This window comes from Adiantum capillus-veneris, chromosome 24, assembly GCF_014529385.1.
Source record: "Adiantum capillus-veneris isolate H3 chromosome 24, ASM1452938v2, whole genome shotgun sequence".
In the NCBI taxonomy this organism is placed as follows: Eukaryota; Viridiplantae; Streptophyta; class Polypodiopsida; order Polypodiales; family Pteridaceae; genus Adiantum; species Adiantum capillus-veneris.
In genome coordinates this window covers 21,128,349-21,255,425 of record NC_140954.1, presented here as the reverse complement: position 1 = coordinate 21,255,425, position 127,077 = coordinate 21,128,349, and the positions used below count along the sequence as shown (strand labels likewise).

The 127,077-nt window shown below is 42.9% G+C and overlaps 1 protein-coding gene across 5 annotated transcripts; it reads left to right on the top strand.

The window, feature by feature from the left end:
- The first annotated feature begins 61,110 nt into the window (after positions 1–61,110).
- On the top strand, positions 61,111–116,948 carry LOC147426059 (uncharacterized). 5 transcript variants are annotated; one of them, XM_086498685.1, is made up of 11 exons: positions 61,111–61,183; positions 61,281–61,339; positions 61,908–62,140; positions 62,243–62,397; positions 72,886–73,251; positions 73,382–73,443; positions 93,778–93,865; positions 93,973–94,044; positions 114,469–114,576; positions 114,699–115,410; positions 116,415–116,939. In XM_086498685.1, the coding sequence occupies exons 3-11, from the start codon at positions 61,972–61,974 to the stop codon at positions 116,600–116,602; spliced, it is 1,920 nt and encodes a 639-aa protein (XP_086354811.1). In that variant the 5' UTR covers positions 61,111–61,183; positions 61,281–61,339; positions 61,908–61,971; the 3' UTR covers positions 116,603–116,939. The 5 variants fall into 5 exon arrangements, with proteins under 5 accessions (XP_086354811.1, XP_086354812.1, XP_086354810.1 ...); XM_086498686.1 differs by lacking the exon at positions 61,111–61,183 and having other exon boundaries at positions 61,190–61,339; positions 72,889–73,251; positions 116,415–116,942; XM_086498684.1 differs by lacking the exon at positions 61,111–61,183 and having other exon boundaries at positions 61,190–61,339.
- Positions 116,949–127,077: the final 10,129 nt, after the last annotated feature.

The following is a 127,077-nucleotide window of genomic DNA, read 5'->3' as shown; positions in this document are numbered from 1 at the left end:
ATTTGAATAATTACACTAAAACTTTGTAAATTTGTTGGTTTTCTTAGAGGCAAGTTCAAAATCTAATCAGGATTTTACAATTTCAGTCAATTAAAATACACTAGAGCTTGATTTTTTTGTAAAACTGAACCATGGTAAAGGGAAGAAAAACCGATGAAATGTGTGAGAACTTGGTTCAAAAATCTTACAAATTTCAAAATTTCTGCTAGTATATTCGGTTTGCTTCTTTACGAGAAGGAAACTTGACTTCTTAATAAAAGAGACATTCTCAAACAATGCTTCACCTTATATAATTATCGTTAAACTTAACCTAATCATTATGATTTTATCACTTTCTTATTGTTTTTAGAAAGCCATTGTGACCCTTTCACTTATTTTTACAAATATAATATTCTACTTGTGATAACAAATGTTTTAAAATATTAGTGTCACTTTCTTGTTTTTCCTCTCACAAAGAAGCCTCCCATTATTAAATTCCTCTGAACAGCTTTATGTAGGCTATAGTGAATTTTCATCGTGTTTTGCTTGATAAGCTTTCATTGTATCCAATTTCCTTGGCTTTTCGTTTATTCTTTAAAGAATAGATTGGCTAGTATTACTTATAAGAATCGCAGAAGTCTACTTCAAGGAGAGTGTTGAATCGCCTTCCTTCTTTCTACACATCTCTATCAAAATATTGTGCACTCTTAACTCTTGGTGGCTCATATAAAATGAATGTTGCTAATCAGCATTCGAGAAAAAACAATTTTACAAAAATACAAAATTCCCTTTAGGGTGAATTGAAAGAGGAAATTTTTCAAAATACTCCGTATTTTTTACAGTTTTTACTCTATTTTCTTAAATTTTTCAAGCAGATTTTCTCCTTCTCTTTGTTGGAGTGAAGGTGGTGTGCCTCTTACCCCGGTCGGACGTGTCAGAGGCGTCTGACCGTCCATCACTTATTTTTATCAGATAGAAGAATAAGAGGCTTTCTCACATAGTGTGGTGGGCTGCTCCACCCACATCCTGTGTTCTCTATCTTTTTCCTTCTCCCTCTTTGCACATGCACCCCATTTGTGCACTCACAATTGGTATCAGAGCTGGAGTGAAGGCCTTGCATCATTGCAACATCGTGGTGGTGAATGCGGTGAAGCTACAAAATTTTCAACACTATTTTGTAGCAAAAATTTGACTGAGTAAAAGGTCAATTTTTAGCTTGCTTTTCGCCATCCTTATCAAAAATTTTGTGATCTACAACTTTCCAGCTGAAAGTTTTTCCAAATTTTGCAACAACTTTGTTGTACGTTTGGCGAACTGCTTACAAATCGAGGATAGACAGCTCTAAATTTTTACAGATATGTTTTTGCGGTCTATAACTTTACAAAAGAAAGTTTCTGCAAATTTTGAATAGTTTGACATATATTGGTTGATCCGCTATAGGGTGTTCTGGAAATTGCAGATTGATATGCAGATCATGTATGCATATTGTGGTGATTTAGAGTGCTTTTGGAGTTGATTCCAAAGAGTTTAGATTGAGCTTCGTTGTTCTCTTGTTTTGTGCATTTATGGTTTTCTCTCAGTGAAGAGAGTGTGGACTACAAACTTCAGCAAATTTATGTGCATAAGTTGAAAACATTTGGTGAATCTATGCACTCTTCAGGATCTCACGATTTCAGAGTGGATACATCACAAGTTATGCATATTGACTCGTACGATTGAGCAGATTTCGAAGAGGGTGACGCATGGATTTGCAGAGAGTTTTGCAGGACATTTTGGTGTTGATTTAGTGTTTTAATTTATGGTCATTGATAGAAATTTGCATATGGTTTTGGTGTTTGTTTATACACGATCACTCCGTTTATGTACGTTAGTTCTGGTGTTTGTTTATACGTGATCACTCCGTTTATGTACGTTGAGTGTGGATTTCCATTGTATGCACATTGTCTAGCTCTTTTAGCATCTTGGATGCGGTTTATGGTTTGAGAGTTTGAACTGCGATTTCACTCATTTTGTAGGGAGACTCTGTCCGATTTTTTCTAGATTTCTCGCCATATTTTTTCCTTGGTTTCCATATACTCTTTTGATGTATTTGTGATCATTAAATTGAAACGGTGATTCTGGTCAATTTTGCTCCCACATTGATGGGCATATTGTTGTTTTTGGACAGATATTGGTGTTCTTGTATCCACTCTTGCAACAGTGAGATATGGTTGTTTTTGGAGACATATTGGTGTTCTTGTATGCACTCTCACAAGAGTGACATATGTGTATGCTCGCAATGGATATAAGTAGACTTATGGTATGCACTTTTTTCGATCAACAAATATTTTGATCGTGAGTCTACTGCATATAGTTTACAGGTAGTCACTAGTTACAAGTTTCATGTACTTTTGGTAGTTGATATTTACATAAATTGCTGAGCACAGTATGATTACACTACTGCAGAAGATTTTATGTGTTGATGTGCTTGAGCACTACAAGGGCTAGTGAGTTTTTTAGAGAGTGTTTTCACCCTACAGGGAGCTCCTTTTGTTCAAGGTTTGGTGCACTTCTCTTCGGTATTGGTTTATGCACATTGCCCTTGTACATGCTGAAAAGCCATAGCTTCATTTATGGCAGTTGATATGTGTAACAATTCTAGGTCCATGATGATGATTATGAGATAGTTGTCTTCTTTATGTTGACACTTGAGATGTTGTCATTGTGGTCACACATGGCATATTAGACATTGTTGCTTCAGACTCATGAGGCAATGGTGCACATGTATGCATGATGCAAAGATGGTGTTGACACATACTTCATATGCTAGTGACGATGATGTCACATTTACCTCTAGTGTTCCTCTTCCTTTAATGTCTTCATGAGATGCCTCTTGCTCTCGATGGATGCTAGATGAGTATGCAATGTTTCACGTTACATCATGTCATGAGTGGTTTATCACTTTCTCTAGTGGGATCCTTAGTCAAGTGCATCTAGCTGAGGGATCAACATATGGCGTAGAGGGTGCAGGAGATGTATGCCTATCATTACCCAGTCATGCATCTTATATGTTGTTAAGACATGTACCTTATGTTCTTGAGATTGCATCGAGTTTGATCTCAGTGAGACAGATGAGAGATAGTGGATGTCAGATATTGCTTAGAGAGAACTTCTTCCAAATGCATTGTCATTCACTAGACATTGCAAGAGGAGCCAAGATTGGCTTGGTCTACCCTATGCAAGTATCTGAGGTGTAAGATAACATTGCCTCAATTACATTATAGTCTACACATATTTTTTACACATGCTTTCTAGAGCGTTGTGCATGATATGTCTGTAGATGTAGAGTTAGAGTGGCCATGCTCTAGTGAGACACAGCAAATTTGATCCTCTTAGGATAGAGATACCTCCTACCATAGAGATGAGCGATATGGAGTACTTTGACATGCTCATGCTAGAGGCTGATATGGTGAATTGTGATGCGAAGACATGTGGATATAGTTTCTATAGACGATGAGGGAGTGATGACTACCCTAGAGTCAGGATTGGCATGTCCATACATGACTAGTTCTGGTGGTGATGTAGTGATCATTGAGATACCTATTGCGGATAGATTGGCAGGGGTCACTACACATGGCATTGATGTAATTGGCACGGATATGTTGGCACAAATTACGCATTTGTCATCAACCTTTGAGACTCTCATGTACAACCTCTTAGTGTTGAGACCCGATATAACAACTACAATGGAAGCATATGTAGTTGAGGTTATCAGTCACGATGATGACACTAGCATGATGTATCATAGAATAGTGCAGGTTATTATAGGATACCTACAAGATAAGCATGATGGTCCTAGCAGGGATATACACTTTTTCACACTGCTAGAGCCTATATAGAGGCATGCATCAACTTTGAAAGAGCCAGTGGGTATAGGTTGAGATGAAATTTCTCCCTATACCTCTTATATATACTAGTAGGTCCTATAGTAGTGCCACTTATCGGCATGTTCACCTTTAAGTGGGAGATTTTTGGGGGTAAAGACGGTTTGCCTCTTACCTTGATTGGACATGCCAGAGGCATCCAACCGCCTATCACTTGCACACATCTTATTCTTTACTAGATAGAAGAATAAGGGACACTCTCACATAGTGTAGTAAGCTGCTCCACCCACATCCTATGCTCTCTCTCTCTCTCTCTCTCTCTCTCTCTCTCTCTCTCTCTCTCTCTCTCTCTCTCTCTCTCTCTAGTGCGAACCCTAGTCCTGTTACATCTGTGTGAACCAACCCTGCTCTCTCCCCATCTCCCCCCAGGCGTAAGGGCAACCTTGCGGGGGGGGGGGGGGGGGGGGGGAGTGATAGTGTTGATGTGGAGTGTGCAAGAGAGGGAAGCATGCAAGAGATAGGAGAAGAGAATTGGAAAAGGGGATGAAGCAGAGATAGAGTTGGGTTAGTAGGTGAGAGAGTGAGTCGATTCTCTCACTTTCTCTCCCTATATTGATTAGGAAAAGAAAGAGTAAGGGTGGTTTCCCACGGCCACCTGGCCTACCTCCCAACAACCTCCCACTTGAAGGTCATGGTGGCCAATAGTGGCATCAGTATAGTTAGTTTATACAAAGTTGATAAAGCATCTCCTAGGCTTCATCCTACACCCATAAGTTCTATGCCATGCGTAAATCACTCCGAGGCTAGGCTCTTCGTGAGAGAATATGTGGGGTTGTCATCAGTGTGGACCTTGATGAGCTTGATGTGCTTTCCAACCAATGCAACTCATATGACATGGTATTTGATCACTATGTGTTTTGACTTTGAGTGAAACATTGAATTCTTTGCCAAATCAATGGCACTCTGACTATCACAATGCAGTACTAGAACCTCGTGAATGCCCAAATCTCCCATTAGACGAGCTAAACATATAGCTTCCTTGCTTGCATCAAACATAGCAACATATTCTGCGTCATTGGTAGACGAAGACGTGCAGTTTTGGAGACATGATCTCCAAGATATAGCTACTCCATCAAACATGAAGATGTAGCCAGATGTGGATCTTCTACGATCCACACAACCCACATAATCCGCATTCGTGTAACCTACAATAGATGCAATCACTATTTTTGAAGCATAAATGCTTGCTAGTTGTACCCTTCAAGTATCTGAGGATTTTCTTCACTGCTTCCCAATGCTTCTTTCCAGGGTTTGCCATGTACCTACTAACCACTCCCACTACATGTGCAATATCTAGTCTTGTGGCTACCATAGCGTACATCAAGCTAAACTGCTCAAGAATATGGCACTTTTGCCATTTCCTCTTTCTCAGCAATTGTCTTGGGAGAATCTTCCTTGCTAAGTTCGGAGTATGCTTGCATTGGGGTACTCATTGACTTCCTCCCTGCATACTAAAATGTTGCAAGACTTTGTGGATGTACTTTTCTTAAGATGATTCAAGAATTCTACATTGCATGTCTCTCTTGATGCGCATACCAAAAAAGTGATTGGCATTTCCCAAATCTTTCATGGAAAACTGAGTGCTTAGCATCTTTTTCAACTGATTGATCTCATCAATGGATTTACCTGTGATAAGCATATCATCTACATACAAGATCACGATGATTAAAGATCCATCTTTGAACCTCTTTGTGTATAAGCACTGATCCTCTTGACTTCTTATGTAACCCTGAGACTGTGGGAATTTGTTGAATTTTTCATACCACTGCCTTGAACCTTGCTTGAGGCCATAGAGTGCCTTTTTACAAACCAAAACCCTCTGGTTGTTTCATGTAGACATCTTCATCTAGATCCCCATGAAGAAATGTTGTATTCACATCCATTTGGACAAGTTCCATGTCCTGGATAACAACCAAGCCAAGCACAGTGCGAAGTGGAGTCATCTTGACTACTGGAGAGAGAATCTCATCAAAATCCACAACTTTTTGCCGCTTGAAACCCTTGGCAACTAGATGAGCCTTGTATCTAGGCTTGAGATCTTCTGCTATATACTTCTTGTATACCCATTTGCAAGGTAAAGCATTTTTGCCTTTTGGTAATTCAACCAAATCCCATGTCTCATTAGCCACAATCAAATTGTATTCTAATTGCATAGCCTGCTCCCACTTAATGCTATCGTCCATTTGTATAGCTTCTTTGTAGCAGGTTGGCTCTCCACCGTCAGTGACCAAAATGTGGTGTATACCCGACTCAAACCACTCGGGTGTACATGATACTCTTATAGAGCATCTTAGTGCCTGACTGCTGGACTTTTCTCTCTCAGGAGCAATAGTAGTATCTTGCACTTGAGGATTAGGTGCAAACACTACTGAACTAAGTTGGTTCAAAGGCTACATCCTCAAAACAAACGCATTTGTACTCAACTTCTTTAATGGGCTTCTTGTGCATTTTTTATTCATTGAAAATCATGTGTGAGCTATGAATGACATGGCAGGATTCTGGGTGCCAGAGATGATAACCGATAAAAATGAATTTGTATGACCTGGGATCTAACTTGCGACGAAGTTCTTTGGGCACGTGTGCATATGCCTCACATCCAAATACACGTAAATGCTCATAGCTTGGCGTTTTCCCAGTCCATAATTCCTCTGGAATTTTGAAATTCAGAAGAGAACTAGGTGACCTGTTCATGATCTGCACTACTGTCAAAACAACTTTCCCCCAAAACTCTGGAGTAAGCTTCACCATAGAAATGATAGAGATAGCTAGCTCTTGAATCATGTGATTCATTCTTTTAGCTGTCCCATTTTGTGCACGTGTGTATGGAGCAGTAAACTGCCGATGAATGCCTCTTCGATTGCAAAAATCCTTGAACTCCGTGGAGACGTATTCTCCACCATTGTCGGTTCAAAAAGCTTTGAGCTTTTTTCCTGATTGATTCTCAACCATGGCGAGGAATTTCTGCAACGTAGAAAATACCTCTTCCTTATGCTTAATGAGATACACCCACACCTTTCTAGTAGAATCATCTATTAACGTGAGAAAGTAGTTTTCCCCCCCTAGAGTTTTATGTGGCATTGGACCACACAAGTCACTGTGCAATAAGTCTAGGGGTTCGCCTAGTTTCTTGTTCAATGGCGAAGATGTCAACCTAGTATGTTTGTCGTATAGACAATGCTCACACAATGGAAAGTCCGTGTAATCTAACACAGGTAATTAGCCAAAACGTTGAAGTGTTTTCATTCTCTTTTGGCTAATATGCCCTAGCCGGCTATGCCACAAATGAGTAGACAGCAGTTCGACAACATAGATAGCGTGTTTGTCGAGACTTGAAACAAGCATAGAGTACAGGGATCTGTTTTTACGACCTTTCATAATGACAAGGTTGTTCTTGCACATCAGCCAAGAACGATTACCAAAAATTGTAGTGTAGCCAAGATCCTCCAATTGTCATATAGAAAGCAAGCTCTTTGTAAGTTTGGGCACATGTCTGACATTCTACAACACAAAAATAGTGCCATTATGCATCTGAAGTTTCACATCAGCAATGCCAATAATATCAAGCTCATAGGAATCACCAAGCTTGACTATGCCATGCATGGATGCATAAGAGGAAAACCACTCTCTACGCGGTGTGACTCGAAAACTTGCACCAGAATCAAGAATCCATTCCTATGCATAACCCTCATCCTGTGCAACCAAAGCATCTCGAGTGAGATCTGAAGTGAAAATGAGAACATCTGAGGGATCTTCTGTCACCTCTGTATGAATCTCTTTTGGCATAATGTTCATCATTGGAGGAGGAGCGCCCTCTACTGTAGTGGTAAGTATGGGACACTCAACCACATTGAGCTCCTCAATCTTTACCATTCTTTTGTCTTTGCAAAAATTATTTTTTTGCATGTTTTTTTGATCTCTTAGGAAACTGCGACAATCCTTTTTGTAATGGCCCTTCTTATGGCAATAGTAACACTCGCCATTTCTAGCACTGTGGTCTCTACTTGAGTTCCTGTGTCTGCTAGGACTATGAGGATTTCGCTCTCTACTTTTACTTTTGTATTTGTTCCTGTCACAACCTCTTGCCTTTGTTGAACTACCATCCATATATGCATCTCCATGACAAGCACCATTGAGAGATTTACGTCGAATTTCTTACTGAGCAACGCATTTGTGATGTCATTGAACACTAACTTGCCATTCAGAGATGAATTGCTAATGGGGTTGTGCAAAATATCTCCCATGAACTGGGTAGAGAGCATAACAAGAATATAGACTTGAGTTCTTCGTCAAACTCCTTAAAGCCTTGAGATTTCAACTGACTAAACAAGGAGTTGAACTCATTTAAGTGACCAGAAATTGTGCTACCTTCTTTCGTGTTGAGCTTCATAAGCTTTTTCATGAGAAAAACTTTGTTGGATGCATTTTTGCTCTCCCATGCTGAACATAAGCTATCCCAAAGTTCCTTGGTTGTTGTCTTCCCTATCATAGTGAAAAACATTGACTCAGCTAGATGTAGACGTAACCATAGCCATGGCTCTCGCATCCAAAAGCTCCCACTGAGATTGCGTATAGTCATCATCCTTTGCATGCTCTTTCAACGGTTTTGATAGGCCTTTGTTTGTCAAAACATCTTTCATGCGCTCTTTCTACATGGTGAAGTTGCTGCCATCAAACTTGCAAATGAAATACTCCTCCTTTTTTGAAGAAGAAGCCATCACTGACAAAAGGGTTTGAGAGGTGCCAAACTATGGCGAGAAGCTGCAGAAATTTGGGCACAATAACCTTTGTATCGACAGTAAAATCTCAACCGAAATAGGCTCAAAGGTGCCAACAATGAAAGTCACGACTCGCGGGAAAGAAATCCGGCAGAGTCTTCTTTGTATGAGGAGTCAAAAGTCAACTCAAAATACGCATAAATGTGTTAATTGCACTAACTGGGCATCAAAAGCTGATACTTTCACTACCAATGTGATTGACAACTCGGTGTCAAAATCATATGAAATCATCCAGATACATTTCCTATGGTGAAGGTATCAAAAGTGGTAAACTCCATCTACATGTATCACCGATGGTGTCTCAACATTCGAGCACACGCCATCTCAAAGAAAACCTCACGCTATCAACCCTCCAAAGGCTAATGCAGACACAAATGGACTATCCATAGTCTCAAAAAGGGATCTTCCGATCTGAGTCTCAGAAAATGGCCGAGAAAAACTGCCAAAATAGCCAAAAATGACTCCACACATAGTATAGTGGGCAGTGTCTGCAACTCAACGTACATGAGTGAATTGCGTTCAAACAAACACCAAGAACTGCTGCATGCAATAAAAGTGATCCCTGTAGGGATAAATAATCTCAAAAGAGCTCAGTAGCACTAGGTGTGTTCACACAAAAATTGCATGTGTCAATGCATCAGTCCGCAGAGAAACTGCTGTCAAAATGACTACCAAATCGCCTGTGAATGCACTGTGTCTAGAAACCTAAAGAATTTGTGCGAATCGGTTGAAAAGCCCCCTGTAACCTGTAACTTGCATGTCGGTTTCGCTATGTGCCGATTTCCACGGCCAAGCGGAAATGCGCTAGTCGAATAGCCGCCAAAGGTGTTGTAGCCAAAAACCATGCCGTAGAGCACAATTGGTGCGCTTGGTGCAGACTCCGAGTGTCACTCCTCTGTCGTAGAGGTACCTCATTAGTGCGTGTGGCAAGCACAGCTGTTGATCACGGGGAAAGTTGTCCCATGAAACCGATGTCAGGTTGGATGTAGAAAATCCACGTGTAATGGAAGTAATGTCAATCTGATGCCAAAACATGAGAGTCAATGTCAAAATGGCTCTAATCGTCGATTTCAACGTTGTCTCTTGCTTAACTTGCTATCCTTCAAGTGATCACGGCACTTCAATTCTTCCTTGCTTAAGCCTTACAAGCCTTGGTTCAATGGCCCGATTCTACCCTCTCCTTTTTTTTTGCAGAGCTTGCCAAGGCTATCCAAAATCCCGATAGGGGTCTCTGGGCACGTGGGGTTTATCCGAGGGTCAAGAGGCATGCTCCTAGGCTCTTATACCAATTGATAGTGTTGATGTGGAGTGTGCAAGAGAGGGAAGCATGCAAGAGAGGGGAGAAGAGAATTGGGGAAGGGGATGAAGCACAAACAGAGTTGGGTAAGTGAAGAGGAAAGTGAGAGAGTGAGTCAACTCTCTCACTTTCTCTCCCTATATTCATTAGGAAAAGAAAGATTAAGGGTGGTTTCCCACAGCCACCTCGCCTACATCCCAACAAGGTGTTAGCTCCCAAAGGCCTGTCCTACATCCAGCTGACCAGCAGCCTCGTGGCCCTACTTGACAACACCTATCTTGTGACATAGCACAGACTGCAACCTGCAACACAGCCTGCTCGATCTCGCCATTTGCTTTTGTCTTCCCTTTTTTTTAAACCCCTTGTTGGACCCTTAGTCCTTAACTGAGATGTATGTTACATCCCATTTAGAAGGAACCCATTGTAATTTTTTTTGTTCTCGGTCCCATAGGTCATATCTGACCTCCATAGACGATAATTCAATCAATCTCAATCTCTCTCTCTCTCTCTCTCTCTCTCTCTCTCTCACGTGCACACGTGCACTGACACCCTTTCCTTCAACCGGCTGTTTTGATTTTTGAACGTGGTCAAGGCTAAATTGAAGCACACTTTTTTGAAACATTGTTGCTTTTATTCTCAAAACTTAACACTATAAGAGTAAAAGTCGAGAACCGCTCTTATTATGTGTGTTAATATTGCGCATGTGGTAATAACAATGGTAAAGAATGCATTAGTGGTCCAACCAACATCAATATATGTGTTAATAGGTGTGGATATATATCTCTGGCAATTACCATGTATATTACCGCCTACATTACCACATTTATTATCACTTGCCACACGAATTTTCAAAAATAAAAAATCCCACCTCATTCACAACCCCAAGTTGATAAAAGTTCAGCTCTTCTTCATATCTTTAAAGCATTTACTCACTCTCTGAATTCTCGACACTCCTATGTACAAAAACATCAAAATTATGTACCCCACACAATTGGCCTACATGTGTAAAGACACCTAGCATATATCACCTTTGTATACTTTGTACAAGCATGCTTTATTTACATCCAAGAATTCTAAGAGCACTTAAAAACATCTCTCAAGGTCTTTGGGGTGTCGTGCACCATTCCTCAAGAACACGTTGTGAGAGGGATGAAAACACACACAGCGCCTCTATAACGACCCGACACACACTCTTGGGAAGATACACACACACACTAGGGGGCACCACTCGGCTTACACAACACACCTGGCCGAGACAGGGAACACACCTATGGAGTGAGAGGAGAGAGACTATCCACTTGCCCACTCCACACAGACACACACACACACACACACCCAAAAAACTCAGCTCAAAAGAGGAGAATTTCTGATGTTTAGATACAATTGAGCTTGGGCCAACACCAATGGGGCAAATAGCTCACACAATATGGGTAAAATAAGCCAGATACAATCACAAACTAGAGCAGAAACTTCGCTCATAGGAGAAACTTACACAGAAAAATAGCAGAAAAAGAGTGAGGAATTTGGCAAAATGGACAGCGCCATCGCGTCCGGAACGGCCCAAAACCCCAGTCTACAATGTCAAAGTGCTCAAATCCAATCTCGGATGAGCAGTTTAGGGCCAAAACAGGCTCCAAAATGGGCAAAAACACACCTGCGGCTGTTCCTCCTCTCTTCTCCACGTTTTTTCTAGTCTTCTCTCTGTTTTTTCAGTTCCCACACTTAGCTTTATTACTTGGGCACCCTTGGCCTTTTGGATGACCTCAAACGGACCCCGAACAGGCCAAAAACTGACCTCGCAGTGCATAGTTGTCACCTTTTTGCATCATCAGCACACCTGGCACTCAGCTTTTTTCCAATAATGCATCTCGCCACCACGTGAAGTGGCCCCAAAAAGTGGTCCTAATGATGACCTTTCTGCATAACTCTCACCAGAAAACACCCACATTGTGTCCGTCCTCATCCGCGTGCAAATATTGACCTCGTTCGCCCTCCTGACGCCACTAGATGCCATCTGACGCACCTGCTGACCTCACGTCGTCGGCCCGCGGATAGCTTCCTCGAGAAGTTTTACGCGCTACCAACTCCTCCTTATTGTAGAAAAAACACACTAGTATTGATAATAGTGAAAATCGTTGCACTATGTACACCCTGTCCTACCTGTACACATGTGGGCCCCACATAACCACCTGGCTAAGGAAAATGGGCAATCCTTTATTTGATGCACCATGCATGTATATGTACATATGCGCAATCCCTTGCTCCAAAAAACTCATGACATAATTTGCCCATCCCCTAGCCTGCTAGATCATTCATGATCAGCAGCAGCAAAGAGAGATATGAGACTCGCCGCATCACAGGTCTCCTCATCCCTCACCAACACTGCTTGATCCACAGACAGCTCATCTTGCTCCACCATCATCAATCTAGCATGATACAATTTAAGACGCAACCCATTTACCCTTGACTTATGTAGAACACCATCTAGGTTAGCCAGCTGATATGTGCCATTTGGAAAACACTCCACTACCTTGAAAGGGCCTTTCCACTTAATTTGAAACTTCTTTTGGAAGGTGTTGTCCAGCTTACTGTTGTAGCGCAAAACCAAGTCATGTTTCTTGATACCCTTACTTTTAACCTTTTCATTTATCTTTGCCAAAGCCTTATCCTGCATCTGCCCATAATGCTCCAATGCGCTCATCCTTTCCAACTGGACCTCTTGTAACTGCAAGAGCCTCTCTTTGAATGCATCACTAGGCGACCCAAGCAACTTCTCTAACATCTTGACCGCAGGCAACTCTACCTCCACAGGCAATAGTGCTTCTTTTCCATACACCAAATGAAATGGAGTAAACCATGTACCTGTCTTCACCGAAGTACGGTAAGCCCATAATGCACTAGGCAATTCCAAATCCCAATTCTTTCCTTGGTGCTCTGTCACTTTAGAAAGAATTTGTACCAACTCACCATTGAATCTTTCATTTAAGCCATTACACTGTGGGTAATAAGGAGTGGTATGTTGATGCTTAATCTTCATCTTTGTGCATAAGAAGTCTAGCAATTTAGCTCTAAATCCTGGCCCCTTATCTGAAAGTAGCTCTAATGGCACCCCAAACTTGCAACATATTTCATCATACAAAAATTTTGCCACATCCTTTGCAATGATCTGTTTTACTGCTATAGCCTCTGCCCATCTAGAAAGATAGTCCACTGCCGTCAAAATATAGCTTTTGCCCCTGCTTGTGATAGGTAACGGGCCTATTGCATCAATCCCCCACTTTTCAAACACATCAAACGCCATAATGGTTTTTCGTAGCTCTGGCTTCAACACTCTCTTCCCAAACGCTTGACATCTATTGCAAGACCTACACCAATGGTGAACATCCTTGTGCAAACTAGGCCAGACATACCCCTCTTGCAAAATCTTATGCAAGGTGATCTTTAGAGCAAAATGGCCACCACATGCGCCTTCATGATTCTCTTCCAACACTCTGTAAAGCTCCTCCCGCCAAGGTACACGACTCAACACGAGATCAGCCCCTTTCATGTATAAGACATCACCAATCAATTTGTACCTGTATGCTCTACGCACAAAGCCATACTTCTTAGACTTCTGAATCTCCTTTGGAATGATTCCTGTTAGCAAAAACTCCTCTTCTTGAGCCAAACTTTCCCGGCCATGATAAAGAGGTAAATTGGTCCTCAACACGAATAGCTCCCCAATCATGCCTTGAGCTGCTTCATGTGCCTCTCCATTTAGAGCACGTTCAATGTGTCTGATGCTCCATGCTTCAAACTTTTTTAACAGGCCTTTAATTCTGAAGCACATTTCCTTCAATGAGGTGTTCTTGCTCTTCCACACACCCAACACTTGCTTCACCACTAACAAGGCATCACCTTTTATGCTCAACCTTCGAACCCCATGCTTCAAACAAATGTGTAATCCGGCTTCCAATGTAGCATATTCAGCCTCATTGTTACTATGCGCATCCAATTTGAACCCTCTCTTGCATACTAGCTTCCCCTCTAGATCATAAAGTGCTATACCCCCTGAAGATGCATCGTGGCTCTTTCTGTATGAACCATCAAAGAACAACACATGTGCATTGCTGATCTGTGGCACTTCTTCAACTACCTTTCTCACCACCTCTTCCTTAACAATAGGGGGATTCTCCTTGTAGGTCAACAAATCAGCTAGGGTAGCCCTTGTACTATCTTCCACTAGAAAAGAGAACTCAAACTCTTGCAGCTCAATTACCCATTTCTTCACCACATTTGACATGTTAGTACCATTAATTAACTATGGCAAAAAGGCATAACTCGTCAAGAAAACAAAAGGCCGTGGTAGCAAGTAATGAAGAAATCGTTGACAAGCAAATATTACACTGGCCATCACTAGCTCTACTTCCGATAACTTTCTCTCCGCTACCAACTTCACTCGGCTTGCACAATACGCTGGCCTCATATAATGGCTGCCCTTCCCCTTTTGCAATAGCATAGCTCCAATGGCATCATCCCCTACTGATGGATTTACATAAAAAACTTTCTCCCAATCAGGAGCCTGCATGGCTGACAAACCCCCTAACACCTCTTTCACCTCTTGAAACACTTCTTCACACTTGTCATCCCATTGCAATGGATCATGCTTTGCCACTTGCTATAATGGATAAAGAAGCTGCGAAGACAATGGAATAAACCGTGCCATGTACTTCACTTTGTGTATAAAGGTTGCCAATTGCTTCGTACTCGTAGGTGATGGAAGAAGAATAATAGACTTAACCTTGTCTGGATCAGCCTCAATGCCATTTTCTGACACCATATGGCCCAATAACTTCACCCTTGGCTGTGCTAGATGACATTTCTTTGGATTTAGTTGTCCTCCACATTCATCATATCGAGCCAATACCATCTGTAGCTTCTCATGGTGATCAGCCCTACTGCTATAGACACAGAAGTCATCCATAAAAGCTTTAACACAACTACCAATGAATGGTTCCAACACCCAATTTGCTCTCTCTTGATAAAAGGAAGGTCCATTTGACAACCCAAATGGCAATACTGTGTAGCAATAGCAGCCCCATGGCGTAATAAAAGTTGTCTTTGTGCGGTCTTTAAGAGCAATCTTCAATTGAAAATAGCCTGGAAAACCATCACACACACTGTACCTCTCATAACCTGCCACTGAATCCAAGATCTGATCGATGAATGGAAGAGGATATGGGTTCTTCTTAGTGGCTGCATTTAAGGGTTTAAAATCCACACAAATTCTCCACTTCCCATCCTTCTTTGGACTGACTACAACTGGACTCACCCATTCTGTGGTCTCCACTGGAACTATGAACCCTGCCTTCAATAACTTGTCCACCTCTACCCGCAAGGCTTCCATTTGCTCTTGACCCATCCTTCTTAGCCTTTGCCGCACTGGCTTAGCACCTTCTTTCAGCTCTATATGCATCTCTTCACCCTTGAACCCTCTGATCTCTTCATATGAAGTAATGAACAAATCAGGAAAACTAGCCAGCATATGCAAAAATATATCCTTCTCCATAGCTGAGAGGTCTCCACTAATCATTTGCGTCATTAATTCTTGCTTCTTTGACAACTCAACCTTGGTTTGCATCAGCCCTTCAATCACTTCATAAGCCCCTTCACTTTCATCTTCAACCTCATTCGCAAATGCAACTAAACCAATCTCGTGGATTCCTTTGTCCATCAAAAGAAATGCAACATCAGCATCCTCATCACTGTTGGTAGTGCTATCACTGTCCTCATCTGTCACCGTGGAAGAGTCTTCATCACTAGACTCATCCTCATCTTCATAAAGCTCCTCTAATCGTTTCCTTGTGTCCATATTATAAAGCTTCTTGGTACCTGTCTTTCCATAGAGGCTAATCGTACCATGTCGCCAATCTTGAACAGCTCCCACTGCACGTAACCATGGTCTGCCCAGTATAATAGGATATGCTCCCAACCCTGCTGGCATCACATGAAAATCAACCACTGCCTTTGCATCATATGCCTCCACTTCTAAGCTCTTTACAACACCCAAGCATTTTACTTTTTGATGGTTTGCCAATCTGATCCGAAACCCTGACACCCCAGCCACTGTGAGACCCATCTTCTCAACGCATGAGTGTGTTATGACGCATATTTGGGCTCCGCCATCCACATAACCTTGTCGCAAATTTTTCCTTTTATGCCACACATCTACTATTGGACAAATGTCTGGTAGCTCATCCATTGCCAACACCTTCACTGAACCTCTCTCTGGCTCTTTCTCCATTGGGTTAACCATCCTCTTCCACTGTCGCTTTAGCTTAGGCACCATCTCTATAAGCTGCCCAAAAGTAACATCCGCCTTCCTGCTCGTCAAATCCTCCTTCAAGTCATAGCTTAATTGCCCATCCCCTAGTGGAAAATCTGAAACATGAAACTTTCGACGAGCTCTCCTTTTCCTCTTGGCCTTGACATCCTCGCCTTCATGGCTCTTTCCTTTCTTCTTACTAGGACCTGGGGCACTTCTTCCTTCCTTTTCCTCTGTGATCCTCTTCCCAATAGGCATCACTAATGTATCCTCTAGCTTTGATGCCTTCTCCAAGGTGACTACACTTAGCACTTTTGTCTTTCCCTTTTCCTCCTGGGTCAGTCCACTGGTTCCTTCGTCTCCCTTAATTTCGATGCCATAATCATTTGACCTAGTTAGCACCTCTCTTGGCAATGGATACATGTCTCCCCCCATCCTTGGTGGCTTATCACATTGCGGGCTGATGTGACCCAACTCTCCACAATTATAACATGTGGGCATCTGCCTCCAAAACCTACCATTGCTTTGTCCAACACCATTCCTAGGCCTTTCTTCACCTCCTTGCTGATTTGCAAACCTCCCTCGACCTCGATTATTTCCCACTTGACCTAGCATGTTTAGGCTGAGATTCTTCATCAAATCTACCATTTGCCTCATGTCTTGCCTTAGCCATCATCTTGCATTGCTGTAGTGACCACTGCTGGCATAACCTGAGTAGTAACAGGAACCACTGGTTCATGATGAACCCCTGACATGCGCCCTTGTAAAGACTCTATAGGCTGAAATTCAGACCTCATTGGCAAAGACTCCACCCCTAACTGACTCATTTTCCTCAGCTTCCACTCTTTGTTCCTTGCTACCTCTAGTGCATCCTCATATGTCCTAGGCTTCTTTAGCTCCACTCTCCAACGTATATTCTCCCAAAGACTAGCCAAGAACCTGTCCTTCTTCATCATGTCAGGCGGGGGTACCTGTGGTGCTAAAGCCTTGCACATTCGCTCCCATGCCAATGAAAACTTACGTATGTACGCATCTACTGGCTCACCTTCCTTTTGCACCAAAGCCTGTACTTCTTGCCACACTTTGTCAGGATCTTCTATCTTCACAAACTCCACTTCCAACCCATGTCGTAGATTGTTCCAACTCAACCTTACAGGTGGATCAGCCACACGCAACTCCTCTTCAAATGCTTTAGACCAAACTCGTGCATCACTCTTCAAACAAATTTGGAGAAGGCATAACATTTGCGTAGGGTCATGAATCTGGTTGCTAATGCAGGCAACCTCCATCTTTTTCAAAAATTCTTCCACATCTTCATCACTTCTTCCATGAAACTCCGGATAAGAGAAAGCCATGGCTACCCAAATTATGATGCTTTGAGAACCCCTTCGAACACACGTGCAAGAACCCAAAACTTTTCACTACCCAATCCCCAGAAACTTCAATGGAGCTCAACTTTAGATAAGGACAAACACATGCACATCAAATGAGTTTTCATAGTTAATCATCGGAATGACAACAGGCAAAGGACATTCCAGGATCTCTCTCAATCTTCTTGGCCCAAACATAAAGACTATGCGCTGCTGGAAAAAGATCTTCCTGGACACATGAACATTAATCTGAATTCTTTGAGTTAAATGAAAAGGAGTGAATTGAGGGCCATTTTGATCATCCATTAAAGCCAACCATGAAGCTCCCCTGACTCAACCTCTGATTTTGCCAAAATTTCAGCAGCATAACAGCATAAATGGCTCAAAATACCAAAAAACCAGCCATCATAACTTGGGAAAATTTCGACAGAGTTTCCCCAGAAGTAGAGCAGTGTGAACCCAAAATATAGACTGTCTATGTATGCATAAACTGCCAACAATAGAACCCGAGCATCAATTAGGAATCACTAGTACATAGCCTATGGCGAGGTCACAAAAAGGGTGCTCCAGCTACCTATATCACCGAAAGGATCTCTACATTTGAGAATCCCCCAGCTCAATAAAAACCTCACGCTATCGACCCTCACACGAAGGCTAATGCAAATCGCATATAGTCAAGTCTCAGAAATGACTATCTTCCAGACCAAGTCTCAGAAATGACTGGGACTGCCAAATACAACCAAGTATGGCTCCACAAATGCGTACAATGGCAGTTTCCACATGTAACGTACAATCCAGCAGACAATGCGCTCAAATAGGCGCCAAGTGATGCATACCCACAACAACTGCAAGTGACATCACTGCTAGTATATCACTGTACTCCAGCTACCTGTACCTGTGTGAATCACCTGTACCTGTACCTGTCCCTGTAACCTGTAACCCTGAATCTCTAAGCTTGAAGCTCGAAGCAGAAGGTACTCGAAGAAGATCCTCCGTGGGGGCGCCAAAAGAATGTGAGAGGGATGAAAACACACACAGCGCCTCTATAACGACCCGACACACACTCTTGGGAAGATACACACACACACACTAGGGGGCACCACTCGGCTTACACAACACACCTGGCCGAGACAGGGAACACACCTATGGAGTGAGAGGAGAGACACCATCCACTTGCCCACTCCACACAGACACACACACACACACACACCCAAAAAACTCAGCTCAAAAGAGGAGAATTTCTGATGTTTAGATACAATTGAGCTTGGGCCAACACCAATGGGGCAAATAGCTCACACAATATGGGTAAAATAAGCCAGATACAATCACAAACTAGAGCAGAAACTTCGCTCATAGGAGAAACTTACACAGAAAAACAATAGAAAAAGAGTGAGGAATTTGGCAAAATGGACAGCGCCATCACGTCCGGAACGGCCCAAAACCCCAGTCTACAATGTCAAAGTGCTCAAATCCGACCTCGGATGAGCAGTTTAGGGCCAAAACAGGCTCCAAAATGGGCAAAAACACACCTGCGGCTGTTCCTCCTCTCTTCTCCACGTTTTTTCTGGTCTTCTCTCTGTTTTTTCAGTTCCCACACTTAGCTTTATTACTTGGGCACCCTTGGCCTTTTAGATGACCTCAAACGGATCCCGAACAGGCCAAAAACTGACCTCGCAGTGCATAGTTGTCACCTTTTTGCATCATCAGCACACCTGGCACTCAGCTTTTTTCCAATAATGCATCTCGCCACCACGTGAAGTGGCCCCAAAAATTGGTCCTAATGATGACCTTTCTGCATAACTCTCACCAGAAAACACCCACGTTGTGTCCGTCCTCATCCGCGTGCAAATATTGACCTCGTTCGCCCTCCTGACGCCACTAGATGCCATCTGACGCACCTGCTGACCTCACGTCTTCGGCCCGCGGATAGCTTCCTCGAGAAGTTTTACGCGCTACCAACTCCTCCTTATTGTAGAAAAAACACATTAGTATTGATAATAGTGAAAATCGCTGCACTATGTACACCCTGTCCTACCTGTACACATGTGGGCCCCACATAACCACCTGGCTAAGGAAAATGGGCAATCCTTTATTTGATGCACCATGCATGTATATGTACATATGCGCAATCCCTTGCTCCAAAAAACTCCTGACAACGTCACGACATCAGATATGGGGCCCCCACTAGGGTGGACGTCACCTCTAGTGGATTCAGCTCTTGAGTTGACAAGCTAAAGAAATAAATTAAGGTTTATCTACAATTAGTTAAAGATGAGATTGACCGTAGATGTCTTTTTATTTTTTGCAAGCATGGCCCTTTTACAATTTTGGTAAAGCTCATGCTCAGATTCCTCAGCCAATCATGGATCCAGAGCTGCAGCGAGTACTTTCTTTGCAAGAGGACTATCTGTTATGGAATATGACGTAGCTAAGTAGATAATTGAGTAGTTTACTTAATGGAGAGAGATAATTTTCACACACAAAAGACTACAAAGGAGAGAGAGAGAGAGAGAGAGAGAGAGAGCACACGATATACGTGGTTCACCCAATGTGGGCTACGTCCACGGGAAAGCATCCACTCAATGGCTTTAGTACTTCAAACAAGAAGTAAGTCACAAAGGGATTATATCCTTTTGGAGCTCTCACCACCTCACGTCCACTTTGTTGCATCAACTTTACAATGCTTCACTTCTTCAATCTGTTTTTGTGTGTAGAAAAGGCCTCCTTTTATAGGCCAAAAGGATTGCCCTCTCTCATGAGAGACATCCATTTTTAGCCGCCCTTGTGTAGACAGGTCCAAGTTGGACTCTTCAATGCACCCATGTGTGGCCACCCTTGAGAAGACAAGACTGATTTAAAATCGGCCACCGGCTAGTAGTGCTCCTTCGAGTGTCTTTGTCACCTAACATATCTGTATGAGCATACCCTTGCAAGAAAATGCCAGTGCCTCCAAAATACAAAGCAGTTGTTCTTGTCCCTTTTAGATACCTAAGTATCCACTTCACAGATTGTTAGTGCTCTTTACCTGGATTGTCCATGAATCTACTTACAACTTCCACTACATGTGAAATGTCTGATCTTGTCCAAACCATAGCATACACATTAGAGAACCTATCGTTGCAGCATATGGAACTTTAGACGGATAGGCTATCTCATATTGTGTCTTTGGACACATATCCTTGGTTAGTTTACAGTGACTAGCCAAAGGTGTAGAAACCAATTTTGCATCTTGCATTGCAAACCTTTCTAATACCTTCTTGATGTAATCTTCTTGAGATAACTTTAGTGTCTTCTTTGTCCTGTCCCTTGATATCTTCATACCAAGTATCCCTTTGCAACACCTAAATCTTTCATTGAAAAATATTTGGACAACTCCTCTTTTAGGTCTTTTATGTTGGGGTAAAGGCACTCCACCTTTTGCCCGCTCGGACGTCCAGTGTCCGGCTGCCCACCCACGTGTGTCCATACCCTTATTCTTCATTACATATGAGAATAAAGAGCTCCTCATCATGAGTTTCGGAGGTTGCTCCACCCACATCCTGTGTTCTCTCTCTCTCTCTCTCTCTCTCTCTCTCTCTCTCTCTCTCTCTCTCTCTCTCTCTCTCTCTCTCTCTCTCTCTCTCTCTCTCTCCCTCTCCGTCCGTCTCTCCGCCTCTCCGCACACGCACCGCATTCGTGCACTCCCAATTGGTATCAGAGTGCATGGTGATCGTGGAGAGCACGACGGCTTCGAGAGCTTTGAGGTGATAGCTCGCTTGCTCTCGGCGGTGGAGAGATTAAGAAATGTTGAAAGCTTTGTGAGAATGCAATGGGAGATTGTGAGCTCAGTTTTGCGAACCCCTCAAAATATTTATGCAGAGCATATTGTTTTCCATGCATTTCTGTGTATGCATAAATAGGATGTCCCAACATTGGACATATGCATTAGACACTCTTTTTTGCTTCCACCTATGTACCTCGAGTGGACTACAACAGGCAAACCAATGTTCCATCATGCTACCCTTTCATATTTGCTGCCTTTCTAATTCCATATCTATCAGCAAATAATCTCTTGTGTACTTTATTAATATTTTCCATGCTAATAAGTACCCCAATAATGCGCGTATCCCAAAGGCACTTTTTTCCCACTGGATTTTTTCCCTTTGGTCATCTAGGTATTAGACCCTAATTTAGAACCTCATCATTCTACTTCCCTTGTACATATTTTTCATAAATAAACAACAGCCTCATCATTATTACAACGGACAAATGCAACATCATCTCTGACATCAGACATATTTGGAACAATGAAGATGTTGCAACAAATCAAACCTCATCAAAAAATTCAACAACAAATGAAGACTATTAGCCCATCAACTACCAATCAAAAACCTTCCACAGCCTCCACAAACACTTTTCAACAGTGCCCGAGGAAGGGCACTCAAATCGGAAGGGGGGAATGTTAACTGAGTCAACATCAATTAACAGAAGCTGCTAAAGACTGAAGACGTATGAATGCACATCGAAGATCAAAGCAAAGAAGCAGTAAAGATTGGAGTTATACATTTTCCATGTTTTCCCAAAATGGTCACGTAATGTAAATTCCCGATTTATTTCAATCCATTATAATATTTTAATGTGTTATGGGCTCAATGGGAGTTCCAAGCTATAAAGAATAAGTTAGCTAGTGTGCCTAGGTAGCATATTTAATAAGTGGTGGAGCCCTAAAGGCCTTGGGCGCCCGGACATTGCATATTTTTACCCTAGGTATATAAGGCAGTGTGTAAAAGAAATTAGGGTTCTCAAGCTCATTTGTTGAGAGCACTCTTTGGTGAGAGCTCTTGAGGTGTGTGGCTATGGAGTCCTTGAGCTTCTCCTTGCTCATGAGAATTGATTAACACTAATCAATGATTCATTCTCTTTCACTATGCCTCTCTCATGCTTCTCTTGATTGCCTATGATGCTTAGATTAACTAGATCTTAACTAATTAGTGGTTAATCCCTCTTTAATCTCGTGTGATTGCCCTCTTTTGCTTGTGTGTGCGTGTAGGTTTGATTGGAGTGTGGTGCTTAGTAGATCTATGTGTGTGTGCTTGCTATTATTGTGTTGCATAATAAGATTAGTGTTGTGTGCGTCTTGCAATTATAGTGTGTGTGATTGGGTTGATTGGAGGTGAAGAGAAGTGGATGTCGAGATTGCCCTTCGTTGCGGCTTAGCTCCTCCATAGGCCGAGAAGCTCACCTTGTAGAGTTAACCATTTTTGTTACCACGATTAGCTCGCTATACGTGTGAGTGTTTCCATGCCCTAGCCGGGTAGCTCATCCCTCCAGATTAATAATTTTGTTGGTCATTGGAGCTATTTCAACGATGGAACCCCCAACATTCAATTGCACATATGATAGATGGTATGAACAAAGTCCTACATGACTTCATATTGCAAACTACAATGCCCTTTCTTGGTGATGTTCTAATTAAAGGATGTGAATAAGTGATATAGATGTGGGTCTTGCCTCGAGGGGGTGCCACAAGTATGTGGCAAACCATATCAATGATTGTGATAAGATCTTGTCAAGGTTGGAAGAAGTGAACCTTATTTTGTCTGGGCAAAAGTCAGTGTTTGGTGTGAACAAAGTTCTTATTGTGGGACATATGTGTGGGCCATACGGTAGAAGGCCTTTTCCAGCAAAGATTGACGTGATTCAAAGAATGAAAGGGGCATGTATTAATGTAACTGGGGTTCAAAGGTTCTTGGGTGCATGTATGTTCTATGTTATCTGGATTCCAAATTATGCGCATGTGGCAAAACCTTTGTATCAAATTTTGAGAAAGAACCAAAAGTTTCAATGGGAAGAAATACATACCCATGCCATGATAAAACTAAAGAAGTTGTTGCTTATGTCTCCAACTTTGAAGAAAGTAAACTATGAATGTGGAAGACATGTAAATGTGACAATGGATACTATCCCCACAAGAATCGGATGGGCGATTTGGCAAGATGATGATGATGACAAGAAATATGTGGTGAGATTTGGAGCAAAGGTCCTAAGTTCTCATCAATGCAACTATCCATAGGTAAAAAGAGAGTTATGGGGAGTAGTCACAACATTGAAATGTGACAAAGAGTATTTGATAGGAGAAAATGTAATAGTGGACACTGATTGTCTACCCCTTCTTGGAAATTTGATCACAAGTTGTTCAACTCCCAACATTGCTATGTTGAGATGGATTGCCTACGTAAAGTCCTTAAATCTAGAATTTAAGGATACTCAAAGGTAAATCACCTAAGCTTTGTGATGGTCCCCTGGTACATCATAGGTGGTTCAATTTTGTTCATCACTTTATGGTTCACAAACGTGGCCATTTGATCATTCCTAGGTTCAAAATACTAGAGTACATCAGAATATTCAAAAATGTAATTGCATGATCCTGAAGTCACAGAAGTAGAAGGTGCATCATGTTCTTCTTCACGGTCATCTTGAGAAGCAGTCATATGAACTCTTCCTTTTCCACCGTCGTCATAATTTCTTGGTCTTGAATCTCCTCCTTGATCCTTCCTGAAGCATCTAAATGAAGGGGGTCATGTCTTGTGGCATATGCCGCATGGATTGTTCATGTAGCAGTCCTTTGTAGCATGATTAGACCTACCACATTTCTTGCACTTTGATTTGCCTTATAAGGTTACATAAGCACCTCCTAATTCTTCCTTGATGTACTTCTTCTTCACATGGTCTTGGAGTGAGTTGATGGTGTCTTCTAAACTTGGTGTCAGATCCTTCTCCATGAGGACAGTGATGATTTGGTCAAAGGTGTCTTTTGGCATAGCTTTGAGCAAAATAGAAACCTTGTCTTTGTTTTCGATAGGGCACTTGATGTAAGTGAGTTGAGTGCAAATGGATTTGACCAAGGATGCTTCATCTTCACCTACTTCATGTCAAGGCCATACAATTGCATTTTTAAGGCTATTGTAGATATTTTGGCCTTGGCACCAAAGGGCCTCTCTAGGGTAATCCACGCATCATATGAGGTCTTACACTCATCTAAACAATGTATATAATTATCATCCAACGAGGTAAGAAGGGTTCATGAGGCTTGTTCATCTTTCTTTTGAGTTTTTGCATGACTAGCTCTAGTCTTTATCCTCTCGTTCTCTCCCAAGGGGCAAACAATTGACAGCAAGTTTTTACGCATTAGGTAGCCCTTATCTCTAGCTTTCCACGTGTGAAACCCATTGCCATAAAAAATGGCCAGAGTGTCTTTGCCCATGATACTCGAAAGTTCTTACCGAAGAGATATTCTCTTGGTAGTGTCTAATCCATCACAAAGTTGGGCTGCAAAGAGCAAATGACCGGAGAGAGAAGAAACGGATGGTGCTCCCCCTTTAGATGTGCTCGAGGAAAGATTACAATAGCGAAGCTTGTACAACCTCTCAATGTCAATTATCAGAAAGTGTACATGCGGTGTCCCTTTTCATTTGCATAATTAACAAAGGTTGCAAAGATTTTGCCTTACCTATCTTGAAACTCTTTTTATCACTTTGGGGTGCCTTGGACCTTTGGGGATACTTGACCGTGGGAAAGGGGGTTGTGTTGAAGAGAAAATGAAGAAAAAAGATATTGTTTGCTCTATCAAAGAGAAAAATGGTGCATTACAGAAGACATATTCTAGGGAAAGATAATCCAATTTGTAGATATGCTTTCAAGAGCAAGATATGAAAATGAAGAAGACATGGTTGTCGAGGGCGATGATGTAGTCACAAGGCTCTATAGTATCTCTCATGCCAAGGGTGATCATGTTTGCCTACCAAATGCAGTCATTTACATAGGACCTATATCAAGGTGATTGGTTGCTCATTGGTGAGCACATTGACAAGGCTACAGGGGTGGATTGATCAAGAGTTCAAAAGAATACAGAGAAAGGCCTATGGATACTTTTTGAAAGATGGATACTTATGAAAGCATCCAAAACAAAGAAATGGAATGTTGTTGAGAGTTGTAAATGATAAGAACGCTCAAAATGAGCTTATGAAAAAGTTTGATGAGAGTTTTTTTGCCAGACATAGAGGTGTATGGGCCACGTTTACTAAAATGAAAGAGAGGTATTGGTGGAAAGATATGTATAAAGATGCATCTCACTTTGTGGAGTGTTGTGAAACCTATCAAATATATTCAAATGTAGGTCATCGCGATGGGTTGCACTTTACTTACCCATTGGCCATGCATTATAAGTGGGTAGTAGATTTGGTAACAATGCCATTGGGCTTATGGAAAATGAGATATGTAGTGCTTGTATGAGAAGATTTAACCAACCAAGTCTTCGTGCTCTAAGGACAAAAAGCACAGAAGGGTTATGTAAGTTCCTCTCGGATGATGTAATTAGCCATTATGGCTATGCTGGGAAAATAACAACGGACAGGGGTTAGTTGGATGCTGACAAAGCAAGGGAGTTTTTCTCTAGATTGGGCATTAAACTTGCTCTCACTATTGCATACAATCCTGAGGGAAATGGTAAATTAGAGCCTGGGCATCCTCTATCATTAAAGCTTTGGCTAAGGCCTGCAAAGGTAAACAAGGAGAGTGGCCTAGGTTACTACCTGAGGGAAATGGTAAATGAGAGTGTGGGCATCCTCCTATCATTAAAGCTTTGGCTAAGTCCTGCAAAGGTAAACAAGGAGAGTCACCTAAGTTACTACCTCATGCTTTATGGGCTAATTGTACAACTCATAGCTCAGTTATTGGTTACATGCCTTTTGAGTTGATGTATGGTCAAAAACCTATAATGCTAATTGAGGATGCAATTCCCACATGGAATATATTGCCTTGGGAGGGAGGATCAAATGAGCAAGGAAGGCCTTCTTGATTTGCGCATACATCAGCGAGAAAGAAGGCCTCAAGATATTGAGATTGTAGTAGCACGATTGAAAGATGCAAGGTTAAAGAATAAGGACAGATTTGATAAGAGGCATATGCTTAGACCTAAAGCTAGTGAGGAAGGTGATTGGGTGTTGGTGTATGACACTAGTTTTGACACCTAGCATTCAACAATAAGAAAGCTTTCAAAGAGATGGTTTGGTCCTTATGTGGTTCAAAATGTTCATGGGAATGCGACTTACACCTTGCATGAATTAGATGGGACAGAAATGAAGATTCCCATCGCAGGGAAAAGAATCAAGCTATTCAAAAGAAGAGGTTTATAGATCTCTTTGATTCACAGGAAAGTCAAAATGAAGGCTCTGATGAAAATTTTATGGATGTGAATGAAGAAATAGAGGATGATGCACTAGGTTTCGTTGAAACGATGATGAAATCGACATGTATGTGGGCTTAAATGAAGACTGCAAAAAGATATGTGTGGCACATGCCAGAGGATGTGCAGGTTTAGAGGGGGTGGATGCCGTGCCATGGCATGTTCATAATGTAAAAATAAAAATACCTACCTCACTCTTAATGCTTTTGATGTGTGGGACCAAATGCTACAATGTACATAGTGTGTTATATGTGAAAACGGATGCCATGGTTGCAGGCGTGTACATACCTTGTCGGGCAGGCGAGGCTAGGAAGGTGGCACCGTTACATGTTTTACCACATTAAAGAATGACTAATTTTCTTTAAGAATGTAAAAATGTCAAGTGTTTCGGAGTGGCACGCTCGTTTTGCCTAGAAAGTTCAATGCGGACGAGCTTGGCAAAAAATAGCAGGTTTTTTATTATATGCGGGCATAAAAGACGTGTCCAAAGTGCTTACCAAGTGGGAAAATGAGGTTCAGCATTCAATTTGAGTTAAAAGGGAATTTTTCACAAAAATATCGATTTTTCCCAACTCGTTTGGGCATTTTATGGACAAAAAGGGACTTTTTTGGTAAAAGAAGACTAAAAATGGCCATAAAATGGTCAAAAATAGCCTAAAAATAGAACAAAATGGCTCAAAATGCCACATCAATAATGGTATTGTTGTTTCCCAAGTTGAGAGGGAAGTTTAAGAGCCAAGAACAAGCTCATTTGGGCATATAAGCAAGGAGATACAACCATTCCAATTCAAGGAGTCTCGTGCTACTTCCACTAGGTGTTCGAGGCTGTGAGGCCTCCAATTAGGGTTTCCCCTCCTCAAATAACTACTTGGGCTTCTCCAATGAAGTCATGAAGATTCCATGAAATGGTAACAACAAAGAATAAAAGCGTCACTTTAGGGTTTTTAACGTGTCGCATTTATCATCAACCTTCGAGACTCTCATGTGCAACCTCTTAGTGTTGAGACCCGATATAACAATTGTTGTGGGAGCGTATGTAGTTGGGGTTATCAACTGTGATGACTGACACTAGAGCGATGCATCATAGAATAGTGCAGGTTATTACATGATACCTGCAAGATATGCATGATCATTGATGATTCTGGGAGGGATATATGCTTTCACACTTTGCTAGAGCCTATATAGCGGCATGCATCGACTTTGAGAGAGCTAGTGATAATAGAATGAGATGAGATTCCACCCTATACCTCTTGTATATACTACTAGGTCCTATAGTAGTACCACTTATTAGCACGTTCACCTCTAAGTGGGAGATTTTTGGGTAAAGATGATGTGCAATCCTAGTATGAGTGCGCCATTGATCTTTGAGACCAAAACACAAGGATACAGACATAGACTCCCAAAAACGACGCCAGAGCATATATCAGAGAGGATCCCACCATGATTTTCTCCAAGATGAGAAGAGAGAGAGAGAGAGAGAGAGAGAGGGAGAGGGAAAGAGACCACATATTGGCCAGATTAGTGGCTGAACCACCACAACAAATGAGACCATCTCAAGTGGCCAAATGTGTCAAGACAAAAGTACAATGGGTCAGTGAATCTGTATGCACATTGTCACTATTTAAACAAGTGTCAAGGGCAAAATAATTATCTAAATTCCATACACAATATGAGGGATCCGGCTTAACCTTGGACGGGATAGCATTGGATTGGTTCCAACCATTAGACATCAAGGATTTCAAAGACAAATCAACTCTTGCAAGAATTTGCAGAGGAGTTCTCTAAAAGGGGAATCAAGCACAATATTGTGTCCCAAATCTACGCTTTCAAACAAAAATAGAACAAGAAAGTGAAGGAAGCTTTGCTTCACTTCAAACAATACCTTGAGAGATGTCCGAAATGAGATTTATTGCACGATGAAAGATTGCTAGTTCTCTTTATAGAGGGCTTGAGGAATAAGACTCTCAAGAAGGACCTACATTTGAAAGGATCCGTGGTGTTTGAGCAAGTCGCTAGAGAAGCGTTATATTTAGTTGACAACTACAAGGCCTATGGAGAGGTGACAGAAGATGCAGACAATGCAACTAGTAGTGCCTCTTCTACAACAAGTGAATCCACAATGAAGCAAAAAAAACATCCAAGCTACAACCATGCCTAACAATGATTAGTTGATTGAAGAAGTGGTGAGGAGGATGAGCCAAGGCTATAGACAGAACACAAATGTGTATGAGGAATCATGAGGAGATGTGATGTGTGCAAGGTATCATCCCACCCCATGGTGTAACACTCAACCGAGATCGTAATGTATGCTAGAAGAGTGGTAGTCAACTACACTCAATCAGTTGAGTATGTGCCACAACCCATAAAAGATCATATACGATGGACGAGAACACCTTAATGCTCATAGCCGATCAAGAGTATGGATCAAAGACCATTCTTGCTAGTTAAGAACAACCATTGGCTACACCACCAGCTATGCAATAAGTAAGACCATGCTACGAGTGTGGAGGTATCATTGGGCAAGGAGTTGTTCAGACAAGATGGAACGCAAAGTGATTTTTGGATTCTGTGATGAATGTGCAATCACTCATTTTCTTCCAGGATTTCCCAAAAATCATGATAACAAGGGGAAAACAACAATAAACATTATAAGAGTGCTACCTTCTTTAATCATATCTGAGGTAGAACACATAATTCCTATGAATGTGGTGACTAGAGCATCTTGAGATCAAAAAACAAAAAATTGAAATATGCAAACGGCTCATAGAGACATCTCAAGCTCATAAAGCCAAAGAAACTAAACATTAATCCACAAAAGGGACGGAAAAATTGAGCACAAAGGAAACAAAACGAATGATCACTTGATACCAAAGACAAAAACACCTTTGGACAATAGGGTAGTGGCTAATACCACGGATGACTTGAAGTCCCAAGTGAGGATGACAATTCTAGAAGTGGAAGAGACATGGCCAGAAGACTTACGGGAAGTGATTTTAGGAGTGCAAAAGATGGTATTTCAACTTTCAATTCTGCACCTATCACATAAATCAACATGGATCACTAGTTCTACCAAGGAGTCTCTATATGGTGATGTTGGGTCTATAGAATCTAAAGAGCGCAAACCACACTCTTTATGGACTCTACCATCATATACAGGAGACCATGAAGCCAAAATGGCGGTCAAGGTAGTACTTTCTCTGTGGAAAGCCACACCAAAAATGATGGATACTAAAAGTTTTCACAATATTGATATCTACTCCTATATATTGCACCAGTAACCTCTCAGAGTCATTGAAAATTAGACCACATCTATGGGGAGAAATGGTCAAAAATCTAGAGAAGATGGGATTGAAACATGAACAGATAGGTGAAACAACACAAGATAAACATAAGGCAAAGCCAGTACGTGTAAACAAGGTGGGAAACTACTCTGAAGGGGAAGAGAGAAATACCACCTTGCCATTGGAACACAAAGGGAGAAAAACGATTTCCATACTTGATAGCGGGGCTGGAGTAGCCATAGCCACCAAAGAAATTTGGAAAAATTGGAAAAACCCAGCTTTTCAAAAAACTAGAATGAAGTTGTAACTCACAGATGGTTATGTTGAGAGACTGATGGTATGTTGGAGCTTATTATAGTAACCTCTTGTGGGATAGAATATGAGCATACTTTGCAATAGTGGATTTTGGCAAGAGCAACAACTTTGATGTCATTTCAAGGAGACCCTTTATGTGTCAACTTAAAATGGTACAAGATTGGGGCTACTACCACATCTACTTGAGGCACAAAGCTCTTTGACAGCAAGCACCAGTGTAAAGGACCATAGTTGTAGGAGATGTTAGTCAAACTCTTGTAGAGGAATTTGACTCAACAACAATCAATGATACCTACATGGTTGCAAAGAAAAGCATATATTTGGATGTGTAGAGCATCCGACTATGAGAGTTTGATCAAAGAGGATTGCATTCTAGAGGGATCAATGGAGGATAAAGATTACTTTTGAGAACCATTTTCAGAAGATTCATTTGAACCTTTTGGGTGGGACCAAATCTTGGCTACTCTAGATGTGTACATAAATTAAACAACGCCTACAAAATTTTGTGATTAGGAAGTCTTTGATATAGCTCCCTATTCTATGATAAAGGTGATGAAAGAAGATAATGAAAGCATGAGAGCAGAGAGGTGAGACACACAAATCTACCTTGAATCATGATGCAAAATCACAAATGAAGTAAGAAATGCAACCACAAGAACATGTCATCATTGACATACCCAAAGAATCCAAAGTAGTTGTTTTGAAGAAGCCAACTCTTGAAAAGGCAGAAAGGAAAGCAAATGCACTCTTTCCGAGTTCCACATCAGATGTTCAACAAACTCAAAATCAAGAGAAGAACAAAGACAAGATAGAGAATTGATTGTCTCCTACAGAGACCAAAATCAGCTTATGTGGTGCAACAGGCCTCAAAATTACATGCTCTATTGTGATAGATTCTTATGCTACAAAGAAGCTAATGTATTATGTAATGGTGGGAAAGCCACCAATCAAAGAGCTAGAAGAAATAGTGTACACAAGTTCTAGAATGTCAATTTCCTAGCTTTGGCATGGCAGAAGCCGTACTCAAGTTGAGTACTAGGGAATTCATGGGCACCTTCTACATAATCGATTCCCATCACATCAAAGAGAGTCTGGTTTTGACAAAAACAAAGAACTTTACCAACAAAAATGGTAATACTCCCGTAAGAATATCAAGACCATGCAAAGAAGAAACAACCAACCGTAGTGGAGAAAGATAAAGCTAAAGCAAACACTGAAGTAGATCAACCTTGCAAGTCAACTTTACCTTCAATGAGTCTCCATCAAACTTCTTGCACGGACTCTACATCAAAAGCCAAACCATCAACAATGCAATGGAAACCCAAGCAAAAATTTTATCAACCAAAGTTTTCATCACCACAAAGCCTCCAAAAGAAACCAAAAGAATCAACCAAGTGTTAGTATCCAAAGAGTACATCAAAGTCAAAGACCCAATCTGGATACACCAGCTGCAAAGTCAACCTCAACAACCAAAGGTAATAGGGTGGGTAGCATCAAATGACTCAATCACTACTCAAGGCTACTTTCAAGTAAACACTAATGTTTGGTGCAAAAAAACGTAAAGTGATCGCTTGGACCTATTGACCTCAAGACAATAGTTCTACAATGAGAAATCCGAGCTATCAACAAAATACAAACACCTCAATCAGGAGAAAGAACGACTACAAAAGGCATAAGAAAAGACCTTCAAAGAAACGAGCAATGTGACAAGTATGGGTACCAAAATTAGACTTCAACCAAGTTACCCAACAAATACATGCAAAGCAATGGATGATTCCAATCAAGCTACTCGAAGCACAAGGATTTTATGAAAGTAACACTCAAATCTGATTACCAAAAGTAGTAGCTCAACCTGGAACAACTAAGATCAGTCATGTAGCACAATGCTCCACCCAAAGGCAAGAAATCACAACCAAGAGCCAACAGAAGACAATCACAACCAAGTGTGATACAACCTCTAGATGGATACCTCGTCTTCTACTACAGAAGCAAGGCTATTACAATGATAATAGAAAGATATGGGTACCAAAGCCTAATGTCCATTGAGATATAGCAAAAGGGAAAATGTAAAAGCCGATCACACGGGTACCAAAAACAAGGTGGGTTCCAAAATTGCTACTGGAAGCTCAATCACAGGGAACTGACAAACATCTACAACCACTTCTCATGGGACATAAAGCAAAGGATCCATCATTCCAAACTACAACCGTAGAACTTGTTTCACAAAGCAGTATCGACATATGGCAAAAGAATCAAGAGGAGCAGAAGTATGCCAACCTATTGGACAAAATGGTGGCATCATCCAAATACCAAAACAATGAAAGAGGCCTAAACCTGAAGAACCTATGGAATTGGGTTTCTGGCCTTGAGCAAGTATGTCCAAGGTGCCATTAAAAATACATGGCATAAGAGTCATATTCAGGTAGGTAAGCCACTAAATGAGCAAGATGTTAGTCCCAAAGCTTCAAGTAATATTCTCTATGGTCTAAGAGTCTTAGCTATTCTAGGTAAATATGCTCAAGCTGAAAGAGTTTATCATATTTACGTTGTGTCGCTTACGCTGGTATAGGTGAGCATAAGAGTCAAAGTCTATGTATTTTAAGTTTGGTGAAGTGAAGGAGGAAGTCTGAAAGACTTTTGATTGAGATATTGTCAATATATTGCCAAAACTCTAGTTTTCCTTTGTGAGCTTGCGGTTGATTCATGCTCAGAAATGGTAGTGTCTATGTCAGAGGGGGAATTTATAAGATAATTTATTTTTAACGGTAACTTGTCATTGTGAGATGAGAAAATACAAGAAACTCTTATCCCAAAGAAGTAGTTGAGACCTTCAAAAGTGTTTAGCCCGCTAAGTCTAGTACTATTCTGACAAGGATTGGCTAGAGTTGGATGAATTGGATAATCTATGGTAAGATTTCTCTTAGCTCAGTCAATGTGCTTTACAGTCATCAACGAGAAAGAGCACAGAGTATTGCCCATTTGAAGAGCCTTGGTCTCTTGTAACCTACACACACACACACACGTGCACACACACACACACACACACACACATGTATATATATAAAGAGGGAGGGAATAGAGGAAGAGAGAGGGAGATATAGATGTAGAGAGAGAGAGACATAGAGGGAGAGGGAAAGGGAGTGAGAGAGAGGAGATAGAGAGAGGGGAGAGGGAGACAGAGAGAAAAAAAAGCTCACTCCAAAAGGGTTTGGAGTGAGCTTTTTTTGTTAAATATGAAACTTAAGCAAAAGGTGAGAAAATTTTGCTCCAAGAGGAAAAAATCTTCCTCCAAAAACTCGCTCCAAACCCCTACTTCTCTCATGGACATTAGCTTCCACCAACCCGATTGTGCCTTGTTTAGACTTGTGTACACATCTGACCTGAACATGTGTGATAGGGGCCTATTATGTGGATACATATGCACTTACAACATGCAACTTTAAAAGGTCAATCTATAAAGAGAAAAGTGCTTTTGTTGAAATTCTCTTAAGAGCGTTGGAATTTAAGGGATATGTATTCTCCACCATTATTAGTCCTCAAGTGATTAAGCATACATTGAAAATTTTGGGCATGTATTGAACATCAACACCACCTTTATAGGGGGCTTGTGGTGATATTCTTCTTTCAGAGGTGACATGGTCCGTGGATGTGGCCATTAGTGGATAGGGCCATCAAACTCTCAGCCACAAGCCCAACCACAACCATTTTAAATGTATGGCCTACCATTGAGCCCACCCACATTGTTATATGTTGTAGACATAATTGAGTAGCCAAAAACCCCTTTGTAGCATAGTCAATTAAACCAACGAACCAAAATAGAGTGCTATCTTGTTAAGAATATGTGCATGTCTTCACCTTTCCAAAGTTAGAATTGTGTGAACATCGTGCAATGGAAAGCATGTTAGATTATCTCATACCATTTTGTTAGGCAGGAGGAAGCTTGAGATAGCCATAGTGCATTTGGATGTATGTGGGTCTATTCCTACCAATACATTAAATGGTGTTGCTTAGTTAATAGATGATGTAGCTAGTAAGGTTTGGGCAGATCCGTGAAGCATTAGGATGGTACAATTTGTATCCCTTAGAAATGCATTTTTTAAGATCAAAATCAATTTTGTCACATGAACAATTTGTCAGATCTTTAGATATTGTCAATATATTGCCAAAACTCTAGTTTTCCTTTGTGAGCTTGCGGTTGATTCATGCTCAGAAATGGTAGTGTCTATGTCAGAGGGGGAATTTATAAGATAATTTATTTTTAACGGTAACTTGTCATTGTGAGATGAGAAAATACAAGAAACTCTTATCCCAAAGAAGTAGTTGAGACCTTCAAAAGTGTTTAGCCCGCTAAGTCTAGTACTATTCTGACAAGGATTGGCTAGAGTTGGATGAATTGGATAATCTATGGTAAGATTTCTCTTAGCTCAGTCAATGTGCTTTACAGTCATCAACGAGAAAGAGCACAGAGTATTGCCCATTTGAAGAGCCTTGGTCTCTTGTAACCTACACACACACACACACGTGCACACACACACACACACACACATGTATATATATAAAGAGGGAGGGAATAGAGGAAGAGAGAGGGAGATATAGATGTAGAGAGAGAGAGACATAGAGGGAGAGGGAAAGGGAGTGAGAGAGAGGAGATAGAGAGAGGGGAGAGGGAGACAGAGAGAAAAAAAAGCTCACTCCAAAAGGGTTTGGAGTGAGCTTTTTTTGTTAAATATGAAACTTAAGCAAAAGGTGAGAAAATTTTGCTCCAAGAGGAAAAAATCTTCCTCCAAAAACTCGCTCCAAACCCCTACTTCTCTCATGGACATTAGCTTCCACCAACCCGATTGTGCCTTGTTTAGACTTGTGTACACATCTGACCTGAACATGTGTGATAGGGGCCTATTATGTGGATACATATGCACTTACAACATGCAACTTTAAAAGGTCAATCTATAAAGAGAAAAGTGCTTTTGTTGAAATTCTCTTAAGAGCGTTGGAATTTAAGGGATATGTATTCTCCACCATTATTAGTCCTCAAGTGATTAAGCATACATTGAAAATTTTGGGCATGTATTGAACATCAACACCACCTTTATAGGGGGCTTGTGGTGATATTCTTCTTTCAGAGGTGACATGGTCCGTGGATGTGGCCATTAGTGGATAGGGCCATCAAACTCTCAGCCACAAGCCCAACCACAACCATTTTAAATGTATGGCCTACCATTGAGCCCACCCACATTGTTATATGTTGTAGACATAATTGAGTAGCCAAAAACCCCTTTGTAGCATAGTCAATTAAACCAACGAACCAAAATAGAGTGCTATCTTGTTAAGAATATGTGCATGTCTTCACCTTTCCAAAGTTAGAATTGTGTGAACATCGTGCAATGGAAAGCATGTTAGATTATCTCATACCATTTTGTTAGGCAGGAGGAAGCTTGAGATAGCCATAGTGCATTTGGATGTATGTGGGTCTATTCCTACCAATACATTAATTGGTGTTGCTTAGTTAATAGATGATGTAGCTAGTAAGGTTTGGGCAGATCCGTGAAGCATTAGGATGGTACAATTTGTATCCCTTAGAAATGCATTTTTTAAGATCAAAATCAATTTTGTCACATGAACAATTTGTCAGATCTTTAGACCACCCACACATTGGTGCCCTTTCATTTGGAAGATATTGTACTAGATTACACACCAACTCTCCATCCCACATAAGGCATCAACAAAGATAATTCAACATTTGTAGGTTTTGTAAATGAAGAGGATATACCACCTACATTGCCCAATGGATAAGTAGATCCACAAATCTTTTCTAGATAAGACCAAAGATTTCATTTGAATTTTCTTTGGGCCATTTCCAAAGCATGTGTGAAAGAAACTATCATCAAGCTACCAGTAGATTTGGCAAGACTAGACAAACGTCTCACATTGCTGAGAAAAAATGGGGAACCATTGGCATGCCTTAAATGAATCTCTCCTACACCAACTACGCCAGAACCAAAACCAAATTCCAAGAGTATGCATCCATGTATGCTACTATAATAAATTGAGAACCGCTCTCTTTGAGGAGTAACATGAAAGGATGCACCAAAATCCAAGATCCAATGTTGGGTAACTGCACCATCTTTTCTTGCCAAGAAAGATGCAAGAAACAAAGAAGCCTACAAAGATATCCCAATCATCACGTGACATCATTAACCTCTTCCATTTTGACTTTATACTTTTTCTCTTTCCATCATAACACTTTTCCTTCTTATTGTCTTCTTTCCGCTTCTGGTTGCTCTTCTTAATGCATCCCTTCTTCTTGTCATGAAAACACTCAAGATCCCTCTTATATCTGGATTACTATGATTTATATAGGATTGGAATTTATTCTCTCACAAGACTTCCTCTTGAATTGCTTTTTACCGCTTTCAATAGTGTGGCCTACATTTTAATTGCCTTGATAGATAGATTTTTGTGTACTCTCCTCTAACAACAGGTTGCTAGCCACATCATGAAATTTCATGGTACTGCCATTACATATAGAATTGTCAAGAATAAACATGTCCATGATGTATGTAGAGAGCATAGAATGCATATAGCATTGAGTTCCACATGTAAATTCAACTTTTGAGTCTACAATTGGCTAAAAAGATTGTTGAAACCATTTACATGTGAAGAAAAAATGCTATCTGTTATCATTTACAAATCAAATAGTCAATTTAGGGGCTAAATCTTCTAAGATAATGTCTCTTTCTCATATCTTTTTCCAAGGAATCCATAGAGAAATCACTTTGCAAAATCATTTAGGGTAAGGGTTTCCTCTATACTTGTCACAGTCACAGCCAACAAAAGAAAATTACGTTAGTCAGTGGAAGACAGGTGTCATAAAATAAGCCCACATGTTATAGATGTCAACCAAAAATACTATGCAAAGAAAATTCCTTATAGTAGGAAGCTGGCACCAAAGTAGTGTTCTCCACAGCTATTGGGTTATGTTGAATGTAGGAAAAAGGACCCAATAACTGCTATGTGAAGCCAAGAGTATTGTTGTCATACACGAGCACCTTTCGGTAGTATGTCTCTGCTTGCACCAAGTCCGAAAAGAACACATCTTTTAAAGCCATGGATATGCATGCAAAAGGTGGTGGTGGAGTGAAGCCACACCTCAACCAAGTCTAAATTAAAATAAAAACGTATGTGGGGGCTACGGCCTGCAAGTGAAACCATATATGCGCAGGGCATATCTACCAAGTGGTGAGGAATTTTTAGACATGCAGGAGATGATAAAACCTCAAGCCTTTTAGTCCTTTTCAATTTTTGTTAATGGGAATTTTTTAAGAGGAGCATCATATGGACAAAGAGGGTTTCTCAAAATATCGGTGCATCAACCCATGTGGTAAAAAAAAACAAGTATTTGTGGGCGTTATATGTGTATCCCTCCATCCAATTCCACACTAGGGACAGAGAGGGGGCACTAGGCCCCCTCTATTGGGGGTCCTAGTGCCCATCATTGAGAGACGGAAGGTGTAAGAGTACCTTGGGATCACAAGTAAAATTGGAGAAACAATATCCCTATAGGGTCTGCCTGATCAATCTCCATAATTTTTCTTTTTCAAACCCATTTCTACAAAAAGCAGCTACTAGCTGGTAGATGTCTATACAGGCTTTTAAGGTATCCAAGTTGCAGAACAAAATAGGTTTTAGTTGTGATAGGATGATTTTGTGTGTCCAGTTGCCAAGTCTATTGCTAGATCTGTGGATGTATTTTATAGAAGTAACTTGAAGGAGTGTATGATTTTTAGCTAAAGTTTTGTGGATTTTTCCATCAAGTATGGAGAGGGAAAGATCTAGGAACACGGTCTCTAAAGCTTTTTTTCCTTCAATGGTGAGCTCTAGTTGGTAGATACCTTCCTTACCTAGAAACAATTTTGGATTTTGACAATCTATCCATAGAATATCATCAAAATGCAAGCCCCATAGGAATTCCATTAGTCTGCTCCTAGAATTTTTGGTAGCATTGAATGTACATATGGTTAATCAACCAAGTATTGATATTAATTACATCATCAATAGAGAAGGAGAGTCCATTCTTATATTTGGTTTTTGACCAAGCCCCCTCTTGATACAAAGTTGGGAAGTTCTGGAAAGAAATGAGGGAGAATTAGCAATTTGGAAAGCACAAGTAACAAGATTATTGATAAGAGGGATTAGTCCCATATCTCCGTTATGAGGGATGTTCTCATAACATTTCTTAATGTCTACTGAGTAGAAGGAGCAAGCATCTTTTGGTAGGTTAAGTACACAATCATAGATGGATCCAATAATCCACCATGACTAGATTTTTAGATTATGGCAGAGACGAGCTTTTTGGTTAAGAAACTTCACCCTTTGTTTAAGCTTTGGGAGGCAAGATTTCAACAAACACGCCATAAGTAAAGAGGCTTCTGACTAAATACTAGAAGTACCACAAGTTGGCCATGTTAACCCTCATGGCACACGGACACCCTATGATCTATAAACGTTGTATTATTTAGAGTCAGGCACCGGGCTTGTCGGACCAATAGGAAAAGGGTAAGAGTGATCGCCGATGAGAGGCGCACTCTAACTGGGACATTCAAGAGATTAGTTGGCTAAGCATGGGCGCCCAAGTGTGAATGGGGTGAGCTCCTATAAAAACCAACTAAACCTAATTTTTACTCATTCTCTCATTTGTGCAATAGAAGAGTGCTCTTGCTCCATCTCCATCTCCATCTTCTTCTTCTTCACCTCCTTGTGTGTGTGTGTGTGTGTGAGAGAGAGAGAGAGGGAGAGTGTGTGTGCGATCGAGCATTACGAAGGCACGACGGCGGCGAAGCGGTTGAGCGCGGCACGACTGCAGCTTCTTCTTCATCGCGGCGAGGAATCCACCACGAAGGCGAGCGTAGAGCGGTGAGTGACACACCCTTTGTTCTCTTGAGCTTGCTAGTTTAGGCTTGTTGTGTGCTTGGAGCCGTTTGTGGCTCGCACACGGTGTATCGGCAAGTCCCTTGCTTCGACAGTGCGGCAAGGAGCGCACATTTTTGGCGCCGCTGCCGGGGATATGCCCTACACTAAGCTCGGTTAGCACTTTACGCTTCCTTGTGATGCAATTTCTATCATAGGAAAGGCAGGGAAGGAGTGTGTGGAGATTTCTGTTTTTTGCGTTTTCTGCATTTTCTGTCAAGTTTCAATTTCTGCTATTGTCTGTGCTTTTTCAATTTTCTGCATTTCTTGCGTTTTTTCAATTTCTGCAATTTCTGCATTTTCAATTTCGGCGTTTTCAATTTCTGCAATTTTCTGTATTTCTGCGTTTTTTCAATTTTCTGCATTTCTGTATTTTCAATTTCTGCGTTTTCAATTTCTGCAATTTTCTGCATTTCTTGCGTTTTCTCAATTTTTGCAATTTTCTGCATTTCTGCGTTTTTTCAATTTTCTGCATTTCTGCATTTTCAATTTCTGCGTTTTCAATTTCTGCAATTTTCTGCATTTCTGCGTTTTTTCAATTTTCTGCAGTTCTGCATTTTCAATTTCTGCGTTTTCAATTTCTGTATTTTCTGCATTAAAAAAAATATCTGGAAAAAAAAAGTGATTAAAAATATATATATATATATATATATATTTATATTTATATTTATATTTATATTTTTCGGGAAAAAAAATTTAAAAAAAAAAACGGAAAATAAAAACGCGAACGAGCGGTTAAATTTTTCGAAAATAAAAAACGTGACTCTTAAAACGGACGGGTTGGTTTGTATAAAAGATAGATCGGGATCGGGATCATTTCCCCAAGCCCAAGCCCAAGCCCAAGCCCAGGCCCAGGCCTCAATCCTATGATATATACTAGACTCACTCTTATATATATACCCTACTCCCTCAAGAGAGAATGAGAGCATGTGGGACAAGTCCTCCACTCTCCTCCTTTCTCTTCCCACTTGCACCCTTAGACTTTCTACTTTGGGCCTAGTTCCCTACTGGAAATTGACAGTTTTAGGGATTCCGAGAGCATAGAGTGACCAAACGGAGGGCTGTAAAGCACGGCACGACCCTCTGACCGATACGCTCGTTTCGAGCTATCACACGGTCCATTCCATGACATGCTCTAAAAAATCTAGCAAAAAAACAAACAAAAAACACGCTAAAAACTAGTCACAAGGCCTCCTAGAGCAGCTTTTTGACACCTTAGGGTATCAGAAGCACATGCACTTACGCTCTGGGCGGGTGCTAGAACACGAGCATATTGAGGGTGCCTCTGTTCATACGGACACCCATTACCCATCCACGATAAGCTCTAGACCCTCAGCGGGGACACAAGGTAGCACCACCCAAGACCCTAAAATAGCCGCTAGTGATTCCTCCTCCGACTCAGAAATCATGGAAGCATACCCTACCCAAAACACTGAGAGAGAAGGCCATGCACCTCCCGAAGTTCCACAGCCTAGTACTAGTATGTTTAGCCGTTTCATGGAAACATTAGGTAGAGCTACTCGCTCGGAACCTGATGCAAATGAAGCACACGAAGGGGGTGGGGAAGTGGACTCTCCTTTCACATCGCACGTGGACCCCACACCCCCAAAGAGTGTCCATGTGGATATCCTACCAACTTCTTACCAAGAAGGCCCTGTTGAGCTGCCTCCTTCAGAAGTTTCCTCTAGAGTACCGTTGGTGACAAGTAAAACCACGGGGAGCAATATTGCTTCTACCTCACAAGAAACCGTTAACACGTCGACTCTAGAAGGATGGTTCATTAATGATCATTGGACCTACGACCTCCACACTGAGGTGTTGACGGATCTACACTCTGGCCACGTCTACCATGTACGATGGATGGAGATTGTACAATCCACCTCTAGTGCCACGAGCATCGAAGATCAACAGAAAATGATCGGTAATGTTATCCATGGCATTATTCAATCAGAAAGGCAAAACCGAGGGGTAAATATACTCTCAACTGGCCCCATGAGATTTCTGGATACGAGCAAGGCTCAATAGCCTACTCTATCACAAATGGAGACTCCTCTAATGAGCCCCATGGACCCATCTTACGTCATTTCACCTGGGGTCTCCATGCAATCTGAGCCTCCGAGCGAAAACTTTAGCTTCCCTAACTTGGCTCAACCCTCTATTAAGGAAAACACAGTGCTCACTCCAGGGATAAGCCTGACAGAGAATGTATCGATGACATCTACGGTTAGCGCAGTGCCACTACCTAGTGTCGTAGTACCTAATATGGGGCCTCGACCGTATGTGCCTCTAGCCCCTTATGCACACATGGCCCCCACACCTCCAATTGTACCACTTGCTTATGCTCCTCGAGTGCCGCTCCCTAGCTCTTATCCGAGTGGACCTATGCCCGGTTATGTTCCATATCCTGCATCATCCACACATATGCCAAGACCGGTACCCATTCCTCTCCCACATATGATTCCAAGAGTACCTCCACCGGCCCTGCCTCCTCACATAGGTGACTTGGCAGCGTTTGCTCAAACCATAGGTCGATCTATCGCGGAAAATATGCGTCATGCATCTGATAGAGAGCCTAGAAGTAAGGCAGTACAAATTGCCAAACTCACGCAAAAATTCAATGGGGACGAAGATGCTAGGAAACACATTGAAGTGTTTGAACAAGTATGTGATTCCTTAGGGGAACGCAACGAACTACATAAGTGCAATGCCTTAAGCTTGACATTAAGTGGGAAGGCTGGAGATTGGTATAGAACCCTAAGGGTGGACGAGAAAACAATCTACCCTACCCTTCGAAGGTTGTTTCTAAAGGAGTACATACGAGAAGGTGTGCTTTGGGGTGTAGCATCTCAGCTACAGAAGGCCGAACGTAAGGAAGGAGAGTCAGTAAGGGACTTCATTAGTCGTCTAAAGCACTTAAACTCTCGCTGCCCTGTAAATGAGCGCTTCAACAATAACCAACTTCTTGATCGATTCATTCGAGGGTTGAGGAATGAAGGAATCTATAATGGACTAGTGATTAGAGGTATCACAACCTGGGAAGATGTCACTGCCAATGCAATCCAATTAGAGGACAACTTGATGATAGCAGGCATGAGGGTGTCTACTGACACGAGATCCACTAGCTCACAAGCCATTGAGTATGAACCCATGACTGCAAAGCCCATTGCCAATGAGCCAAAGGTATTTGAGACATTCTTGACAGACCTCACCAAGGCAATCCAAGAGTCTCTTAAGGATAATCGACCCCCTCAAAATAGTCACATGTATCCAAGAAGGGAGCAACAATGGTGTTCCATTTGCTTAGGTCCACATAGCACTAGTGAGTGCCCTACGTTTAGAGTAAAATTTAATGGAACTTGCAACGCATGTGGTAGGTATGGTCACCAAGCTAAGGATTGTTTAATGATCAAACGTATGATGGCAAATAGACCACCTGTAGCCTGGACGGATGCGCCTCGAGCTCCTGTATTGATGCCTGCTCCACCTGTTGAGCAACTACCGCAACACATGGTCCCTAGATCTCAAAATGTTGTACAAGCTACACCGTTACCACCTCCTGTGCTAGGACCGCAGCCCCCGCATCCAAGAGTCGCCCCTATGAACCAAGTGGGTTGCGAGCCATCAAATGCTTATCCAGATGGCTGTGAGGAGGAAATAGACACTAGTATTGCCTACGGACTTGATACATTGGAAGAGTGTCCTATATACTACATGGAAGATTGTTGGGGGCAAGTCAAGCCGGTTTATCAAGCTGCTGCTCTCGCATCCAGAGGTCAAAATATCAACACCCAGGCTAGGAGGCCACCTCTTCAATGCTACGAGTGTGGTGGACCACATCGAGTAGCGGAGTGCCCTATTAGGCTGCAAAAGAATGCTGCACAGATGCAAATGAATCAAGGGAGCACGTCTGCAATGCCAATACTCACATGTAATCGTTGTGGCATAGATCACTTGATTGCCCAATGCCCCTATATTCCAAATGCGCCTAAAATCACACCCCTGAATTTGGTCGAAATTGCTAGTGTGACATCGCCAATACCACCCGTTGCACCCGCTTATGCGATTACACAGTCCATGCTTCAAGGGCCAGGCCATATCCTCGAAGAGAGAGATACCACGTCAGTTATCCAAGCAAAGAAAAAGAAGACACGAAGGAAGAAGTCGCAGAATACGAAAAATTCAAAGCCAAGTTCCAAAACAAACATAGGAACAGGAGATGACCCCATGTATATGAATGACCTCGAGGATGATTCAGATTCAGTCGAGACAATGGAGACTAGAACCAATACCACAAAGGGAAAGACCGACAAAGAAAACCGTAACATGGAACCAAATGAAAACCGAATAAGAGAAAACCATAAAGAGCCTCTGAAAACACCACAAGTGTTTCCAAATCCAATCCAAGACCCCCAAGATAAACCGCAGGGGCAAAAAGGGAAGAATCGTAAAAAGAAGATTGGGACGTACCCAAACCCAGTAGACGAGATTGAGCAGGTGAAACATCTAAGAGGTTTAGTGGAGGAGACTCAAAGGAAACTAGAACCAGAACCCATGCAGGTCAAAATTCATGACACAGTGTTTCCCACGCAAGTTCATCCACCCCACATGAACCATAGACCGTTAGCCATATCTAGTATCATCCAAGAAGGGAGTGAGGACGGGACATCAGAAAGTGAGCATACACCCTTCTTGTTGGAAAGGATGTTTAACGAAGGAATACCTGATCCCATTGAGGAATATGAGATTCCATCCTCACCAGTTCCTAGTCAAGGACCTACACCCTGCAAAACGCCAATGAATGTTGCCAAACTAATGGACTTCATGTCTTCTGAGGTTCGAACCACGATCATAGCAAAGCTGTATGGAGATCCTGAGTTATTCCTTGCACTTCGAGCATTCCTTAACGGAGAGCTACGAACGGGATTACCACAGTTTGCGCAACCAAATAGGCCTGAATCGATTATGATTGATGAGGAAAATCATGTGCAATCACTTGACTTAGATGGACACGAGTCTGTGATCGAGGTACCCATTAACGAATTAGGGCAGTATTTTGAAGGCGACAAGTCTAATGCGACCCTACCCATCACTACCAAGGGATTAACTATAAAGGGAATTCTTGATGGTGGTGCGGGAGTTAGCATCGTTACAAAAGATTGTTGGGAATCCATGGGAAAACCCCGCCTCAGTGTTACTAACATTGTGGTAAAGATGGCAAATGGTACCATAGCCAAACCTATGGGGATGCTCAAGGATCTTAAGATCAAAGTTCTAGGACACAAGGTACGACATACGTTCATTGTAATGGATTTCTCTAAACACCTTATGTCATATGAAATGATTTTAGGACGACCATTCATGAGGGAAGCACAAATGGTTCACGATTGGTCTAAAAATCATGTCTATTTGCAATTCCAAGACTCTGTCCTTAGAGTGGATTTGGTGACTGGTAAGGTACACCCCTTAGGGAGTAAAACCATTATTGATCATCGCTTTGACACCACAGTTCACTCGGCCCCACTACAATATTGTTACACTTGTAAGAAGGATACAGACATTGGCCAAGATTCTCCTTATATGGATATCCTACCTGGGATGACGGAATCAGACAATGTGGATTGGGTCCACCTAGCATCAACCATAGACACTTGGGGAAATAGGGGGACGACCTGGGTAACACCTGAGGGGGATGAAATGCATGTACCCTTAAATATGCTACAAGCAATGCATATCGCTTCCGACAAGACTCATCCTAATGTAACGAAGAAAACATACAAGTGGGTCCCTAAAGCTTCTTTAGCGACCGTATCTAGTGCTAAAAAACAGAAGCCTTGTAAGAAACGTACCACTCGCTCCAAGAAAAGTAAGAAAATGCTGCGATGGATCCCTAAACGACTATTGGAAGCCCAAGGCTACTATCAAGGAAATGATCAAATCTGGGTGCCAAAACATAGATTGTGCTCTTACCTAACACCTGACCCAAGTGAGCCCAATCCCGTAGCTCCAAAACGAATCAATGATCGTGGAAAGAAAAAAATCACAGAATGCTATACACCCGCTCCCGAGCTAGTTTGGGTACCAAAGAAAGAACGATTTGTTCCACCTAGCTCAGGAATGGAGGAGTCCCATGAAGCTTCTAGCTCCTCATGTAATACATCCATAGAAGTAAAAGCTTCTACACAGCCTCCATCTATAGTAGTGGACCTCCATGAAGCTACAAAAGAATCCACACCTCCCAGTGTTCAAGAATCACCTAATGAACCACTTCAAGTTCGATCCTGGGAGAGTACCTTACCACCGTTGCAACTTGACGAGGCACCTAGGGTAATAGAAAACTACGGGCAAAAATCCTCACCTATTACCAACTGGAACAATTGGTTTCAAAGGGTGACAAGCTCATTTCAAACGGTATGATCTACCCAAGGAAGGGGGGAGTGTTTGCTGACAGTCATCATTCACTTGCTTCCCTCTCAACCTTTTTCCCTGACCTCTATATCTCCTAATCTTAGGGAATGTACATATAAAGCTTTATACTCACAAAAAAATAAAATAAAGAGCAAGAGCAATTAGAAAACGAGTATGCACATTAAAAGTCAAAACATTGGCTCAAACCTACACATGTCACATCTAGTACAGTGAAACAGAACCTATGCCATAAAACACCTTTGATCCTCATCACTTGAGTGATGGAGGGTAGGTAAGATTAGTACGATAGAGTGTTTCTGTTTTAGAGTTGAGAGATTAGCGAAGTTATCTTTTCCCACTAATGTGCCTCCTAGAGGTATTCCTTTTGTTTTCTAGTGTGTACAGGAGAGTGTTGCTATTGATAGGATTTGGACGTTCATGGAACCTTTCTCTCGTTCACACTTCAAATCAAGCGCGACCATCAACACAAACAGGTGTTTCTTGTCCATCAGCATTGCCCTTATCTTTTTTGCATCCATGTTTGTCTGCTTTGATTGTGATTGGTAGCATAATATTCAGCGCATTGGATTAGTATCAAACATTTAATTCAATGTAATGTTTTGTCATAATCACTTGTTTAGGTGTAAAAATCAAGCAGTCCGACTAAGCTAGTTTGACCAAGCTAGGTGTTAGAGATCTTCTCTTAATACCATGGGGAATGCCTTCCTAATAAGCAATGGTTACTTAGGTTCTTAATCCGATTTAGGCAGCATTGTGTGAAATGTACTAGGGCTTTCTAGTGGGCTTAACCCTATTGACCTTTAGCTTAAGTATTATAAAGGGAGTTTACTAATGTGATGAGCCTGGGGAGGGTAACAGTGTTATATGACCCCCCAAAGTTACAAAATTTAAATGTTGAAAATGAACAAACAAAAAATCAAAGTGCCACAATGTAAAATCTTACGCTGGAAGAGAAATCCTGGCTTGAATTGGTACTTCACTCACATGTATTGCCTATGGTACTAGAGCCCTAGAGGTTCCCAGCGTGGGCGCTTTTCCTTGAAAAGCAAAAAACCCAAGGCATACAAAATAAGCACACACATCATAATTGAATCAATGTGAAAAGACCTTGGGGGGTCAAAGAAAAAGTAATCAGTCAGGCGATGATTTCATGAGAAATTCCTTTTATGATAGCTTAACTACAAGGTTTTCTAGATATAGCCTCTAGTCAGCCCTCGAACATGAATACTTGGCTCTCGCGATTAAACAACTTAATTGACCACAGATAATTAAGAAGCTTACCCATGGTATTAATATTCGATCTCTAGTGCCTTTCGACCGTCAAATTAGCGACCCCATACTTGTTTAATTTTCTACCTTTACATCTGTTTATGCATTTGATTACATTGCAATTTAATGTTCATTGCTAACAAATTGTTTGAAATTCTTTGACCAATCAATTTGTCTACCTAAAACTGCATATGCTTTTTAAGAGAATGCAATTACTGTGCCAATGTTGTTTGATTTTGCAGTGACTGAAGAAGGCTAAGGACATTCATCTCAAACGCTCTTCCACCTCGACGAACCAGCTTCAACTCAATAGCTTCCGAGGACGGAATCTACATCAGGAAGGGGGGCATGTTAACCCTCACGGCACACGGACACCCTATGATCTATAAACGTTGTATTATTTAGAGTCAGGCACCGGGCTTGTCGGACCAATAGGAAAAGGGTAAGAGTGATCGCCGATGAGAGGCGCACTCTAACTGGACATTCAAGGGATTAGTTGGCTAAGCATGGGCGCCCAAGTGTGAATGGGGTGAGCTCCTATAAAAGCCAACTAAACCTAATTTTTACTCATTCTCTCATTTGTGCAATAGAAGAGTGCTCTTGCTCCATCTCCATCTCCATCTTCTTCTTCTTCACCTCCTTGTGTGAGTGTGTGTGTGAGAGAGAGAGAGAGAGGGAGAATGTGTGTGCGATCGAGCATTACGAAGGCACGACGGCGGCGAAGCGGTTGAGCGTGGCACGACTGCAGCTTCTTCTTCATCGCGGCGAGGAATCCACCACGAAGGCGAGCGTAGAGCGGTGAGTGACACACCCTTTGTTCTCTTGAGCTTGCTAGTTTAGGCTTGTTGTGTGCTTGGAGCCGTTTGTGGCTCGCACACGGTGTATCGGCAAGTCCCTTGCTTCGACAGTGCGGCAAGGAGCGCACAGGCCACCTGAAACTATTTTTGTGTAATTTGAAAGACGCCATTAGGGAGGGCAGAGGTGTTAAGGAAGGTATATTCATCCTCTTAATCATATCCTTTATAATCTCAGAAGGGTCTTCTGAGCAAAGAGAGAAGTCACTGCTAGTGAGCCTTTGTTGAATTTCCTTTTGTACAAGTGTTTTACAAATAAGTGGGTTGTTAGGGGCTTTATCAATGGATGTAATAAGATATCGATTTTTTAGAGCATTAAAGATGACATTCATATCCACATCAGGATCATAACTAAATTTTTGAGGTAGCCAGCCAAGACAATAATCATAAAAAGCTAGCCCAACAGTAATGATGTCAAGCCAAGGGGGCAAGACGAGAATTTTCTCAGACAAAAATCTTAACATGACCGAAAAAATCTCTTCATATGCCTCATGCAGATTAGGGGTGCAAGAGGGTATGTGATTTAACCCGAACATGAGTACTTTCTTAACCTTGGGGGAACTAGTAGGTGTTCTACTCCTGTCAATACATGACCAAGATTAGCTACAAACCCAAGGTCGGTCAGGGTACAAGAACAAGGAGAAAGCTCAGAGGTAGTAGTGAAAACATGCTTCTGATTATAAAGTAAAAGCTTTAGGGAAGGTTTAAAGCTCCACGTGAACATACACTTCTCCCAAGATGGGGACAAAACAAAGTTGAAGCCAAAAAAGAAAACCTCAAAAAAAGTTCTCAGAGTGGGTAAGTCCATCAGAGAGATGCAGTAAAAGACATTAATAAAAAGGCAATCCTTTTTTCTTTGCATGGAACTAAAGCTAAACGTCTAGTAGCTTCTTTGAAACCTACAACAGTAAGCAATTATTAGTTATAAAGCAGTGACTTAGCACTAAGAAGGAAGCTTCGGTTAAAAGCCTATCGTTAGAATTGGCAGATGGCTGTCCAAGGTTTACAGGGAAGCTAGGGGTATGAGAGGTTGTCGGGGTCATGCAACTACCCGCAAAATGAACTGGGGATGTGGCATTCCAATTTGGATTAGGGGGAGGAGCAGAATAAGCCATCCTGTTAGTGCCCGCATGCCTTCCCCTACGGCGATTAGGTTTTTGGAACTCACCTCGGGCCCACTTAGGAGTCCTACCATCATGCAACATATCCTTGCTCGGGGAGATAGCCTTTCTAATGAAGGCATCTACCTCAGAGAGGCTACTATTGGAAGCATGCAACTTCTCGAACAACGCCACCTATTTAACTGCATCCTTGAGTTTATCACGGTAGAAGACAGGTTATGTAAAATCATCCACGAGGCATGGTCAAACCATAAGATGTTACCATCCTTGCAAAAATCCCCCTCTCCCACATGGTCACATCCACACTTAATGAATGGCGATGCACATTCCAAAGCTGGGTTGTATAGTTAGAATCCCAGCCAGTAGTGCTGATCAATCCCTTGAGTCCAAGAAGACATCCCATAGAGGCATTACAACTTTGGGTTTCAAAGCTGCTCATAGAAAATAGGCATGCCATTAAATAAGATTCAATAGTGGTGGAGCAGTTATTATGTAAAATTTGTTGGAGCCCAATTTTCATCGCCTCCTTATCCCTATCATTAATGAGTGTGAGCAACAGGCCTTCAATTAAAGGGGCAAGTAAGGCAAAATTGCCAAGGGTCCATGGCTTGTGATTAACATCACTCAAATAGACCTCCAACAATCGAGCACGAATATATGGGTTTGTGTAGGTTTCAAAGGGCTTTTCAGCAATACCAAGTGAGGGGTATTTTTGGAGAAGTTTTTTGTAGTATTAGCTACCTCTCCTTCATCAAGACCATCAGGGATCCGCCAATTTGAAGATGTGGTGGAAGGTGAGATAGACAAGGATGGGGCTCCTTGGAGTAGATGTTTCTTCCTCGTTTGATAAGGGGGTCATTACGAAGCTTTTTGCCATGCATATCCATAAACTTCCCCATAATATGAGGGGAGTTCTCGAGCCATTCACGGAGTTCCCTGCCATCATCCTCTTGGATATTCCAAAAGATTAGTAGCAATATTCATGAGCCTTGAAACAACAGCTGCATAACTATCTTTAGCCAACACATTTATATTGAGCCAAGCCGGGATATCCAATTGAGCAAGCACCAGTAAATCTGTAGTGTCATCCAAAGCCAAAGCGGCCTTATCTGCATCCATCAAAGTTTTATTAAAAGATGGATCCTTGATGCAAAGAAGTAGGCCTTGCACAATAGAGGGAGGAGCCGGTAAGCTACCATCATAACCTAGGGCTGCAAGTTGCAACATCCCATCCACCTAAGCTTGCCTGTAGAAAAAAAAATTGAGTGAGCCAAGAGAGAAGGGATCAAAAGTTTAAAGATGATAGGTAACCAAAAACTATTACTATCACCACAAGTGTGTGTTTGTAGATTACAAGAGACCAAGGCTCTTCAAATGGGCAACATATGGAGAAAAGCATACCATTCTGTTTAATGAGAAGAAAAATCTAGAAATTAATCATGATACATAAGCATGCCATCAACAAACAATAGAGAAATCAATTTGCGGAATCATTTAGGGTAAGGGTTTCCTCTATACCTGTCACCATCACAGCCAACAAATGAAAATTATGTTAGTCAGTGGAAGACAAGTGTCACAAAAGAAGCCCACATGTTATAGATGTCAACCAAAAATACTATGCAAAGAAAATTCCTTATAGTAGGAAGCTGGCACATGAGTAGTGTTCTCCATAGCTATTGGGTTATGTTGAATGTAGGAAAAAGGACCCAATAACTGCTATGTGAAGCCAAGAGTATTGTTGCTCTAGGTAGTATGTCTCTGCTTGCACCAAGTCCAAAGAGAACACCTCTTTTAAATCCATGGCTATGCATGCAAAAGGTGGTGGTGGAGTCGTTTTTCTGTGGGGGCTACCGCCTGCAAGTGAAACCATATATGCGCAAGGTGTATCTGCCAAGTGGTGGGGAATTTTGCTCATCACACCAATAAATGATGGCTCCCCACACGTTTTTAGACATGCAGGAGATGATAAAACCTCAAGCCTTTTAGGCCTTTTCAATTTTTGTAAATGGGATTTTTTAAAGAAGAGCATCATATGGACAAAGAGGGTTTCTCAAAATATAGGTGCATCAGCCCGTGGTAAAAAAATCAAGTTTATGTGGGCATTATATTTGTGTGTGTGTGTGTGTGTGGGTGGGTGGGGAGATATAGGAAGAGGGAGAGGGAATAAGAAAGAGAGAGAGATACAAAAACAAAGCAAGTCTCACTCTCTCCCTCTCCCTCTCTCTCTCTCTCTATATATATATATATATATCTATATTCCCTCTATCTCTCTCCCCCCTTCTCTATCTCTCTCTCCCTCTCTTTATCCGTGTGTGTGTATATCCCCTTCCCCCCCCCCCCCCCCCCCCCCCCCCCCCCCCCCCCTCTCTCTCTCTCTCTCTCAAAACCCACTTGGGCTGAGAGCGAGGGGGGGGGGGGGGGAGAGGGAGAGATATATCTATATCTATCTATCTATCTATCTATATATATATATATATATATATATATATATATATATATAGAGAGAGAGAGAGAGAGAGAGAGAGAGAGAGAGCGAGAGCGAGAAAGAGAGAGAGAGAGAGAGAGAGAGAGAGAGAGAGAGAGAGAGAGAGAGGGAGAGATTGAAGCAGAGCAAGAGAGAGATTGAAGGAGAGGGAGAAAAGGAAAAAAAAAACTTGCTTTAAAACCTTTTGGATTGAGCTACAATACGTAAGCAAAAAGAGGGAAAAAGTTCACTCCAAAGCTCTCTCCATTCCAAACCTAGTTTACGCCCAAGGTGACCCTTTGCCCACATTAAGAAGCTTGTTATGAAGTCAATGTCCATTATCAACTTGTAGCACACAAAAAGATTGCATTGGTTTTGAATCCGCATTGTGTGCACTCTCCGTATTATCAACTTGTAGCACACAAAAAGATTGCATTGGTTTTGAATCCGCATTGTGTGCACTCTCCGCATTGATTTTTCCAGCTACATTACATTTGATAATTATAGTGCTGATGTGATCCCAATGTCCATATGTAATGTGACACACATGAAGGAAATAATGTTGGCCCTATTGAGGTGCTTGCTTGCGACAAGAGAGTTACATACGGTACATTGTATGCAGTATGTATGTGTGTGTGGGCCAAACAGAAGTAGCCATTAACTCTTTTCTCCAACAAAACAATTCCATCAAAAAACCTTCTGGAAAGCTCCTCATAGCATAACAAATATCATCTGGGATACAAATTTCATTTTGAAGTTGGTGGCCTCTCATATAATTCCAGCATGGGGTTGCATGTTATGATTCTTGTTGCCCCATACTCCCCTTATGTTTCTCTATGCATATATCGTTATATGGCAATAGACACGCGTGATCATGGTGAAGTATCATTATATGGCAATAGACACGCATGATCATGGTGAAGTATCGTTATATGGCAATAGACACGCGTGATCATGGTGAGGTCATAGTGGCCTCTCATATAATTCCAGCATGGGGTTGCCTGTTATGATTCTTGTTGCCCCATACTCCCCTCATGTTTCTCTACGCATATATCACTATATGGCAATAGACACACGTGATCATGGTGAGTTCATAGTAGCATTAGACCAAATTATGGGTTATGCATTTGTGTAGGTGTTCAAAATTGTGCAAGTAGTTGATGTTTATGTGTGTTAAGAGAGCTTCTTAGGAGAGTCATTATAGTTAATGCACAATACTCCCCTTGGTTGCAACCTTCGAGTCATGGCCAATGGACCCATCACAACTAACACTTTCACTCAAGCAACTAATTTGTTCGCATACTCACATAAGTTTGACCGCAAATTCCATGTGTAGCTACACATAAAGAGAGAGAGAGAGAGAGAGAGAGAGAGAGAGAGAGAGAGAGAGAGAGAGAGAGAGAGAGAGAGAGAGAGAGAGAGAGAAGGGTGGTTTATTTGATCCATCTAGAAGGGAGGTCAGAATTGTAATTGAAATGGAAAAATATATATTTAGTGTAGTTGACAGGTGGCAAAAGCATAAACAGTCAATGGAAAATTCAAAAGGATATCAAGTTTACTGATATTATATTATTTAAGAGCTTGTTACGAGGTATGGTCACTCTATGTTTGAGCGGACAGTTTGAATTAATTTTAAGCATTCAAAAAATCTATAAAGAAATACATGCAAAAGGAAAATGCTCACTCTTGCACTTGGGGAGATTGCACCTAGTGTCTGTTTTTTTTCTTCTTCCCTCCAACCTCTTCTCTCTTCATGCCTATGTAGTACTCCACTCTGGGAGGTGCAATGGCATGTGTTCTCTCTCTCTCTCTCTCTCTCTCTCTCTCTCTCTCTCTCTCTCTCTCTCTCTCTCTCTCTCTCTCTCTCTCTCTCTCTCTATGTGTGTGTGTGTGTGTGTGTGTGTGTGTGTGTGACTCTCAGATCGTGTATAGCTTTGGTTACGTGCTCGTGCGATTCACCAGGTATGAAAATATGTTGATTTTATCACTTGCAGCATGCTATTTGTGTATTTTGGAGGCCCTCTACACTCCCGTTTATAGCAATGTATCAAAGCGAGGTGATGCTCTTGGGAGATGTGGCAGCCGTGAGATGGAGATTTAACATAGAAGTTGAGATAGAGTATCGGTGTCATCAATGAGGAAGCACTACTGCGTATCAAAATTCAACGCTATGCTCCAATTCACTTTTTGACAAGTTTTGGCATCATCACAATTGAAGCTAAGTCTTACAATTTGTTTACTTTGTGATAATATGGAAATAGAAGAGAAAGCAAGAGTAACCCAAGTATGTAGGCAAAGTAGCAAGAGATAAAATTGATATAAATTGTATATGTGCTAGTATCTCATGTATGTGTGGGTGACTGTTTGCATGATAGTATGATTGATATCATGAGTGCTAGATTTTAAGAAAATAGGCTAGGATCAGGAGAAGATTTAACATCTAGCTTATTGATAAGAAGAAGAAGAAGTACTAGAGAATTTTTAACAAGGTGCATACAACACCAAATCAACCATGAAAGTCTAAGACGTAGAGAGAATTAGAAAACAAAGAAGAGGAGGAGGATTTGCTTCGCTACATGGGAGCAATACATCAAATAATTGTGGAAAGTGAACTAATGCGTTCAATGGATTATGGGGGTTCAAATTAACAAAGTTTGAAAGCGACAATAAGTCAAGGAAGAATGGCACTACTTTGTAGGTGGTGTCAGTGTCGAAATGAAGTGGCAGGATCAGGAAAACTGTCCAATAGTAGGATATTGCCACATGATATTTCTGTCCATGGATTGGTGGAGCTACACACATGTACATTGGCATTGGTGGTGAGGATGAGAAGAGGGGAGCTACAACAGAGATAAAAGAGCTGATAGTGGGACCTAGGGTGGACAAAGCCATGCCCAACACGAGGGACTTACAAGAATCTTGCTCTGGTGGCACTATTGCATAGGCGTGGGGAAGTTGGATGACATGGGCTCGTGGTCCATGAAGACAAAAGAAAAATATGTTGTGTTAAAGTTGAGGATAACAACAACTAGCATGACGGGTAGCAGATCAGACAACGGGGTTGTACAACAACACCTTGACCCCCAACCGTGGTAGGTCTATCATCACTATGGGATGTGTCACTCTGGTCACTTACCACTCCCTTGCTGGCTTGCTTGAGCCACTCTACATGCACCCCATCCACTATTCGTCGGCTACACACGTTGCCTGAACTGCATGCACCACCACCACCACCAATACAATGGCCGCACCCATTCTCCACTCATTTTTGCGTGGTCATGCCCTCGTGGTCTATCGTAACCAACCCTCCTTGCCCACACATGTCCTACGTGCCACCCACCCACCATGACCTACCTGCCTCCTCCTTGCATGAAAAATGGGGGCGCACATCATCTGCAACATCAGGTTTTTAATTATTCATTTTTTCTCAGAACAATATGCATTTTTTCCTTTTTTTCGCTTGAAAAAAAATTACCCACCCACACTTCCATCTTCCACGTATCAATTTTAGCCCCCCCCCCCTCTCTCTCTCTCTCTCTCTCTCTAGTTCCCTCCATACACTATCCCCTCATCCCCTAGTTGTTCGATGGTCTTTGGTGGGTGGTGTCTACCTTCCCATCACCACCACTCGATAACCAACCAAGCTTCCTCTTTAGCCAACTTGTTTTTATGAATCCAACACGCAACCCACCTCCATCCATGCCCAGTGCTTCCTTGACTACATTCACCAAGTTTTCCTCCTTCCACTATTTGTTTAGAACTCCCAATGGGACCGCAAAGCGAAGCGTGCATCTTATAGCCAACCGCACGTGACCACCAACTCCCTCATATGCTGATACATACAAAATAGTCATGGTAGACATGAGAACAGAAGTGTGACAATCATCATATTGGCAGACTTCACACAAGAGATGATAATGAACCTCTAGGTTGATCAACCTGAGATAAGTTGTAAAAGACATGGAAACCATGACAATAACGATGAATATAGAAGGGTTCATAGCCACAATCATGCTAACGAAAGGACTCTCCACCAAAATGATGGCTCCATGCATAGATCTCCGATGGACACCCATCTTAATGGCAATGATGGGGACAAAAAAAATTGAGCTCTCTCCCTTTTTATCAAAGCCACATAGGTCACTTTAGAAAACTAGCATAACACAATCTAGATTGTCTTTGTGTAACGATATCCTATTGTGACCCTCGTGGTGTAGGATTCACGAGGATTCACTATGCAAGGCCTGCAAGAGTGGAAGAAGGATGTATTTGATACGGTACCCACATTCAACCAATGGTCAAAGCTATCAATACAAGCATAAGCACAAATTATTCACAATCTGACCTATTAGCAGATGGTTAGAGAAACGCAAAATAACCAATTTCTAGTTGTGCTTAGCGACATTGGTTCAGGGAAAACCACAGAGGGAGTGAGGGCATATATCACCTTCATCTATATATAATTAGGTTATCCAAAGATTCAATCCTATCCAAAGCACCTCAGAACATTGTTGTGTATCTCCAATAGCTTTAGTGTTTTTTTGCACATCATCAAGTTTTCCTTTTTTTTAAATGCTAAGGTCTAGCCCCAATCCAACATACAAGCTAAGATCAAATAAACTTGTGGCCACTAGTCGGAATCCTCTTATACTCTCTATACTATGTGTTGATCACTACCTCAATGATTAGAATATGCATACATATATGACAATAGTTATCTACTGAAATAAGAAAATTGATGTGTCCTTACACTTTCGACCAGCCATTGGCCCCATGGTTCAGGATTGCACCTATTACAATGTACTAGTGATCTAATATTAGTCTTTGATACCTTTGTGATTATTTTTAGCGCTCTACCATGCAGTATTGAAATCGATATTGTATATTGCTTAATATTTCTTCATTTTCTTACTTTTGTATGACATATCTTATGTCGATTTTATTACTTCTTTGTAGATAGAAATTTTTTAATGAATTACTTCTCCTATGCTAAAATTTGATATCAAAAACCTTTGTATCATGAGCCCTACTTTAGCATATGTAATTAGGTGATCATTAGTCATCATATGTTTGTGTATTTCCTTAGCTTGGTTAGCCTTTATAGATTAGCTCTTGATTATTAATATTATGACTCGTTACCAAGTATAAGGTCATGTAACTGAAGGTCATATTTAGGGATATATTTTCTAATAGTTGTCTAAATCAAGCACCATGACTAATTTTTCATTTGAGTTATTATTTGATCTTACTACCGCTTCAATTCAAGCTCAATATCTAATGTCTGCCCACTTTTACAAACCAATTCTCAATTTTATGTAACGATTCCATTATCTTTTATCGGCACAAACATAAAAGATCATAAAAGATTTTGTAATTAAGGGCTTTTAAAGTGTTAATCTATTTAGTGTATATTTAAATCCGTGGTTAAATTTAACAAGAAATCACCTTTAGTACTTTGTCTTTGAGACACACTTTTGCATATAACTCTAAGTACAATGCTATCATATTAGAGAACCTCCAGCTATAAAATCTCTCGATGCATTTTGATATAATATACTGTTAAAGTTTAGGCATCTCAAGTGAACTCTCAAGGGAAATTTATTGGGATTGCTATATAAGCAACCCCTTGCCTCCATTGTATACACATTCAATTATTCATTGCCAAGGTTGATTGGTTCAGGAGACTCTCTCTCTCTCTCTCTCTCTCTCTCTCTCTCTCTCTCTCTCTCTCTCTCTCTCTCGTGCTCACTCCCCTTTGGTCTCTACGCTTCTGCATTGTCAAGTTTGACATGGTATCAGAGTGGTGTGCTCCTTGAAGGCCTTGGAGTGGAGAACCATAGAAGAGAAGAACACCGAAGACTCCCCTCTTCCATCCTTGCATTCTAAAACACTGTTGTGTGCAACGGTGCCAAGAGCCTTCCTCCTAGCATTTTAAAACGCTGTTGTGGCAGCAGCGCTGTATTTTCCCTCTATCCCATGCATTTTAAAATGCTGTCAGGCAACGACTGCTAGGCACTTCCCCTCCTTGCACACGGCTTTTGAGACGCCACAACCATCATCTCCCATCGCTAGCAGTGCCGAAATTTTCTTGTTGCCCTACGTTGTGAAACGCAAGGGCTTGTGCTCTACAACGCCTCCCCCCAAGTACTTCTCTGCTTCGCGTTCCAAAACACTGTGGCCGGTAGTGAACCCCCCCCCCCCCCCCCCCCCCCCCCCCCCCCCCCCCCCCCCGAGCGTTTCAAAACGCTGATTGTTGGCACAAATTCCCCCACCACTGGGAGCTTGCTTCACATGGTGAGTGCCTACTAATCATTTTTAAAACACAGATAGTGGGCCAACACCTATAGAGGCTTGGAGATCCAGCAAGGGCAGTGTCGAGTGCCGTGAGGAGCAACTTGTAGGCGAGTAAATCAGACCTTAAGAGAGGGACATCAAAGCTTCAAAGCTCAAGCTTTTGAGACGAAGAGGACACCATCAGCTTGGGATTGGCCTGGAGATTTTTCACCTTGGAAGCAAAGTCGTGCGAAGCGGGAAAACTGGAGTTGAAGAGAGGGATTGCAAAGGGTGCGGAGCACCTTGGGATTAGTGCAGAGGAGTGGATCGGCCTTGCGGCTTGGAATTTGGAGCAACAAGGAGATTTTTTGCAGCCTATTGGAGTGTGAGAAGGTACGAAATACCAAGTTTTGCAGCTTCAATGAGGCCTCCCCTTGCTCGAGCGCCCGCGACGACAACGGCCAAACGCAACAAGTGGCTATGGATAACGGATCGTCCACCATCTATTTAGCGGCCTATACACCGGCACAGTTCTCAAGGAACCTGGCAAATTGTTTGGCTCAAGTTTGTGAAGTCAAAAGCAAATGGCAGAGTTTGCTAGAGAACAACAACAAAGGTCATTTGGACAAGGATGGCAATACCAATACTCAATTAGCTGCCTCGGTACCCGGGATGTACAACCACAGTCATGATTGTGATTCAAACCTTTGTTTGGCTCGAGATTTTGAAGCCAAATGAATTCTACAAAGGCAACTAATGCTCAAGATGGCATTACTTTCAGGTACAAAGTTGATTGATTGGTGTAGATTCGCCGATTTAGGCAACACTAGTGCAGATTCGCCAATTTAAACAGCACATCCTAGTGTAGATTCGCCGATTTAGGCAACACTAGTGCAAATTCACCAATTTAAATAGTACACGATGGAAAACAGATTCATTAGTTTAAACAATATGGTTTAGGTAACACAAGTGCATATTCACCGATTTAAGCAGCATGATTGATTGGTGTCAATTCATTGATTTAAGCAACACCGATTACAAAATAATGTTGCAATGGCTAGCCACCATTGCCCCTAGCATGATTTTGTTATACCGGGTGGTGTATAATGAAAGTAATTTGGATTTGGAATTGCTTTATGATGATTGGTTGTTGTCGATAGTGCTTATCAAATTGGAATTTAAATTTATGATTTTGTCAAACCGGGTGTATGATGATGGTAATTTGGATTTGGATTTGGATTTGCTTTATGATGATCGTTTACTGACAATTTTTATCAAATTGAACTTGAAAATTATGAGAATTGATTATTGAAGGATGACCATGATCAATGATATCCTGATACTCATATATGGCATATATACTGCCTTTTCTCGTGGTTACTGACAATTTTTATCAAATTGAACTTGAAAATTATGAGAATTGATTATTGAAGGATGACCATGATCAATGATATCCCGATTTTATGAGTTTTTATTTCTATATATGATATTTTTGAAAAATAACTTTGTTTTCGATAAGTATGATTTGCAGATTCTTAACTTAGTAGTTGAGGATAGTTGCTTTTTCTAACGAAGAGCTATGTAATGGAAAAGACAAAGTATTTATTTAGTGTAGCTGACAGTGGCAAACGCATAAGCGATCGATGGAAAATGCAAAAGGATATCAAGTTTAGATATTGTATTATTAAAGAGCTCGTTATGAGGTATGGTCCTTTTATGTCCGGACGGACAATTTGTATTCATTTTGAGCATTCAAGAAATCTATAAAGAAATACATGCAAGAGAAAAATGCTTACTCTTGCATGGGGGGAGATTGCACCCAGTGTCTGTGTCTTTTTTCTCCTATCTGACCTCTTCTCTCTCCGTGCTTGTGTAGCACTTTGCTCTAGGAGGTGCACTGGCATGTCTCTCTCTCTCTCTCTCTCTCTCTCTCTCTCTCTCTCTCTCTCTCTCTCTCTCTCTCTCTCTCGCTGTGTGTGTGTGTGTGTGTGTGTGTGTGTGTCACTCTTAGATCGTGAATAGCTTTCATTATGTGCCCGTGCGATTCACTAGGTATGCAAATCTGTTGATTTTATCACTTGCAGCATGGTATTTGTGTATTTTGCAGGCCTTCGCGCTCTTGACCGTAGCAAGAACTAAGAGTTATTTTGCCTCATGCTCTACGCCCTTCAATTTGGCTCTTTTCAACTGCTCAAAGACTGAATGATGAGCTCTTATTCTTCCAGGACGACACTTTGGCTCTCAATTTGGACTTGCAATTTGTGAGTTGGGCTTCTCCTTCAAGTAGGACTTTTGCCTCTAGTAACTCAATCTGGTACTATGTCGTGTATACGGGATGGTCGTTTTGTCCTTGATCATAACTTAGCCCTTGAGGAGCTCCTGCATGCTGCTATTATTTGTGGTCATAATACTCCTAGGCGCTCATCATCATTTACCTCAAGTCCTTCGCGAACACTTGTTAGCATGTCTAGTCTGTTATGTAGTTTGATATATCAGGGAGCTTGGCAAACCCACACACACACACACACACACACACACACACACACACACACACACACACACACACACACACACACACACACACACACAGAGAGAGAGAGAGAGAGAGAGAGAGAGAGAGAGAGAGAGAGAGAGAGAGAGAGAGAGAGAGAGAGAGAGAGAGAGAGAGAGAGAGAGAGAGATGACAATAGAGCTCTTTAAGTGTCGAAGATTGACAATAGTCTGTGGTTGTCTGTTGCGCGACTTGTGTTTGTAATGGAAAGCTGTTTATAAAAGACCCGTCTCTTGTCTCTTGGGATTATTCTTGGATGCTACGACCTTAAGGATTCTCTTCTTCTCTGGACGTTGAAAGGTGAGATGGAGTCGAATTGCGCATATGATTAATGAACATAGGTTGCTAGCTTGCATCGACTGCCAGAGGCAAGAGACACTGCCACCTGTCATGTAGGGTTCTTAGAATTTCAATCTCCTCATATGTTGTACTAGTGCGGCCGACGGCCTTCGACTGTCTCTCTCTCTCTCTCTCTGTGTGCATCACTATGCTCCTGAAGCTGCAGGCCACATCGCCGCTTGAAGGAGCTTTTGACGGGTGGTAGGGAGGTGGGGCCGGAATCCCCCCCCAACCCCCCATTATACTTAGTATAGATAGATGTGTGTGTGTGGGGCCTAGGCCAACCCACGGTGAGCGACCATAAAACTTTCGGGCAACCTTGTCTAGGCCCAAGGGTGTGAACTGTAGGTTACTTTTTTGCACAGTAGGTAGGTAGGTAACTTGTAAGTATTTGAACCGAGGGCTCTTCTTCCCCCCATAAAAGAGTGTTTTATTTCAAACTTGCTTCCACTGTACGTGCTCAGTAATGGCGCCTCAGTGAATTGATCTCTCTCTCTCTCTCTCTCTCTCTCTCTCTGTGATTTCTATATCTAAGGTTTGGTTTTGTAGGAGCAGCGAGCTGCTGAGAAGATCGTCTTCCGTGGAGGAACCTTTAGCTGACGAGACAGGTAAATCTCTCTCTCTCTCTCTCTCTCTCTCTCTCTCTCTCTCTCTCTCTCTCACACACACACACACACACACACACACACACACACACACACACAATATCACCCACACACGTGTGGGCCTACAACTATTTCGAAATTTCTGATATATGCGCACAATGTTGACGGGGTCATCTAATTAGCTGTGTATTCAGCTCAACCCAGTGAAAATGGTGAGCCGTTATAACCCATAAAAGGCATCGATGCTGCATTAAAGTACGTCTGCATTGTGTCTGTCTTGCTGGGCGGCCTTGCTTAGTTTAAACTCTACATAGATATTTGACAACAGATTCCAAGACAGATTCCTGGTTCGACACCTCTATTTGGGTTGTTTTCGATAGTGTCTTTTTGGAAGTGGGCACCATTCTACTGTTTTGCACATAATTCAATCATTCCAACTAAATTTCTTAATTGTGCATTCAACGATTCTTTAATGGCCGATTCAAAGGTTATCAAATTGGCTGCTCTTTTTTGTGCTTTGTAAGAGATGAATCAAGTTTCATTTGTTGGTAGTTCCCTTATACATGTGCAGGATCATAGAACGTTCATTGTGGAGATCCTCAGGCTAGGAGCCAGGGCCCAGTGCTAATTTTAGAATGATGGTCACCTTGGAGCTAGAAGATTTGAGCTTGGTGCCTGTAGAGATGCACGGAAGTGAGGATATCAAGGAACTAGTGCACATGAATATCAACAATAATAACAAGTTCGATGGAATTGATGTTGATGACCGATTATCTATATCTGGGAGGTTTCACAATGATTTAGGTGAGCAACTGATGGCTGCATGTATTTGATCAACTTTCTGTACATAGGTATCCCAAGAATTACTGCAAGGTCATATTTGCGCTTCTTTGCTGATGCACACAGAACATGTTGAAGAACTTGCACAAAATTTGAGAACAATTGATATTAAGAGGACTATTGAGGAAACTGACCAAAGCTCAAGTGATGATAAGGATCATGTCCGAGACACCTTAATTGACCAAGGAGTGCTGCGCCCGAACAATTGCTCCATGGTAGAGGTATCTGTCTTCATCCTTTACTTTGTGTATCTCTCAAAAACTCTAAATGTGAGACTCTCGATAACTCCATCACATTGGTCCTGGATTTTATGTTTTTGTTAGATTACTGAATATGTTTATTTTGTTCTAAAAAAAGTGTCTAAAATAGAGTGCATAACAATTACTACAAAGAAAAAGGACATTGCATGCCATTATTCCGGGTAGAAGCTGTCTCCATATAGTACAGATGTCCACATTGTCTCAGGTTTTTTTGGGGGGGATATTTTGCCCGAATCAACGTAGAAAGAAGTTGAAATAGACTTATGTGAGTGAAAACCTTGATTGAAAGTTATCTGTCTAAGTAGGCTTGCTGATTCCTCAATGTGTGCCTAAGTGCATAGCGGCATGAGATGGTGGAGGAGAGGAGATATAGAGTTAGAGAAGGACCATGGTACTCAAAAAATTCAAATCTATACTAAAATGCTGGACACAATAATGAAAGTGTGATGAGATAAAAGGCCTTGTATTTGCTTCTAGCAAGCTTGGTGGGTGACTGGACAAATGCCAATGGGCGTTGTCGCCACTCCAGAGCCTTCATTCGGCAAGTGTCGACTGCTCTTCGACTGCGCTTTCCTTCCGGTTCTTTTCACAGACGCTTTTGGCTTTTTGGGGTGCTCCAGTCACAGCAATCTTAGTTTGCGATGTTCTTCACCTGGGTCAGATTTTGGACTCTGTGGGCCATCTGGCACCATAGGAACTCCTTAATGTTCCAAGGCACTTATGTTGACCCCTTTCCTTATTTCAAATTATCTCTTGGTCAAGCGCTGCATTTTGCTTATGACACTGGAGACATCACTCTTGATACCTACAAGATTTAGTTTGACTGATTCTAGCCTTCGGAGCCTCACAGTGCTCCACTTTTTGTATCCCTTTCTTTTCGTGGGTTTTCCTCGCTTTGAGGTTTCCCACTTGTAAATTAATCAAAGCAGATTTACAAAAAAAACAAAGCCAACGTGTGGGTTCTTTATGTGCCAGGCCATATATTATATTGGCAAATGATGGTAGGTAGGGCAGGCAAAAATTTCATTCCATGATAAATAAAGGTTTTTAAACTTGTGCTAGGGTAAATACCCCAAAGCCTCCTTTAACTTGAAGTTGTATGGTGACTACTACTATGGTCGGCCAACGCATAACCAAGGGCATGCGCAATTGATGGGTAAACTTAGGAATTGTTAGAGTGTTGAGGGTCATCTCCTGAGTTTATGTATGGATCTAGGGAGTGATGGCTTTTGTGTGGTAGTGCTTGGCTTTGTGAGGTTATACTCTCTTGATAGCGTCTTAGTGATGTTTCTAGATTGTGTCGATCGAACTTGATTTGGTTCACTATAGTTGAGCGCCAAAATTAGTCAGTAATTGTTCATATTCCCCTTTTATGGGTCGCAAGTGATGATTGGGGGAGTCGGGCAGCCTATATAAAGAGGTGGGACACCCTCATTTCCACTGCCCTTTGGGTCATTTTACTCATGTGTAGAGGTGCCTTGGCAAAGCTTGCTCTCCCTCCTCTTTCTGCCATCGTCCCATCTTCCATGCACGCTTTTGATACGGCATCATGGTATAGGCTTTGATGCTTTAGGTGTGCTTTGGAGCTTGAGGAGGGGCTGATTGGAGGGTTGGTTTCCAGCCAGCAGTAGGGTGACTTGCACCTGAGTTTCCCTTGCCGGGGAGCCTCTTTTTTTTTTTTTTCATCTGTGGTGGTAGGAGGCCTCGTGGTTGCAACTTGCATTGCCAATACAACATGGAAGCATTGTACCAGCCAAGGACGGACTTCTATTTCCCACCTTGGACACCGGCCCTCTTGTATTCACATTTTTGGGATCTGGATGGGTGGTGGTCCCCGGCTGCCTTTTGACCCGCGGCACCCTTTTGTATGTCTGTTTTCATCCATTTATTGTGGGAGGATACTTGTTTGGCTTTGTCTTTCAGCCTTAGGTAGTCTTTTTTGCATCCATTATTTTCCACTCAAAGGGGATTGTATGTTGCTCTCTTTCCAATTGGTACCTTTTTCGATGCATGGCGGCAACTTTTGGTCATGGATATCTCTTCTCAGGGGTGTATGTGTTGTGTTTTGAGCAATGATCTTAGGTATATACGCTTGTTTATGGTGGATATTCTCTTGTGACTTCAATTGAATTGATATGTCAGAGAAGGCCAATATAGTGCTATGCCATGGTACACTGATGGGGATTGTCAGAATATGTAGCGTGGATAATGTGTCGTGCTCTCTACAGTGTGGGTGCCCCTCAATGCAATGTGTGTGACAATCTCACTCAAACAAATGGAAACCCTCTCAAACAGAATGAAACACAGGAACAATGGATAACAACAGAGACACAACAACAGTGGACCAAAACAGGTGGACTCGACTAGCTCAAAGAACCATGTACAGACTTTGGCGTGGCAGCACACTCAGCTCCAGCCCCGGACTCACAGGTACAAATGGGGTGTCGAGGCTCAGATGTGCATGGATGGTGAAGCAGTGCTCTGTGTAAGACTCGCTACCTAGATGATGACCCGACCATCTATAAAAGATAATGATAATGACCCAACAGCTACTACTCATAGATACAATCATAAAGAGCCACCAACGGCTCATAAATGTCAGCCAGCTAAGTGTGACCTGGCCACATGTCCACTAGGCCACCATCCGTATCCCTGCCACGTGTCACTGCCCAGAGTGTCCGTCCAGTGTGAACAGACCAGACCAACTAGAGTGTCCGTCCAGTGGGAACAGACCAGACCAACTGTACTAACTGTACTGTGTCTTGTGAAAGTGACACTGTAGCCTGCTACAGGTTGCCCGCCACAAGACTGGTCACCGTCTCGGTGAGCCAAAACTGTATGAAACTGCAAAAGTAACTATATGTACAATGAAAGGTGGGCAAGAGCACAATCCTGTCACCCAAGGGAAAGTGTCGTCACCACTGTTGCTCCAGAAGTATCCGGATCGGGAGGAGCAATCAGATCGATTGTGTAACGATGCGATTGCTGGACTGTGCTCTACATAACCTGGCTTCCTGTGGTTGTAGCAGCCATCTGCTGCACAGCGGATGGAAGCAACTGCCCTGAAGTGAACTCTAGACGCCTAGTAACACAACCATGGTGGTGTGCACCAGCCATAGTTACCGGGGAACGCCCCCTAGCCCCCGTTCCGGCGTTCCGGGGGGCAGTTCCCTTCCCGAACGTTCTGGAACGTCCCGGAATGTCTGACGTTCCGGGTGGCCAATGCAAACCGGAACGGCCGTTCCAGAACGTTCCGAAACGCCCCCGGACCGTTCTAGAATGCCCCTGGAACGGCCAACGGCTACAAACAAATTTGGCAAAAATTGAAAAAATTGAAGTAAATGTTTGGGCTTCTTTTGAAAGTGTGCAAGGCCTCAAGGACTCATAAAATGCACCCCCCTCCCCCTTTCTCTTCACAAGCTAATCCTCAAGGCTCAAGCTCTCTCCCTCTCACTCTCAAGATCTCTCCCTCTCAAGACTCACTCTCTCAAGGCTCAAGGCTTCCAGCCTTCAAGCTCTCTTCCTCTCCCTCCCACTCTCTCAAATCTCTCCCTCTCTCTCTCTCTTTCTCTCTCTCTCTCTCTCTCTCTCTCTCATCATCTAGTCATAGCAAGGTTGAATGGTCTTCAAAACGAGTTTTTTGTGAGTATTAGAGTCAAAGCACTCTAATACTCCTTGTATTTAAACACAAGGAGCTAAAAATTGCACTATTTGGGTGTTTTTTATACCTCCCGTTCCGCGACGTTCCCGTTCCGGACCCCTAGCCGTTCCCCCGTTCCGCAGGGATCCCGTTGCCGTTCCCGTTCCGCGTTCCGGGTAACTATGGCACCAGCAACACCGTCACAGCAAGGAACACTCTGGCTCTGCATGTGTGGCATCTGGACCTATGACCCCTGCTGAGTAAAGTATTGGAACTGGGGCTGTGGGTAGTGTCCCATGAACTGCTGAGAGGGTTGAGAGGGACCTGTTGGGTAGTGTCCCATGAACTGCTGAGAGGGCTGAGAGGGACCTGCTGGTGTTGCAAAGCCTGTTGGATTCTGGACCTGTATCCCTGGCCCAGTCCATCCATATCCCACAGGAGGTTGGGTAGGCCTGTTACCATACATAAGCATTTCTTGAAATCCCTGCACCTGTGCTTTTAGGTCATCAATAATCCTTGACTTTATCTTCAATGCTTGCTGTAGTGCAAAAATCGTTGCATCTCGATCTGCGATGGCACTCTCGGCAACTCGTAGAGATCCCTCCATAGCTGCGTATGTGGCAGAGTGATGCTGGTGCGTTGCAGCTAGCTGCTCTGCGCCTAGCTCGATGGTGGCAATAGCAGCTCTGGAGTCCTGAAGTAACTTCTCTGAAAGCTGAAACAGAGAAGTGGAGTCGGTCCTACCTGAAGATCCCTCAGATGCATGTGATGCTAGAGGGCGCACATGTGGCACAGCCGGCGAGCTAGAAGTAGGTACAGTTGGTGTAGTAGGTGCCTCGTAGATTGTTGTTGTAGGTGGAGCAAGAGATATGTTGACCGGTGTATGAGTGAAGATGGGAGAAGAAGGAAGAGGATCCTATATGGGTGAAGTGACCATCCTGTCCTGAGGAGCGGCAGTAGACACTGGTGCCGGCACAGCAAAACCAGGGGTAGAAGTAGACGTGTGATGCTGAAGATGTACCCTAGTCTGATGGCTCTCAGAAACTGGCAAGGAGAGTAGAGACTTCATTGTATCCTTCACCACTTTTGCCTTGATCTTCTTTTTCTTGGTGATTGTGGGGTCAACCTGCATGCTCACGGTTTTCCTTTTCCCTTTCGAGGTTCCCTGCTCCTCATCCACTTCATTTGGGTTAAGAGGTATGTTTATGACCCATGCCAAGAGAGGTGCCGCAAAACATTTAAAACTTAACTGCACAGATTGCACTTGGGCCCGAAATCTTTTAGCCCTAGTCTGCAAAGAGCTGAAGAGAATTTGGTGGAATCCACACGGGATAGTGTGGATTAAACAGTACAGCCCGTGGCAGTGGGAGAAGGTAGTGAGAAGATCAGTTTTTTCCTTGTCTTCTTTGGCATCTCGAGCCAGAAAGTAATACCTGAAGATTGCGAGAAGCTGTCTCTTTCGCTCATAATCTGGGTGATCCAAACTCAATAGCTCTTGACATGCTTGAATTGTCGCATCCTTGGACAACAAAGAGAAAGTGCGAGTAGTAGGCTTCAAGCTGGAAAGTTGGTCATACCCATGGCATGGCCAAGCCTTGTAGCTGTTAGCTTGTGGCCCCGGACCTTTGGAAAGTCTTTCAACAGTTGATGTATCATCTCTACTGGAACCGTATTAGGTAAATCTGCATCAGCCAATGCTGTGAGTCCCAGAGTCCGTAGCTGAGCAGTCGAAAGCACCTCACTGAGAGATGGTCGAGGTTGCTGCATATAAAAATTTAATGAGAATGCTGTGCGATTTTTCGAAGAAGCAGGCCTCTTGATTTCATGAGTGATGATTGGCTGCTTTCCTTTCTTCTGAGCCACTTTTGAACGTTCCTCTTGATCACTGGAAGCACCTGACTCGGAATTTACATCTGAATCATCAGATGCTGCTGAGTCTGCTTTGTAGCTCTCATCACTTGGGTCACTGGAGGTAAAGTCATCTCTGCCATGGCTGCTGTTTGCAGATACCATAGTTACCCGGAACGCGGAACGGGAATGGCAACGGGATCCCCGCGGAACGGGGGAATGGCTAGGGGTCCGGAACGGGAACGTCGCGGAACGGGAGGTATAAAAAACACCCAAATAGTGCAATTTTTAGCTCCTTGTGTTTAAATACAAGGAGTATTAGAGTGCTTTGACTCTAATACTCACAAAAAACTCGTTTTGAAGACCATTCAACCTTGCTATGACTAGATGATGAGAGAGAGAGAGAGAGAGAGAGAGAGAGAGAGAGAGAGATGGAGAGGGAGATATTTGAGAGAGTGGGAGGGAGAGGAAGAGAGCTTGAAGGCTTGAAGCCTTGAGCCTTGAGAGAGTGAGTCTTGAGAGGGAGAGATCTTGAGAGTGAGAGGGAGAGAGCTTGAGCCTTGAGGATTAGCTTGTGAAGAGAAAGGGGGAGGGGGGGTGCATTTTATGAGTCCTTGAGGCCTTGCACACTTTCAAAAGAAGCCCAAACATTTACTTCAATTTTTTCAATTTTTGCCAAATTTGTTTGTAGCCGTTGGCCGTTCCAGGGGCATTCCGGAACGGTCCGGGGGCGTTTCGGAACGTTCCGGAACGGCCGTTCCGGTTTGCATTGGCCACCCGGAACGTCAGACATTCCGGGACGTTCCGGAACGTTCGGGAAGGGAACTGCCTCCCGGAACGCCGGAACGGGGGCTAGTGGGCGTTCCCCGGTAACTATGGCAGATACTTCCTCTGCTTCGCTCTCTGATTCTGCAACCAGAGCTTTCCTCTTCTTCAACTCTACCTTCCTCTTGCTACTTCCTTCTGGTTGTTTCGCCTGTTGCTTGCTACCTCTTGCCATGGTGAGGTTGGGTGGATGACAAAACAGTGAGCAGTTGAGTAGACCAAGGATGGAAAAAACACCACGATTAGACCAAGGCGGAGTATAGAAATGATTTGGGATTGGGCTAGGCAGAGGCTGGACAGAAGGGGAGCTTGGGCGATTTAGGGTGGGGCTGGGCGAGAGGATTCGACTGAGGAATGGGTATAGGGGCGATTGGGTAGGGGAGAATCAAGAGGTAATAGGCAAATGAATTTAGGGCTGGGGCGAGTAAGTTAGGGTAGGGGCGAAATTAATAAGGCTTGGGCGAATCCAAAATAAGGCCGGGGCGAATTTTCAAGGCTGGGGCGAATCCAAGGCTGGGGCGAATTTTCCAGGCTCGGGTGAATCCACTAGGAATTGGGTAGGGGCGAATTGAATAGGGCTAGGGCGGATCCAAAATAGGGTAGGGGCGAATCCAATAGAGGGCAGGGGCGAATTTAATAGAGGTCTGAGGCGAATTTAATTTTGCAGGTCTGGGGCGACTCCAATAGAGGGCAGGGGCGAATTTAATAGGCAGAGGAGGGCGAATTTTTGCAGACCGAATTCCTGCAGCCGGCAGCAAGGAAAAGGGACGAATTGAGAGGGAAGGGGGAATTGGAAGGCAGAGGGCTAATTAGGAGGGCGGATGTGACCAGATGGCGATTTTGGGAGATAGGTTACGAATATGAGGCACAGGGCGAATTTGGGAAGGGAGGGGGTCGAATTGGGAGGCATAGGGGGTGAAATGGGCAGGGTCGAATTGGGATGGGAGAGAGGGACGAATTGGGAACTAGGAGAGGTGTTCTAATTTGTAGGAGAATGCAGGAGAGGGGCGAATTTCTGGAAGGGCTAATTTCAGCCTTGGTGAATTTGGGAGGGAAGGGAGCCGAATTCGGAGAGAGTAGAGGAGGGCGAATTTAAGAGATAGGGGAGGGAGACTAATTGGACAAAGGGGATGATTGGCAGCCAATGCTGAAGACGAAAATTTGAGGCTGTGCCCCTCCGGTGAGGATACCATATATCACTTGCACACTTTGCAGAGAGGCATACAGCAAAGAGTTTACCGCTGCTTGATACCAAGCATGTCCTTGAATTTTGCCCATTGTGACCACAGTGGGAACAATGCTCAGTCATTTTCGAAGAAGCCAAGCAAGGCCAAGGCTAAGAATTTACTTACCAAATCTTTACTGACAAGCTACTTATATGTGGCAGACCTTGAGAGGAGGTAGTAACCTTAAAGAAAAGATCACCAAAGAGACTAGGAGCTTAACTGGAAATACCTTAGTGCTAATGTCAAATAACACTGATGATAGAACAATTAGAGAAAGAGTGATTGAATTGTAAGAAGTTGAAGACAATACCCAATTATTGAGACTGAGTGGAAAATGATACTTCAGACTGAAAGATGGAACTTCTATAAACCTAGCAGAGATTGCGACATAATAGAACTCTCGTTCTGGTGGTGGAAAGGTAGTTGGGATGAGAGAGATGGGATATTTGAACCAACATATGGTGAAATGCTGCAGATTGCTTACTCAGAGTAATAGCACTTGATTCTGGAGCCATTTACCAGAGGCAGTTGGACACCTTCTAGAGTGACTAATTGGACTGCCCCCTGTGGTAAAATCTCTTCCACCACGAAGGGCCCTTGCCAAGCTGGAACCAGCTTCTTTGCTTTTTTCAAATATTTTGCCTGATAGAGTAGCACCAATGACTTTGTCGAGCTGAGTAGCCAACAAAGGAAGAAAGTGACACCAAGTGCGAGGAAAGTCGACCACCTCAACCCAGACGAGACACTTGTGACGAATGAGACTTTGATAGTCCTTGGTGAGAGCCCAAGGTAGCACATGAGTCATTTGGTATTGAAAAACAGAGGAGACATTTGAAGCAAAGCATCCCGAGCATCCATGTTAGCCAGCAAGACTTCATAGAACCCTCGCGCGCCAAAGTAAACCCATCGGACTACTTGCCGTTTGAGTAGGAAATCAACCCATTGGCCTACATCCTGAGCCGTAGCCATTCTACCCGGGAAAAAAAGAATTACTGCGTTAAGAGCGCGCGCGCGCACACACACACACACAAACACACAGAGTCAAGCGAGCACCCTCTAGATGAAGAAGCAACAGGGACGTGCTGAAACTTGCACAAGAGGATACTTGGCCACATGAACCCACAGACACCCGCAAAAAATCGAAGCAGCACACTGCCCTCTGCTACACACGAGGGCAATGATGGAGAGCTGAGAGCCGAAGAGGTTGGTGCAAAAGGACAGAGCGTGCATGGCTGAACTTGTGCAGGCAGAGAACACGTTTGCCACACACACACGACGCCCGCGATTGAGGAGAGGAGCTACACAACATCGACGGAAACTACAGCAGAGGATTCGAGCCATACTCTCTTGACGTCATGAGTGCAGATGAGGATGGATGTCCACCATATCTTCCCCCCTTCTTTCATTGTACTACACATTGTATTTTGTTTCAGTTCTTTTTGATTCCGGACATGGTATCAGATTCACTATGTTGTAACGACTTGGTCTCATAGGTCATTTTGGGTTTTTGAAGACGTTAATATATCATTTCATTTCATTTCTCTCTCTCTCTCTCTCTCTCTCTCTCTCTCTCTCTCTCTCTCTCTCTCTCTATGGTCCCTCTCTCCTCTTGATCGCTCTCTTCTCTCGTGCTCGTTTGTATAGTTGCTGAAGCAAGCAATGTTTTCAAAAAACCAGGGTTACTGTATTGTAATTGCGAAATCCTGGCTAGGTTCTGATCTTGCCTTGAAGAAAACCAACAAAATTTTACAAGTTTTAGTATAAATATTGGCAAATGCTTCAAATTCTGTTCTAAAAACCAGATGAGTTTTACGTGTGCCCTTATTTTCTTCGGTTAAGAAAAATGTTTTTGGCAAGCCTTGGGAGTGACAGTAAGAGGCAGGGCTCCCCCTGACCCCTGTTCCTAGGTTTTCCTTGGGCTGGCTAACCAGCTGTAGCTGCAAGCTGCCCATTGTTCCAGGCTTGTCCGGAGGGAGTTTGGCATTGAGATGTTCCAGTCTTGGTCGTTGTCCACACTAGCAGAGAGTTGTCATTGCAACAGTTGCTGCCCTGTTCTTCACCTTTTCTGCTGCCACTTTGACATCCTCACAATCAACTGACATGAATAATTTTCGCCTGCAACTGGAAGAGTATTTCCCAATGACTCATTGGTCTCTTCCTTGAGGAAACCCTTGATTGAGATACTACGTTGATCAGAGGCTACTCCTACGACTTGTCAGTTGCAGCTTATAGCTTTAGCGTCTTTCAAGAGAGATTGTTTTCTTTAAATTTGTAGCTAGGGATTTAGTTAGGATTAAGTTTCTTTTTATGTGACTCTTTATGATGAGAGTCTAGGGATACCATCATTGTACCTTGTTCTGGTCTCATGGGCCATTATGATCTTTAAGAGACATTAATGTCTCTTTCTTTGTTTCATTCTTTCGCAAGTACCATGGGTCTGCTCTAGTGCATTATTCAATGATGTTTTACTCTAGTGAGAACAAGACAATTTAAAAGTGCAAGACTACAGCAGAATATGGAAGATAGACATTGGAAACAATAGTGCTGTGAGTGTCATATCTCAACAGACACGATCATGCCATGAGTGGATCTACTGATGATGCATAATATGCAAGGGTGCTAACCATGTGCTCATGTAAAAGGTAGAAGGTGAACATAATTAACACATAACAAATGATCAAGTAGATGGAAAAGGAGTAAGTAGGTCTACTGACGCTGCACACAATATGCAAGGGGCTTAACCACTCTTTTTCGGAAGCTGAGGAAGTATTGTCTGATTATGCATGCAGCATTCAGTCAATTTTAAGGTCTTGATACCTAAAGAATTTTCATGGAACCAATGCATAGATAGAGGCTACGCCATTTTTTTAATCATTGAGTTTGATTTGGGTGTCCTCTTTTGTCATCCAGAAGATTGGTGTGTTTGAGCTGAAAGCTGAAGGGCCCGTTTGTTCAGAAGAATGTAAAGGCACAGACTTGGATGCATTCAAAGGAGAAAACCTTGCATCTTCATCCTCTTCTCATTTGACACCGGAAATATGCATGGCCACCACCAATGCTGGGGATAAGGTTGTGCATGAAGACATGGAAAACAGTATTCCATTAACAAGGGTATTTCACTGCAAGAATAACATCAGCCAAATGTCATCAGAGAGGTCAAGTGTCAGTAAAATTTCTAATTCAAAGATTACAAAAGCTAAACCTTTTACACTTGCTACTGATAGAAGGGCCGAAGAAAGGCCAGGAAATACAGGTGGGCCTTCTGATTCCCGTCAGGTGAGCTCAATTGTCACCAAGGCATGGCCTTCCGTTTTCAATATATTATATGTCTTTCCTGAATTGGGTTTTGTGTGTACTTTAACGAGCTCTTTTCTGATCCTGATCAATTGGATAGCTTTCTTTGCAGGATCTGAAAACATTCCAGAAAAAGTTTTTTGTGGCCAAGTCAGATCGTTCTGACATAACAACGTGAGTGCAGTTTTCCATATTTTTCAGTCAATTATTCTCTAGGACTTGAAAGCTTGCACTTGCTTGAATTTCATAGTGGTATTCAGTTCGATACAATGCATTGAATAGTTTGTTGTAATTGGCGCATTTGTAAGCTTCCTTGGTTTACTTGTTCATAATTGCAGGAAAAACTTGTAAATACTCTTCTAGAGCTTTATCTCCTTATCGTGGCAAATCCCAACAGAGATGTGGATGGAGGGGGGGGTGAGGTGCTATCCGCGTTTTAAATGATAACTCTGTATTACAATCGAGTAATGCCACATACTGGTAGATGAGGCTATGCATAGGCATCCATGTATACTAGGATGCATTAGAAAAGAAGTTTTGCAAGAGTCAAAGCCAACACATAACTGCATCCCATTCCCCTCGTCTATGCCATCTAATTTTCCCTTTGAGCTCTACAATCAGCTGTCTTAAGCACTTTCTAAGCCCATTCTAATGTCTTGCTCCCCACCTCAAGCGACAATAATCACTCTCTGAGGTTACATCGTTTTATGAAGCTTGTACTATAGATGTTCCTTGATACCAAACTGCCATTTTTGAACGCGGTTAAATTGTGTATATATATATATATATATATATATAGAGAGAGAGAGAGAGAGAGAGAGAGAGAGAGAGAGAGAGAGAGAGAGAGAGAGAGAGAGAGAGAGAGAGAGAGAGAGAGAGAGAGAGAGAGAGAGAGAGAGAGAGAGAGAGAGAGAGAGAGAGAGAGAGAGAGAGAGAGAGAGAAATGAAATGAAATGAAATGTTATATATATATATATATATATATATATATATATATATAGAGAGAGAGAGAGAGAGAGAGAGAGAGAGAGAGAGAGAGAGAGAGAGAGAGAGAGAGAGAGAGAGAGAGATATGAAATGATATATTAACGTCTACAAAAGGCCAAAATGACCTATGAGGCCAATTGATTACAATGATGAGTCTAGTACCAAGTCTGGGTACAAACAAAGAAAACTACAAACAAAGAACTGAGATAGGAGTGCTACTGACTCCTATGGGTGACTGGTAGTATGAGCAATGGTATCATGCCACAAAGGTACAAAGTGGGGATAAGTGTCACCATGATATAATATAGCAGTAGCATGAAGCCTATCTTGATCGACACTCTCTTGATCGACACTCCGGTCGTCGTGCTAGAATCCTATGGATCCTTTGCCGCAATCTCCGCCGGTGTTGCATGGCTCCCCTCCTCAGTCGCGGTCGTCTCGATCTCCCCAATTCTATAGCTCGGTCAATGAGAGTACCGTTGGTGTGTGTATGGGTGGGAACCGAGCTCTGTGATGGTGGTGTCCCCTCTGCCTCTGTGGTACTCAGACTGAAGAAATCTGAGATGCGTCTCTGGGGCTGTCTCTGTCTTTGCCCTCTCAATAGAGCGTCTCTATGTCTCTGTATTTCAAGTAGAAATAATCCGAGACATCTTTGATCCTGATATCTCATGACTCTATCTAACGAGTCAAAACCATCTCTGAATAAACAATGAAAGCGTCCCCGTATCTCATAGTAGACTGTGCAGTGACATATGTAGTGAAACTCTGTCTTTGGCTCTGCATGGCATAAATGACATGTCCTACTGTCTGTTGGTATGCCTCTGAATCTACTTGTCTCATTCCCAAGCTAGTGTGAAGATGTGCGAATTTGGCCTATGGCACATCGTAACCCATGAGATAGATGTGTCCATATAGCTGGGCCGTGTGACAAATCCGTCTCTCGTGAGTTGGAGAAGATGCTCTCTATAGAAAGCCCTCTTCGTACCCAACTCCCGTGATGGCTCTATCCATGTCCTCTTGCTATCAAGCTGGATAAGATCCTGCCGAATGAGTCTAGTAGTCTCCGTCCGTGTAAGAGCCAAAGATGGTGCATCAAGAGAATATTGTAAAGGGGGCAGCCTGTCCATGCTGAAACCATGCCTTTGAAACCATGAGCTCATCTGTGCATACCAACATGATGTATCTCCTTGTAATGCCAACTATCTGGATGACTCAAGAGCAAGCCTAGCATACCTGTCCCTGGTGGTGTCCCATAAGCTGTGTACAAATGATACTGATCTGGTGAGTGCCTCAACCTCCATAGGTGGGGCAGCCAGCTCCGCTCGTATGATGTCATGTGGAACTGAGGCCTTGGCTCTATTCAGCCTAGAAATCATAGATATCAAGTGTCTCTCCATATTACTCCATCCAGCAATGTCAACAGACGGTCCCCAAACTTGAACCCCGTAGTGCATAACTGAAGCGACCAAAGTGTCGAAAAGCCAGAGCTTTGTTCAAGGCTCCTGGAATTGAACCTGCGGACAAATCCTCTCTAAACCGCCTAGGGCTGCATAGGCACGAGTCAATCTAGTGTCTGCTGCCACTTTCAATGTGAACCTCGGTCCACTAAAGACCACCCCAAGATATGTGTATGCATCAGTGTACTCCATACTGTCCTGCCCATATGTGAATGTAGGTGCTGATCTCCTAACCCACTGTGGCGTGGTATTAAATACCATGACTTTGGTTTTACCAAGGTTGACAAACAATCCACTATCCCCTGCAAAAGTATGCAATGCGTCCAAATGTCTCTGCATACCCTCTGGTGAGTCTGATATCAACACGATATCGTTAGCATACAATAAAACAGGGATCCATGTCCCCGCAAGCTGAGCACCTCTATCTCCTCCTCTGTCAATATAATCAGAGACCTCATCAACATACATACCAAATAAAGTAGATGACAATGGGCATCCCTGTTTCACTCCGATAGTGGAGTGAACTATGTCAGATATCCCCTCTGATGTGTGTACATGACCCATCACTGAACTGTACAATGCCATAATCCCCCATATCAGCTATGTGGGTACCCCCAATTCCATAAGTCGACGCATCAATCTGGCCCTCGGTACTGTGTCAAAAGCTTTGCGGAAGTCCACAAAGCTGCAATATATCCGTCTACCATGTGCTCGACCCTCCTCAATGATAGCTTTGAGTGTAAAGACATGATCTAGTGTGGAGAAACCCCTCCTGAAACCAGCCTGCCCAGGTGCCCGTATGCCCATATTCTTTGCCCAACTGCTCAGCCTATGCTCAAGGATGGATGCATACAAACGTGCCAATGTGTGTCCTACCATGATAGTACGGTAATTTCTGGGCACTGTGGGGTCTCCTGTCTTGAAGATAGGTACAATAGTAGATAATCTCCAAGACTCAAGAAAGCCCTCACACATAACACGGTTGAATAACCGTGCAAGCATCTCTGCCAACAAATCCCCAGCATGTATAATGTGCTCTGCTACCAAACCCTCATGATCTTTCCCGTCTGGTCTTCATCCTCTCAATGGCCTCCTTTACCATCTCAGTGGTAAAGAAGGTGCTCGTAGCCGGACATGGCTGTGGTGGATCTGGTAGTGGTGGCTGTCCAAGTACAGTGTATAAAGATGCTGCATACTGCCCCCATATCTCTGTAGAAGTAATCACTGGTGGGGGAGACTGCTCATGGAATAGACACCAAGCCTCTCCTGAATCTCTACTAAGGAAGAGCTGATATAAATCTTACTCCATTCCGTGTAGGAATACGAGACTGTCTATATGTGATCACTCCCAATGCAAGCTCCCGTTGTATCTGAGCTCTCCTCTGTCGACACTCCTCATCATATCAGCTGTTCTGAGGCATGTGCCCAGAACGACGTCTCTGACCAGGCTAAGTGTGTGGGTATGCCTCTGTCGTTGCTGCCCCATGTAATGTCACTGTCAGCATAGATGTGATCTCCTCCACTGTGTATACTAGCTCTGATGTGCATAAAAGCCTACGTATCCCTGCATAGACTGAGTCAGTCTCTGGTGGGATGTCTTACCACCCCGTGAGGCCTGAGATGTATTGTACTCAAAGGAGACTGATAATGTCAAAAGTGCATGATCTACTGCTATCCCAACATGCATGGGCCCCAGTGTGAAATCTTGAATGTGAGAGATAAAGCTCGGATGTGTCAGAACATAGTCTACAGTATTGGACCCATGTCTGTGTGGAAAACAAGTAAAACTTGTAGACGATGGGAAAGTCGGTAAGCCATTCAATATGGCTAAACTGTGAGTAGTCGTCATCTCCCTCAAGTATCTCCCATACTCTGTATGCTCTCTGTCATGTGAGCATCTCTCAAGCCCCATCTCCTCTGGCTCTAGCTCTCTGAGCATCTCCTCTGAGGTGTCATAGAAGACCGTCTGTGAGCTGCCTGTACGGGCATTGAATCCCCCAAAAGTATGATGTCTCCATCCTTGGAGAACTCCTAGATATCATCATCAAGTACAGAGTAAGGACACTGTCCTCTAGGTGAAGCATATACTGAAGTGCTGGGAGGAAAATAGCATATGGCGATGTACAAGAAACGTCTAGTCTTTGCCCTCAGCCTCACCCACAAGTATCTGGCCTGATCATCTCTCCGAACTATGTGCAGTAGTGGTTGGAGCTCCTCTCTGAAAAGAATTGCTACACCTCCTGATCCTCTAGTCCCATGCGCAGATCTGGTGCATGTCCGGCAAGCTGTCTCCCATCTGGATCCTGATATATGCGGCATCAACCGTCCTGGATCCTGATGAGTCTCTGAGTAGAAAACAATGTCTCTGTCTCTGAAGCTGTCCTCAAAGGCCCCCACATCAAGTCTATACGAACCATTACATTTCCAAACCGCCATCCTGAGAGTGGTCCCATAGGTCTCGAACCGTCATGTAGAGCGGTGCTCTGTAATCACTACTCGTCCATTTCTGTAGAAGGCTAACTTTCCCTTCTCCCTTGCTGCTATAATCTCCGGCATGACCTCTCTCATATGTGCAAGCTGTGAGAGCGTAAGATCATCTCCTAAAAAGATACCTGTTTTCTTGAGGGTTGGCCTCTTCTTTAAAAAGTCTTTCTTTTCTTCCATGGAGGGAAAGCGCAAAATGAGAGCCCGTTCTTTTGAACTCTCCCCATTACCTTCACTCTTCTTTCCCACTCTCCAAGCTTGTGTGTGTGAGGGCTTCTCCACCCCATCATTGACATGAGGCTCTTCACCTCTTGGTCCACCTTATCTGAATATTTTAGGCCTGTCACTCTCACGTGTAGAGCGCGTACCCTTCTTCGTTGTTCCTCTTCTAGTGTCTTGTTGATGATGTCGGGTGTAGTCGGAATGTCCTTGCCCTTTCCCTTCTTGACAACTTTAATCCACTTTTCAGCCTCTTCCATCTTCTTTTGCGTTTTGGAGAGAACCTCCACCCATGAGGTCTTCTTTTCTCTTTCCTCCTTTATTTCTTTGACTTGTGCTCGTATACTATTCAGCTCATCTATCATTGATGGCTGAATTTCTCCATCTTCAAGGCGTCCTCCCTCTTTGGTTTCGTCGAGTTCCTTCCGAAGGGCTGAGATGCTACCTTTTAGAGCTTAAATTTCATCCCGGAACTCCTTGCGCTCTAGTTCCCTCGCCTGTTCCTCCCTCTTTTTTCATTCAAGAATTAAGTTCTTCTCTTTCTTCCACTCATCCATGTGAGCTTTGCATTCTTTCAACTCCCTTTCAATGGATGTCATCCTCTTCCTTGTGACCATGTTGTGCGCCGCCATCTTTCTTGCCTTATTTGTTTCACTTTCTAAGAGAGAGGAGAGACCACCCTACACGCACCGCATTATGCATACATGTGTTTCCACACTAAGCCTACATGGCATACATTTGCTTTCTGCACGTGTCAATTTTGCAATTTCTGTGAGTTCTGCAGTTTCTAAACTCCTTGTAAATTCCCTATAAAATTCTGAGCTTTTGTAATTTTGCACTCTCTGTTTTCAATTTCCTGAAGAGATGAGTAGAGAGTTGTAAATTCCCTGCACCTGTCGGGGGGGATGGGCTATGGGTTGCGCACGAAAAACTGCCTGCGATGGGGTGAGCAGGGACAGCACGTAGGTGATTCAGGTGAGGCAGCGCGCGAAAAGCTGCCTGCGATGGGGTGAGCAGGGGCGGCGTGAGCAAGGACAACACGCAGGTGACTCAGGTGAGGCAATGCACAGGCAGGCGTGAGCAGGGACAGTGCGCAGGTGGCTCAGTTGAGGCAGCGCGCAGGCAGTGCTCAGAGAGAGAGAGAGAGAGAGAGAGAGAGAGAGAGAGAGAGAGAGAGAGAGAGAGAGAGATATGAAATGAAATGAAATGTTATATTAACGTCTTCAAAAGGCCAAAATGACCTATGAGACCAAACTAATACAAAAGTGGTGAATCTGTTACAATGTCAAGGTACCTTAGTACTAAAGTACTAAGTGTGAAAAGTGTGAAAGTGTGAAAATAAATGTGAATGTGAAAAACTAAATACAAAGTATTAAATAAACTTCTTAGGAGCATTCTGGGTGTCTGGCTAGAATGCTTCTATTCCTTTGTTGTAGTCTCCTCCGGTGAAGTGTGCTTCTGCATCTCGGTCGTGGTCGTCTCGATTTCCTAAGCTCAATCGCCCTGTCAATGAGGGTGCCTTTGGTATGAATGTGGGTACTCCTTTGTGCTGGCTGTTGGCCTCTTGCTTCTCCTTCCACTCCTGCTTCTCTCGATCCGAAGAAATCTGTGATCTGCCTCTAAGGTTGTAGTGCTCTTTGTCTTCTCATTAGATTATCCCTGTGCCGATGTAGTTCCAGTAGGTACAAGCCTAAGCATCTTTGATCTTGGTATTGCATGACTCTATCTAGAGGTCCAAAGCCTTCTTTAAATAGGCAATGGAAACGCCCACATATCTCATAGTATACGGTGCAATGGCATATGTAGTGTAATTTTGTCTCCGGCTCCATTCCGCATAACTTGCAAATTTTGCTCTCAGGTGGGATTCCCCTAAATCTAATTCAATTTCCAGCTGGTGTGAGGATGTACGAATCTGACCAATAGCACATACCATGAGATAGGTGGGTATCCATGTAGCTCGGGCGAATCACAAATCCATCTTCAGATAGCTGTAGGAAGTTTTCTTTGTAGTCGGCCATCTTCGTACCCAATTCTTGTGTGGGGTCTACCCATGTCCTCTTAGTATCCAACTGTATAAGATCCCGACGGATGATTTTATTAATCTCCGTTCGTGTAATTGCCAGTGATGGAGCCTCAAGAGAGTATTGGAAGGGGGGTAATCTTTCCATACTGAACCCGTGTCTTTGAAACCACGAGGACAGTTGCGCATACCATCATGATGTATCCCCTTTCATTGCTAATTGTCGAGAGGATTCGAGGGCCACTCTAGTATATCGGCAATTATTTGTATCCCACAAACCATGTATAAAGGACACTGATCTGGTAAAAGCTTCAATTTCTGTCGGAGGGGCAGCTAGTTCCGCTTGGGTAATCGCGCGTGGTACGGAGGCCTTGGCTCTAATCATTCGGGAAATCATAGATACCAAAGGTCTCTCCATTGACTTCCAATTATCCTGATCCACAGATGGTCCCCAAATCTGGACCCCATAAAGCATAGCCGAAGCCACCACAGTATCAAAGAGCCAAAGTTTTGTTCGTGGTTCCTGAAACTGCACTTGTGAACACATCCTCTCCAACCCTCCCAAGGCCGTAGAGGCTCTGGACAATCTAGCATCCGCTGCTTTCTTAAGAGTAAACTTCGGCCCTGCAAATACCACACCAAGGTATATGTATGCATCTGTGTACTCTACTGTATCCTGGCCATATGCAAATGTAGGTGCCGATCTGCTAACCCACTGCGGTGTGGTGTTAAACACCATAACTTTGGTTTTACCCAAGTTTACCGACAGTTCATTGTCCTCCGCTAATTTATGTAATGCATCTAGCTGCCTCTGCATTCCATCTGGTGATTCTGCTATCAATACAATATCATCTGCATACAACAATAAAGGGATCAATGACCTTGCAAGTTGAGCACCTCTGTCACCCTCTCTATCAATGTAATCTGATACCTCATCTATGTACATACCAAATAAAGTAGGGGACAGTGGGCATCCCTGCTTTACTCCAACGGTGGAATGAACAATGTCGGAATCTCCTTCTGGAGTACGTACATAACCAGTTACTGACCCGTATAAGGCCATGATCCCCCAAATAATCTCTCTGGGGACCCCTAACTCTTGCATCCTGCGCATCAATCTGGCCCTTGGTATTGTATCAAAAGCTTTCCGAAAATCCACAAAGCAACAATACATCCTTCTCCCGCTTGCTCTTCCTTCCTCAATAATGGCTCTGAGCGTAAGAATATGACCTAAAGTGGAATAACCCCTCCTGAATCCAGCTTGTCCTGTTGCCCTTATGCCCTCATTCTCTGCCCATCTACTCAATTTTTGTTCAAGAATGGATGCGTACAGTCGGGTCAATGTGTGACCTACCATAATGGTACAGTAGTTCCCGGGTAACATAGGATCCCCTGACTTGAAAATAGGTACGATAGTAGATAATTTTTAAGATTCAGGTAATCCTTCACACATGACCCGATTAAACAAACGAGCAAGGACTTCTGAAAGCAGATCCCTGGCATGGATCAGATGTTCTGCTACTAAACCATCATGATCATATGCTCTTCTTGTCTTCATCTTATCAATGGCTTTTTTCATCATTTCCGTAATAAAGAAAGTACTAGTAGCAGGGCATGGCTCTAGCGGATCTGGTAATGGAGGCTGTCCAAATACCATATATAATGATGTTACATATTGACCCCAAATCTCAGGAGAAGTAATTGTCGAAGGCGGTGAGTGCTCGTGAAATAAACGCAAGGCATGATGTGAGTCTTGACTCAAGAAGAGCTGATATAAATCCTTCTCCAGTTTGGCTAAAAATGCCCTTTTCTTGCGACGTACTATACGCCGAAGAGCAATCCGAGACTGCTTATATGTGATGATCCCAAGTGTAAGCTCTTTCTGGACCTGGGTTCTCGTCTCTGTGCATTCCTCGTCATACCAACTGTTTTGAGGCATGTTCCCAGATCCTCTCTTCTGATCAGGTTGAGTATGTGGGTATGCCTCTTGTGCTGCTCCACGTAGTATCTCTGTTAACTGAGAAGTAATCTCCTCTACAGTATATATTGGCTCGGCTGCCCACATCCTATTATAGATCTTTTCCACATAGACTGAATCAGTCTCTGGCGTGAAAGTATATCTTGTGTGTGTCTTCTTCCTTTGTACTTGAGAGGCATTGTATTGGAAGGAGATTGATAAGGTCAAGAGAGCATGATGCACTGCAATCCCAACCGGTCTGGGTCCCACCTTAAAGTCCTCGATACTAGAAATAAAGCTTGGTGAAGTCATGACATAATCCACTGTACTGGCCCCATGCGTGTGCGGGAAGCATGTGAATCCCCCAGATAAAGGGAAATTCTCTAGACCATTAAGTATGGCCAAACCATGTATAGTTGCCATCTCCATGAGATGTCTCCCATATTCAGTGTGTTCTTTATCGTGTGAGTTTCTAGTAAGCCCCCTCTGTGATAAATCCACTTCTCTGAGCATTTCCTCAGAAGTATCATAGAATACTGCTTGAGAGGTGGCCGTTCTGGCATTAAAGTCTCATAAGAGAACGATGTCTCCATCTCTAGAGAACTCCCATATGTCATTATTCAATATGGAGAAAGGGGATTGTCCTTTAGGTGAGGAGTAGACTGATGTACTTGGAGGGAAGTAGCATATAACGATATATAGAAATCTACCTGTCTTGGCTCTCATTCTCACCCACATATACCTTGCTTGCTCATCTTTCCTGATAATCTGTAGTAGTGGTTTCAGCTCCTCTTTAAATAAGACTGCTACTCCTCCTGAACCCCGGCTACCCCGTAGAGATCTCTTGTCTGGTCGACCAGCTGTTTCCCATAAATAACCCTTCACATGTGGCATAAGCTGTCCCGGTATCTGGTGTGTCTCTGAGTAGAAAACTATGTCTCTGGCCCTAAAGCTGTCTTCAAAGGCACCTACATCTAGCCTATATGGTCCATTACAATTCCACGCTGCTATCCGGAGCGTCGCCCCATAGGTCTCGCACCGTCATGATGAGCGCTTTTCCAGAACCACTATTTTCCCTCCTCTATAAAAGGCGATTTTCCCCTTTTCTCTTGCTGCCATGATCTCTGGCATCAACTCTTGCATGTGTGCCACTTGTGCCAATGTAAGGTCATCTCCCAGGAAAATACCGATTTTCTTAAGAGTTGGCCTCTTCTTTAGAAATTCTTTCCTTATTTCTATATTCGGGAAGTGGAGAATAAGTGTCCTATCCTTTACGTTTCCCTTCTCATCGATTCCTTTCTTGCCCACTCTCCATGCACTTGTGTGAGTAGGCTCTGTGATGCCCATGCATTGTAGCAGTTCCTTCACTTCTTCATCTACATTCTCTTTGTCTTTGACTCCTGTGACCCGCACATGCAGAGCCCGATTCTTCCTTTCCTTCTCTTCCTCAATGGTCATATTAATAATGGTGGAGGTAGGTGTGGTCTCGGGCATCTGGGCCTTCCCTTTCTTCGCATCCTCAATCCATTTCTCTGCTTCATCAACCTTTTCTTGTGTCTTAAAAAGACGTTGCGCCCATCAAGATGCCGTTTTCGATTTCTGTTCATCTCCTTCCCATAGAGCTTTCATATGATCCTTCATGTCCTTGAGCTCCTTCAGCACCGAAGGTTGGTCGTCTCCCTTCTCCTTAGTTGCAGATTTGCAAGCCGCAAGTTCTTCTTTTAGCTCCTCGATTATTGCATCTTTTTCCCCCATGTGCTTTTCCATATTTGTTCTTCATGCTTCAAAACTTGCTACTGCCTCATCGAGTTTATTTTGCATAACGCATTCTGTTACATTTACTTCGGCCTTGATTAGGTTACGTAATTCCGTTTTCAAGATCTGAATTTCCTCATTCTGTATCCCTCGGATCTCTCTCCTTAGTTCTCTCATCATGTCTCCGTATATGGAGTTCCTGTAGCTCTCAACGCTCGCATGCATTTCCTTTCTGATGTCATCCCTCATATAGTTTAGCTCTGACTTGAGCATCACCTGGACCTTCTCCATCATTAGCTCATCATGTATCCTGGAGGTTTTCCCAACTCGTAAGGATCCTGGTCATAGTACAGTATCTCTGTTTCTCCGTTTAAATGTAGCTGTTGTTTTTTTTTGGGGTGGTGTAGCTATCTACACTCGGCCCTTCCCCTTCGGTAGGTGGATCCATCAAACCCGAGCCACAAATGTGGGGTAGGGTACTAGGGTACTAGGGTACTAGGGTGAGGGGCTGACAATAGGGCAAAACTTAAAAGTTTAACTTAAAACTTAAAAGTTTTTAAACTTTAACGTAGGAGACAAAAGGACTTTCTACGCGTAGAAAGTCTTTCCACGCATAGAGGAGCTTGCAGAGTGGTCGTCAGCAGAGGGGGAAGCAAGCGATGCAGCCAGCAGGAAGGCCACAATAGGCGAGCGTCTCTATGCAGCAGCAGGTAGGGCTAGGCAAGAGAGGTCGCGAAACAGGCCCACAGTCACCAGTGGGCAGGAATCGTCTCCAGCCTTTTGAGTCTTAACACGTAGCAGGTAGGTGCACAGGCTGGTTAAGACGTGCAAAGATGAAGATAGGCCAGTAAGGGGAGATTGCACAGCGGCATTGCAGGCAGGGCCACAGGGCTCGCGACGAGCAGGGCAGCACAGAGAGAGAGAGAGAGAGAGAGAGAGAGAGAGAGAGAGAGAGAGAGAGAGAGAGAGAGAGAGAGAGAGAGAGAGAGAGAGAGAGAGAGAGAGAGATGAAATGTTATATTAACGTCTTCAGAAGGTCAGAATGACCTATGAGACCAGAAAGTTACAATGTGGTGGATCTGATACAAAGTTAGAGTAACAAAATTGACAAAATAAAATGACAATAAAATGCTATGGAATCCGAAACAGCTAGGTGTGATCTAAGCAGCTAGGTGGGATAGCTAAATCACAGATCACAAAAGATCCAGTATCGGTCGCTGGCGGACCTCATCAATCTCCTCCATGTTTAATAGCTTGATCGGGCGTCGTGCATGTCGGGCCAAAGTGATCCGAATCCTCTGATGCAGCCTCCGTCGACGCTGTGTAGTCCTCCGCAGTCGTGGGCGTCTGGATCTCCCTAGCTCGGTCGATCAGTGTGCCTCTGGTGTGAGGCGGCGAGCTCTCTTGTGGTAGTAGCTCCTTCGGGTGTCCAGTGTCTGCTCTAAAGAAGTCTGTGATCCGTCTGTGAGACTGGTTGGCCTCTCCCCTCATCAGGCTCTCTCTGTGTCTGCGCAGCTCGAGCAAAAATAGACCCAAGCATTTCTGATCCTCGTACCGCATGACTCTGGAGAGTGGTCCGAAGCCCTCTCTGAACAAGCAGTGGAAGCGGCCGCGTATCTCGTAGTATACGGGACAGTAGCATGTGTAGTGCAACTCTGTCTCAAGCTCCAGGTCACATAGGAGGCATGTCCTAGCCTCTGTTGGTACTTTGCTGTATCTCCCAGTCTCGATCCGCAGCTGGTGTGAAGATGTGCGTATCTGGCCAATAGAACATCGTATCCCATGGGACAAGTGGGAGTCCATGTTTTCGGGTCTCGTCACAAAACCGTCCTCCGTAAACTAGAGAAGATGCTCTCTGTAGAAAGCCATCTTCGTGCGCAGCTCCTGTGTTGACTGTATCCATGTCCTCCTGGTGTCTAGCTGAGTCAGGTCCTTGCGGATGAGCCTGGTGATCTCGGACTGTGTGAGAGTTAGAGAGGGTGCATCCTGTTGGTACTGGAAGGGGGGCAGTCTGTCTATGCTGAACCCATGTGCCTGAAACCATGATGTTGATAGCCGTTTTTCGGCTCTCTATAATTGCCATAGTAAGTTACTCCACCCTACCAAATTCACCCAAACGCTATGGCTATCCCTACCATTTCACTGTACATAGGCGTGTGTGAGTTAGGGGGCTTTTCCCGTATCTTCTTAAAAACCCTCAGCTAGCTAGTCACTGGGCTAGTTGAGCCAAAAAAATAAAAAAAATAAAAAAATAAAAGTATATTATGGCCTCTTTGTGTGTAAATATTTCATTGTATATATGGCCTAAATATAGGGATTTTTTATAATTATTTTGGTATTTTATTTAAATATTTCTACTTAGGTGTGTGTTTTATTAAACCTATGTACACCTTCTTTCACCCTCTTACATCATAATTATATTTTTTGCCAATATTGTACATACTCTAATTTTATATTTTTCCTTTATACAAATCACTCCCACATTTTCACCCTCACCCTCACCCTCGTGAAAACAAAAAATTGATTTCTACTCATTGGTTACGTTTATTATATTATTTACTTGCATCCTTTTCCTCTTTCACCCAAAATAATTCAAGGAGGGACCATATCATATGATTCCAATATCTTTCCATATCCATAACTCCTCCATATTTTTATTATTATTTTTACTCATTATTCTAACACCATGTGCTCATTGAGCTAAAGTTCATGAATAGTCCATACACTAGTCGCACCATGTATATATTTCTTTATTCACCAATAATCCTCCTCCATGCATGGGTCAAGGGCAACTTGGATGCTTTGTATTATAATATGACATAGGAGGGGCTCACTCTTGGATGCATTGTACAAATTCAACAAAGGAGGGGGCCACTAAAAGACTTTTGCAGGCATAAAAAACAGGTTTTTTGGTGAGAATTTTGGCACCTATCTCCACTCCGAATTTGGAGCGGTGGTCAAAAGAGAAAATGTAGCCTACGCTCTGAATAATCACCTCAAATTTTTTCATGATTTTTGGAGCTACTAGCGGTGAGCTATGATTTTTTGAGTGGACCCCAATCTGCCCACTTTTCTCACAAGTAGCTTTTAGTCTTCTCTCACCCTTCCACACACCTACTCACTCTTATACATCCCTCCCTCTCCTTCCCTCACTCAAACCTGCAATTTCCATGGCTTCTCCCACCTTCTTCACCATTACCTTTCTCTCTCATCCCTATAGTTCTTTTATGAACCTCTACATACATACCCCCTCTCCATGTCTCTCTCTATTGTTTCTATGTTACAATTTCATTTACCTCTCCTAAAAATATCTAAAATTCAGCATCTTAACCATGATAACTTCTGCAAATTGAGGGATTTTCATCAATAAATCCTCTTTTCATCGTGGTGGTCAACCGTGGCGGCGGCGTAAAGAAGCGAAGAAGAAGAAGAAGACCAGCGGTCATTTTTTCCACAATCTACACAAGGTGAGTTCAAGCTTCTTGAAAGCTTCACCATCTCAATGATTCTCTTTTAATTCACCCCTCTTCCTTCATCAAATCAACTCATCCTACCCATTGTAAATGTATCACTAACAATTCTAGTGATTATTACCACTAACAACTAACTTCTCTTGTAAAAATGCACCCACACTATCAACATATGGAGTAGGCAACCGCACAAGTAAACCAAATTCACTCACTCCCATGGAAGTTTATCTGCTTTCACCACATCAATAATTCTCTTACTTGAGCCCACATCCATGTGACTCAAGAGAAAAGAGAGACCCCATTATCATTTGAAATTCATAAAAATTCATAATCCTTGATCTTTCCTAATAAAATTGATTAGGCTTAATCCTAATCAAGGCTTCTAAAGCATATAAATAGAACCCATTCCTCCTTATAAAAGACATCACTATACCATTGCACACTAGATTGAGCGTACCGCACGCCAGTTCTATCATGGTTGTAAAGAGAGAGTAAGCTTTTTATACACCATCACCTTGGTGCATAGAAAAGCTTGAGCTAGTTTGAGTGAGTGCGAGTAGAAGATATTCTTCCTACCATTGTTGTATCTACCCCAACATCAATGAATTGGTAGTTTTGGGTGCAATTCATGTCCAAAGGCTCACGCTTCTCCTCCAATTTGGCTTGGCAAACTCATTCAGCTTCATAAGGTGACTTGTCTCATTGAAGATTGTTGTTTTGTTGCTTGTGATTCATTGGCTATTGTTTGGCTACCATTGTAAGAGGGTGAATGGTGAGAGGGCTCCTATAACCCTAAGACAATGTGGTAGTGATGCTATAACCAAATATTGTCACTTGATTCCGCAAGCTCTAAGTTTCTTTTTTGTGCAAAATATAAAGTTGAAGCTAAGTTGTACACCATCTCTCTCTCTCTCTCTCTCTCTCTCTCTCTCTCTCTCTCTCTCTCGTGTTTTAGTGTGTGAGAGTGTTCCATTGGTGTTAGGGTTAGTGTAAATTCCTTGCTTGTTTGTGGGTTGCTCTAACGATTCTCCTCTTTTGCGTCCTAGTTCGCTCTTAAACTAGGTGGTGCCCCTTGTGTAGTTGGGATTTGGCCGTGGGTTTGTTGTTTTGGTTTGTGTTGTGTTTTGCCCCAGCCCCATTGAGTAGCACGGGAGCCTTGAAGGGTGTCTAGAGGTTGCTCTTCTTGTTGCCCGCCCCGGACCGCCTCAATGTCATTTCCCCATACCAGCATGCTGTATCTCCCTGCATGGCTAACTGTCGAGAGGACTCAAGTGCAAGGCGGGCATATCTGTTTCTGGGAAGTTCCCACATGCTGTAGATAGGCCCTCTGAGGTGCGTACATGCCCCACTACTGACCTGTACAGTGTTATGACCCCCCAAATGAGCTTTGTGGGTACTCCTATCTCCTGTAATCTGCGCATCAATCTAGCTTTGGGTACTGTGTCACATGCTTTGCGGAAGTCCACAAAGGTGCAATAGATCCGTCTGCTCCCAGAACCGCGTCTCTGCTCAGGCTGTGTGTTTTCGGGTATGCCTCTGCTGTTGCATCATGTAACGTCTGTGTCAGTATAGTAGTAAGCTCCTCCAAAGGTCGCTCTGGCTCTTCTGTACCCAAGCGTTTTTAGATCCCATCTATGTATACAAAGTCCGTCTCCCGCATGAAGGTGTAGTGAGTAGGAGTTGCTGCTTGTGGTGTGTGTGCTACACTAAACTCGAAAGAGATGGTCAACGACACAAGAGCATGGTCCACTGCCACACCAACAGGTCCGGGTCCAACCGTGAGGTCTTGGATACTAGAGATGGGACTCGGCTATGCCATGACATAATCCAATGTGCTAGCTCCATGTCTATGTGAAAAGCATGTAAAACCCCCTGCAACGGGAAATCTCTGTAGGCCATTCAAGATGACCAATCCATGTGCAGTCCCCATGTCTATCAAGTATCGTCCATACTTAGTATGCTCTCCATCTTGTGATAGTTCGGATAGGCCCATCTCTGCAACATCCAACTCTCTCAGCATCTCCTCTGAAGTATCATCAAAAACTGTCTAATGATGAGTAGTCCGAGCATTGAAATCATAGTTACCCGGAACGCGGAACGGGAACGGCAACGGGATCCCTGCGGAACGGGGGAACGGCTAGGGGTCCGGAACGGGAACGTCGCGGAACGGGAGGTATAAAAAACACCCAAATAGTGCAATTTTTAGCTCCTTGTGTTTAAATACAAGGAGTATTAGAGTGCTTTGACTCTAATACTCACAAAAAACTCGTTTTGAAGACCATTCAACCTTGCTATGACTAGATGATGAGAGAGAGAGAGAGAGAGAGAGAGAGAGAGAGAGGGAGAGATTTGAGAGAGTGGGAGGGAGAGGAAGAGAGCTTGAAGGCTGGAAGCCTTGAGCCTTGAGAGAGTGAGTCTTGAGAGGGAGAGATCTTGAGAGTGAGAGGGAGAGAGCTTGAGCCTTGAGGATTAGCTTGTGAAGAGAAAGGGGGAGGGGGGTGCATTTTATGAGTCCTTGAGGCCTTGCACACTTTCAAAAGAAGCCCAAACATTTACTTCAATTTTTTCAATTTTTGCCAAATTTGTTTGTAGCCGTTGGCCGTTCCAGGGGCATTCTAGAACGGTCCGGGGGCGTTTCGGAACGTTCTAGAACGGCTGTTCCGGTTTGCATTGGCCACCCGGAACGTCAGACATTCCGGGACGTTCCGGAACGTTCGGGAAGGGAACTGCCCCCCGGAACGCCGGAACGGGGGCTAGGGGGTGTTCCCCGGTAACTATGATTGAAATCCCCTAGAATGATGATGTCACCATCTCTAGAGAACTCCCAGATGTCATCATCCAAAATAGAAAAGGGGGAATGTCCTCTGGGTGGTGCATACACTGGCGTACTCGGGGGTAAGTAGCAAATAGCAATGTAAAGATATCTGCCTGTCTTTGCTCTCAATCTCACCCACATGTACCTAGGTTGCTCATCCATGCGAGCTATATGTATCAATGGTTGCAACCCTCCCTGAATAACACTGCCACTCCACCTGAGCCCCGCCCTCTGTGCTCTGATCGTGTCTCCTGTCTACATGCGGTCTCCCATCTGTATCCACTAATGTGAGGCATAGACTGCCTAGGGGCGTGATGTGTCTCAGAGTAGAAGATGATATCTCTCCCACTAAAACTTTCCTCAAAAACACCCACATCTAGACACATAGATCCATTACAATTCCACGTAGCAACTATGAGTGTGGTCCCATAGGTCTCACACTGTCATGTGGAGCGTGGCTCCAATATCACCACTCTTCCATCTCGGTAAAACGCAATCTTGCCTTTTTCTCTTTCCGCTCTAATCTCTGGCATTACCTCCTGCGTATGAGCTATCTGTGAGAGGGTAAGGTCATCCCTGAGGAAGACGTCCCTTTTCTTAAGAGTTGGTCTCTTCTTCAAAAAGTCCTTCTTCGCTTCCATGGAGGGAAAACGAAGGATGAGTGCCCTTTCTTTCGAGGTTTCCCCCTTGCTCCCATTTTTCTTGTTGCCGACTCTCCAAGCTCTTGAGTGCATTGGCTCATGAACCCCCATCAAAGCCATGAGTTCTTTTACCTCTTCGTCCACATTATCTTTGTCTTTAAGACCGCAAATCCTCACATGTAGAGAGCGCACACGCCTTCTTTGCTCCTCTTCAAGTGTCAGGTTAATGATGGTGGGTGTGGACGTAGTTTTTCCTTGCTTTTCCCTTTCTTGGCAACCTCAATCCACTTCTCAGCCTCATTTGCCTTCTGTTGAGTCTTTGTAATAACATCCACCCAAGAGGTCGTCATTTCTTTGTGCTGCTCTTCCCCCTCTTTGATGATTCGCTCTTGCTCTTTGATCGTGTTTAGCTCTGCTATTACCGAAGGTTGCAATTCTCCCTCTTCAAGTGTAGTTCGTGATCGTGCCTCTGCGAGCTCCCTCTTGAGTGACGCAATGGGCTGTCACACGATCTCCCAGTGTAGCTATCTTGCTTTCTTGGGCCAACACGCATTCGTCGAGCATTTTATCGTGCCCAATAAGTTGCGGTTGATCTTGTTAATTGTTTCGGTCATTTCTTCTTTGCACTTTTGAACTGCATCCTCTAAAGGGTCAAGCTTATCATTCTGTTTTCGCATGCTTGGTCGCCGCAAAAAACGAGTGAAATTTGCGATGGTAGTAGGAGACCGCCCTACATGCACGACACTATGCAGACATGTTCTCCCCACTTTAAGCATACATGGCATTCATTTTGCCCTTTCTGCATTTTTTGCAAATCAAAACAAATTCCCGCTTTCTACATCTGCAAATTCTGTAAATTTCTGAATTTTGCTTGCAATTACTGTTTTCTTGCAAGGCTGAGACAGCCGTTTGAAACTCGTGTGCGAACTTGCACCTGCGGGGGGGGGGGGGGGGGGGGGGGGGGGGGGGGGGGGGGGGGGGGGGGGGGGCGGGTTATGCGGGGGGTGGGCTGCAGGTTACGTGCGAAAGGACGCGCAAGGGGTGGGTTGCAGGGGGCTGCAGGTTATGCGTTGCAGGGGGAGAGAGCAGAGCTTCTCGCGTGCATTGCCCAGGAGTCTCCTACAACTGCTCGTGCCTTCAACCTCTCTGGCTAGAACCAGAGAGAGAGAGAGAGAGAGAGAGAGATGAAATGAAATGAAACGTTATATAAACGTCTTCAAGAGGCCAAAGTGACCTATTAGACCAAAAGTTACAATTGGTGAATCTGATACAGTGTCTGAATACAAAAAAGTACAAAGAACTGAAAGACTGAAACTGAGACGGAATAGGTGGGGAGGGGTGATGGGGTGAGGGCTGGTATAATGGGTTAGCTGAGAGAGAGAGAGAGAGAGAGAGAGAGAGAGAGAGAGAGAGAGAGAGAGAGAGAGAGAGAGAGAGGAAAGCAATTGTAGGGCTATTGAAGTCGGCCACGAGCACTTGAACAAGAAAGAGAAGTGATGTTAGCTTGTGTAACATAGAAACCTCACGGAAAAAAGAAAAGTCTTTTTTGCAAGGGAAACCAAAGCGTTAGCGTAAGCGTTTTCTGACAAAGGTAACCTTTCCTTTGGCTAGATACCCCAAAAAATATTTTCAGTTAAATCCTTTTTTTTTGTGGGCCTGAAATGAAAAAAAAAAACCTTGTTTCTAAAATGTTGCAATTTTTTCGAGTTTGAGGTTTTTAAGCCCAGAAACATGGTTGGTTGGTTACTATGTTCCCAAGTTCCCAACCACCTTGGCATTGCCTTGCATTAGTGTGACATGATTGTGTATGAAACCTTAACTTAGTAGCAACATGTCAACGGACTGTTGTTGTTGCTACTAAGATATAGGTATATTTTTTAGTCGTATAGCGGACATGCAGACTTCACATTTTGAATTTTTCATCCGAGTTACGACCAGCTGATATTGTGCAAATTATTTCGATCTTTTGTGATGTGTATGCCCTATCAACTATCTCATTTTTGTGCTAATTTTTTCGATTTAATGCTTCTTTTAGTGCTAGACTTCATTATGGCTGAGTCTGCCCTTGATCTCCGGAGTCATGACAAAAACTCAGTACGCTGAACTTTGTGTTGATGTATGCTCATGTGTGCGTGCGTGTGGTGTGTGGTGTGTTTGGGAGCATATGTTAGTACCTAGTTCTACACCCACTATTGGGCACTGACGACGTTAGTGCGGATGTCGTGGTATTTACTCAATACTATGCATGATGGAGCTGATGGTTATATTGTCTTGTGGGTGATTACCATGGGTCTATACCTTGCACTTTCCTTTAAGGGTGAATCTGGGCTTATCCTGGATTCATCTAGGTATATGTTGTTGTTGCATATTCCTCCTAATAATCAATAAACACACAACTCTCTTCTTCCTTCCTACCTTCTGGTGATGCCACAATCTTATCTCCATTCCAGCTTATGAAACAGCTATGAAATTTCAGAGTAGCTGGCAGCAAAAGATGCTTAAAGCTTCTTGTCTGGTGAAACTCTTTTTTCCAGAAAAAAAAGTTAATGCTCCCAGTTCATAAAATGAAGCAAGCCTGCAGTTCTGTTTTGCAGATTCAACATCTTTGATTTATTTTACACTCTGTAAAACATATATTTTGATTTCCAGTCATCTATCTGTGCATATTTGTTTATTCAAGGTGCATCATATTGGAATTTTACAGGCCTTCTATGTCAATGGCACCGAAGGTTCTGACTGGCCCAACGGGTTTCACTTTCCGATCAGACGAGCGTGCAAAAAAACGAAAGGAGGTCTCTTTTCTAATCAACTGTTGCTCCATGTTTTACCTCATGGTTCAAGGTGGCCATCAATATTTTAAACCACACATAAAATTGATGGATGTATTTTTTGAGCACAGTTTTATTCGAAGCTGCAAGAAAAGGTTAATGCCAAGGAAGAGGAGAAGACGAAGATGCAAGCAAAGACAGAGGTATCTCTTGTTATTCTCTGCATGACATGGCTTTATGATGTTTGCACCTTTTTTTACATTGTTCTGATTGATGAGAGGGACATTTTTTCAAGCAAAGACAGAGGTATGTCTTCTTTATCTCTGCATGACATGCTATTTGCACGTTTTTCCCATTGTTTTGATTAATGAAGGGTAACATTATTTCTTTGGTGTTGTCACCATTTTTGATAGTTGCAGTACTAAGTAGTACCCTTTCCTCAGCGTTTTGTTTATACTATGCCACACCATAGGACAGGAGTCGTCTCGACTCACACTCCTCTCTGCCACAGTGTTTATTTTAGTTATCCTGCTAGCCACCTTGGTGTTTATACTTGGCTGCCCTTGCTTTCCCCGCAGTTTTGTATTTTCTCATAGTGTTTGGCATTTTTGCGACTATGAGCTTGTCTGTAGCTTACACTATTAGCCCTGTTTACAAAGAAAGAAAGAAAGAAACATAAATAGAACTCAAATTTCAAAATGGACCATGAGACCATACCAAGGTAAGGCTGATGATGATATTACTCATCATAAAGGTATGCCTTTGTGGTCTTATGAGCATCTGCAAAATTGATCAAGATAAGCGCACCTATCTTTGTTTGTCTCTCTTGCACGGTGTGTCTCCATGAATGGACACACGCTCTCGCATTCCTTGTAAGGAAGCAATGGCCCGTAAAAGCCACTTCTCCTCCTCGTAGGCCGCAACCAAACGGGCTGCCGACTCCTGGAGAAAGAAGCGACTGAGCTCCACAAGGCCAGTGGCTGTTCTAGCAGCAAGGTCGTGTGGTGTGTCCAGACTCCTTGTTCAAAGCGCCATAACCTGCTCTCTAAGCTTTGTATCCAACAAAATCCTCTATTGAATGCGTAGCATGAGACTGCCACTCATTGGTCGGTGAAGAACTTTGTCTATGTCCGCCTCTGTAAATAGTCGTATTGGGCATCTCCCATGTCGTGCTAGAATAGTCCTGATCCTCTGATGGAGCCTTCGTCGACGTTGTGGTCGCCCTCATTAGACGTGGGCGTCTAGCTCTCCTGAGCTCAATGGCTTTGTCAACTAATATACCTCTGGTATAAGTGGGCTCTGAAGTCTGTTGTGAAGCATGCTCACCTTGCTGTTGAGTCCTTGCTCTAAAGAAGTCAGTAATCTCCCTCTGTGAATGGCTCCCACTGCCTGATCTCCTCTAGAGACTCTCCCTGTGTCTGAGCAACTCTGGCAAAAAAACCCGAGGCATCTTTGATCCTAAGATCTCATGACTCTAGCCAATGGTCCAAAGCCCTCTCTAAATAGACAATGAAAGCGGCCTCGTAACTCATAGTATACTTGCCAATGACAAATGTGATGTAACTCTGTCTTTGGCTCTATATGACACAACTCGGATATCCTGGCCTCTGCTGGTATCTCCTAAATCTGCCAGTCTCAATCTCTAGCTGATGTGATGATGTGCACACCTGACCAATCACATTGTATTGCATAGGATAAATGAGTGTCCATATAGGCCGGTCTGATCACATATCCATCTTCTCTTAGTTGGAGAAGATGCTCTCTACAGAAAGCCATCTTCGTGCCCAACTCCTTTGTCGGCTATATCCATGTGCTCCTAGTATCTAGCCGAATCAAATCCTAACGTAAGCTCTCGTCAATCTAGTCTCTGCTGCTCTCCTGAATGAAAACACCGGTCCACTGAAGACTAGCCCAAGATAGGTGTATGCATCTGTATACTCCACCGTCTCCCGGCCATATGTATATGTGGGTGCTGACCTCTTGACCCACTGTGGTGTGGTGTTAAACATCATAACCTTGGTTTTCCTTAGGTTAACAGACAATCCACTATCGTGGGCAAATGTGCACAAAGCATCTAAATGACGCTGCATTCCCTTAGTTAGAAATCAACACAATATCATCAGCATATAACAATAGTGGGATCCATGTCCCTGCCAACTGTGCTCCTCTATCACCATCCCTCTCAATGTAGTCAGCAACCTCATCCACATACATGTAAAATAGTGTAGGAGATAGTGGATAGTGGAGTGAACCAAATTAGAAATCCCCTTTGGAGTGCGTACATGCCCCACTAATGACTTGCATAAAGCCATGATCCCCTAAATCAACTTTGTGGGTAACCCCATCTCTTGGAGTCCGTGCATCAATTTATCTCTAGGCACTGTATCAAAGGTTTGTAGAAATCCACAAAGCAACAATAGAGCCTTCTCCCACGTAATCTATCCTCCCCAATAATGGCTGTAAGTGTCGGAATATGATCAAGAGTAGAGAAACCTCTCCTCAAACCTGTCTGTCCTCTTGCCGGTACACCCTCTCTCTCTTTGCCCATCTACTCAACTTCTGCTCAAGGATGGATGTGTACATCCGTGCCAATGTGTGATAGTGCGGTAGTTCACAAGCACCATAGGGTCCCTTGACTTGAAGATAGGTACTATAATAGACAAACTCCAAGTATCAGGTAGGCTCTCGCTGTCACGAGGACGTGGCAACTGCTAACCTTAGTTGTTGGTTTCTTTTTGATGATTTTCGTTTAATTTTTGAGACCCTCTTTTTGAAGCTGCAAATATCCGGACATTGTATGGCTAGTGTGAAACAGTAGTTTCACCCGCAGACGTCAAGGCTCAGTTCAAAGTCACTTAGGTCTCCTTGCTACACTTGATAAGTTGGTAAACTAACTCAATGGAGGCACATTACCAAGGTGGGGTCACCAAGAGAAAATCTCGGCTATATTGCATTTTTGGATGTGGTCCCAGTGGTGATAGATGGTCAGATGACCAGTGAGAGTCCAATGGAAGCATCTCCTAAAATTTAAGGAATTGCTATTTTGGGCCATGAAATCTGTTCGTGTCATTAGCTCCGGAATGCCAAGAGAAACATTTTATTACTCTTCCGCTAAGTCAACTGAGCAACCGGTTGAGATATTTTTAGACCAGAAGATCCAAAGCGGGGAATTAATGCATGAGTGCTATTTGACACATTTTTGGGCATTTTCCAACTTAAGAGAGAGAGAAGCGTTAAAATAAAATGTGGGCTGCATTTTTCAGCCTTACGGTGGATTGTTACAGGTACCAAAGCTATTGTGTGCTTGCCTACCCTCTGTGTACAATGAAGTGCAAGAATTGAAGCCTTGCACAACATTCACTGCTCTCTTTATCTCTCCTCCGTGCAGTTATGTGATGCCCCACAAGAGGGCTCTTCATTTTACTTATGTACAATTGTGTGGGTTCATGCGTGATTGCTGAGGCAAGAGCCTCTTGCACATGTACTGAATTAGCTAGTTTCTAATCCCCCGCAGGTACAGGTGAATTCGGAGAAATTTCACGAGAAATTTCGTCCGATTCAAAGGGCAAGTAGCCCTACAGGTGCGAGAGCTCGAGGACTTGCTAGAATGCGACCGGCTCGTGAAAGGGAGCCCAAAACAGGGAAATACAGCCTGCTGTGTATTTTTTCAGGTTTAGGGATTCCGCCCTAAACGGCCCCTAATACCCCCAAGAGGTCTGGAGACGCGAGGAGATTGCTGTGCGAGTGATCTGGTGCATTTTCAAGGCAAAAAACAGAGAAGTCAGCCTGCTGCAGATTCTTGCCAGGTTTTGCAAAGTGTCCGTTTGCGTCGGGAAAGTCGCTTTTTGTGTGGGGATACTGTCTGTGAAGCGTCCTAGTACATTTATGTTGCCGAAATCAGGCCAGAACAGGTCATTCTCAGCCCGGATTATGCGGGGCAGCTTGTGTGAAATCACAGGTCAACAGGTGTTTGCGTCTGCTGGTAGCTTCCAAGCCGTGTGTGTTTGAAGTATCAATTCCTATTACAGGATTTTATTTGCAAAGTTTCTCTGTGTCCTAAAGTCTAGAGTAAAGTATCGGGTGAAAGCCTATGTCTACGGCCCTACGGACCGGTTTCACTCGTACACGGCACGGTTGAACATCACTGCTAGAAGATCTGTCTTTGGCATGTATAAAATGTTCTGCTACTAGGCCATTGTGATCATATAACATTGTCTTGGTGCTCATCCTGTCAATGGATTTCTTTAACATCTTGGTGGTAAAGAAAGAACATGTGTGTGGGCATGGCTTTGGCACATTTTATAAGGGGGAGCTGAAAATCCCCAATTTTACCCATTTATGACGGTTGCGTAGCTGTTCTGGACCCGATTCGAGCCGTTTTGGGCTATTTCGGTAGCCTTGTTCCGGTTTGACCAGGTTGTCCGAAACGATCAATCGTTCTAGATGGACCCCCCCCCCCCCCCCCCCCCCCCCCCAACAAATCCCTGGAACGTTGTTCTAATGTTCCACCCCCGTATCCGCCAGTCCATGTGCAATCCCCATATCTGTCAGATATCTCCCATATCGAGTGTGCTCATCCTACGAACACCTGGCCAAATCCCATATCGTTGACATCCAATTCTCTCAACATTTCCTCTGAGGTATCATTGAAAGCTGTCTGAGATTGCCTTCTTGGCATTAAAGTTTCCCCGAAGAATGACATCTCCATCTCTAGAGAATTTCCATATTTCCTCATCCAATATCATGTAGGGTGATTGTTGGATCCGTACGGTACGGTACGGTACGTCCGTACGGATTCGTATTGTACATTTTTTTTTTGGGGTGTTGGGGGGTTAGTCATGTGGGTTATGTGTGGGGAAAAACCCCATTGCATCGACAATTTGTGGTTTGGCCTTCTTTAGCCTTATCCCAGCGCCTAATTTTGCAGACATTTTGACACAACTTTCATCTGTAGAGCACACATGAATGTCATTGCGATGGTGCATATAGGAGGGCAAGCCAGATGAGGAATTCGTATGGAAGCTTTGACTTGGTTTGTAGAATAGTGAACTAACATCCTTGGAGTGATACTTATGATTTTTTTTAATCAAGTACAACCATATTGTAGGTTTTTTGGCTTTTAAAAAAAGAACCTATGAATATTACGTACCTAACAACACTATCCGTTTGGTACTACGTACAGGTCGTACCGAATACGTACTGTACCTTACGTACCTTACCACCTTGCTCTAGGTAATGTGCCACTAGTAGTCTGATGCGTCTCCGAATAAAAATAATGTCTCTTCCCTTAAAGCTATCCTCAAATGTGCCTACATCTAGCTTCATTGATCCATTACAATTCCATGCTGCCATTTCAAGGTTGGTCCCATATGTTGCTAATTGGACTATTTTCTTATTTTTAATGATTAATCTTTTTTATGATATTTTATTATGTGCACTAAGAACTGTTAAAAGATTGTAGCTACAGGAACTGCCATCAGGAACGGACAACTCTGATGTGTCATTTGATGGGTGACGGTAAACATCGTGAAGGAGTTTCCGTAAGTTCGGTGGAAAGGGCCGGGTCACGAGTGCCCCTGATGCGTCACATGATGGGTGACGGGTGCATCAGTAAGGGGGCATCTCGTAGGCTAAGGAGGAAATCCAAACTGAGTCAGAAAATACGCGTAAGAACGCAAGCACAAGAATAAAGATGGGTTCAATGAAGCTTTTTACGAAAAGCAAGAACAGTCGCAGGAAGGCAAATGCTTTCCCGCGAGGAGTCTGTGTCTGCATTGCATCTGTGTCGTGTCCTGCACCCGGGGACGCCTGGAATGTGTCCGTGTAGCATTGTTTCACTAACTGAGTGAGTTTTTAAAGTTTGAACAGGTTCACACTTTATTTTATAAAGTGACCAGTCACTTTTAAGTGACCGGCCCCTTTATTAATAAAATAAAGCAAGCAAGGCTCTTATAGAAAAAGCCAGCGCTAAAACCAACGAGGGGGGGTTGAATTGCGATCTCTCTCTCTCTCTCTCTCTCTCTCTCTCTCTCTCTTCTCTCTCTAGAAAATGCGATTTTCTCTCTCCTCTCTCTAGGAGCGCCAAGCTTTGCTTTTGGACCCCTATTCCTGCCGGGTGTCAGACCCTATAAAAGGGTAGCCAGCGTTTCAGTTTGGAGGAGCCGGAAGCAGCAGAAAAGCACCAGCGCTAGGGTTTTGGAGCAAAGTCTGGCGACGGAAACTGCAAGTATTCGCGTGATGACCGAGTACGGAGGTCGATTCTCCGAGCAAGGAGCGACAGGTATAAGGTGTTGATACATATTGAGAATTGTTGCTCTGTGTGGTTTGTTTTGCAGGAATCTCCCGTCTTACGGGAAGGCCCTTCACGGGAAGTACGGCTTAACGCCTAAGTCCCTTACGGGAAAGTACGGCTTCACGTCTAAGTCCCTTACGGGAAAGCACGGCTTCGCGCCTAAGTCCCTTATGGGAAGGAATGACCTTGTGCCCAAGCCCTTTATGGGAAAGCACGACCTTCGGGTCTAAGATTACAGAATGGAGGGTTTCCTCAGGTTCTCGTGCTTGTATAAGAATTCTCCCTGAATAAAAGAATACTCTTAACGGGGGGGGGGGGGGACCAACCCATCTTCTGGTCCCCAATATTGTGTCAATCTTCTCCCTTCCCTCATGTTTTCAAAGAATTATAATTTTTCAGATTTTCTAAGTGCTCGCGTACGCTCCCGTTTTGTGACAGTGGTATCAAAGCTCGGACTCCTCTCTTTCTTTGCAAAGAAGGACGATTCTGGGAAGAACGGGAAGAACCATGTCGAGCCAAGGGAGAAGCGTTGAGGAGGAGCTTCAACAAGTGCAAGCTCAGCTTGCGGAGTTGCAACAAATCTTACTGTTGCCAGACGTCCAAAAGCATTTGGGCGGAATGAAGAAAACGAATGGAACTGATGCAGCCAAGCATCCAGACAACACTGTTGGCGTGAGACCACAGGAGGTAAGAGAAGAAGAACGTGCTGAGGTGCACAAAGGATCTTCGGATCGGAATGAACGGCCTACTTCACGGAAAGGCCAGGAGAAAGCGCTCTCTCTGCTAGACGAGAGCAAGGACATCTCTATCTCATCTCCATCTTACTCTCCTGATTATACTTCTACTTCTCGATCATCTCGTCAGAAGAAGGAAGCAGCTACTACTGCCACTACCCTACATCAACCTAAAGATAAAGCCTCGATTCAAGAAGCAAGGTCGCAAGTCTTAACATCGCATGAGAGTCTTCAAATCCGGCGACAAGGACATCAAGTTCGAAACCTACAACGGACGGAGATACATCTCCAAAGCATTGTCCTTCATCAAACAATTTGAAGTTGCCTTTACCAATGGGCCCTTCACAGAAAAATCCAAATTACGCCATGTGGGGATGCACCTCAAGGAAACGGCAAGTAATTGGTGGTTAGCCAAGATTCTGGAAGGTTCTCAGGCCAGAACTTGGGAGAGCTTCAAATCTGAATTTTATGAACAATTTCTTCCACCTGACTTCGATCAGGACATACGGAAGGAATAGGACTGGCTTGCCCAGAAGGAACATGAAAGAGTAACGACTTATGTGGACAAGTATTGGTCGGTTCTTCTGAAGGTCACCCCCTTCATGAAGATTGCCGATGAGGAAAAGAAAAGAAAGTTCGAAGCGGGTCTCCAACCGCAGCTTCGAAAGAGTATGAAGGTGTATCCGCATGATACTCTTCAAAGGATGCTGGAGTCAACAATCATTGCTGAGGATTTGCACTCAACTGGGACGCCCAGAAAGATGGAGCATAGCACTTACCGTGCAAGACAAAGAGGGGTCTACGATGACCAAGGGGGCCAAGGAAGAAAACGTCCTCCATCTAGAGACGATGATCATTCTAAGAAGCCAGAGGGCACTGGCAAGCGAACTAAGTATCTTTCTCCTACTCAACTTTAAACTTTCAGAGAGGAAGGAAGATGCTTCTACTGTGGCGAGAAAGGACATATGAAACCGGATTGCCCGCTAAAGCAGCAACGACAAGAGCAAGCCTCTATGAGGCAAGAGAAAGCAAGGAAGGAACCCGCACCACCAAGCTTGAACTCAATTCCAGATGTTCAAGGAAACACAGAAACGGAGAAAGGGAAGCGTCAACTTCTGAAGGGCTGGGGGTCTTTGAACAACCAGCGAGTATTGATTCTTTATGATCCAGGATCCACGGATAACTTCATCTCCCTGGATATTGCAGAACGTTTGTGCCTTACACCGGCTCAGCTTGGCACACCGGTTACATCCGGATCGGCATTTGAGGGGTTGACAACCAATGCAACTCCCGTGTAAGGACAGCTCAATCTTCGGATTGGCGAGTCCAAGGACCGCGAATCATTTTTGATGGCACCCATCGAGGGATGTGATATCATCTTGGGTATGCCATGGCACTTTCACATGACACCTATTCTCGATTATGTGGGAAAGACCCTCACTTTTTCTTACGAGGGTAAGAAAATAAAGATTCAAGTTGATGCAGGAGATTGGCAGTTCCCAATTGTAAGCCATATCTTCATTAAGAAAGAAATGAAGAAGTGTGTTTCTGCTTACTTGATTTTTGCACAGGATAAAACTAGTAGGGACTCTCTCTCTAGTCTGGAAATTAAGCGTCTTCAATTTATTGAAAAGTACAAGGATTGTTTCACGGAAACACTTTCTGATGAACTCCCTTCGGTACGCCCGGAAGACCACCGCATAGATCTCATACCGGGTAGCTCGCCTCCCAATCAACCCCCTCATCGGGTGAGTCTTGCTCAGCAAGAGGAAATTTTGAAGCAAGTCAACGAGCTTCTAGAGAAAGGGTTAGTATGGCCCAGTGCTTCACCGTACTGCTCCCCAGTTCTACTGGTGCAGAAGAAAGATGGCATGTTTCGAATGTGCATAGACTATAGGTCTTTAAACAAGATCATGATCAAGAATCGCTTTCCGATCCCTCGGATTGATGATATACTTGATAAGTTGCAGGGTACAAGTGTCTTTAGTCGCATAGACTTAAAGAGGGGGTATCATCAGATACGGATCGCCCCTGAGGATGTCCATAAGACTGCTTTCCGCACGACACCTTTGGACTATATGAATTTTTGGTAATGCCTTTCGGCTTGACCAATGCTCCTGCGACGTTCAATCGCATGATGGACCGCATTTTCAGCCCATATCGAGCTTTTACGAGAGTATTCTTTGACGACATACTCATCTTCTCTAAGTCAGAAGAGGAACATCGGAAGCACTCGGACTTAGTGTTTCAAGAATTGCGAAAGCATGAGTTGCATGTGAATGCAAAGAAGAGCGAGTTCTTTCTCTCTGAGATACACTATCTCGGCCATATAGTCTCTCACAATCAAGTGATTATGGATCCTGCCAAGATCCGAGTGGTAGAAGATTGGCCTATTCCCACTACGGTACATGATGTACGTAGCTTTTTGGGATTATGTTCATATTATCGAAGGTTCGTCCGAGGATTTGCTCATGTAGCAGGACCACTTCATGATTTGACAAAGAAGAAGATTCCTTTCAGATGGGGATCGAGACAACAATAGGCTTTTGATCGGCTCAAGTACTTGCTAAGCCATGGACCTATTTTGATAGTTCCTGACTTAAGGAAACCATTTGAGGTTCACTGCGATGCTTCAGGCGATTGCATCGGAGCAGTGTTAAACCAAGAAGGCCATGCAGTGGCATATGAAAGCAGACGGCTTAAGGATGCAGAGTTGCATGCATCAATCTACGAAAAGGAACTCTCGGCTGTGATTCACGCCTTATCCAACTGGAAGCACTATCTTCTAGGAGCGGATTTTGTGATCAAGACTGATCACCAGAGTTTGCGGTATTTTCTTACGCAAAGGAAACTATCTAAGAAGCAGATGAGGTGGGCAAACTTTTTGTCTATGTTTCACTTCCAGATCCTTCACACGGCTGGGAGTAAGAATGTAGTCGCGGACGCATTGTCTAGGCGGCCAAGGGTGAACGCTATCACTTCAGTGTATCACCAAGAATTAGAAGCACTACCGGATTTGTATCCAAATGATCCAGACTTCTCCACCATTTGGGGAAAGCTACATCGTGGAGAGAATGAGTTTCCCTATTCCATTCGGGACGGTTATCTCTACCACCATCATGCCATATGTGTGGCGGAACCATTAAGAAAGAAGATCATGGATGAAGCACACGCTTCACCTTATGCGGGTCATCGGGGTATTCTCCCTACAACCTTAGCAATGGAAAGATATTTCTTTTGGCCTAACCTTAAAGCAGACATTGATAAGTATGTCAGGGAATGCTTGGTTTGCCAAAAAGTGAAGTATGATCGGCATAAGACGCCTGGGTTGCTACAACCTTTGCGTATGCCTAATGAACCTTGGGAAAGTATTGCCATGGACTTTATCATGGACCTCCCTAGAACTCAGACTGGAAATGACGCGATCTGGACCATTATGGACAGGTTTAGCAAGCAAGTACACTTTATACCAATCAAGAAAACGATCAAAGCAGATTATATGGCTAGGGTTTTTCTAACACAGATCTTTAAGCATCATGGAATGCCTAATTCTATTGTGAGCGATCGAGATCCTCGCATGACAGAAAATTTTTGGCGTGCCTTGATGGATAATCTTGGTACAAAGCTGAATTTTTCATCTGCCTACCATCCTCAAGCGGACGGGCAAAGTGAGATAGCCAATTCCACAGTATTGGATATGTTAAAAGCTTATGTGTCAGACCGGCAATCTGACTGGGAGAAATATTTGCCTCTTGTCAAGTATGCGTATAACAATACCATACACTCATCGACGGGGAAAGCACCTTTTGAGATTCTTTATGGTAAGCCTTTGCTTCCACCCATCCTTTTAACTAAGGATAAGATCTTTGCAGCAGGTGAATTTGTTCGGGTTTTGGACACCGCCTACGGGCAAGTTAGGAGAGCTATCCTACGCTCTCAGGAAAAGCATAAGAAAGCTGCAGACAAGCACAGAAGAAATCTAGACTTAACAGTTGGACAGTTAGTCTTACTCAAGTTTGAGAAGGCAAGACTTAAGAAACAAGCGTCTCATAAGGGGAAAGTGGTAAAACTTTCTACCCGTTGTTATGGGCCGTTTAAGATTACTGAGCGAGTGAATGATGTCGCTTTCCGATTAGAGCTACCACCTAATTGGAAGATCCATAATGCTTTCCATGTCAGTTTACTCCGGCCGTATGTGGGACCGCCTCCAAGCCAGCCTAGCGCTGAGGAACCTCTTGAGGTTGAGGAAACAGAAGAAATACTCCAACCGGAGCAGATAGTAAGTCATCAGGAGCGGTCTCTCAAATCCGGAAAGATAACACGGAAGTATTTGGTTAAGTTTAAGAACTACTCGAATCTAGATGCTCAGTGGATGATGTAGGAGGAATTAGTAGCTTATCTCGAGATACTGGAGATATATGTCCAAGCACTACAATTTAGGTCAATTGTTTAGAAGCCAGAGGGATGTTGCTAATTGGACTATTTTCTTATTTTTAATGATTAATCTTTTTTATGATATTTTATTATGTGCACTAAGAACTGTTAAAAGATTGTAGCTACAAGAACCGTCATCAGGAACGGACAACTCTGATGTGTCATTTGATGGGTGACGGTAAACATCGTGAAGGAGTTTCCGTAAGTTCGGTGGAAAGGGCCGGGTCACGAGTGCCCCTGATGCGTCACATGATGGGTGATGGGTGCATCAGTAAGGGGGCATCCCGTAGGCTAAGGAGGAAATCCGAACTGAGTAAGAAAATACGCGTAAGAACGCAAGCACAAGAATAAAGATGGGTTCAATGAAGCTTTTTACGAAAAGCAGGAACAGTCGCGGGAAGGCAGATGCTTTCCCGCGAGGAGTCTGTGTCTGCATTGCATCTGTGTCGTGTCTTGCACCCGGGGACGCCTGGAATGTGTCCGTGTAGCATTGTTTTCACTAACTGAGTGAGTTTTTAAAGTTTGAACATGTTCACACTTTATTTTATAAAGTGGCCGGTCACTTAAAAGTGACCGGCCCCTTTATTAATAAAATAAAGCAAGCAAGGCTCTTATAAAAAAAGCCAGCGCTAAAACCAACGAGGGGGGGCTGAATTGCTCTCTCTCTCTCTCTCTCTCTCTCTCTCTCTCTCTCTCTCTCTCTCTCTCTCTCTCTCTCTCTCTCTCTCTCTCTCTAGAAAACGCGATTTTCTCTCTCCTCTCTCTAGGAGCGCCAAGCTCTGCTTTTGGACCCCTATTCCTGCCGGGTGTCAGACCCTATAAAAGGGTAGCCAGCGTTTCAGTTTGGAAGAGCCGGAAGCAGCAGAAAAGCACCAGCGCTAGGGTTTTGGAGCAAAGTCTGGCGACGGAAACTGCAAGTATTCGCGTGATGACCGAGTACGGAGGTCGATTCTCCGAGCAAGGAGCGACAGGTATAAGGTGTTGATACACATTGAGAATTGTTGCTCTGTGTGGTTTGTTTTGCAGGAATCTCCTGTCTTACGAGAAGGCCCTTCATGGGAAGTACGGCTTCACGCCTAAGTCCCTTACAGGAAAGTACGGCTTCACGCCTAAGTCCCTTACAGGAAAGCACGGCTTCGCGCCTAAGTCCCTTATGGGAAGGAACGGCCTTGTGCCCAAGCCCTTTACGGGAAAGCACGTGTAACCGGCCTGTTCAATCCAAAAAGGGCGGTAGACTTTACTTTAAACCTTGATTTAGCTTTCACCCATTATTAGTCGTCTATTTTACCTGTACTTTCAAGACACATCAAAGGGGAGAGGGATACAGGCTGCTAGATTGCACCTGTATGAGTAGACGGACACCAGATTGGCCCCTAACTTAGGCGCCCCTTTCGGTATTTCTTTATTATTCAAAAGAGGGAATAAACGCTGTGGTTCCTACAAGCTGCCCCGCACAAACTCGGCTGAATTTCCACTGTTCCAGCCCGATTTCGGCAGCATAACTGTACTAGAACCCTTCACGGTCAGTATTCCCACGCATTGACTGACTTTCCCGACGCATACGGGCACTTTGCAAAACCTGGCGAGAATCTGCAGCACGCTGAATTCTCTGTTTTCAGCCCTGAAAATGTGCCAGATCGCCTGTACAGCGGTCCCCTTGCGTCCCCGAACCTCCTGGGGGTATTAGGGTCCGTTTAGGGCCAAAACCCTAAACCTGCAAAAATACACAGCAGGCTGTAATTCACTGTTTCGGGCTCCGTTCCGCGTGCCGGTCGCATCCCTAGCAAGTCCTCGAGCTCCCGCACCTGTAGGGCTACTTGCCCTTTGAATCGGACGAGATTTTTGGCGTGAAACCTCTCCGAATTCACCTGTACCTGCGGGGGGATTAGCCGCTAGCTAATCCAGTACCTGTGCAAGAGGCTCTTGCCTCGGCAATCGCGCATGAACCCACACAACTGTACATTGGTCAAATGAAGAGCCCACTAGAGGGGCATAACATACTGCCAAAGGGGAGAGAGAGGGCAGTGCGTAGCGTGCAGGGCATCACTCCTGGCACCGCACTGTGCATAAGAGGGAAAGCAAGCACTCCATAGCTCTTAACCTGTGACAAAACTGAAAATGAGGCTCTCCCCTCTTCAAATTCAGCGCCACTTCTTGTTGCATGAGGCAAGTGCACCAGAAGGTGCCACTTGGCACTTTTACAAGCATTTTCCCGTTTCGGGGTTGCCGCCTAAAAATATCCCAACCGGTTGCCCAGTTGACTTCACGGCAGAGTAAGAAAATGTTCCCTTTGTCATTCCGGAGGTAATGACGCCAACACATTTTCAGGTCCCAAAATAGCAGTTCCCTAAATTTTAGGAGATGCTGCCATTGTATCTTTCTAGGTCATCCGACCCTCTTTGTACATTGCGGCCACATCCAAAACTGAAATGTAGCCTCTGTAGCAAAGGATTCCACTGTGGCTAGTCAATGACCCACTTGGCTAACCATAGTCCTTGTCCAACCTTAGTGCTCTCTTGCCCTCAGGCCTGGACTCCCTCTGGACAGTTCCACACTAGCTATGCAATGCAGGGCAGTTAGATTTCTCGAGGGGTTTCCAAAAAGTGAAAGTAAATAGATAATAAGAAAGAAATCAACAAAAAGGATAGATAGTAGTCACACGTTGGTGACAGCACGACCTTCGGGTCTAAGATTATAGAACATAGGGGTTTCCTCGGGTTCTCGTGCTTGTATAAGAATTCTCCCTGAATAAAAGAATACTCTTAACGGGGGGGGGGGACCAGCCCATCTTCTGGTCCCCAATACTGTGTCGATCTTCTCCCTTCTCTCATGTTTTCAAAGAATTATAATTTTTCAGATTTTCTAAGTGCTCGCGTATGCTCCCGTTTTGTGACACCATAGGTCTCGCACTGTCATGCGGTGCGTTTTTCCAACACCACTCCTCTGTAGAAAGCAACTTTTCCTTTCTTCCTCTCCGCCTGTTCTCTGGCATCAGCTCTTGCATGTGTGCTACTTGTGTTCAACGTCACCTTGAAACGCGTTCCGACAGGCCAGGACAGACGAAACGTTTCGGGCCTTGAAACGTTTTGCTCACCAAGTGAAACACAAGCCGTTTCACTAACAACAAATTACCATAGTTATAGTTTCAAAGTCGCTAAACGCACGTTTCGCTCTCACTTTTCACTGTGCTCTCATTTTGGACTGAAATGTTTCGTGGTGAAACGCCGCCTTTCAGGGTGAAACATTTCAGCCTTGAAACGTTTCGCGGTTACGTTGCTTCTGTTAGAGTGAGGTTATCATAAAAAATATTCCAGTTTGCTTGAGTGTTGGTCTCTTCTTCAGGAATTCCTTCCTAGCTGCCAGCGTAGGGAAATTTATAATTAGTGCTCTTTCCTTGGGACTTCCTTTCTCATCAATTTCCTTCTTGCAAACTCTCCAAGCGCTTATGTGCATGGGTTCAGAGATACCCATGCACTTCAAGAGCTCTTGCACTCCTTCGTCTACTTTTCCAGTGTCTTTGAGACATGTAACACGCACATGAAGGGCTTTAATCTTCCTCTTTTGCTCCTCCTTGATAGTGGATGTTGGTGTGGCTTCTTGTATCTTATCTTTTTTTTTTTCTTCGTCCTTGATCCACTTTTCACCTTTATCAACCTTATTTTGTGTTTTGAATAGGTGCTCCGCTCATGAAGAGGTTGTTCGTGCCTTTTCTCCTACTCTTCCCGTAGAGTTTTCACATGCTCCTTAATGCTTTCGAGCTTCCTTATCATTGATGGTTGATTTTCTCCCTCCATTGCGGAGGTATTTTAAGCTGCGAGTTCTCCCTTAAGTGCTTCGATCAATGCATCCTTTTCATTCATGCGTTCTTCCATTTTTGATTTCCAGGATTCGAAAGCAGCAAGTCCATCCTCTGATCTTTTTTGCATCACACATTCCATTACATTCACTTTTGCCCTCGCTATAGTCTGCATTCGACCTTCAGTGATGTGTTTACATCTCGTCATGCTTACCAAGCATCTCTTTGTCCAACTCTTTCCTCATATCTGCATACATAGCTTTTTTGTAAGTCTCCGCATTTGCATATATCTCTTTTTCAATGTCACCCCTCAGAAGGCCTAGCTCCGCCTTAATCATCACCTGTACCTTCTTATACATTAAGTCATCTTTAACTCTAGAAAGTTTCTCTGCTCTCACAGAACCTGGCGACAGTGTGCTCTATTGAATCCTCTGCCTAAATGTCTCTTTTGATTTAGGCCGGGTTTCTTAAATATGGTCATCTTCAAGGTCAACTGATTGGTCCATCTTGAGGCACCTTGTGTGAGGCTTTTCCTGTTGCTATCCATTGTCAATCGGAACCTGAAGTTGTCGAAAGCCTCACCAACTCGAAAACCCTAAACCTTTGATGTTGGTGTGAGCTTATATAGGCGTGTTGCTTAACTTGACGGTTGCATCTCCCTCTTGGTAGATGAAGTATTCAATTGCATTCGATTTAAGCTTGACACTCCTTGCATCTCCCTCTTGGCAAATGAAGTCTTCAATTGCATTCAATTTAAGTTGGACACTCCTTGCGATTAACTCAGAAGCTCGACATGGTAGGAAAGCAAGATTGGTCATGAGAGACCTTCATGCACGAACCAATTTTAGATTTGAGTGATACTTCGATTTGAGAGACTCAAGACAACATCACTACCGATGATTGCGGAAAGCAAGATTAGTCATGAGAGACCTTTCATGCACGAACCAATTTTCGATTTGAGAGACTCAAGACAGAATCACTACCGATGATTGTGTAAAACCACACACACACACACACACACACATAGAGAGAGAGAGAGAGAGAGAGAGAGAGAGAGAGAGAGAGAGAGAGAGAGAGAGAGAGAGAGAGAGAATCCATACGACATAGAGTGCCTCAAACAATGGTGCCCCTTTCGGTATTTCTTTATATTGCTATGACAGTACAACTCTAAGAACTCTTCTCTACTTCACCTCTCAAAAGAATGCCAGAGAGAGAAGCGAGCCTTGTTATTTTAAGGTCCTTGGCCTCACCTAAGAGCAAAAGATGAAAAGCATCCAGTCTAAAAGCATCTTGTTCAAAAGCTAGTGCCTAGAGCGTTGTCCGTACAATGATGCCACGTCATCAACGTGCAACGATGATTGCGGAATTCCGTACAACATGCCACATCAACAGTTTTACGTAAACTAGCTTTGTCTGTGTGTGTGTGTGTGTGTGTATCGGGGCATGCTTTATTTTGAAGGTTAGGCCCCCTGGCCGTTTCCTGTAAGTTAGGTTATGTTAGGGTTTTTAAATCTTCACCCCTTTTGTATCTTTAGGCCATTTGGTAGGAATCTGTAAGTTGATAAGGAGTTCTTCTTCTTCTGCTCCTTCTATTAGGTTTAGATCCAGGGTCAAAAAATATGAAAGCATCATGTTCTCTTACTTTTCCCCAAGCATGAGAGAGTGGTGCTCCTTTTTTAGAGCTTCCACCATGGTGGCTCTAGGTGGGGCATTATGTTCATTTCTCTTAGGACATGCCCGAGCAACATGACCTTGCTCTCCACACTTGAAACACTTGTTGTCCTTACGATAACGCTCAACCTCTTCATGAGAAAGTTTATTTTTATCTTTGTAGCCCTTTTCTTTCGCCTTTCCTTTGTTGTTGTTGTTAGCTTTGAAAGAATTCTGTATTGCATTGTTCTTCCCCTTTGGCTCAGTTGATTCTTTGGCTTCCGTTGGCTTTGAGCTCTTCTTGGTCCCTTATTGGAAATGAATCCTCGAAGCGACCATAGTATGATGTATGACCTCTGTAATAGTTTTAGGTCTGTGTGAGTTGACGTACTCACTCATCTCCTCAGATAGGCCAACACAAAATTGTTGCTTTTATTCCATAAAGTCCATCTTTTTGTAGACAGCGGCTTTGAGATGTAACTTTCAAAACTCATCCACATACTTTTGGACAGACTCATATGTGGCCATCTTCAAGCTTCGCCATTTCGTGAGGACTTTGTCTTTAGCATCAATTGCTTTGTAATAGAAATCCTTAAAGCTTTCCAAATCTTTGGAGCTTCACCTTGACTACGTAGGCTTGCCCACCATTGATGGGCCAACTTTTGGAAATGCATAGAAACATTTCCGAGTTTTGAAGATTCCAAGCAATCTTCATCTCCAAAAGCCACGTCAAATTGTTGGATAAAGGCCAATACTTTGTCAGTTGCTCCGAAGGTTTCATTATAGGAAAGAAAGCTGATGTTCTTTCCTCCCTCTTTGAATTTCTTCAACTTACGTGCTCTCTTCCATGGAGCATAGCTCCTCCGTTTACCCCTTCTCTTCTGTCTCTCTTGGGTGGCAAGTCGTTGTCCTTTGTGCCAAAAGATGGTATTGATGATGAAGAGGAAGAGGAGGAAGAAGGCGAAGATGGTGACCGCTTTCTTCGCGATCTCTTTTCTCCCTTCTTTGGATTGGCATGTAAGGGAGTACTTGAAGACTCTTCTTTTTGTGAGGAGTAGGTGACTGCTGTGCCCGCCGTCTTCTTGGGATAGCATCACTGTCAAAATTCAGATGTAGGTGGAGTGTCACTTTCATACCTCTCTCTTGGAAGTTCAGGGCGCACTTCTTTTTCTCGAATAGTTTGCCTTGAAGGTCCTTCTGGTATCTCCTCTTCATTACCCAAAGAGATTCCTCCATGGGAGTCTCACTAGGAGGCCTCACACGAATTCTCTCTTCTTGGGTACTTAGGGGAACTTGGGCTTGAAGAGCTTGAATTTGGCTTTGAACCTCTGCTAGGGTTCCCCATTGCTTCTTGTAACTTGTCAACAAGGTAGTTGACAACTCTTCAACCATCATCAACAACTATACCATGAGCCAAATCTAAAGTTGTCAGTATTAATTACATTCTCTTGATTATGTTGGGCCATGATTAAACTAACTTATATGTGTATGCTACGTCTTTCCTTGGCACTTCTAAAACTTTGTCTACCACTCCCATCCCTTGAAAATTAACACTCGAGTAACTACACCTGTGGTTTAATTGCACATAGTAGTAGGGTGGGTTTAAGAGTGAGAGGTTGACACCAATTCCTACCGGTCCTCCGGTGACTAATGGTTCAATAATGGTTAAGTCATAAGCAAGTCCCAAAAGACTCCATTATTAAGACTATAGTTTTCGATGGTCTCCCGTACCTTGTAAACATGCATACCAACCAAGTTAATATATCCCAGTTCCACTTACCCTTCTGCAATGAACAACTCCAATCTTTCATAGATTACTCAAGGACCTCTTTTCTTAGGCTAAAAAAGAGAAACCTCAGCTCTAATACCAACGTCAGAGAATCTAGTACTTACTTTTAGATTCAACGGAAATTAACAATAAAAGGAGAGAGTTTTCCTTAAGAGAAAGATCGCAAGGAGAATATAGGTTGTGTTGGATTGATTTTTTTTTTCCCCACAAATAAACATTCAAAGCACTATAATCATGCACATAATTCAAAGAGAATATCTAATTAAAATTGATAACTTGATGATGATCGGATTTGCTTGCAACCGCCCTCTTGGAAAAGGACTTGTATAATAATCCTCTCAAAAGAGAGCTTTGTTACAATACATGTTTGTGCTCTTGCGGAGCTTTTCTTCAAGATTCCATGGTATAATCCTCTTTCCAAACCCTAAACACCTCGACGGGAAGAAAGGAACTACGGAAAAAGAGAAAGATGAAGGTGGAAAGAAGTATTTTTCAAGCAAGAGAATAGATCCTTCGTATACGCTTGCTCATTGGCAAGCGCTTAACATAGCTTAGTATTAGAGACGGAGAAGAAGAAACTTTCATCGGCTTGGATTTGCATCCATAGCCAAGAGCTTGAGCATAGAGTCAGTCTCTAGAGGGAGGGGGAGAGAGTGAGAGAGAGAGAGAGAGCTTGCTTTGCCAATCTTGGGCACTTGAGAGAGTATGTGAGAGAAGCAAGAGTCTAAAAAATGCAACGAGCCCTCTCTTATATAGCTATGCAAGAGTGCAATCACCCTCTATGCAAAACCTTAGCATAATCCCAAAATCTGCTAATTGAAGCTTGCTAAATTTAGACATTTTGTGGCAAGTTTAGAATTTCGCCCTAAGGCTTTCCAGACTCATACGTAGAGTCTAAAGAGTTATCTAATGATTTGAGCTTAGCACAATCACTTTCTATTTTTAGACTTCTATAATTGCTCTAGGTCACTTTCTTTGTCCTGTACCTTTGATCAAGGTTGCTTATGATACATTTATCTGCCTTTGATTGTAATAATTAGGTAGCAATTACCCTTGCGCTTTATGGACTTTTTTCTCTTAGTGCCAAGCCTTCATCGGGTTGGTCCATTAGCACTTAATCAATTTCACTCGTTCTCTTTTTATTTTCTTTGGACTTAAGTGGCCACTTTGAGTTGGAAAATACTTTTAGAAGGGTAGAAATTAATATATATGACAATAAGAGGACTGGCACCACGTGCCAACTGAAAGAACACACTTTAACAGACGTTTAGCATTTCAAGCCACATAATTGAAAGAGAGAGAATCCACTTGAGACACGGAGTGACATAGTTCCACTCCCACAGTGCAATGGCCCTTTGGATATTTCTTTATTTTGCTTTGACAAAGTACAACTCTGAGAACTCTGCTCTGCTTCACCTCCTAGTAGAATGCCAGAGAGGGAACCCGATCTAGCTATTTTAAGGCCCTTGGTCTCACCTTCAAGCAATACATGAAAAGCATCAAGTCTAAAAGCATATGGTCCAAAAGCCAGCGTCCAAAGGTCTGTTCGTACAACGTTGCCACGTCATTAGTCTGCATGCAAATTCATCTGACTGCCGAGTCTTTGCTCTAAAGAAATCAGTGATTTCCCTATGTGAATGTCTCCCGCAGTCAAATCTCCTTAGAAGACTCTCCTTGTGTCTGCGCATGGCTTGGTGGTTAGCTTGTATTAGAGAGCGTCTTGTGTTCAAAACTTCAAACCATTTTAGAGAGAGAGAGAGAGAGAGAGAGAGAGAGAGAGAGAGAGAGAGAGAGGGGGTTAAAAAAGGTTAATACTTTTCCCTCATGCAACTCACAGGCCTCTACTTCATCAATCTTGTGTTTCACAAGCTGTTGAGCCATCAGGCTGCTGTTCTGCTGAGAATACCTTCTAATTATGATTGTGTTTGACAGAAAGAAAAGGAAGAGGCTTTAAAACTGCTCCGAAGAAGCTTAACATTCAAAGCATCCCCTATGCCAAGCTTCTATCAAGAGGGTCCTCCTACAGCTGAGGTGAAGAAGGTAAAGAATTGCCATTATATTCACAAAATCTTACACAGTGCCTTGCAATTGCTAGTTTTGAACATATTTGAGACATATCCCCTAAAAAGGGCGCACTAACATGCAAGTTATCCTTTTTACAGATTCCCACGACACAAGCAATATCACCGAAATTCACCTCACGAAGCCGACGTTCAGGGCCAGAATCAATTTCGAATGGGTTATGCAGATCGTTGAATGGAAATGTAGAGATTAGCCCAAACAATGGAATTCAACAACCAATGAAGGCAACTACCTTAACGAATATACAGAAAAGCAAAGACTGCATCACGAAACTTGAGCATTTACTACATAGTAGTCCGAGTGAGCCGATCTCAAGTTTGGGTCATTCCCCCACCTCTGAGAACATCATGCCTCACATTAATTATACGATGGATGAAACAGCCCAAAAGAAAGAGGAGGTAACAGTTTGTGAGATGAATGATATGGACAAAAATTCAAAGGGCAAGGAGAGCTTTAAGACAAAGGCGCATACCAATGCAGCTATCAAAGTACCAGGTGAAAGACATGAGAGAATCCAAGCCAAATGTGGTAGGAATGTACTTCGAAATTGTGCGAACAAGACGATGACTTCACCTTCTTCATTGTCAAATAGAATGAGGCCTAAGCTTCAGTCTCTGCCACATGATGACACCAAGGAAGATGTGTCTCCGAAGATAATAAACAAGAAAGAGCGCTTGAAGGCGTTAACACCGTACTTTCGAAAGCGAGAAAGTCTTGGGAAAGTAAAGCAGCAGTCGAGTGTTGTTTTCAGTCAAGATGGCGCGATCCAAGGTGCTGCAGAAATCATAGTGGGTATGTGAGTTTGAAAGCTGCAAGTGGTTCAATCTGCATCTCTTGCCTGCTGCATTTGGCATATAACCATGCCAAGTGCTTTTGAATGAAGCACTCTAGGTCCGCACGTACATAATAGGGATTACCTCCACTACATATACCATCAACCCTTGTGAACTGATTATGTCATTCCCTTCCCTAGGATAATCAATTTGAACTGTACTGCTTTTACTTAGCGATAAGCTTAAGCCAGAAGAAGCCGTAACAAGCTTTCCTAGGCATTATAACTGTACAAGGGGACTTTGGCAAGAAGTTTACTTGCATTTGAGTGGCACTAAGTCTCCTTGAATATGGAGATCTTTTGTCTTGATACCATCTCTGCAAAATCAAATTAGCTGCATGAACAGAAAGAGTGCTTCTTTTGAGATATCACTCTATAAATGCTTGTACTGATATCTAAATGTCTACATTTGAGTATTGGTAAATTGGTAAAGTAACAGGTACCTTATCTGGTTTTTCGCATCAGGCATATTAGCAAGATTGATGTCTGCGATCATTCTAGATACATGATGGGTATCTTTGAGGTTGACATGCATCACAACATTATGCTGAAAAGACAATGGTATGGATGAGAAATTCCGAGCTGCTAACAACCTCGTTTGGTTGACATTAATCATGAAACCTCAAACCATGCTTGAACCTTCACAAGAAGTTTTAGACAAATTGTCACTAATTCTCACATTGTGTCAACATCATGAGCTTCTCTGAGGGAGGCGCTTCATACCTAGCTAGGTACAATTGGGGGCAAGGGACCGCCGGCCTGGTGGGGGGGCCGGTGGTCCCTTACCCCCAATCGTACCTAGCTAGGTATGTGGTGCCTCTCGAGCAGAAGCTCATGATGTTGTGCTTTTCATGATGATGTTATGCATTGTATGTAAAGCATTGAAAAAGACTACATTTTTTAACATGAGAATTTCTAAATCTTCTTGTGCTTGAGACCCTAATCTGTTGACCTTTCCGTCAAGGTGACGGGAGGGGCGACACCGAAATCTATCTCAACCCACACAATCGCATGGGGACCGGCGGACTGGCGGAGGCTGGGAGCCATTCGGGAGCGTGCACTACAAGGGAATGGTCACCAATCATCACTCCAATTTCCTGGCAGTCAAGTGTCGGGGGAGGGTGGCGAGCTGTTATGGCACCCGTTGCCTAAATCCGTTGAGGCTTAGCATGCTCAGGTGGCCATGACAATGACAATGATAGGTGAGAAATTTGCATGCTGAGGTGCCAACTATCTTGCGTGTTGAGTTGGCCTATTCATATGCTGATTCATGCTACTGGTAGGCAGGCATCCAATTGTTACATGCATATTTTTCTAGATTTGAAATGAGCTCCTAATAAATGGCTCAGAGTGCTTTCCACTTGACCCTCAACCTTGACAATTAGTAAAGGTCTCCTTCTGGTGTTTACAAATTAGATTAATGTCTCCAAGGGATACATGCAAGGGCATAAAGCAAGGATATCAATTTAGTAACAACACATTGATTTTGTGCCTTGACATGATACAATCCATTGCAATGGTTGAACAATGTTCAAGTAATGATTTTTGGCATGTCAATGGCAATGACCTCATCTCCCTTTTGACAACTTGTCAAAGTTGCACTTATTATCTACTTGGTAGATTTGCCCTAATTATTTTTGGTCAAAGAATGCACCCCATAGCTCAACAATGCTATCTTAATATCCCTTTTATGTGTAAAATTTTAGTTATGAACAGATCAAGAAGAGGATTAGCTACAAGAAAATCATAGATTCGTTGCGAAAAACTTACAATGTCGTGTAGAGTTCACTTGCTAAGACAATGGAACAGATGGCACTCCAAATGACCATTTGGGAGGGGCTATGAGCATGAGAAGATTGTAGGAGAATACATAGAATTCAGAGATTGTACATGCACTTATTATCCAAAGACTTCATTGAGGTTTTTTAAAACAAAAATTGGCTTTTATACATTAGCCAAAAGTTTCAAAACATAAAACAAACTCAAATTTGGATAGGTAGAGACTTGAGATAACATAGGGGTAATTACAAAATGGAAACTCTTTACGTCAATTATCGACTTTACATTCTTGTAAAATAATCAAAATAAAATTTTTGGACATGATTGATTTTTTATATAAAAAATCAAAAAAATTATAAAATTAGGCTCCCTTCTATATTGGGTCGTTCACAACGCAGTATCATATAGCTAGGTAATGCTTCAGCTTGTGGGATGTGGTGTTTTTTGAAGTCTTTGAGAGCTTTATAATACTTAATCATGAGCCTCTTGTCACTTTGGCATCTTGAATGCGGGTTTTTATGGTTGAGGTTTGTTTTCATTTTGTAGGGGAGACTTTGTCCAATTTTCCTTAGATCCTCACCATGAATTGTATGTATCTACAATCTTGTTCTATGATGGTATAGTGGTTGATTTACTCCCACTTTGACAATGATCGAGTATTTACTCACTCTCACTTTGATAGATTTTGTCAGCTTGGACAGATATAGACTTTGGTACACCCATCTCTGTGTGGTAGGAAGCTCTTGGTAGCTTCTTCTTGCATGCTCTCTTGGGATTCTTCTTGGATAGGAGAGGGGTTTTGTGACCTACGGAACTGGCACAACCATGGAGATGTCCTCATCTTCATATTTACTGGTATCTTTGGTTTTAGCTTTACACATTGTTGTTTCCCTTTCTTCTTGGTTGTAAATGAAGTCGAATGGGTTCCACTTTACATTGGGTTTTTGGTTCGAATCTTGCAAGGGCTCGCTTGCCAAAATTCCTCGAAGTCGTCTTGTTGTCCCCTTTCTCTTTCAAAAGTCTCTCTCTCTCTCTCTCTCTCTCTCTCTCTCTCTCTCTCTCTCTCTCTCTCTCTCTCTCTCTCTCTCTCTCTCTGCGGCTCTTTGAAATGGTTCTTTAGTAATTACAAGTGGCGATACCTTAAGCCTCTTTAAACTTCTTTCCTCCTTTTTCTTTTGTCTACTTTTGGCCGCCGTTTTCTTTCTTTTTCGATGTCTAATGGCTCAGGCGGAGTTCCAACAGAAGACTGGTCTTCAAATTCTCGTTCTTCTATGGGATCCTCGTCGCTTTTCTCATCCTCATCTTCAGATGGTTGCACTAGCTTCCTTTTTTATCTTCTAGTGATAAGTGTTGCAGCTTTTTGTTCTTCCTCTTGTTGCTCTGTATTCTTTACTCCTGTTATTAGCCAAGCATTCTGATTCGAAGTAGGGGTTAAGTTATTAGTCGCACTGTTGGGGATCCTAAGTACGTGATGGCGCTAGTCTTTTTTGTGCTCTTCAAAGTGTTAAGCACATTCAATGCATTGGCATTGGTAGCTTTGAAGACAAAGCTGAGGTGAAGGCGGAAGACACTGCATGATTTGGACACGTGTGTTTGGGTGGTCTGTTTGTCGAGAAGTGGGAATGTTGGTGGAAGAGGTGGGTGGGGCCTTTTGTTGGCTTATGGATCATATCTTAAAAGGTTACAACAATAGTTTCTAGTGAAGATTGTAGGAGCAATGTTTCTAATGAAGGTTCTATCTTGAAAGGTTGTAGCAGCAATGTTTTTAATGAAGATTTTTTTCTGCTTCTTCAATTTAGATCTCATAGAGTCCCCTTCGGTTGGTAGCTTTAAAGCCTCAACTACTATGTCTTTAGTGATGTTGACCTCTGTGGCTTGGCCAGTGGAATCTATAAGTCTCGTCGCGCCATCCTTTTAGATAGAGCTATACAGCTCATAAGCTCTTTGTAGATCAACTACACAGGGCTTCATTTGATAGAAAGGTAATAGCACGAGCTTGCAGTATGATTTAGAGACTTCTAAAGCCTAAGCCACATCATATGTTTCTTTCAAAAGTGTATGTAGCTCCAGTGCGTGGCTATCTGCACTTCTGAACATGCCATGGAAGATGGACACATTGTGCCTTTCTAATTGCGCCTCTCTAGCATAAGCCTTCTTGGGCATTCGTATGGATTCTGCTTTTAGCTCGTATATTGATAGTTACTGCAGCTTTTTCTTCAAGCTAGTTTCAAGTCAGAAAAATACAACTAAAATCTATAAAAAAAAAATACAATCACCAAAAATCAAATCTTATAAAAATTTTACATTTGGGATACACTTTGGCATCAAAAATGAACTTAGGCTGTGCTTAGGGATTGTAGGCATTGAAAGTAAGTATCATTTGACTCTTGAGGAAATTTGGATGCATAAATGTCACGTTAGGGTTTTTCTTAGTTTGAAAGGCTTTTCAAAATGACTATTTGTTGGTGCAAATTCATAGGATATCCAATTTCTTGCAAAATTGATGTGTAGGCTTGTGATAACATGCTAAAACTATTGGTGCAAGATTTGGTGAAAATGGCATCAATTTGACATGAGAGGTAATAAGCACGCTTATTATCTATGATAGTTTTTTGTAACTTTTGTTTCGTTTTTACTTCATAAAGTAATTGACCATCATGTATTAGTGTTTTGAATTTGTTTTTGCAAATATTTTGGTTTGACAATGTTCCCTTAGGCTAAATTTTGAAATTTAGAAAGCATAAATGTGTTTTTTGGACTTGGGATCAAAGTGAAAGTAATTTTTGTGCTTTTTGTGGGTGTAGGGGTGTGATGCAACATGTGCAACATATCTGTGGTGAAAATAATGCAAGTTTGAGTCATTTTTGGACTTGGAGATAATAAACGTTCTTATTATCTATGTTTGCAAATATTTGAAACATTCAAATTTTAGTGCTTTGCACTTGTCCTATGAGTTTAGTAAGTAACTCTTAGCCCCTCTTTGAACTTGTTTTGGTTCCCTTGTCTTATTATCCCCACTTAGTCCTCTGACTTTGGTGGTTTTTCCCATGACGTTGGTGGTGGTTAAATTTTCAATCCCAAGCTTATGTGCATGTCCTAAAGGTTGTAGGGAATTGCCTTGCCAAGTTTGGTTCCATTTAGAGTAGATTTATGATCGTAGGTAAAAAGATTATGCTTTATGGTCTTCCGTGTCATTAATTTCCACCAAGGTACATTATTTATAACCCCTAGGGAAGGTTTTCCTCTCTTTGAGGTTTCAGACAGATAGATAAATCAAATTGATTTACAAAAAAAAAAGTGTGTGTGTGTGTGTGTGTGTGTGTGTGGATATGCGCAATGAGAGACGAGGGTGAGAAAGCACATGCAAAGGCCAAAGAGAGAGGATTAAGTGGGTTGCACATGCAAAGGCCAAAGAGAGAGGATTAAGTGGGCTGCACATGCAAAGGCCAAGGAGAGAAGAAGAAGAAGAAGAAGAGAGTTTTAACATCGTAGGAAACTATCCCAAGAGACCTTAAAGATCTAGCCAACGAGGAGTTGAACTCAAGACCTGTTCCCAAGAGGGAAATGGCATAACCAATCTACCACACTTGGGTGGTGAGAGAAAGGTTATACCATTTTCCTCTTTTTATAAGCATGCACACACACACACACCCACACCCACACAAACACCCGAGAAGAAGAGAGTTTTAACGTCGTAGGAAGCTATCCCAAGAGACCTTAAGGTTCTAGCCGACGTGGAGTTGAATTCAAGACCTATTATTCAAGAGGGAAATGGCATACCCAAGCTACCACACTTGGGGTGATAGAAAGGTTAAACCATTTTCCTCTTTCTTGAAGAGAAGATGTTGTTGATTTTTGATAAATGAGGCCATTTTTTCACGAGTTGTCTTTTACCAATCTCAAGTGGGTGATGACTACGACAAAGTAATGAAACAAGTGTGTGTAATACACTAACCACAATTAGCAATACACTAAATTCCCACAGATAACAACTAAGATTAGCCTCTGAGTAAGTGTATGTCTAAAACTTGAAGGTGACATTTATCAACATTTACAAAGGCCATTCTAAAAGATGTGTTGAGGCAGGTTGCAGGCATGAGTCCGCGTGCGAGGCTAAAATTGGCCTAAATCCATACCTTGGTGAGAGAAGGGTATGAAGTTGCGAGGGAGAGTGAAGCGAGTTAGTATGTCTAAGAGAATAGGACACTAGTTCTTGCCCATGTAGATGCGCGTGCATGTGCGCACATGTGTGTGTGTGTGTTTCCAATTGAATTCTCAGCCTTGCACATTGAAGCAAAAGTTCAAGAACCCATTAGTTGAGCTCAGATTTTCAAGTACAGTATGCCCAAATTATATCTTAGAATGCAAATTGAGCACTCAATCAACCAAAGATTAGTGAAATTAGTGGTTGGTGTGTTTTAAGCAAATTTAGTGCTTACAAATGCCTGAATTGATGGAAATTGGGAGCCATGCTAAAAAACAAAAGGGAAAAGAACAAACAAATCTATATTTAAGTAAAGATTGTATGAAAATTAAAACACTTAAAATGAATGCTAATTTTAATGCAAAATTAGGAAGTTAAGCGCTAATATAATCACCAAAGAGAACTTCACTAGCTTAAGTTCTTGATTCCTTGGCAATGGTACCAAAAAGGTTGCATAATTGTAGCATAGTTAGCCCATACAAGATGAAAAACAACCTCATATTGTCAATCCAAGGAACGCAACCTGATTAGGGCTTGGAGGTCTCTCACAACAAGAGTGAGAGAGCACTCTTGGTTTGGTGATAGAGAAGAGGCCGTAATGGAAGAGTGCTAGCTCAAAGAGAAAATCCATGAAAGGGCCAATCTCTTGCCACTTCTCCTCTACCCCTCTCAACCACACACACAAACACATGTATATACATTCTTCTACCATTACTACACACACCTCCCTCAACAAGCACACACACACGGAGCTAACCAAGAAGCATGAAAATTCATGGTCTCACAATACACACAGTGTTAATTTATCTCACATGCTTAGAAAAGAGGGACCATAGAACTCAAAGAAGGAGAGAGAGTAGGCATGCTCAAGCATGGAATAATACAAGCAACACACATATAGGAATAACCAATGAATAGGGAAGAGATCAGTGGTGAAAAAGAAGGAGATAGACACCATAGCTAAGATCCAAGATTACTTCTTCTCCAAAAGGTGAGTTCACATATTACAACATGACCTCTATACTTACAATTTGTAGAAGCATTGCTTGTGTGCCCAAAACTAGTGAACACACTAATTACTCTGCTAGTCGCCTAAGCTTGATAATCTCTTTTCTCTTTCAACCTGGAACTCTTGATGAGCCCATTCTACAATATAAAACCCCACATTTTTGGAATTTTCATAGAAAATATTATTTAAAATGGGAATTTGTAGACCGTCTTTGCACTTTTATTCCAAGCCAATCTTCACTTTGTCGGTTGTAGCTCAAAATTGTGTAGTGTGTGCAAATCACTACACACTAAGGTCTTTAGTTCTTACCAAAACAATTATACATGGGTAAAGAGGGAAATTTGTGGAATTTGTTACATCATATTGAAATGTGACAAGGAATACTTGATAGGTGCATCTGTCATTGTGAAAATTGATTGTTTATCTCATTTTGCAATGATTACAAATTGTTCAACTCTTGGCATTGCTATGTTCTATTGGATTGCATACATAAAGGCTTTGAATCTAGATTTTAATAATATTTCAAGGACAATCCAATGGGAGATATGCTATGTGGAGCACAATAACCACTTATTCAAAAGAGAAAATCAAATAAGAAAATGTTTATTTTAGCGAAGAAACCTCTATTCATTCACAAGGCCAAGAAAACCTTAAAACTACCCTATGTGGGCTTATATGATGCAACATGTTCTTGTGTCAAAGGCGTGAACATTGTGCAAGGCATTGATATACGTCCTGGTTCTGAGGATGTAGGCGATGTTGAGGATATTGCAGGTCTTGCTGCAAGGATTGCTGCTATTAGAGTTGTTTTGCCTACGGCAGAACAAGCTTGTTGGGATGTAAAGGATGCGCAGGCTCATGCATTGATTGCGTTGTCTGTGAAGCGCACCATTGTTCCTCACATTCGTTCAACAAAATCTGCAAAACAGGCTTGGGATATTCTAGCAGGTCTTTATGCAAGCCGCAATGAGGCTAAAATTGCTTTGCTGTGTAAAGAGCTGGAGTCGAAGATTATGCATGAGGAAGATGATATGGACACTGTTCTTGCTGCTGTCAAGGATATCAATGAGCAACTTATTTTTGCAGGTAAAGTCATTTCAGACAGTTCCCTTGTGCAGACTATTCTTGATGCCTTACCAGATTCCTACCAGACTTTTGCTAGTACTTGGAGACTAATGACCCAAGGAAATCCTGAAGTTGTCAAGTTTGATGCATTATGCACATTGCTGTTGCAAGAGTCACTTTCCAGAAAAAACAGAACTAGGCAGCATGCAATTGAATAGGCTTTTATTTCTTCTCAAAGAAAGGGTGGTAACAGCAAAACGACCACTTCTTATGGTTCTGTTGCGAGTGGCAAAACTTCTGTTCCTAATGCTTTTGCTGGCAGCAATTCGTCTGGAAGTTCTGGTGATAAGGGCAAAAAGAAGATGCATTGCCATTATTGTAAAGCTAATGATCACTTGATCAAGTCGTGTCCTAAGTTGAAGGCCAAAGAGGCTAAGAAGAAAGAGGCTGGTTCCACTGCAAATGTTGGTTCGACTACGAGTGCAGCCATTATTGAGTCTTCTGTGAAAGGAGACTGTGTTGTTGATGTTGATGCAGAATGGACTTTTAGCGCAGAGTGCACTTACAATCCTGCTGTCCATGATGCATGCTTGTCAGTTGCTGCAGATTCACATGTGTGGTATCTCGACAGTGGTGCTACAAAGCACATTACCTCACATCTTGAATTGTTTACCTCTCTCGAGTCTGTCCTGCATGGGAATTCAGTCACTTGTGCCAACAATGCCTCTTATCTGGTTCAGGGAGTTGGAAAGATTGTGCTTACTGCTGCAAATGACAGTTCCTTCACACTTGTTGATGCACTTTATGTACGTGGGATCAAGAAGAATCTCTTGTCTGTATCCGCACTTGCTAGACTTGGACTTGTAGTCAAATTTGTGGATGACAGATGTACAGTTCATGATCTCAGTTTTGGTGATGAAATTGTTGCATCTAGCCTTTTGTGCCGTGGGATGTATAAGCTCACTTTGTATGACAAGTGTGGACAAAGTTTTGCAAATGCTGTTGCAGATTCAAGGGGTATTTCAGATGCAAAACTTTGGCATGTCGTTTTGGTCATCTGAATTTTGCCAGTTTGTTGCATTTGCAGAAATCTGATATGATTGCTTCTTTGCTGCCTCTTGAAGCACCTGTCAAACATGTTTGTGAAGGATGTATTTTGGGTAAGATGCAGCGTTCTAAGTTTCCAAAGGATGGTTTAGTTCGGGCCGCATGCAGGTTGCAGCATGTGCATAGTGATGTTTATGGGCTCATGCAAACTCCGTCCTTGGGCAATTACCTTTACTTCGTGACTTTCATTGATGATTACTCCAGGCATGCATGGGTATTTCCGCTTAAAGCGAAGTTCGAAGTTTTTATGCGCTTCAAATAATTTCTGGCTATGGCTGAAAATGTCTCGAAATGTACTATGGGCACCCTCCGTTCCGATCGAGGGGGGGAGTATATGTCTCATGAATTTAATGCATTTCTGGCTAGTCGTGGGATAAGACACCAATGTACAGTGCCTTATACACCTCAACAAAATGGTGTTGCTAAGAGAAAAAACAGGCCACTGACGGAAATGGCACGATGTATGGCAAAAAGTCAAGCTTTGCCGCGTTCTTTTTGTCTTGAGACCATCATGTGTGCCACTTATGTACTTAACATGTGTCCTACGAAAGCTTTGCAGTCTATTACTCCATATGAAGCATGTCATGATAGAAAGCCTTCTATTGAGCACATGCGTGCTTTTGGCTATTTGGCATATGCTTTGGTGCCACAAACACAACGCAGAAAATTGGATGATAAGGCTGTCAAATGTATTTTTGTTGGTTATAGTGCTGAAAGCAAAGGTTATAGGTTATATCATCCGCAAACAAAGCGTATTCTGGTTTCACGGGATGTAGTGTTTGTGGAAGATTTTGTTTAGTCCTTGCTGTCATGTACTAGAGACAGTAATGTAAGCTTACAGGACATTTATGACACTTTGTTGCCTCTTTTTAGTGGTGGAAATACAAATGTAAGTTCCAATGAGGCAAATGTACAGCCTATGGGGGTTTCTGAAAATGTTACAGATCAGCCTATTACTGATGTAGATGTACATGATGTACTTGATGAGGAAAGGGCTGAAAATGATCAGGCTAGAGGTATGCCAAAATGGCTGGTGCACACTTTGCGTGATAGTAAATTGGATGCACCTTTGTCTAGTCATACTCGTTCAGGCTCTCGCCATGCATCTTATGCATCAGATTTTTATGCTTTGGCTGTGTCTAGCTTACATGATGTTGAGGAGCCTCTGTCTTTTGATGAAGCACAGAATTCAAAAAATTGGATGGCTGCCATGTAATCAGAATATGATTCACTTATAGAAAATGACACATGCACTTTATGTGCTTTACCTCCTGGCAAAAAGGCCATTGGTACGAAGTGGGTTTACAAGTTGAAACGCAAGCCGGATGGTGAGATTGATCGCCATAAGGCTCGACTTGTTGCAAAGGGTTATGCACAGCAAAAAGGCATAGATTATGAAGAGACTTTTGCTCCCACTTGTCATATGACTACTGTGCTTTTTCTATGTGCATTGGCAGCTCATTTTGGTTGGGATGTACATCAATCAGACATTGTTACTGCTTTCTTGAATGGTGACATATTTGAGGAAGTTTATGTAACGTAGCCTCGCGGTTTTGTCATAAAAGGACAAGAGGACAAAGTGTGCAGATGTAAGAAGGCTTTGTATGGGTTGAAGCAATCTCCTCGTGCTTGTTATGAGAAAGCTGACACGCGTTTGGTCAAACAAGGCTTTCGTAACAGTCCAATAGAAAGCACATTGTATGTAAAGCGTGAGGGTGATGTACTTCTCATTGTGGTTCTTTATGTCGATGATTTGCTGATCACTGGACCAAATGAGAGACATATTATTGAATTTAAGTCTGATTTGAATGCTACTTTCAAGATGAAATATTTGGGGCTGTTGCATCATTACTTGGGTATACAGTTTAAGCAGTGTGATGGTGGTATTGCCTTGTGTCAGAAAAGTTACATAGAGACATTGCTATGTAAGTTTGGACTTGAGGATTGCAAACCTATTGCCACTCCCATGGAAACAGGTTTGAAGTTGAGTCTACATGATGCTGGCGATCCTGCTGATGTCACTCTTTACCAAATTGCTTTTGGCTGCCTCATTTATGTATGCAACACGAGGCCAGATATTCAGTTTGCAGTCTCACAGGTCAGCAGATTTATGCATAGCCCAGGGTCTAAGCATTGGTAGGTTGTCAAGAGGATTATCCGCTACCTTAGTGGAACTTTACATCTTGGCTTGTTTTATCCCAAGGGGGGATCATTACCGCCAGACTTACATGCTTTTTCGGACTCAGATTGGGCTGGTTGTTTTGACACGCAAGTGTCCACAATTGGTTTTTGTTTCATGCTTGGCAGTTCATGTATATCATGGTTGAGCAAGAAGCAACCTACTGTGGCCACTTTGAGTTGTGAGGCTGAGTACATGGCAGTCTTCATAGCTACGGTTGAGTGTGTATGGCTCAGACGCCTTATGGCTGATTTGGGTGTTGGACAGGACATTGCCAACACTAT

Bases quoted from the DNA above. Each gene is read 5' to 3' on its own strand.
- LOC147426059 (XM_086498685.1), top strand. From the start codon at position 61,972: ATGATGGTCACCTTGGAGCTAGAAGATTTGAGCTTGGTGCCTGTAGAG. The intron at 62,398-72,885 runs GTATCTGTCTTC...TTTGTCATCCAG, and splicing joins ACAATTGCTCCATGGTAGAG to AAGATTGGTGTGTTTGAGCT. The intron at 73,252-73,381 runs GTGAGCTCAATT...CTTTCTTTGCAG, and splicing joins GGCCTTCTGATTCCCGTCAG to GATCTGAAAACATTCCAGAA.